Here is a 144,179-nt window from a genome sequence, read left to right as displayed (position 1 = left end):
GTCGCACCGACACAGATAAGTCTTACGTCGACGATGGGATAGGAAAGGCCTAGAAAGGGGAAGGAAGTGGCCGTGGCCTTAATTAAGGTACAGCTCCAGCATTTGACTGGTGTGAAAATGGGAAACCTCGGAAAACCATCTTCAGGGCTGCCGACAGTGGGGTTCGAACCCACTATCTCCCGGATGCAAGCTAACAGCTGCGCGGCCCTAACCGCACGGCCAACTCGCCCGGTGGTACCTAACTTAAGACCACGGTCGCTTCCTTTCCTCTTCCTTGCGTACCCCTTCTAGTCTTCCCATCCTCCCATAAGACAGCACAGTTCAGCACAGCAGGTGAGGCCACCTGGGCGAGATACTGGTCCTTCTTGCCAGTTGTATCCTCCCGACCGAGGTCCCACGCTCCAGGACACTGTCCTTCAGGCGGTAGAGGTTGAATTCATCACCGAATCCGAGGGAAAATCCAACCTTGGACGGTGAACGGATTAAGAAAGGGAGAAACCATATAACTCTTCGCTTATCTTCTTGGGTTCCTTTCTCAATCGCTATATACAAATGTAACAAAATTCAATGCTCAAATTTCTATTTCTACCGATGTTAGAAGAGAGATTTTTCTTTTGCTAGTGGCTTTATGTCGTACCGACACAGATAGGTCTTATGGCGACGATGGGATAGGAGAGGCCTAGGAGTTGGAAGAAAGCGGCCGTGCCCTTAAGTAAGGTACATCCTCAGCATTTGTCTGGTGTGAAAATGGGAAACCACGGAAAACCGTCTTCAGGGCTGCCGACAGTGGGATTAAGGCCACGGCCGCTTCATTTCCACTCCTACCCCTTTCCTGTTCCATCGTCGCCATAAGACCTATCTGTGTCGGTGCGACGTAAAGCAACTAGCTAGCAAAAATTTAGTCAAAAGTTATCATATTCCCCCTTTTATTGCACATTGCACGTTAAAAGCTACTCTACCCCATCAGCATCAATATGTCCGGCTCCATGGCTAAATGGTTAGCGTGCTGGCCTTTGGTCACAGGGGTCCCGGGTTCGATTCCCGGCAGGGTCAGGAATTTTGACCATAATTTATTCATTTCGCTGGCACGCGGGCTGGGTGTATGTGTCGTCTTCATGATCATTTCATTCTCATCACGACGCGCAGGTCGCCTACGGGAGTCAAATGAAAAGACCAGCATCTGGCGAGCCGAACTTCTCCTCGGACACTCCCGGCACTAAAAGCCATACGCCATTTCATTTCATACCATCAATATGATCATCATTACAATCATCATCTTATTAATTTGTAATAATAGACAATCTAATCTGTAACAAAACAGAGATTAAGTGTAAAGTGGGTAACAGGTTAATTATTTGGGTTGAAGGGAGATAGAAATGGAACTAATCACTCTGTCCCATTTACTGTAGTACCGAGATAATGAGTAAGTCAGTAGAAGCCTTTACTTAGCACCCCTCCAGGGCCCTCCATAGTCAGTAAGGAGATGATTTTACATTCAGTTTTATTTTTACAATTACTATCATTATTTATCAGGATTTCTGAAACGCGTTATAAAATCATTCCAGCGTTTTCTTTCGTTCTTTTCTGTTTCTTCCACATCCTGGTGGTTTCTCAGGTGTGATCTGTGTAGCTCATGCAGACTTCGCCCAGTTCTTCGACTGGATGCTGAACTTATTGGCGGAGATGTATTTAACTATTATATATGTCTGTGGTGGTTGGCAATTTAGTATGCTGCGTGTAAATGAAGAAGTGTTTATTAAGACAAACATAAGCATCCAATACCGAAGCCAGAGTAATTAAACAGCACTGATAAAATTCCTCCTCCTGGCCTGGAATCGAACGCAGGACAGTTTGAACTACCCAGCGAAGGAACTGGATAATAAAATCATTCCAGTATTATAATACGTCTTCAACTGAAGTGGACGTGTACTACAGTACTATGTAACTTAAATTATTGTAATTTATCCTGCGATTTCTCTTCGGTCACATTTGGGGGTCTCACCTCAATACCGCCACCAGACAGAGTCTCGACGCTAGATACACTAAATTCTCGCCACACTGGGGGAGGAGGGACTGACTCTTTGTTCTTGTAGGCACGCCCAGTAGATCGAACGGGGATGGAAATCCGGAAGGGGTTTGCCGTTATCTAAAGTGGCATTTGCCTGGACTAGCAGGAAACCGAAGAATCTTTTGAAGATTGCTAAAAATATTAATTTCAACCACCCCTACCCAGTTGTTCTCGCGAGGCTGAGCGCATCTCGAGCCAGATTTTTTTTAATATTTCACACAGCCGGTCAAAAAACCTAGAATCTGCAGGATTACAGTCTCAACACGTGCACCGAGATCACGAAGGCCGCAGACCAGCATATTATAAGGATGTTAACATCCTTAATAAAACTTTTCCTAAGGTATTTAGCATGTTTTTTATTATTATTATTAACAAATACATCATAATTTGGAAATATCCCAGTGGCAATGGGTCACTTACAGTAGTTTGACAATATTAAAACATAATTGTCCAACATACTACTACTACAAGAGTACAACAAACAATTCCATGTGGAAAATATATTATTAGAAATACTACTAGTTTAACATTCTAAATCCAGCATCATCACATAAAAATCCACACACAACTTAAGTATATCCACTACGGCTTACAATACTATAGTGAGCTTTCTACTAGCTTAACATTATAATACCGTCATATACAAATTCACACGTACCTTAAGTATTTCAAAATTTTACTCTATGACAGTATATAGAGCGGTCCAATTACTATTATCTTAGCATTGTAAATAAGCACATTCATACACAAATTCAAACATATCTTTCATAATTCAGATGCCTTAATAGGAACTACAATTTACACAGGTTGGACATTGCATTAAAATATGACACCATCACATAGAAATTTACACACTAGTCTAAAAAGAATACTTCAAGCATGGGTCTCCAAGGCCCGACTTACAGTATGTAGAAACTTATAAACTCAAAGGGAATTAACTCGGGTGTAGGCACTTGTGAACTCAATGAAGATTAACTCGGATGTAGGCACTTATGAACTCAAGGAAGATTAACTCGGATGTAGGCACTTATGAACTCAATGAAGATTAACTCGGATGTAGAAACTTATGAACTTAATGAAGATTAACTCTGATGTAGAAACTTATGAACTCAAGGAAGATTAACTCAGATGTAATGTCGAAGAAAATCGGAGCAAAATAAATTGTGTATTCAGAGTCTCAAGAATGGTAACTGACATAGTACACACTCGTGACCCGGTGTGTCTGAGTTTATTACATTCTCATATATCGTAATTTATTTTGTTTGTACTGTGGATAATTAACGTTTTTTGATGCAGTAAATGAATTAAAATGGTATTGGTAGAATGGATTTGTCGTGCTTACCACACGACACCTCGTAATCTGCAGGCCTTCGGGCTGAGCAGTGGTCGCTTGGTAGGCCAAGGCCCTTCAAGGGCTGTAGTGCCATGGGGTTTGGTTTGGTTTGGTTTGTATTGGTAGAATATGGCATCAAAGTTATAGTGATGACGATATTGCACTTCATATTCTATCATTCGAATGCACTGTGTACATGGGTGAATATATTTTTATTAAGTTTTCATTAATATGTATATTGTTTATGAATGTAAATCTGAATAATATGAGAAAAACATGGATATTAAGAATTTAAAGAGCACCAAATAACATAATCTCAATGATGGTCAGCCCTATGGCTAGTTGGATCCACAGACAGCATCACCAAAGTTTGATAATTTAAAACATAATTACTCAACAACAAGAGCTACTACTATTACTACAAGAGTACAACAATATTGCGTACAACCCTGGTACATGTCTAATGTAAAAATTGTTACAGAAAAAACAAGAAAATCGACGGCGGTACTGTAATGTGGTGTACTAGGCAAGACAAGGAGAGATGTATTGCTTTCTTCACTGAGCCATAAAGTGTTACTGTAGCACTTCTGACCTTGACAGCATCCATACACACTATTTGTGCTCTGAATGTCATTATTCAGCACAACACATACCTTTTTAGCTCCCATATGGTAGCAGTCCAAAATGAGACTGAGAATCCACTAGAAGCTACATTTTGCTCTGGCCTGTGCAAAGAGACAGATGCAAAAATGCTGCATCCATGAAGAAACGGTAACTGGTGGGGTATTTTTATAACCATCCATTAAGAAATGTTTCTTTCTTTCTTTCTTTCTTTCTTTCTTTCTTTCTTTCTTTCTTTCTTTCTTTCTTTCTTTATCCGTTTACCCTCCAGGGTTGGCTTTTCCCTCGGACTTAGCGAGGGATCCCACCTCTACCACCTCAAGGACAGCATCCTGGAGAGCGAGACTTTGGGTCGGGGGAATACAACTTGGGAAGGACCCTACCACGCCCATACGGCCTCACCTGCTGTGTTGAACAGGGCGCTTATGGGTGGGGTGAAGATCGGAAGGAATAGACAAGTAAGAGGGAAGAAAGCGGCCTTGCCCTTAATTTAGGTACCATCCCGGCATTTGCCTGAAGGAAAAGTGGGGAACCACTGAAAACCACTTGCAGGATGGCTGAGATGAGAATCAAACCCCCATCTACTCAGTTGGCCTCCCGAGGCTTAGTACACCCCGTTCCGGCCCTCGTATCACTTCAAATTTCGTGTTAGAGTCGGGAATCGAACCCGGGCCTCTGGAAGTGGCAGCTTATTGCATTAACCACTACACCACAGAGGCGGACAGAAATGTATCTTATGCCTCTTATTTCTTTTAGATAACTGAAGATCTGGAAGATTAAAATAAATTTCGAGACAATTTCGTTTTTTTTTTCTTCTTTCCCTGTATCATTGCAGTAAAACAGATAGCTTGTCAGCAACGTTGTGAGAGGTAAGAATTAGGAGTATGCAGGTAGTGGCCTATATTGCGTACAACCCTGGTACATGTCTGATGTAAAAATTGTTAACCACTGAAAGCCGCATTCAGAGTTAACATTCGTAGGCTTACACGGTCGGTGGAATTTATCTCTGCCGGTGTGAGCCATGTCAATTTGTCATCAGGGTAAGCTCACCGTTACACGAAGCGAACGGCGTAGCAAACTCGCTCGTTTTCAAGGCACCTCATATTGATACTCTTTATCTGTATCAATATAACGAGATGTCCAGAATTTATCGTGCGAGGATCTGGAACTTGAGCTGTATTTATTTTGTCTACTTAGCGAATTAGTACAACATTAGATAAGAAATGATAACAAAATTAATATGGCTATTAATTTAGTTACCCCATCGTCCGTCTGTAACGTATTCAGAGAATGAAGCTTCCAGCACAGCGATTTATGCCTGTTAAGTCATGATTGAATGATTGGAAACTCAAATCACCGCAACCGCAAACGCCGATGGCAGCACCATGATCAGGCGTGCAACGTATGACAACGAGGGACGTAGTTTGTAATTGCTTCCGTCTCTGTGCCAGAAAGTACTGCTGCAGCACGACCAGCCCTTTGAAGAAGCACCTTTTATAACATCCAGATGCAATAGTCGTGCTCTGAATATCATTACTGGATATCGAAATTGTATGCAACTGCATATTTTGTTTTCCGATATGTACACCTACAAAACCGACAAGAAAGTGTGTTTGAAGGTGAAACTGGATGAATTATTAAGTTTAATAGTGCATACATATATGAATATTTGCATTTATTTGATATTAGTAGATACATCTCAAATTTCGGATTATTTCTGCACATTTTAATATGTTTTACAAGCAATCTTCAAGAAAATATGAAGTAATTAATGCCATGAACTCTTTCGGCAATGAAACGGTTGAAAGGGAACTGGTACTTACCAAGACACACCTCCAAATCATATCAGAATCAATCAAGAAGTTAGAAATGCGTGGGTTGCGCCTCGTTGATTGGCTGGACATTGTGAAGAAAGTGAAGCGTAAACTGGAAGGTATCCTAGGAAACCTCGTACATATCCTTATCGAAATTTGGGCTACGACATCATGGTAACTATAAACAAATATTTGACTGGTACTATAATATGGATCTACCAGAATGTTTAACAACTACACTAACTCCCCAATTCATGTAATATCCTGTAACATATGTAGATTTAGAGAGATAATTCTCCACGTTGAAGCTAGTTTCAAACAGACGAATGTTACATACTTATACCAGAAGACTGCTATAGTACTACAATGCAAATTATGGACGAGAAAAATAGGGTGTGCAGTGTAAAGTGAAAGAGGAATGTGTATTTAAGTGTGCTTCTTCAAGTTTATGTGTTTTCACAGTTTTCTCACAACCTTACTAATTGGTTTATCATGTGTATTAATTAACTCACTGAACCTTATCTAGGAGATGTGTGCATCTTGTTTTAACAGTGAACACTGATAGATTGACATGTCTCACAAACTATGTACACATTGTTTGTACTAGTGGAACAGCCTTAACAGTAAGCAGTGTATTTTGTATCCAGTTGTTTATTCGTGGTAATGATTTTATGTTTTGATGTGGGTGAATTGCGTTAGTCTAGTAAAGGAATGTTACAACTCCTGTTGAATCATAACTCCAAGTAAGCAGTAACTCGCCTCTACCATCAAGATCCCCTCCTTGTGTAGGTGCCTGGCCAGGCTTCTAGAAAGATACGTTACAAAATACCTTCTCGTAAATTCTAGAGTGCTTAATACATAGACACAAGTGTTTAATACCATGAAAATATGTACGTACTTAAATGCATATTTCACCACGTTTTGCAGCGTAGTTGCACGCTTATATTTGTGATTTATACACCATATATATCCCATTTCTAATCATTACACATCACCACCCATACAGTGCTTCCGAACTGTCACAAGCATAAATGAGACTTCTGAGGAAGCTACATTTTGCTATGGCCTGTGGTAATAGACAGATACACCAGTACTGCATCCATCAATAAATAGCAGCAGGCTAGGGAAATGTTTCCATTTTAAACACCTTTTGAACAACTTTTAACCCCGTTGTATCATCACGCCATTGCCTGTTGTCCATCTCGCAACATTATCGAGGTCATTTTTCATTTGCTCACAATCTGGGAACTTATTTATTACTCTATACAGAATAACCATCTGCAAAAGCCTTATCTCTGATTCCACTTCTTTACTCATATCATTTATATATACAAGAAAACATATAGGTCCAATAATACTGCCTTGAAGAATTCCCCTCTTACTTATTACAGGGTCAGATAAAGCTTGGCCTACTCTAATTCTCTGAGATCTATTTTCTAGAAATATAACAACCCATTCAGTCACTCTTTTGTCTAGTCCAATTGCACTCATTCTTGCCAGTAGTCTCCCATGATCCACCCTATCAAATGCTTTAGATACGTCAATCGCGATACAGTCCGTTTGAGCACCTGAGTCCACGATACTTGCTATATCTTGCTGGAATCCTACAAGTTAAGCTTCAGTGGAATAACCTTTCCTAAACCCGAACTTATTTCTGTCGAACCAGTTATTGATTTCACAAAACATGTCTAATATATTCAGAAAGAATGCTTTATTATTATTACGGGAATATCGTTGGTCACAGAGGTCTACGAAGCGGCTGGGGTGAATGGGTTATCAAGGAATTAACAAGAAGTAGGACTTAACACAACGAAATTCGAAATTGTCTTTCCTTATTTTTTCTGAGCTTAAAATTTGATAGATAGAAGATCTGAATAAACAATAACAATATTATAATAAGTAGCTCGTCGGCTCCAACAATAATGACTTAAAGTCCAAAAAGCATGTACAATACGAGAGAGAATTATCAACATGATAATAATGTACGAAGGGATGAACATTACAGCTCTGAAACGGGTACACTATTTTATAAGAGCATGTTTGCTCCACTAACTTACATAGCCTAGGAGTCTGAGCTCCAAAGTTAATACAATTCAACCTCTCAGAGGCAAACATTTCTTACACCGCACAAGGTTATACCCGACAATCTTCAAATAAGGTTTTTTTACAGTCACTTAGCCCTGTTTTGGACTTTTCTTCTGCTCATCAGTTTTTCACTTTCTATTCCAGAAACATAAACGGGGTCAGTGAGTGCCCATACTAAATGGCCTTAGTGTAAAAAGAAAAGGTTGAACATGATTGGCCATGAACAAAAGACTAGGAGGTGAAACACTTGCACTCCTTCTAGAATGTTTTAAAACCTTAGTGGGCTTATGGCCCAAAGATACGAGGCTACGCCGGGGTGACTAAAACAGAAACATTAAGTACCAAAAGAGTGTTACGAATTTTAGATGACTAGAAACTTTATAGTCATCCCATACCAAGTTAAATGGGAATCAACAGAGGGTAATCACTCTTTGTTCCCTTACATTACATGTTTCCCAATAGGGAATAGAACAGAGAAACTACCAGGTTTAGAAATTTACATAAAATAAAAGAGGTTTGAAACTTTCCCCTCAAGCTACCTGCCGGAGCTATCACATTTTAAGAAAATTCTGCCATTACCTTGAGTTGCTGGGCTTTCCGAAAGCCGACTGCGGCCCCTGCCTCCGGAGAACACGCCACACGCAGTAAACTGGAGTGATGAACATGAAAATACGGCCTCAAAGCGCTCACCTTTTATAGTATCTCGAGGGGAAGTTTCCAGAACTCTTTGCAGACAGGCTGGATTTCAGTGCACACAACCAATTTAAATGGGCTAGTGAAAATATTTACCAGTTTCTGATTGGTTGATAGCTACTGAAGAAGGAAGTAGCTAAAGTGTTGACAACTTTGATACATGAATAAAACAATCTTCAAAAACTAAGGTTAGGCAATAATAAAAATCAAATTTCCCTTAAGAATTAATTATCGTTGATCCCGTCAGAGGGGGCACTTAGACCGATGGTAGAGACATCTCACAGTTGAAAACCAAACTATTTTGCATAACATCAGTTCAAGGCAGATTCGCTAGACGACCTTTTAGAAGGCGCGCAGTTTAAATGGCCGGATAAAGTGAACCCCCGGTACAATCATTATTATTATTATTATTGACGTTTTTCAATACTACCTGGTTATTAGCCTTTGTAAAAAAATTGGATAACTCCTTCGCTGTTATTGTTTATTTGCCACAAATAAAAAGAAGTGTCTCTGTCTTAAGAGGGCGTAAACTTGCCAAGAAGACTACCACCTTATCAAATGGACACATATTTCGGGATGACTCGTGGTCAGACGTATTGTTTGACATTCGTAACCGATATAGCTGCCTCTCATATCACCTAGTTCCTCATCAGTTTTCACGAAACTGAGTGAACCCCTTCTGAATCTCACATCAAAGTTACGAACTTTGGATGAGGTGAGAATCGAAGCCAGGACTCTCGCGTGAAAGGCAGAGATTGTAGCACTGTATTACATAACCGGCTCGTACCGTAACACATACGTACAATCGATGAATTTGTAGAAATAATAATCAGTATACGAAGGCCTGCACTATACGCATGGGCATTATCAATATAATTTACAACGAATAATGGATATCAAGGTTCTCTTCAACCTAAGCTTGTAATTTTATTTTATAACCAAAACTGACGAGGTAGTAATTTCATCACTTAAAATTAATTTCTTGATGTTGGCATAGCAATTTAATCCTGAGAGCATCTGTCAGCTACGTGTTGTATTTATAGCTTCTATTGCATTGTAACGCACAGGAAGGCATATTCATTCCCTTCGTACAAAAAACTTCAACTATGGATATTCTTAACAGGCGTTTCAAGTGTTATTTTTGATGACTCCATCCAATTTTAGTGAAGCTGTGGAAGTATTGTGATGAAGAGAATACTCCAAGGTGCTCTAGAAAGGAAACACTCGGGGAATGGAGAATGGAGAAGAATACAACAAGAAGAGAAATAGAGGACGTCAAATGGTAGTCACGATATTTGTTTCGAAACTTTCCACCCAAAGGAAAGTGCTCTTCAGCCACCCAGGAGAGCAGCAGTCAATATGGCCAATGTCTAGTATGCTGTCAGCCAGGAAGGTGACATATCGGGGCTATACATGTCTATCTTCATATCTCTTTGTGAAGTTGACCTCCCTTGTTCTGTAGATGAAACTGAAGGCATCTTATTGCATGAATCCAAGCATAAATTCAGCAAGTATTTATATTATTCTCACTAGAGCATTGCGTACAAATAATCGCAGACCGCATAGCTAACAACGTATAATACATTACCTACATATTTTATACCTTTCATTATTGACCGTTATGCGCTCATTATCCAGTTTTCAAACATACTCCCGATTCTCCCCTGCCCCATTTAGATGATCTACAAATTTATGGCCATTTCGAAATTCAAGATATTGTTACCGGTACCACCATTCCACAAATTAATACTAATGTAAATCTAATCAGCTCCTGTGTCATTGAGAACATTTCGGTTAATCCAATTAAGATGCAAGCTGTAATTAATTATTAATTATTCAATTTAAAATAAAAACCTCAACCCCCAATCATGATTACCAATGTAGTAACACCATTGGGAAAGTCAGTGAAAAGCCTTGGGGTCATTATAAATTAAACTTTAGATTGTAATGAACAAAAGAGCCTCCGTGGCTCAGGCGGCAGCGCGCCGGCCTCTCACCGCTGGATTCCGTACAATTATTATTATTATTATTATTATTATTATTATTATTATTATTATTATTATTATTATTATTATTATTATTATTATTATTATTATTGTTGTTGTTGTTACGGAGTTATCCGTGGTAGTTAGAGGTGAAAGAAGGTGCTGGCTGGAATAGGTCTCAACTTACGAAATTAAAGTTAATTTAAAACTTTAACAAAGGTTATATTTTCTTTTCAAAATCAACAAATGACAACAAATAACAAAGATGTAACAGGTACCAAGTAGCAGGTTAACAATTTAAGAATTTACAGAGCCCCAAGATTAATTTCTGAGCTCTCAGCTCACCACCACAATAGTTACAGGGCAGAAAACCCCTAAGTAAAGGGAGCACTTGCTCCTAATTATAATGTTAAGATGAAAGGAGCAGACCCGCTCTCAATTTTACAAGCCTATCACAGGCTACAACAAACTTCTTTCCTAACTGCCCTTAAGGCACACATACAGAGAAACAGGGGTATCTTGTACCCAACCTACCGGGCCTTCACATGAAGAAAACAAACTCTCGGTTAATTAAATGGCCCAAAAAACCAAATTGACTGGAGGCGTAGCTTGCACTCCTACATGAAACTTCTAGGTGGCACTCGGCCAGTTATACAGGGGCTAATCCCATACTAGGTAGGTGACTAGTTGGCAAATAAGTTTAAGACATTAAGAAGGAAGAGAAAAACGGTTACGAAAACATAGTCACCTCAAATTCAAAGTGAAGGGGAGTTCGAGAGGGTTAAGCACTCTCTATCCCAAATTGCAGCTACTTTACATGAATACAGTAAGGTTTACATTAAAAAGGATTCGAACCTTCCCCCGCGGGTTAAAACTGCTGAGCTAGCAAGAAATGAAGATGTTAACAGGCCATTACCTTGTAGATGAACTGCTGGTTGGAGAAAGAGGCGCTTCCCGCCTCCTGCTATATATGTTCACACACTGCGAAAGATGTTACTGAAGTGGCCCCGAGACCAAAAAATCAGCAGTTTTTATACCCTCGTGGAAAATTCGAGACCTTTCAAGAATGAAAAAGACACACCCCTTCAACTTTATTGGTAGACAAGGAATTACACATGGAAACCTGAGGAAGAAAGCTATGATTGGAGGAAAATTAATTACAGAAATTATCGATTGGTTAAATTCAAAACTGGCGGAAAGAGAAGGGTTATACTGCCAACCCAAAAAATGACTGAAAGAAGTTTAACAAAGAACAAACTTATGAATACCAAATTTCTTCAAAAAAAAGTTCCTTCACTTCGCACTAGGGTACACAATTATAGTTCTTAAGTAGTGCCATCTAGAAGAGAATGTTCACACTTCTTACTACAGAGCAAACAAATACAAATCGAAACAGACATAGTTCAGAACACTTCAAAATTTACAGTAGAGACATCTTCCGAGAAACTTTTGATTTAATACAGATTGTTAAAGTTCAGGCTTCCTCCTGTGGAGGGATTTCAACTGGTGCAATATTTGAATTCGCGGCGTGGAGGTGTACCGCCCGGTAAATTATTATTATTATTATTATTATTATTATTATTATTATTATTATTATTATTATTATTATTATTATTATTATTATTATTATTATTATTATTATTATTATTATTACAAAAAGTCTCAAGGAGATGGTTTATCACACACACGCACACACAGAGCTCGCTCTGGTTCACTTCCGTTAACAAATCTCCAAGAACACGTTGCAACGTAGCCTAAGTCAACGGCACGCTCCTACCTTTTGTAGTAGTGACGTGACCTTCAGAAGAAAAAAAGGAACTTGCTGTCCGTGATACCTGGAATCAGCTTTTAGAGAGTATCTAAGATATTCATTGCATTCCTTTACTACTAACAAGCTTTGACCTGAACAAGTATATGATTATCTCTGTTAGGCTGATGCCTATACAGTTTTGAAGACTCAAAAGGCTAGCACATTAAAGTCTATGTTCTTAATTCAGAAGCAGGTTTGCTACATCGTAAACATGTAGCCTCGCATACTTACTTTGGTATTGTACCAGTAAACGATAGCCCGACCTAACTGATGATTCAAAAGAGCACGGATGAAAAGTTCTCAGAGCAATTCCTAGGTAAAATATAGCTACGGCTTGGTACAGGAGGATAGGTCCTATCTACAATGAGTGAAGATTTCTTTTAAAAGTTAATTTATTCAAACTTATTGGCAAGTTGAAATTTATATCACCTTGGTGCAGTAAATCGCCGTCTCCCGAATCACCTTCGTGAATGGTTCTCCAGGAAAACTCGTACTCCCAGGTCCTCTCGTCACCATGGAATTGTACTTGTATACCCATGTCCATACACCAGTATGGAGTCGAACCCGTACCTCGAACCTGGAGGTCTCGAAATTTTTGAAGGTCTGCGGCGATCTTGATGTGGGGTAATCACTCGTGATTTAACTTTATACGAGTGTCCACAGTCGTACAGTCCCCCGCAACATGTTCAGAATCCCTTGACACCAAAGACTGGCTTTAATATTGATATATACCGGGCGAGTTGGCCGTGCGCGTAGAGGCGCGCGGCTGTGAGCTTGCATCCGGGAGATAGTAGGTTCGAATCCCACTATCGGCAGCCCTGAAAATGGTTTTCCGTGGTTTCCCATTTTCACACCAGGCAAATGCTGGGGCTGTACCTTAATTAAGGCCACGGCCGCTTCCTTCCAACTCCTAGGCCTTTCCTATCCCATCGTCGCCATAAGACCTATCTGTGTCGGTGCGACGTAAAGCCCCTAGCATAAAAAAAAAAAAAAAATTGATATAGGCGCACAATACGAAGTTTGAATTATGCCAAAACTTCACTCGACACTTGCAGATAGAAAATGTTGAATGTCACTTTAAAAGTTGAAATGCGGATAGCATTCATTTAAGAAATAAAAGGATAGAACACAGTTCATGGATATTTACCACTGAAATTGATGAAACTAAGTATCGTTCACTTGTAGTGCACTGTCCGTGGTTACTTTCCACAATGAATAATATGTCGAATTTGACACAAAAGGGCTATTTAAGAGTTTATCCGAAGGACACTGCTAATAGAGATAAATAATAATTTGTTAGTCACTCTTAGCACAGTGAGTTTCGAGAAATAATAAAGTCACTGAAGAACAGTTGGAAATAATTATTGTACAAGTATGAGTTCGAATCCAATTACGACTATAATGGATTATCGCTCACTTTAACAGTGTGGTTGGCACAGATTATAGCACACAAAATTAATCATTTATTCAGGAACCTAAGTGTTCAATGGTTCAACACTTGTATTATTATGTTGAAATATTTTAAACACTGACAGATTTGCATAGCAATGAAATAAATTAGACACTTCACTGGGTCTCTGATCGAAGAAATTCTAAATATCACAGTTACTGAAATAATTTTCCAATGTTTCACTTGGAAATAATTAACACCTTTACGACACGTAATGATGTAGATTCTAAGTTCCACTGTCCATCAAAATATTTCATCAAAGACCCGATAATTTTCTATGTTCTCGTTTACACACGAGATTCTGAGTTCGGTTTACTCACAGAATTCTAAGTTCACTCGAAAAGTATTTCTAATAGACTTCCAATACCACTGCGTTCAGACAAACAATATCGCGGCGTTATGTGGCGAGCCTGACAAGTCAGAACTCCCAACGATGAATGCCTGTCCACTGCCCGAGGGACCTAGGGGTGGGCCACCTAGAGAGTGACGCCCTCTCTCTGGCCAGGAGAGGTGACGGGGTTGTGTAGAATTGATTGAAGAATTGAAGAATTGTGCTTTTTATTGAGATATCGTCATACATATACAGTCTTTACACATACAGATTTTGATTTACATTTGTGATTATACAATATGGTGCTACAAAGTATGTATTGTTTAAAATCTGGGGAAGGCGTGAGGAGTAATTTGGAGTGTGAGGATGTGGAATAGTGAGGAGGTTCATGAGTGAGGTGAGTAGTAGATGAAGAAGTTCAGAGTTAGGCGGTGGGGTTAATGGGTAACCAGGGGGGTGGGGGTAAGTAATAACGAGGAGGTGAACTAGTTGGTGGTGGTGGGGCAAGCCGGGGACGCCGTCGGGATGTGGTGGGACGGGTCAGAGTTCGGACAGGGGAACGGGAGTGTTCCACTCGGTGATAGCGACCGTGAAGGTGTAGTCCGTGGTAAACTAGGTGCTGGACTTCTTCGTAGATTGGAAGATGGAGACGAACTAAGAAGGTAGGGCCATCTGCGTTTCGGATCCTGAAGGCTCTTCGTACGAGGATTCCTGTCCTGCGAAGGTCTTCGACGATGTCTTCTGGTTGGATGCTGGGGTCCACTCCGCGTATAACGCAGCTGTGGGTGGTGTTGTTGTCCGATAGTGATGAGGGTGATGGTGGTCTTGCTGGGTCAGTTGTAGCAGTGGTAGTTTCCTCTCCAAGTGGCTGCAGTGGTTCTTGCTGTGGGGTGGGTTGTTGAGTGGTGGGAGGTACGGGGAGATATGACGCGATAAGGGAGGATGGATGGATCATGACCGTGGTGGTGCTGGGAGCGGAAGAGGAGATTTGTATAGCAGAGGTGGTGGTGATGGGGGTAGTGGTGGTGGTAGTAGTTGTGGTTATAGTAGTGGTTACTGGGGAAAAGAGGAGAGAGGACAGAGTCTGTTGTTGCGGTGGTTCCTGCGGCGGCGCTGTCGCATGTTGAGCTGGTGTGGAGTCCAATAATTGAGCCAGGATATTCTGCGTTCAGTCCTATAGCGACGGCCACAGAGATTTACTCAATTTTTAAGGATGTACTGGTAGTTACGCGGCTGGGAGATGTGTAGCAGTACCTCATTAGATGGTTCGGTGCCGGCGAGGAGCCTGGTGGCGCTGTGAACGCCGACATTGCGCAACTCTCTTTCAATTTCGAGGTCAGATATTCCAGGATGAATATCATGGACTATGCAGGTGTATATATTGATGTTCGGGAGGCCGACTTACTTCTTGGTGTCAGGCCAATATGCCTTCTTGAGGCCGGCTAGGTGCGAATTAAGAGATGAGGCGTCACACGGCCAGCGAAAAAATGAGGCGTTGATATGCAGAATTGAGTAGCCCACACTAGAAGTTACCTGTAAGAGAAGCGGTGTGTACGTGTCCACTGCCGAATGGTCTTGTCTTTTATATGCTCGAGTCTTACACGTCATCACTCATGAGATAGCGTGATTATTTAAAAGTGGATTTACACGAAAATTCCTCGGTGGATATTCTTGAAATTTGATAGTGCAGACGTCTTGTAATTCCCTACAGAATGACGTATCTCCGAGGAAAGTACGACCATTATTAAGGAAGTTTTCAAAATCTCTGAATCGAAAGTACGAGAATGTGTGACGTTTCAGAACTCTACAGTACTTGCCATGTGGCGAGTTGATGAGCTGTTTGCAGGCTCGTACTTCTGGATGTAAATATATGTAGTTCTTAGCGCGCGTGACAATTAAATGACATTGCTCTTTAAAAAATACTGCCTGTACAGCGCGTTCCTGGTACAGTATGTCTGTCTAATAACCGGTGTCTGTAAGCTCCTAGCATTTCCCTGGTGTAAAAATGGGAAACCGCAGAATACCATCTTCATGGCTGCGGACAGTGGAGTTCGAACCCATTATACCCCGTATAAGTCTCTGAGAAGACCCTAATTAGAGTATAGTCCAGTGTATTAGTGTATAGAACCCTCACCAGGATTAGGCTTACTTGATACGAGAACTGGAAAAATGATCCAGACAAATGCAACACGATTTGTTCTGGGTGATATCCGACAAATGAGTAATGTTACGAAAGTGTTGAAAACTTCGCAGGTAGGAAGACTTAGGAGAAAGGAGACGGGCTGCTCAACTATGTAGAATTTTGCGAGCTGTCAGTGAAAAAATGACGTGGAATGTTATTAGTAGTAGATGAATCAGATTTTACGGAGCTTTTAAAAGTAAGAAATATAATAATATAAAGTTGGAATTCAAGAGGACAAATCAGAACCATTAAGCCCATTCATTGATAGGAAGAGGAATTAGGGAATAAAATAAGTTCTCTGAAATCACTTAAGAGACTATTATTATTATTATTATTATTATTATTATTATTATTATTATTATTATTATTATTATTATTATTATTATTATTATTATTATTATTTATTTTATTTATTTTATTATTTATTTATAATCTTAGCTTAGTCTCTTAATTCAGCTTACCTTGGAATAATCCTCAGTCACTGCTAAACAGTACATTTTTCTGACTCTCTTCAAGTTGTTCGTGATATCCATTGTTGGTGATCCACATTCAAATTGTACATCTTCAGAATTTAATTCTGATTCATTTTCACAACTGGTATTATATTCTCTATGAACTTGTAAATCGCCAGAATATTTCCGTTTTGTTTCTACAACTATCACATTCACTTTCAACTTTTACATCGCCAGACTGAACCGGCATTTATGTTAATGCACGCCCAGCCTAGTTATGGAGGAAATAAATTGCATTGCGTAAGTAGCTGATACACAATGGCATTGTTCAAGTCACCTATTCACAATTTTCTCGCATTGCCGCACAGCGTCGTTATGAACACGTAGAAACTGAAAGAAGTACCAAAGCACTACTGCTCATTGATGACATACTAGTAACAAGAATGTGTTGTGTAAGCAGTGTTGATAGATCTGAGGATTTGTCCACAGCGCCAGTTTGTTATCCAAACTCTTAGGTCAAAATGCTGTCATTAATGCAGTGTTTCCAAAAGGTACAATGACAGTTTGGGGGTCCATAAGAATGGGAGTTTTCCCTGCAACTGTGGGATCTCTGGGGCCATTATTCACACCACTGAATACTAGGTATATCATGCAGATGATGAACCAATTTCTTTCCATGTACTGTGACTTTTTATAAGCAAATTGTAAATTATGCACTCTGGTCCACTGGGAAAAATTACTCAGAGCAAGCTTGACATTGACCCCATTTGCTTAGTATGAAAATGGGAAACCACACAAAATCATCTCCATGGCTGCTAATGGTGGGGTTTGAACCCACCATCTTCCAACTGCATGTTTACAGCCACATGGCCGGTACCAGCCAACTTGCTTAGCATGTATGTACATATTTGTGAATGAATGAGCAAGACCTCAGCACATTTCACACCTTACAATTTTAACCCTAGAAACGGCAAGCGTCGATGAATCGGCGGTTTCCCCATTTCTGTAGCAGCAGAATCGATTCTTTGATGTATTTTTATGTCTTCATTTAATAGCACTGTTCTGCTAACATGGTATGATATGTCTTGTCTTGTGATCCTAAAAGTTTACAGATGCTTCTTACTCATTTTCATCCTCAGAAACTATCTCCTTTTATAAGTTCCCTTGAAAACAAATGAATGACTCGCTGCTACATGAACCAAAACATATTGTGCAATGGTGCTGTACTTGCTATCGCTACTGCTCTTATTTTGAGGGTGTAATTATATGTATTAGCAAGTTTGAAGAGCACCTTTGTTGTTGTAATTTCCGTCTGCAATATTTTCATTTTAATTAGCCTGTATGTAGCACAGCTGCTGTAATAGAATTTATAACATAAATTTGTGCACCCATGTGCGTTATAACATGGCTTGTGGAAATCTGTCGGTTGGAAAACTGCATGTTTGGCTGGACAAAAGTGATGGTTATGAATTTGAAGACATAGATGATTTTGTGAGTGATGAAGATGGTGAATAAGGAAATATCTTTTGAGATAGATAGTGAAAGTGATGATGACAGTGCTCAACTACCTGCCAACAGAACATGGTCCAGAGTTACACTCCCCGCTGAATCACCTCCCACACCACATGACTTTCTAGTGAGAAATCATGGCCCACAAAACACTCCAGGTAAAAATGCAAAGACAATTGATTATTTCTACTTGTTCTTCACAACACAAGTTTGGTCAGTGTTAGTGAGGGAAACTAAAAAGTATGCCTCAAAACTCCTCTCTGAACACAAAGTTTATTTAGCCATCCACCCTCACAGTAGGCATAAAAAGTGGAAGGATGTTACTATTACAAACGCAAAAAAATGTATTTCAGTGTGTTTGAATATAACAGTTAGAAGGAATTATGAACATTACTGGAACCAAGCACCATCATAAAAAGTAGATTACTTCTCCAGGACCATGCCTTTGAAAGTGTTTGAACTTGCAAGTAGATTTCTTCATCTAAATTATAATGAGCCCATTCTACATGGATAAGCTGGATTTGAGCCTTGGCAAAAATTTAGGCCTTTTATGGATCACATGAACATGAAGTTCAAGCATCATTATGTGCCAGAACAACTTATACTGTATATGTAGATGAATCAATAACAGGGATGAAAAATCATTGTGTTTAATACAGTATATGCCAAGTAAGCATCATTCTAGATTTGGTCTGAAGAAGTTTCAGTTGTGTGAAAGTCATATTGGTTGCATAATGCATATGGAACTTTACAGTGGGAAAACTCTTTTTGAAAGAGGAACCCACAAGGACTTGCTCATCAGGTGGTCATGGAATTAGTAGACAAAAGCAATGTATGTGGGATTACTGACAATTTCTACACAAAAATTCCCTTGGCAGAGGCTCTATATCAAAAGGACATTATTTTAACTGGAACAATTAGAAGTAATTCTAAAGAACTGACCCATGATCAAATAAATTCTAGGTACAAACTACCTGAAACCATGTATTACAGGAAAAATTATATTCTGACAGTAGGTTTCAAACAAAAGAAATGTTGTAAGACAGTTTTCCTACTGTCGACTTGTACACGTGCTGAGGACCTACCAGTTAGGAGTAGAAGTGGGGAAGAAACTGTGAAACCTATCATGATTATGGTCTACAATATGGGAATGGGTGGTGCTGACATCTCTGATAAAAAAAATTATCACATAAGCTGTAACAGACCAACCAGACATTACTGGAAGATACTTTTTTAGACAAGGCTCTTCAGAATGCTTATATAATCTATTGAGAAAATGCTGCTTTCCCAATAATAGAGAAGTACTGTAGAGTTTTGCTGCATCAATAATTGAAGATCTTGTATCTGATGAGCCAGCACCTCAGGCTCCATTTCCAAGTGGTGATAAACTTAAGCACGAGTTTGTTCACCTACCAGGTTGACAAGAAAGATTGTCTGTTGTGTGTGGCCATACAAAGAAGAGAGGAAGATCCAGGTACTGATGTCCTGGTTATAATGTGGAAGTTCATGGACTATGCTGGCCTCATCTAGAACATTACTACAGGAGCAAGGTGTAGACAGTCCAGCATATATAGGATAATATATTTTTATTGCCAATTACCATAAACAAATATTATTGCATAGACTTGAAACTTTCACACATATTATATGCATCATGCCACTGGTTGTGGCATCATACACAACCATTAACCCGGCTCAAGGGAAATAAGGTCACCGTCCCTATCCTTCACTTGAGTAATACTTGTCTGGCGCATCCACGTTGCGGGGGTGGGTATCCTCCACATTAGTAGGCCGGTGTGCAGAAGAGCTAGGTTCAGGCAGGGACTCAGTCTAACGGGGTATAACGTGGAACCCATGCCCAGGGTTATGGGTGAAGAGCTTAACAGCATCTTAGACAGAGAAGGATACCTTCAGAACAGTGAAGATGGTGGAAAATTAGAAGGGGAGAAAATTAGGTGGGGGAAAATTAGAAGAGGAAACCACTGCCTTGTGGAGAAGAGAGATCTTCAAAGGCTAAGAGAGTAAACCCCGAAAGAAAATCCTCAGATGCATTAGGCTTAGCAGGTCAGCAGATGAGTAAATTTGTACTTGCTTTCAACTATAATATAAGCCTCGGATGGAAGTTTAAAAATGGAAATGGAATTGACAAGTCTCTGGCTGCAGTTGAACAGTATGATGATGTTTGTTCAAGTGTTAGATCAGAGAACAAAACCTGATTTGGAACAATAAATATTTTAACAATGAATGGGAAGGAAATTGAATTGATTGACCTAATGGAGAGACAAAAACTCGATATCCTGAGATTAAATAAAGTAAAATTGAAAGGGAAAGCAATGAAGAAACTACTGTATGGCTAACAGTAGAGAGAAAAGAAATGGAGTGGGATTTACAGTGAATCAGAATGTTGAACCAATAGTTAAAGTTGAGTATTAAATGAAAGAATTATAATAATGCACATACATGTAAACAAGGAACTACTGAAGATAGTACAGGTGTACGCTCCACAGACAGGATATGTAGCATGGAAGAAAAAGAAGATTTCCTCAATGAACTGGAAACACATGTTGTTGGAGATGGGATTGTGATAATGGGAGATCTGAATGCCCACATGGGAACTGATAGAATGGGATACGAGAATGTTCTGGGCCCACTTGGGTCTGGCAATAGAAATGAAGATGGAGAGAAACTGTTGGACTTTTGTATCAGAAATAATCTGATAATAAAGAACACGTGGTTTATGAAGAGGAATAACCATAAAATCAACCGATATAGTTGGGATGAACAGTATGGAACACTCATCGATTTTATAAAAACAGGCCGAGAATAGGGAAGATACGTCATGAATACGAAGATATGGAAGCTGATCTAGATTATTAATTGTGGAATTAAAACAAGTAAAAAAACCCTAAAGCTGTACTGAAAAAGAAACCAAAACTCAGGATTTGAGAATTGGAGGAGGAGGATAAAAGAATGGCATTCTGTGATTGTATAAAAAGGAAGTTGCATAACACAGAAATATGAAGTGGGGAAGAAGAGTGGCACAATTTAAGACAGACATTTGTGGAAGCAGCAATTGAGGTATGCGGGAAAACAAAAGCAAAGTTTAAGGGAAAAGAGGCACGGTGGTGGGCAGACAAAATACAAAAAGAAACAAAAGAAAGGAACAAGGTGAAGAAAGAAATGGATAAGGAAAAGCAAAAAACGTTTCAGAGGGATGAGAATAAAATAGAAAGGTTACATGTAGAGTACAAAAGATTGAAACTACAAGTAAAGAGAAGTATCAAGGAAGAAAAGGAGAATAGTTGGGGAGAGTTTACGAACAAAATTGAGCAAGATAGTCAAGTAAATCAGAAGCTATTTTAGAGAGTAATAAAATCGAAAAGAATAAATCAAGAAAAAATCAAGGCATTAGAGAGAGAAGATGGATCCATAGTACATGTCAAAAAGGGTCTTCAGAAGGTGATGGCAAAATATTTTGAAGGATGACTGTTCAGAAGAAGAAGGAGATAAGAAAATGGAAAAAAATAGATGGAGAAAAAGAAGAGAACCCAATAACAGGGTTGGAACTTGAAAGGGCAGTGAAAGCAATGACCAAAGATAAAGCAAGTGGAAAAGAGGAATTCAATGCTGATATGATTAAGGCAGCAGGAAGCAGTGGACTACAGTGGCTATACCGAGCCCTCAATGCCATATGGAAGGATGAAAGGACACCTGAAGATTGGCAACAAGGAAGCATTGTACCATTGCTCAAATCAGGAAATAGGAAGGAATGTGAAAATTATAGAGATATAACACCATTATCACATGGGCTAAAAATAATGGAGAAAGTCATAGACAAAAGACTGAGGGGTATAATAGAAACACAGTTACAGGAAGAACAATATGGCTTTAGACCGAATAGATCAACAATAAGACTTGATATTTACAGTGCGAACGATAATGGAAAAACACCTGGAAAGGAACAAGGAAATCATCTTGGTATTTTTGGATTTGGAAAAAGCTTATGATACAGTTAAGAGAAAACATGTATGGGAATATCTATGGAAATGGAATGTACCAAAATCATTCATTAACAAGATCAAAATGTTGTATCATGAGAGTATAAGCATTGTTCAAGTGGGTAGTGGTGACTCTGAAACATTTCATACAAAAAAGGTCGCAAGAAAGGAAGTGCACTGTCACCATTATTGTTTATTATATTGATGGATGAAATCATAAAATGTGTAAAACAGTATCAGTACCAGTAGTGATAAAGTGAATGCTTTGGTATATGCAGATGTCTATGGTTTGGGGAAAGGGAGAAAAGGAAGTACAAAGAAGACTGGACATTTGGAATGAAAATCTGAAGGAGTTTGGAATGGTAATTAGTAAAAAGAAAACTGTAGTCATGCACTGTGGAAAAGAGAAAAAGAGAAGCCAAGTGAACGTAGATGGAGAACGGTTAGAGAATGTAGAACAGTTTACTTATCTGTGTACCATTTTTAATGGAAGTAATGAAATCAATCCTGAAATTAATAACAGACTAAGTAAAGGTACAACATTTTATCATCAAGTCAGAGAGCTTTTATGGGATGACGAAGTACCTAAGAGAATGATATTAACATTATATAAACAGTATTTCATACCAATTGTAACATACGGACTAGAAATGCTGGTAACTAATAAGAGACAAAATAGTAAGATCCAAGCAGTAGAAATGAAATTTTTAAGAACATCGGTTAAAAAGACAAGAGATAGAATCCAAAATATTAAAATCAGAAAAGAGCTAAGTAAAGGACTGTTAGTACAGAACATACAGAAAGCAAGACTGATATGGTGTCGTGTCCCCCCAGGGACTTGAACCCAGGACTGCTATTCCCTCCGAGGATCGAACCCAGGGAACGTAGGAGGAATAGCTGTACCTGATGTATAGAAATCAGCCTGTAATAGAGGCTAGAAGTCAGGTATAGGCATACCTATAGCCATACCTAGTAAAATAAGGTTTGTAAAATAATTATATTGAATAGTTAAGAGTGGAAATCATATTTCTTACATGTTAGGAAATCTTGAGCAACAGAGAAGTTTGTCATACAGGACGTGAGTCATGTTGACAGGGCCATGGTTCAACTCTATAGACACAGTAAGAAGGTACTAGAAAGGTCTCTTGGATACAGGCCTCTGATTGGCCAGAATTACGGAAAGTTCAGTAGTCACGTACGCCGGTTTCCACAAGCTTTCAGAACATGGGGTGTGGCCCCGGAGGCTATAAAAGAACAGGGAAGTCATGATTCAGGGCTTCTATCATTCATCTCGCGGACGAGTTGCTAGTAGAATCTCTTTTAACGTTCAGAATTTCATGCTTAGGTTCCGTATTGAAACAAGATTTACATCAAAGAAAGGACAATAAGTTCCACCTTTTCAATACTATATATTGTATGAAAGTTTTACGTTACAGCTAAAACATCACAGCTTTTGTACATTCGGTACCGGTTTCGACAGATTCTCTGTCATCAGCCAAGGATAATTGCACAAAGACAAGTATAAATCATGTAATCACACCATAGGAGTCATGATTTATACTTGTCTTTGTGCAATTATCCTTGGCTGATGACAGAGAATCTGTCGACACCGGTACCGAATGTACAAAAGCTGTGATGTTTTAGCTGTAACGTAAAACTTTCACACAATATAGTATTGAAAAGGTGGAACTTATTGTCCTTTCTTTGATGTAAAAGTAGAATTTCTGTCGGTCGACAGAACGATTACGCAACCATTAATAATAATAATAAGTCTTCTCACATCGGACTTAGAATACTAGACTAGTAGACAGCTTCTCGTTCAAGACTTGCCAACATAAGGTCTTCTCATCTTTGTACATAGTGTACATACTGTATTTAACTCTACGTATCAGAATATATTATCCTCGTGGGAATCCACGTCATCGACTTCCTCTTTCTCTGTACCTTAGTTGAAACTTCCCAACCTATACGTTCCTACCGCTCGGGAATGATCCAACCAACCTTCCAACCAATCTGACATTTCCTACGAGCTCACCTATAAGCTCAAATCCTGTCTGTCACAACAATGGTTCGGACATGTAAAAAGAATGGGAAAGAAATGGGTAGCAAGAAGGGAATTAGAAGTTAAGGGAAAGAGACCAGTTGGAAAACTGAGAAGAAGGTGGATGGATCAGATTTGGAAGGACATTAGAGAAGCTGGATTGGATGTGACAGAAGTAATGCAGCAGGAAAAGTGGAAGGACAGAAAGGAGTGGAGGAGGCTTGTTAACCACATCCAGGCGACTGGAATGGGACATTGGTGATGATGATGATGATGATGATGATGATGATGATGATGATGATGATGATGATGATGATGATGATGATGATGATGATGATGATGATGATGATGATGATGTGCATCATTTTGTACATCTCAGATTTCATGTTTCATCTTTCATCTTGTATTTTTGATTATTAGAATTTTGATATTGCATGTGAAATAATAATTCTGCCATTTTCAAGTCTCAATTTCTTGATTATCTCAAGCCTCACAGAAAAGTTAATGTTACCATCTGAAACTGTGGTTTATTAACTATTCAATGATAAGCAACAGTGTAATGGAACATTGCTCAAAATTGGATGAAAATAAGAATCCACTTGGTAGGTAAATATCACACAAAAAAGCTGCCAGTACAGAATTTAACATTGCCAGTCCTAGGGTTAAAACTGTTCAAGAAAGGAGACCAAAGAGCACAACTTCCTTTTCACGTACCTGTGACATACCTTTCATTCTTCAGTCCATTTCATCCTGTTTCAGCAGATCTTTCTTCAGTACTTCCTTTTCCTGTTGAGAAGTTTGTAAAGTTACAGTATGACTGCCTTGATCTGGAAAATTTCATCAGAACTTGTCTCTTGTAGTTGTCTAAAATGACCACAATCTGTATTTGGTGTGACATTGTAAATTAACATGGAAAAATTGCTATGTACCTCCCTTCAGTAGAGAGGTATCCTAGCTAACTATTCGTATCATTAAGAGCAAACATTTTTACAAGGCTCCTAATTTCACTCTTGTCTTCGCTTGTCTTCACTTATCATGTGAGGTAACAATTAAATAGTGTAAACAGGGGTTGAAGGTACTGTTAACCTTTTAAGTGCCGAGTTACCTGTTGACTGTTTGGTACCTCAGTGCTTAGTTTTTTCATTTATATGTAAAAGAAATTGTAGAAACCTCAATTTTTACCTTATCAGGGGGGTGATTAGCTAAAAATGTATGTTCAGTACTAGCTGTAGTACCTGGTGTTGCCAGGACAGTTTTTTAATGTTTACGTTTAAGATTCATATTGCCTGTTAATTATGTGTAAAGTGAATTTTTGTGGAATTCCTTATTGCGATATTCTTTCTTTCTTTCTTTCTTTCTTTTTTAATCCATTTACCCTCCAGGGTTGATTTTTCTCTTGGACTCAGTGAGGGATCCCACCTCTACCGCCTCAAGGCAGTGCCCTGGGGCGTACGACATTGGGTCGGAGAGGAGGAACAGTACCTCACTCATGTGGCCCCATCTGCTAACAGGGGCCTTTTGTGGGATGGTATCTGCCTGGAGGAGAAGTAGGAAACCACAGAAAACCTCTTCGAGGATCCCCCTCTACTCAGTTGACCTCCCGAAGCTGAGTGGACCCCGTTCCAGCCCTTGTACCACTTTTCAAATTTCATGGCAGAGCCAGGAATTGAACCCGAGCCTCCAGGGGTGGCAGCTAATCACACTAATCATTACACCACAGAGGTGGACTGATTGATAGTTCACGATCTATTATGTACTTTTAGAGTTATTTATATGTGTTCGATTTCAAATTTTAGATTTTTCATTTTTGGGTAAAACTTTGTCCTTGTGAAAACCTGAATAGACTGGGAAATATTTGATTCTTTCAAAAAATATTTGTATATATATTTACCTTCCCTGCTATAGATATTGGGTACATGATTCCAACGGTCATTAAAACAGTCGCCAATCAGCCTTATGACTCCAAAAATTGTGCATTCAAGTCAGTCATTGTAGACTATTTACTTTTCACCCCATCTCAGCCCCCGTCCTGATGGTGGCTGAACGTGGGCTTAAACTATATATAGAGCATCACAGTTCATCTCAGCAACGCATAGAGAATGGATTTTACATTCTTCTTCTTCTTCTACCATTTCTCACATCAGTGGGGTTGCGGATGCGAACTGTGTCGCACATGTGGACTTTGCTCTGTTTTACGCCCAGATGCCCTTCCTGATCCTAAACCTATATGGTGGGATGCAACCACTATTGCATGTTTCTGTGGTGGTTGGTAGGGTAGTGTGTTGTTTGAATACGAAGAGGAAACACCCAGTCTCTGGGTCAGAAGAACTAATCAGACACAATTAAAATCCCCGACCCGGACGGGAATCGAATCCGGGACCCTCTGAACCAAAGGCCTCAATGCTGACAATTCAGCCAATGAGTGAGACAATGGAATTAACATTGATATCAGTTATTTTCCAATACTGTTACATGGCATCCCCCTGCCAGTCCTCACCCCTAGTGAGGGAGGAATTTCTCACTTCCATCGTTTTTTGGTTTGTTTTTTTTTTTTTTTTTTTTTTTTTTTTTTTTTTTTTTTTTTTTCAGATAGTAAGTCATATGTCTACTAAGTTTGGTAGAGAGCTATGCTAAAACGCATATCAATAATCTTGATCATTTTGGGTGTTTTCTGTTTCATCATTTCTCACTCCCCATGCTGATGGAATTGTACTTGGAATGAGACAACATCCAGAATGTCACTGTTCATCCCAATGACCCCGAATACTATGGGTTCAAAAACAGCATTGGTCATTTTTTATTATTCTTACATGTCATCCCATTCCAATCTCAACCCTTAGGGTGTGATAGGGAGTCTCACAACTATAGCAACTTTTTTTAGATAGTAAGTCAAATGTGTGCCAAGTTAGATTAAGAGCTATGCTGGAACACACACACACACACACACACACACACACACATACATCCATAATCTCGGCCATTCTGGACATTCTTTTTCTTCTCAACACCCATGCCTATGGGGACTGAACTTTAACATAAACAGCAACTGGAGTGTCACTATTCATTTCAGCAATTCCGATAACTGTGGATTTGACACTAATATAAGTTATTTTCAATTATTTTTTTATGTAACTCCCTCCTCTAGCAGCACTAGGGGTGTCTAACCCCCACAGTATTTGTTTCCAGATAGTAAGTCATGTGTCAACCAAGTTTGTTTAAGAGGTATACCGGAACATACCCACATTCATCCATAACATAGTTTATTTTTACATTAATTTCCCCACCCTTCTCAACCTCCATTCCCACTGCAGCTGAATGTCACAGTTCAACTCAGCAACCTAGAAAACTATGGATTTGACATTAATATCAGATGCTTTAATTATTTTTAAATTTCATCCACCCCTAGGGGTGCTTAGAGTGTTTAATCCCACAGAAATGTTTCAGATAGTGAGTCATATGTGTACCACATTTAGTTGAGAGCTATTCTGGAACATACACACACATCTGTGATCTTTGTAATTTTGGATACTTTCTTTTTCACCCCTTCTCAACCCACATGCCGACGTGGACTGAACTTGTATTTAAACGACAACTCGATTGCCAGTATTCCTCACAGTGACCCCAGAAACTATGTATGCTACATTAGTACCTATTGGTCATTTTCTATTATTTTGATATTTCACCTGCTTCACAGCCCTGCTCATTGGGGTGTCTTACCCTACAGTTTTCTTTCCCAAATAGTAAGTCATATGTGTACTATGTCTGGTTGAGAGCTATGTCAGATCATGCACACATACATCCATAATCTCATTCATTTTCGGCATGTTTTTTCATCCCTTCTAACCCCCATTCCGACTGGGAATGAACTTTGACTTAAACGACATCCAGAGCGACACAGTTCACCTCAGCTACCCCAAAAACTATGCATTATTGGTGTGGCTTTGCAATTTAATTACATACAATTACTCATCATTTAAAAAACTACCCGATGGATTTTGTTGAGTGCTCCGGGCTTTTTGTATAGCCTATTTATACATTTCACCCCATTCCCGTAAGAGTGCTAGGGGTTTATTGCCCCTAGAGTAATTTTTACAGATATTAAGTTATATGTGTATCAAATTTGATTGAGAACTGTGCTGGAACATACACATATGTCCATAAACTCGATCATTTTTGGACATTTTCTTCTTCACCCCTCCTCACCCCCTACGCCAATAGGGGCTGAACTCTGACTTAAACGACATCTGGAGTGTCACAGTTCACCTCACCAACCCTGAAAACTATAGATTTGATTATTTTTATAAGCCATCCCTATCAATCCCATCTTTTGGGGTGCTAGGAGTGGCTCACCCCCATCGTTTTTTTGTCTCCAGACTAAGTAAGCCTAAGTGTACCAAGTTTGGTAGAAATTGCCCCACTGGTTTAGGAGGAGATGTAGAATTTACACTCATATCCTGCATACTTTCATTATTATATTTTTTTTTTAATTTACATTTTATGGCCTTCATTGGACCACTCTAGCCAACTTTATACAAAGAATTTTTCAGTTTCTTGTCAGCCCAGTACTTCTTCATTCTCTCTGATCTTATCCTTTTTTCTTCATCGGAAATCACCCTTCCTATTGTCTGTTTGTTGATTCTGATTTGCAGTCTGGTTTGGTCTGGTTTGTTTGTCTGTGAGTTTCTTGATTTTTTCGGTTTTGTTTCTTAGGTCTTCCACTGTAATTTATAGTTCATCCATATCTTCCTTGTTTTCTGTAATCCACTTAATGTTGCACTTACTATTCCATAATTTTTCTATTATTCTCCTGATGATCCTGTTCTCTGGTGTCCTGATTAGATGTCCAAAAAATGAAATGCGTTTCTTCCTGATTGTGCTCATTACTGGTTCTATTTCTTTGTAGACTGTTTCATTAGAAGCTACTCTCCAGTGTCCATTATATTATATTATATTATATTATATTATATTATATTATATTATATTATATTATTTAGAGTCGCCTTTGCTCATTGGGTGCTCTGCCCTCAAATCCTCAGTTGCTGAACATTAAGAGTGGGTGATAACTTGCGTCATTCCACTGTTGATATTCTACATTTTTCACAGTTTCTTGAATATGTTTTCACATCTAATGCACAACTACATTCTTCAAACTTGGCAGACCTATAAAAGTTGGTCCTATGACATGAATGTACATCTCGATCATGGCATGTTGGATTGCTATTTCCAAATAACAGGCACGGTCATGAACCTCCTACCAGAAAAGTACTTTATAAAACATGGCAATGTATTCCCATCCTCTTATATACATAATTTCTTCCTGGTCTATAATGATACAGCGTAAGTTGCTGTCACCTAACGACAATCTGTCCATCAAGTCAATCCAATCTTGGTGTGGCTTTGCAATTTAATTACATACAATTACTCATCATTAAAAAAACTACCCAATGGATTTCATTCAAACCACTTCTTAAACCATCTCAGAAGTAATAAGAACAAATTGTGAAATTTTCAGCGAAATTGGTCCAGTAGTTTTGGAATATATTCAAGACAAACACACACAGTTTCACTTTCATATACATTACATAGACCATATATAAACCATCTCAGAAGTAATAAGAACAAATTGTGAAATTTTCAGCAAAATCGGTCTAGTAGTTCTGGAGTCCATTCGAGACAAACACACATAGTTTCACTTTCATATACAGTATATAGATTATCTTTAGAAAAAAGCAAAATTACACATTTTGTGCTCCCACATACATCATCTTTATACGAAGTAAAGGATCCAAAATAAAATAATTTTCTAAAATCTGTGGGCGACTAATAGCGTACATGTACAAAAGTTACCGAGCTCGATAGCTGCAGTCGCTTAATTGCAGCCAGTATCCAGTAATCGGGAGATAGTGGGTTCGAATCCCACTGTCGGCAGCCCTGAAGATGGTTTTCCATGGTTTTCCATTTTCACACCAGGCAAATGCTGGGGCTGTACCTTAATTAAGGCCACGGCCGCTTCCTTCTCATTCCTAGGCCTTTCCTATCCCATTGTCACCAAAGACCTATCAGTGTCAGTGCGACGTAAAGTGAATAGGAGAAAAAAAAAGTACAAAAGTTGATATTTTAATGACTGAAGCATTCTTTGATCGAAAATAACATTGCAGCAAAAGCAAATAGCTTGTTGTTCTGCCATGCATGTTTACAGTCACAGATGAACTCCAGCTGTATAGGACAGATGTCCACAAAAAGCTCTGTTAGTTACATCCTGAAGCTGTAAGCGATGATCAATTAGTTCTATACAATGCCCTACAGATGGCAGAACATGCCAGAGATTGATTCGGCCCTCGAGAGTGAGTTGATAAACTGAAGAAAAAAAATACCATCAATTTCTCGTGCACCATCTATAGATGGGCAAAGTACTGGTGGACTGGCTATGTCAGCCTGTCTATAGGCAGCCATATCACTCATTGGGTTAAAAGTAAACCACTTTTCAACTTCGAAAGAAAATTATTTCATTATGGTAACATTGCAAATCAGTTCCATTCTTTTGGATGAACCTCTTCTAGCATCGGTAACAAAACTAAATACACTCTAATAAATAACTGAGCACATGTATACATGCCAAGTTGTAGCTTACCATGCTAATTATTTCAATGAGATACTCATAAAAAATTATTTAAATTTTTTGTAGTAAGAAATCTGTTTTTAAGTAGTTTCTAAAACATATACAGAGAATTAGAAAATATATCACAATATATTTCAATCAGAAAACAGAACAGGTTCTTAAAACTTCCATATACTTGAGAGAAACTATACAATGGATATGTTGAGCAAGCTTCGTTTTTCCTTGCAAAATTTCTCCAAAGAAGTTAATCGAAGTAATGTTTGCACACTACATTCTGGTGATGTAGTCCACGTGATCAGCCTAGAGAGAGATCTTCCTTCTTTTGTGTCCATCATTCTCAATAGCTGTTTCCTGGAAGAAAATAAATTTTAAACAAGGAATCAATTCAAATTAGAAGTGATATAAATGCACCCAAGGGAACAAGGGCTTCCTCCAGTGAATAGGAACAGCAGGTTCTATAAAACAGTTAGGGCCTACAACTGGTGGACAATTCTGTGACTCCCCTTGTAATACATCAGGCAGTACTGGATTGGATTAACCCTGTAATATGTGGATATTTTCTTCTTCAAACCAACAAACTGTATTCACAGGGTATAAATGATGACAAGATATCTGTATTAAATCTGAATTCATTCCATGGTAATGCAAAGTAATGAAGTGGAAACAAAATGAACTGTACCAGTAGGTACATTCTCCTTATGAAGCTAGAAAAGACAAGCAATTTTGTGAGGCAAAGAAGAAATTACTATGACAATAATGGCATTGGTAGCAGTCTGTAGCAAAACGTCATGATTTTCTAAACTTAAACAAAGGAAAGTAGGCTTCAATAAAAGTAGCATCTCCCTAAGTAACCGTGTTGGTACAAAAGTACATAAATACAAACACACACTCACAAATTACTGTGTCAGTCCTTACACCACAGCTTATGTTTCAACCATTACATGTAGACCAAAACAGGTAACTGGAGCCTTCCATCAATAAGCATGGACAGCTTGAGTCAGCAGTGTGTGGAAGCATAAGATGACTGAGGCGAAGAGATTTATATCCATGAAGCACAGATATTTCTAGCATGGAAATTTCTAGCTTATGGCCTGGGACTTGAATTGCAATTATTGGGATATCAGTATAGGAATTTGATTATTATTAGCTAACCGCTCTTAAATACTGAAAGGGTGCAAAGTATAAACTACGGACACTTGAACTACTTACTCAGAACTACAATTGATCGGAATACAGAAATAAGCTGATTTTTATTTATACAGGGTGCGGTAGAAATACCTGACGAATTTCAAATGTAAATAACTCGGCAATGTAACAAGCCATTTAAAGATTTATTGCACAGTTGGAAAGAGTAGTGTTTGCCATTTGCAACACATACACACTAGGTTTTGAAAATAATGTCATCCTAATGCCGAACATCCTGTTCGATGCACCCCTGAAGCCTCTCCCTGAAGTTCCGCATGACTCGCTTGGGCATGCCTTGTGGTATTGCCTTGATTTCTTCACGGATGGCAGCTTTCAGGTCATGTAGTGTTCGCAGCTTATCTCAGAAGACACGATCCTTTAAATATCCCCAGAGAAAGAAATTGCACGGGGCGAGGTCAGGGGAACGGGTTGGCCATGGAACATCACCTTGTAAGGAGATGAGACGTCCTGGAAACATTTTTCTGAGGAGACCCATTGTTGCCCTGGCTGTGTGTGCAGTAGCACCATCTTGTTGGAACCATACAGCAGAATTCCCTAAGTCAAGTTGCATAACAGCTGTACGTCACGACCCGATGTTACTGTTTCAGTTCTGTCCTTCACTTCAAAAAAGTAAGGGCCTACAATTCAGAAATCAGCGAGAGCGCGCGCCAAACAGTAACATGCTCACTGTGGAGAGGACGCTCATGGAGCTGTTGAGGACTGGTTGCGGACCAGTACCAAAAATTTTGTTTATTAACACGTAGTTGTCCAGGCACGCGCTACCCCATTCTTTCCTGTGGACTGGCAACAGAAGCACACATTGCATGAGAATTAGGATGAAATATAAATACCTGTAACACCTGTAAATGCTTCTAGGAATCTGTTTTCATCCTTATTTGTCCATCCATCAACCTCAGTGTCACTAATATCACTGGCATCTTCACTCGTATTATTGTCGCCGTCAATAGACTTGTCTGAACTGAATGTTGCACTTTCACTTCTGCACATATATTTTGATTTTGATGGACACATATCTTCACAATCACTAATACATACACTTTTGCAATCACTAGGGATATCAGATAAACCATCAGCATGCAATTCTCCAAATATTTCATCATCTTTCAAGCTGTCTTTGTTACGGTGTGCCATGCTGACAGCTGACAATACACTCCGTCAAGCGGTACTGAGTGTTATGAAACCACACTTCCTGTGCCGAAAGCATTGTCAAGGAAAGAATATATCTATCTAAATTCTGATCAACAAAGACCTTAGTTTGTAAATAACATGAAATATTTCGATTAATAAATGGCAGAGAGGATAAAATCACACAAGAATAAAGCAATGTGAGAAAATGTTAATTTACGTAACCAGTTGCCCACGCACCAATATGAAACTACATTAATTAACATAGCCCATCATTAATGTATTAACGTAGCCTGACAAATGAAGGTGCGCTACATCACTTGCCAGGACAATGGTGTCAGCTGCTACAGCTTCCAGGATAGTCTCACAACACGCTCTATGGTTGGCCCAATCACGTTCACTGAGTTTCTGAACACCCACCATTTTGTACGGATGGAACTTTATGCTGCATGTAAAATCCTCCTTATGTTGAGATCCAAGAGTCCCATAGCACATGAATACCTATGACTTCCAACTTTCTGTATCTATATTCCTTTGCCATCTCTTCCAATTTAGTGTTGTCTATTCAGACGCTGTTGATTCTTCTGTCAGACTTAGCCACATCAAGAACATTTTTGGCTTTATTCCTTTTCATTATGGCATCTTTCACTTTATCATTCCACCAAGATGTTCTTTTCTCTCCCACTCTTCTGCTTGTTCTTCCACATATTTTATCTGCGCTACCAACCAGACTTGCCTTAAAATCATTCCATTCTTCATTACCTTTCTTTGTGTCTGTTATTGGTATTTTAGCTCTGATTTCCTCCTGAAACTGCTGTTTGACTTCCACATCTTTCAATTTCCAGTCTTTAATTCGTGGTTTTTTTCTTCTTGTTTACTTTAATAATAGCCAACAGCTGTAGCCGTGTTCAAACACCGGATCCCGTGAGATCTCCGAAGTTAAGCAACATTGGGCGTGGTCAGGAGTTGGATGGGTTGCCACACGCTGTTGGTGGGGGGTAAGGGAATGGAGGAGCGGAAAGGAACTGGCCACACTACCGCACATAAACTCCGGCTCAGGAACACCTCTGCGGAGGTTTGGACCTGCCTTCGGGCAGAACAACCCTTACTACTTACTTTAATAATAGGTTTGGTGACTCTTAGGTCTGCAATGAGGAGTCTATGGTCACTATCAAGGCTCTCACTACGTATCACTTTTACATCATGCACCTTTTCTCCACTTGACCTATCTGTGATGATAAGGTGATGAGAATAATGATTGCAATATGGCACGTCCCTTATAGGGGATGGTTGAGTCTTGGTGTATAATCCTCAACCCATATAGTGTGATCATTTAATCATTATAATTACTTAAAAAGTCTAATTTACACAATCTGAACTGCTAAAACAGTTACTACATTAATCTCATTGAGTTGAATATGATTTATTTCTGATATTTAAAATTTATTTTTCAAAACAAATCAACTCATTCTGTAACTTATAATTTTTATTTCACTTCAAGATATGATACAAAGATTAACTCTTTCCAACTTAAGCCTCTTAAAAAGATGCAGAGATAAATCAAAATATTTATAAAGGTTACAAAACTTTGAAGGGTAAAAATACTATACATGATAGGTACAAAAAATTCAAGAAATATTGAACACTGAACAATACTTTTCTTCACTGGCAAATATGGCAATCTTTAGATATTGACACAAACGTTATCACAGTAAGCACAGTCAGAGTAAGTTTATTGTTTACACACCAAATTTCAACTTGAAGCAGTTTCTTAAATCTTGAAGGGAAAGGAACACTTTACAAGTTGTGCACTGGACTCTGGCCTTATTAGACTATAGGCTGGTAGGCAGCATCTGATTTTCGTCACAGGTGTGAGAAATTCGGGCATATACGACCATGGGCGTAATTTGAGAATTTTGGTTGGTGGGCACAGGGATTACTGGGAGGTCCATGGCTTCTCCAATTTTGAGAGCAGTTTACAATCACAAAATTACCAATATTCTCTATATTTCCTTTAATATTCTATGTTAATCACTTTAATATAATAACCAAACCTCGGTAAAGTAAGAATATTCACACAGAATTAAGAAATAGACCTAATTCCAATGTATTTCTTACTTGGCCTGTTGTTATACATAAAAGTAAAAATCAAGCAGACAATATGAACAAAAACAAATCTTTTCTTTATTTTACATTATCTGATCACATCGTATTTTTACACAAAATGAAGTCTTCTCTTTCGATTTGAATTGAAATCATTTATTACTTTTGAAATGGCAACATCAGTACTACGGTACTTTTGAAAGCCTTGATCTCCAGGGTGATCGCACTCTTGCAGTATGTTTTTAAACACAAGCAATCATGAAAATACCTCTCACAGGTTGCTGCATTCATTGGAACTGTTAAAAACATATGGAAAAATTTTAGAAATGAGAGTGAATACACTTTTCAAATACTTCTCTACAAATGGCAGTACTTTCTTGAATATATATGTTTTTGATTCTTCCATTTTGTTAATATTAGAAATGAGAGTGAATACACTTTTCAAATACTCCTCTACAAATGGCAGTTCTTTCTTGGATAGCCTATATTGGTTTTTGATTCTTCCATTTTGTTAATAAGTAAAAAACACTGCAGCTCGTACCGAAGAAGTAGTTTCTTCTCCAAAGTGTAAAAATTACTAACATACTTTACACTGACCATGTCTATCTTTGCTTCTATTTATAACTTGACTTCAGAGGTTGAGAACATCCAAGTAATTTTCTTGAAGCCTGGTCTCTATCTCTTGCTTAAGTATGACAATAACAGGCAACAGCACTGTACATTTGTAATGCTGTTGCAATGTCTCAATTGGAGCTTTACTCCCACCACTAATTTTTTGACAGATCATTTACTTTTCTTGGTAATTCTGCTACCTCCATGCAGTGATTGAAGAACATTGAATGAAAAATTATTCAGTTCTAAAAGTTTGTAAAACTTTAAGTGTCGTATTCTTCACTAGTTTTATAACTTCGTAGGTCACACTGGTAGACTGTAGGGTCCTTAATAACGAGTTGAAATGCATTAGAACTCTTGTGAGTAAAAGCAAATAAAATAAACAAGCAGGGAGGAGGACCAGTATTTTGCCCAGGTGGCCTCAGTGGCCTCAGTGGCCTCATGTGCTATGCTGAACAGGGGCTTTGTCGAGGATGGGAAGATTGGAAGGCATAGGCAAGGAAGAGGGAGGGAAGGAGTCATAACCGTAAGTTAGATACCATCCCAGCATTTGCCTGGAGAAGAAGAGGGAATCCACAGAAAACCACTTGGAGGATGGCTGAGATGGGAATCAAACTCCCTCTTTTCATTTGACCACCCGAGGCTAAGTGGACCACGTTCTAGTCCTCGAAGCAGTTTTCAATTTTTTTGACAGAGCCGAGAATTGAACCCGGGCCTCCGAGGGTGGCAGCTGATCACACTAACCGCCACAGAGGCCATATTAAACCTAAGAAAATAAATACAGTGGAGTATTGTGCCCGTTTACATCTCGTATACAGCTTTCAAAATGGCGCCAAAGGAAGGTCTGGCCCATTCGATCTATGAGATATAAGGAATATATTCTAGTGTGATAGTATAGAAGGCCATGCATGTCTGCGAACGGACAAATATTGAAGGCACTACGGGACAGTAGAGAGTCAAGTGAATTGTTTTACAAAAAAATAGAAGCGAAGGGATTGTTAAAAAACTTCACTTAAAAATCTGCATCGCAAGAGTGAAGACGTAACCAGTAAACGAGCTTGATATATTGAAAGAAGATACAAGAATTTAGAAGAGATTCTTGAAGAAAAGGGATCGTCATTGTAAAACAAATAATATAATTCACCGGCCGATGAACCAGAGTTAATTGACATATAAAAAAAAAAGATACGGTGATATACGCCTAGAAGGATCCCAAGAGCAATCACGTCGCATTCTGTAAGGAGGGACCAATTGAAACCCAAGAGAAATACTTTCATATGGCAAGAAGACTACCTTGGTCTAATTCAAGAAAGAAGAAGAATAAATTTTCGAGATTTTCCCAGAAAGAGCCGATATAGATATATATGTATATACGGAGAACTTAATCCCGGCGAGATCAAAGTTATATCTCAGAGAGCAAGAAAAAGGAACAACAACTGGAGAATTATTATTGTCAGATGGATTATATCATGACAATTTTATGCTCCGAAATGTATAATTTTGTTGCCAGCAGAAATAATATGATGTGTGTCTGCTAAGCATGCATGATGGACCAAACTGGGGAGCGGTACATCCTAACCAGATGACCAACCCATGATGAGGAAGGCAACGGCTAACCAGATGACCAACCCATGATGAGGAAGGCAACGGCTAACCAGATGACCAACCCATGATGAGGAAAGCGACGGCTAACCAGATGACCAACCCATGATGAGGAAGGCAATGGCCAACCAGATGACCAACCCATATCCTGACCGCAGAGTTAACGACATCCGAGTGGAGGAGGAACAAGAAGATGTACAATATTAGAAGGATCCACCTTTCAATACTCCATTGTAAGTTGAACTAAAAAGAAGTCACAACTTGTTTATTGGGACCGGTTTTGACACATTACAAGTGTCATCATCAGCCAAATAGTAAAATAGGGCAAGATATAAAGATCTTAAAACAACTAATACATTGAACACAGGCAAAAAATTAACATTGATTCATATCGTAGCAATTCAGTGAATGTCCAAAACACAATGATCGCAGTCAAGAGAGTAAACAGAACAAAACAATTGTGTGTGTCTTTTATATCAGCTGATAGCAATGATTTAACACATTGTGGAATTTCGATAAATCTCGTATTGGTTATACTAAATGTTTACGTCATGTATGGTCCGCGCGTTTGAGATGAATGAGTAGAATCACGTACTCTTTGCTCCGCGACATAAGAGTATTGAACTCAGTTTGGGGTTATGATATATAACATTATTGAGATGTGTTTACAAGAAAGGCAATTGTGACATATTTGGCATGGTAATATAAGAGTAATCGCGACATGTTGTAGTGGAGGTTATGATAATGAAGTTGTTAGTTGAATGTTGAAATCATGTTACAGTATTGGTAACTCGGCGAAATAAGTCAATGTATAATGAAATGTGGATGTTTATTTATGTGTTACGGAGAGGGCAAGGATTGCCTGCATCTAAGGAAATGCCATGTCACATTTAAAAGAGGTAAGGATTTGTGTGAAATGATACATGTACGTGAAGCTGAGCACACCGCGGGAATGACATAAACTAAGGTATGAGTGATATACATTGCAGTAGAATTGAGATTTTGATGGGATTATATGATAATAGTAGATGCTGTATTTCAAGTACGAGAATATTATGATATATTTTATAATGGTGTTCATGGCCAAATGCAAATATGATATTTATAAATGCGGTAATATATTTCCGAGCATAAATACGTAGTATTTACATTCTGACTGCCCAAATGAATTGAGTAACTTGCGAAGATGAGAAATGTTATGGAATATGATGAAGGAAGAGCACATAGAGCCGGAAATAGATGTGTATGTGAATCAAAAATTATGTGTAAGCTAGATAGATAACGTATTTATTCTGACACAGAGGTTATTTGAATTTACATTCTTTAAGAGAATAATGGATAGGGAAATGGTAGGCTAGGAGCCACATTTCACAGGCATTAGGGAAATATGCCTTAGCCCGTAAGTCGTTATCGAAGCGCATCTAAGAAGAAAGACCACATTAAATGAGTTCAGATTTATGTTCAAATTTATATTCAGATTTATGAGCAGATTTATATTTATATTCATATTCAAACTCAGATCTATTGTTTATTTTACGTTTCATTCTGCGAAACTATACATTTTATTCAGATCTAATTAGCCTGATTTTGATGATAATGAGCAATCTAAACATCATAACGATATTTGCGTCAACTTAATGACTTGCTTTCAATGACGACTGTGGATGTCCAGTGATTTATTGTAAATAGTAATATCCATTTTTGACTTCATTTCGGAATTGGTGTAAATAGCTTAACATTGTATTTATTTTTCTTTTCTACGAGCCACCGGTGACTCTGAATTATTATCTGTACATAGTAACAAAGCAAATACTACCCTAAATCACATTACTATTTCCTACGGCAATCTTTTATTCAAATAAATATTATTATTATGTTTTCTAGAATTTGTGTGTGATGAATTCTTGCCCTTTTACGTAGTTGATAAGCTAGTTGGTAAGCTAAGAAAGTAATTGACTGAGTTGATGCCTGATTTGAATTTATCAAGGACTTACATCGTTGGTACTTTAGTCAGGTGAATTAATTATTTGGTATTACGTCCTCCGTGAACCGGCATTCTCTTCAAACTCACATTAAGCGAGACCTAACGTAAAATCTTCAGATTTTACTTGAGAAATGGATACCCTGAGAAGAAATTGAGCCGCTGGGAATTATCTGCTTACCCTTTTCTAACATGGGGGCACAGTATTTTCTTACCATTTAACAGTTAAAAATACTGAAGAATGAAGCAAAACAGAACAGACATTAAATATAACTACAGGAGAACCTCTGAAATTCTGATCATTGAGACAGTCATGTAGGACCACATCCCCAGTCCATGGCATTCAGCGCACACTCATCAGCATATTTTTCAAACTTATTAGTTACATTTTAATTAGAATGATGGGGGGAGGTACAATTGAACAGTAATAGAAATAATTTCTATCAAAATTGTCGTCGACTGTAACTCGATCCGAGTATATATAACTTCTTCCTGCATACATTAACCAGTTCAACTCAGTTTATGGATGTGTTTACGATGACTAAACAGATCAATCCTGGCATAAAACCTACGTCCACACAAATCACACTGAATCAATTGAGGAGGATGGGGTTGTAATTGACGGAGTTTTCTTGCTTGTGGCTTGGTCTCTTGATGTCTGTGGCATTCTCTTTCAAATTAGTTGACAGTGGTGGATGTAGTGTTCTGCCACAGTGAGCGATCTACAACACATTCTTCCCATGTATGTATATCTATACCAGTTGTCTTCATGATGTGTTTCAGCTGGTCCTTAAAATGCTTAAGACGGGCTCCATGAGGTCTATTGCCAGAGCAAAGTTCATCATAAAGAATTTGGCGGGGAAGCCTGGTATCACCCATGCGGTGAACATGGCCTAACCATCTCAGCTGATGAGCGATGATTGTTGCCTCAATGCTATTTAGTTGAGCTTTTGAGAACTGCCGGGTTGGTCACATAGTCCTCCCACTTAATATTCAAGATGAATCTCATTTCCTTTTGGAGGAAGCGCTCAAGTTTTTTTATATCACGGTGATAGAGTGTCCAAGTTTCACAGCCATAAAGCAGCATGGAAATGATAACAGCTTTGTACACCATGACTTTGGTATGCAGTTTTAGGTTGTTATTCATGAAGACTCTGTGTTTTAACTGTCTGAATGCTGCATGAGCAGCCCCAATTCTTTTATCAATGTCTTGTTCACAGATACACCGTTTAGACAAGATGCTTCCAAGATATGAAAAGTGATCAACCTGTTCCAGTGTTGTGTCTAAGATGGAGATACTGAACTCAGGAAGCGTTAATCCTGGGGCAGGTTGTGCAAGTACCTTCATTTTTTTCGCATTAATGGCAAGACCAAAGCGATCACATGCAGTTTTAAAGCAGCTGACTGACTGTTGTAGTTCTGCAGGTGTTAGAGAACGAGATGCGGTGTCTTCGGCGTACTGCAGTTCTGTCACCCGGGTAACCAGAGTACATCTTTGTGAGCGAAGTCTTGCCAGATTGAAAAGGCCTCCATCAAAACGAAATTTAATCTCCATGCCTAAGTTGTTTGCAGATGATTCATGCAGCATAGCAGCCATGTACAGTGCAAAGAGTGTAGAAGCAAGCACACAACCTTGTTTCAATCCATGAGTGATTGGGAATGAATCTGATACTGAGTTACCATGAAGAACCTGTCCAGACATGCCATCATGAAGATCTTGAACCAATTCCACATAACATTCAGGATATCCAAAATGTCTCAATACTTTCCACATAGCAGATCTTGCTACTGAATCAAAGGCTTTTTCCAGATCATAGAAAACTAGATACAGAGGCTGCTGTTGTTCTCTGCATTTTTCCTGGAGTTGTCTAGCACAGAAGATCATATCTGTTGTGCCTATGGAGGTTCATAAACCACGTTGAGACTCAGGCAAAATCCTCTCTGAGTGTCGAGCGGCGGTAAATAACTCGACCCCCCATAGGGGCCAGCAGCTTTGGGCGGATGAGCCCCTTTGGGTGGGGTGATGGTCCCCTCCATGTAGGAAATGACACTGGAACCCATTATCTGGGTCTTTGGGCCAATGGCAAAACAGACAGAAGAATCTCCTTTTTGTGGTTCTCATTGGTCGTGGAGGCAGATGTGGTCATGCCAGACGGACAGGCTGTGAAGGCACATCTCAATGGTATTTCGAGTCTGCAGCAGTCCATTGCAGTCATGGTACTAGAACCTGCATCTCGCATTTCATTTGTGCTGCAGGGTATAGTTCCGAGATCATAGTGTGTGGGTCACTTCCTTGTAAGCTGCGATCCACTTTTTCCTGCCGTCACTCCCTTCAACTCGAGTCCAATGGCGATGGGATAAGGATGGTGGAGGCAGGTTTCCGGGTGAAACTAGAAGCCTCTAGTTCGGACCTGCACGTTGGCAGCATATGTATGATGGTCGTCTTTCTGAAACCCCGTGACTACTCAGGAATTCGGTCCTGCATCTGTGTTTGGGCAGGCCTATTTAGGATCACTGCTGCCCACGCTGAATGGGGAAGGCCCTAAAAAATGTGGGCTAAACATAGGTAGTCACACTCTCAGCCGGCTGGGAAGCGGCACCCAGCTGGTCACCCCTTATGCGGTCAAAAAACGAAGATTACCAAAACTTTAATTATAGGAACCTGGAATGTTCAAACGCTACTTGATTTGAAAGACAATAACAGACCTGAGAGAAGAACAGCGCTTGTCACCCATGAGCTTGGAAGAATGAACATTGATATTGCTGCCCTAAGTGAAACCATACTGCCCAGCGAAGGTAAACTTACAGAGTTCAGCTCAGCTACACAATCTTCTGGAAGGGAAATGATGAGGGAGAACACCGTATTCATGGTGTGGGATTTGCTGTGAAGATCACATTGGTGAATGATTATCACATTGTATAGGTAGCCCAATTTTGCACCTATCATTTTGTTTCATTGAGCTAAATGAAAAAGGATAATTAAAACTGTACTTTTAAAATATGTCATATTTCTAAGTCTGTAATATTATGAAAATGTTGTTTCCTTCAATACTGAGTGGCAACTACCACCCTTTGCCACCCCCAAATTATGCCCATGTAGATGACATGATTTTTTCTTACATCATCAGGAAGATGAGGAACAGTAGCTTTTGAGCACTTGGGTGCTGGTTCTTCAGGCTCGTCATCTTGTTCACCAGAAGACCCATTAGTGTATCGGAATGAATGAGATGTTCTTCGTCCTTATATTGGAAGTCCATACAGTGAAGAATGTCTCTGTATGACGTTTTAAAGCTTGCCTGATCATGATGAATCTCAATCCAACCAGAAGCAATAGCGAAATCAAAGAGATGCATGATTGCCCTCACTGTCCATTCCTTTGTATGTGCAATCATGCAATACATGCTGATTACTTGATCCAGAAAATCTACAACACCTTTTTTTTTTTTTTTCGAACCCTCTTTGTTTGATATTAAAATGACTGGTTGGTTATCAAACCACTTCACTATTGCAATTTGACTACCACTTCTGATTGTTCCCTCTTTTTTCTGTACACTGTCACACTTCAAGTTACAGGTTGAAGGTATACCAGGTGTATGCATAAGTTGTTGCCGGTTTTTGTCGTAAGGAAAACATGTAATTATAAAGGGAAATTATTTTATTGTTTATTCAAAATATTGGCCATCAGCTTCTATACACTTCACCCATCTTTTAGGCGAGTTACGAATGCCATACCAGAAAAACTGCTTGTCTCTTGCGGCAAACCATTTGTCGAGCCATTTTCCAACTTCCTCAAAATTGCTGAAGTGCTGCTTTGCGAGCTTGTGCCCCATTGATGCGAAGAGGTGATAGTCAGAAAGTGCCAGATCAGGGCAGTATGGCGGGTGTAGAAGGATTTCCCACCCAAGCGATTTCAAGGTGTCTTTCTCTAGTTTTGTTGTGTGAGACGGTGCATTGTCATGTAAGAAAATCACTTTGCCATGTCTCCTGGCCCATTCCAGTCATCTTTCGATCAATTCATGATTTAAATTGATCATTTGTTGGCGATAGTGTTTTGGGTTGGGTCATCATCCAGTAATGCCTGCAATTGCTCGTCTTTGAACTTTTGTGGTCTGCCAGAGTGCATTCTCTTTCACATTGAAATCACCAGCGCATTCTCTTTCACATTGAAATCACCAAGTTTAAATTGTCGAAACCATGTCTTACATGTTCTAATTGATGGAGCATGTTCATCATATGTTTCTACCATCAAACAATGACTTTCCACAGCCTTTTTCTTTTGATTAAATAAGAAAAGCAATGCACGCCACAAATGTTCTTATTCAGGCACAAACGTCAACATGATCACTTGTGTGTGCTAGTAGGTTAATGTCAGACAAACAAACTGACAGACGTGTCAAATTCATATGCTGCGTACTATTTGCTGGCACTATCTCTTAGTGAAACCGAAAAAGACTTATGCATATATCTGGTACAACCTTTCTGGATTGTTTCAGTTTCTTTAGCCTGTGCCATAGAGTGTAATGTATCGAATAGGGGCACAGATGTAAAATAGCTACTCATGTGTGTGGTAACTCCAGGAGGAAGGGTTTCTGAGAGTCAACACATAGCCTCACTACCAACATCAAGATCTTTAGTGCTCTCATCTGATACAATAAGATCTCCTCTAACTTGGTAAAAGCAGAACTCTAATGGCAGTACACCTGAAGCTGTTGCAACAATTTTAATGCCACAAAGATTTGGTCTGCCTTTGATGAACTGTCATGCTGATACATGCCCTCAAAAGGTAATCATTTGTTCATCTATTGCAATATCTTGTGGTCTTGGATTAAGATGGCATCCATTCCTGACTGACTGAATATTAGGCTCAATTTTACTGAAACAATTTGTATTCTTTTCATCAATGCTGATGGAATTGTCATCCCTAATTTTCAAGTTTCGTCTGAAAATGAAATATCTGTTTCTTGAGATATTATCAGTGATGACAGCTATGCATTTCTTTCAAGCCAAATGCATTTAGATTCTTGGGTATTTAAGGTAATGCCTATGAATATATGCATTTCCTTCACTGAGCATTTCAAGGTCTTCTCAGTGTCGCTTAGATATCTTTGGTTTGTATGCATATAGGGGTCTTCAAATATCTCGTTTGGAACATATTTACTTACATATTCATATTGTGGCAAGTTAACAGCATTGGAGGTGTTTCTTTATGTTCAGGGGGGAAATTCAAGGCTTTCTTCCAGAATGGTCTTCTTCTGCCCACACTGTCTTGAATTTTCGTAGTAATTGGATCGGAAGCACTAAGATCAGCCTCACTATCACTATCATTACCTTCTCCTCCTTCATCCTGAATTGTAAATGTAGTATCATCTTCAGCATCGGAGAGGCTAATGTCAGATGTGTTGCCATCTCTTTCACCAAGGACAAAATCAGAGAATGATTTAGAATCTGTAAACAAAGACATGATCAACCTCAAAATTTGGTTATGTTAATATGCTTAAGTACCTATGTGAAATGCACTGACTAAACATGAGATAGTAAACTAGAACTACTGTCTCAATATTACTCTGTTTCAAAAATAATTATTCGAAAACAACACATTCAAGTAGAAATACAAATACATATGCCCTGCAAAAATTGAAACTCTGGAACCCAGTGTCCCCCATAGGCAACATCCAAATTTTATAGCATGAATTGAGAAAACAAAAATTTGTTTTTCATATATCGTGATATATGATCATAGTACATGTATTTAGGATTAATATTACAGAAAAATAAAAACAATATTGTTTACAGCAATACTTACCAAGTTCTGTTCCAGCACATGCATGTTTCCTGATGGCAGCCATTTTCTCACTGCCTACTAGAGAATGTGCATGAACATTTATTGCAAATTAACATTCCAATATGTGCTGCCATCTTCCTGTATCAAAGCAAACCACTTCCAAAGAAAATAGACTCAGCGACCTAGCAGTGGGAAATATTTTAAACACACCATGCGCTATGATGCCTGTAGGGACGCAGGGTCCAAGGAGGATAAAATGTATTTTTGATGTAGTTTCCTTTGCTGTAGGGACTTCGTGTGTGTGCTCTTTTGAAGAAGTTAAGTGTTCTGAAAAGTCATGACATAATTAAGCATTACATTAAAATTGATTGTTTCATTATTGTTTGTTAGACTATGACATAATCAAAAATGACAGAGAAAACTGTGGATCAGTGTTACCACATTAGGTGCCATACAGATGGATAGATATGGTATAATTACAAGTGGTCTGTATGCTGGTTTATACAAACACTTTTTTGGTACAGTTTTCAACTATTTGGTACAATCTGTACTTTGTTTATTTTCAAACATTTCTTTTTCTTAATATGGAAACAAACATTAATACACCCAATTTATAATTCCTTTATAAAAGAGTTGACAACATTGTCAGAGATAGAAATACCCAGGAGCCAACATCAGATTATTAGTCGAAGTTAACATATATAGCAGAGAATGTTAACTGAATAAGAGAGCCTATAAGGAGCAAATGTACCATTACGGCTAGCCTTTGGCAGTACTACAAAATGCACTGCATGTTGACCTAAGGCCAATAACATAGAAGAAAGTGCCAAGTTAATTATTCTCCAAGTTAACCTATCCTCGTCCATCTGTCTCACATGACCCCACTACCAAGGTCAGGGTATGAGAATAGTGTCATCCATCGCATTCATTCCTAACTTAGCTTTATCTCCTCATTCCAAATATCCTGCTACCATTGTTCCCACCTGTTTGTGTCAGCAATTACTCTTGCTACTTTCATATCTATTACTTGTAACTTACAAATGAGATATCCTGAGCCCACTCAGCTTTCACTCCTGTACAGCAAAGTTAGTCCTAAAACACACCGCTGTAAAAATACTTTCATCTGGAAACTAACTTCTTTCTTAAGGAATTCTACTGATCATAACTGTGAGCACCCTGCATTAGTTTTACTGCACCTCAATTCAATTTCACTTACTATACTACCAGTACCAAACTGGGAGAATAAACATTCTAAATAGCATAATTGAAATGATCCGTCTCTTCTAGTTTTGTATTCCCAACCTGACATTCATTCCTGCTCTGTTTATTCCCAACTGACATCACTTTAGTCTCATCAATATCAGATTGCAGGCTTTCAGTGCAGCCTGCCACTAAGACCAAGACCAAGTCACTGGCATAGGCCAAACTGCTTACTGCATTCTTCCACCCAACTAAATCCTTACCTGTCATCTTATATATTTCAGTTCAGTAAATGCATGTATACTATGAACTAAAAGAATGTAAGTGCACAGCCTTGTCTAACCCGTGTAACTTCTTTGAACCACAAACTCATTCTACCATCAATACTCACTGCAGCGTGAATGTCAAAATGGTTACCTTTGATTACCTGTAATAACATAATGCCTCGGTAGGCCTACAGCTAACATATTTTCACTTGGTACTCTATCATAATTATGACTTCTCTTGATCTACAAAACCTCTTGATGTATATGGAAATCTGGTCCTGACAACCCCTCTGAGGTCTGAAACCAAACTGATTTTCACCCAATTTACTCAGGGCCATTTTGCATCCTGCTTTTCAAAATTTCTGTGGACTGAAACCATACTGATTTCTAAAAGGCAATGGAGTATCTAATACAGTGAGTTTCTCTCATCGGTTGGCCTGAAGGCACGCCCAGCTTATCTACCTCCTGTTGACTCATCACTTCCTGTCACACAGCGCAGTGACGGCACGGGTATGCCCGCTCTTCACAGTTCAGGTCCATGCTTAGAATGTGTATTAAGTGTTGATCTGTCACTCCAACTGTTCTCAAGTTGTGAAGTGTTACTTCAGAGTATAATTCTCATAATGTCCCCACCTGTTCACACGATAGAGCATAGGGTATTTATGTATGATAATTATGTGAAAAGAGAGTCTTGCAGGGAAGTCATTAGGCAAATTGTAACACAGTTTCCAGGTGTACGCCCTCCACAGAGAGACTGTGTGGAAACTTGTAAACAAATTGAGAGGAACTGGTCCTCTACTCGATAAGAAGTGAAGTGTTAAAAAAAAAAAACTTAACGAGGAAAAAGTAAATGAAATTGCAGAAAGATTAGAACATACACCTACAAAATGCCTACGACAACTTGGACAAGAAGCTGAGGTTTCTAAGAGCTCAGGATGGCAGGCTACGAAAATGTTAAGATTGAAACCATACAAAGTAACTGTAGTAGACGAACTGCATCCACGTGATCATGATAAGCTGGTATGTTTTTGTAATTGGATGTTGCAAAACATTCATAATGAAATAATTGATCCAAGCTAAATATTTTTCTCTGATGAAACATGGTTCCATTTACATGGGTATGTTTCAATGCAGAATAACATATATTGGAATACAGAAAAAAAATCCATCACATACAAAAAAATTCCTCTACATGACAAATGGATCAGAGTATGGTGTGCAGTGAATGGATACAGAATTATAGGACCTATCTTTTTCCAGGGCACAATTAATGCACAAAGATAGAGGAATAGTATACTCAAACTATTTTTTGATGAAATGACTGACACTGACTGTCAAAATGGATATTTTCAGCAAGATGACACAGCACATACAGCTAATGACACATTCAACTTAATTGAGGAAATTTTTGAAGACCATGTTATTAGTACGGACTTATGGCTATCACGGTCCTGAGTTTTAACTGTTTGTGACTTTTATTTATGGGGGAGCTCAAGAAATAAAGTATAAGCAAGAAACCCTCACACATTGTAGGAACTGAAAGAACATTTCCATAGAAATAACCTCAATAACAAAAGAATCAGAGTGTGTGAATCAGAGTTTCCTAAGACAATGCCAGAAATGAGTGGATGCAGGAGGAGAACATTTTCAACATCTCCTGTCATAAGGTACAAGCTTCTTTTCTTAATTCATAATTACTAATTTTCTTAATACTTAATTTTAATTGTTATCTCATGTCATGCGCAGATAAAGTGCTGTCCTTGTTGCCATGCCATGGAGCGGGGAGTGATTAGTCAATGGGAGGCAGATAAGCTGGGCACACTTGCCAGCCAACCAATGAGAGAAACTCACTGTAGTTGTTGTAGTCCTTCTTGTTCTATTGCTTATAGATAGATGCAATTACTGCTATTGTCCAATCACAGGGTACCTTACATTCTATGCTAATCCTGTTACTCTGCGTACCCATTTGGTTCATGCCTTCCCAATACTGAATATTTCATCATTTGAGGCCTAATTTTGTCTATTCCTGCCATTTTCCTACAATGTATTTTATGTTTCTATAGTATACTGTACATTATTGGGATGATAATGTTCCTTTTCTCAGGTTAGGTGCTACATACTCTGAAAACCAGAAATGAGATACAAAAGTTGAGTATTTCTACACTCCCAGAAAAAATGCTATTGAATTTAGACAGTCATAGCGCGCAACGGAGCGCTGTTCTCACCTCAACTCCAAGATCACGTGCCGCAGTCAGCTCTCCATCTCGCGCTGTGATTACCTAATTTCAACGTGTTCTTTCTGAAATTAAACTATAATTTTATATAGGAAGTTTCAGCAAGAGATCAGAAACATGAATGAAAAATACTTTAGTAAATATATCATTGCATGCTATCAGATGATATTTCTTACATCATAGTGTATTATATAAAATGATAAAATCAGTATAAAAATCTGTGAAATAAAGTTTACAGCAAACATGGGTTCTCTGTATTTAAAACATTAATAATTATTATTTTAGCAACATGAAAGGAATTTCATTTTGTATAGAAGTATATGTTTGTCATATATAAAGATATAACCAAAATGTTATTCTGGTACATTGATATTTTTTAGTTTGTTTAGTTACAAATTTTGTTGGGCTGGAACCTAGCTTGATACCCCAATTTTTTGGTACTTCTTATGAGTCATTGGGAGATGCTTGGTTCATAGGAGAGTGAATATTAACATAAAAACTTAAGGTACTTCATTAAATGTGATCTTTTGTAATAAAAGTTAGAAAATTATTATTGAGCTAATTCACAATTTTATTGCTATTTAAAAGTGTGCTATTTCCCAAGTTAGTACATTCTAAATCCAGTATTATATACTCCAATGTGCTTTCTTTATGTTATTATGCTTCATTTGTTATTATATATGCACTGTGTTTCTTTTTTTTTGCCTTATTGTTATTCCTTGCTGCTTCAGTTTGACAAAAATTGCCCAATTGTCTTTTACAACTAAATGATATCTATTTAATACATTATGTCAAATATTTTAAAACCATTAACAACATTGTTTTATAACTGTTAAGTTTTCAAAATACAGTACGTGTATGAAAACCGCATACCAGTACCTAAAGAACTTCGAGCCATCATGCCAAATAGTGACTTACATTTTTTAACAACTGCTGTAATACCTACCCACACTTTCTCAGGTCACTTAGTACAGTTCTGCTGGTCAGTTCAGGCCTAATGTAAAAAACCCTATTAATTTTGATGTTACCAGATTCTGTACAAAATTCTGAGGAAATCAAGTTCAAATGCAGCATGAGAAGACAAATAATACTACGGACTTAAAGATCATAACAGAAGGCTCATGTTCTATAAAGGGGAGAATTGTACATAGCAGTAGGCCTGCACAGAAACTGGTATCTTTACATATCTTTAGAGACTTTGAGTGACCAATTGATAAGATAAAAACTAAATCATTGCTGAAATGCAACCTGATTACAATTCTAGGTAATTAAGAAAACAAAATACTGTAGTAAGTTTTACGAATTAGATGAAGTATAACATCCTAATTACTCTGGCAATTTAATTCAAGTAACAATAAGATAACCTTACAATTGCAATAATAATTTTGTGTGGCTATTGCTAGCCTGGTGCAGCCCTTGTCAGGCAGACCTTCCAGTGAGGGTGGACAGCATCTGCCGTGAATGGGGAAACTCTGTGTTATTGTGGCAGAATATAGTGTTGTATGTGGTTTGTAAGTAGTAGGGATGTTGGGGACATTAAAAATACCTAGTCTCTTAGCCAGGGGTATTAACCATATTAAGGTTAAAATCTCCAACCTGGGGCCCTCTGAACCAAATGCACCTACACTGACCAGGACTTTAACTGTTGAGGAGCAAGGTTAAATAATTCTCCACTTACTAATCCCCTCACACCTTCCCATACAGGTTCACCGCTGATGGCATGTGAGCAGGCAACAGACAGTTCATTTCAAGACAGCATACAAGCTGCTTGCAATAATACAAGATCAGCACAGACGTAAGTACTCATATGTACTTTCTTTGAACACGAATCAGATTTATTTGACCTCGCTCCTCAGCAATTATTTTTTTCCTTTTCGGACTTCTTCTCTAACATCTTGCACTCTCGCACAGACAAGCCCACACCCAGTCTTCTACACCAAGCTATAGATTCAAATCAGCTCACTGGTCAAGGAACTTGAACTCCTCTCAAGTCTAATCACTCAAGTTTTGAACTATACTTAGTTATAGCAAGTTTACAAACCAACCTTACCAGATTGTTTGTAGGCCATAATGTCTTCAAACAACTTTTATAAATGACTTCTGCCACCAGTTATACATAGTCTTAACACTAATTGCATGCTAGTTGACAAAGGTAATGTTTCTAATCGGCATTGGACAGAATACATCACGAACTACGCAGTGCTGTTTAACGTGTGAATTTTAATGTATCCTTGTTTTATATTGTGAATACTTTGTCCTACTATTATGGCTGAAGATGTCGCAATGGGATGAAACATGTTCCATTTTACTAAAATAATGTTATTCTGCAAAGAATAAGAACAAAGTGTATTGTAAAGGTGGAATTTTACGTGAAAATGTCATAACGCAGCTGAAAGTTAAGTGATTGGAAAGGATGTCAAGCAGAAAGACACGGAGACACAGAACAACACAATTATCAATGAGCTGAAGAGAGGAATTTCAGATCAGGCCTATGAAACATTCACCAAAGTTCCGGTAATAATGATAAATCATTTCAAGAATAAATTAAACTAAAATATCATTACGATCCTTTCAAATTAAACCTGATTCCATATGTCAGGTACATGATTATGCACTTAAATATGGAACACACGGATATTATCATTTAAACTGAATATGGGAGAATGAACGACCCTTTTCTAGACTATATACAATATAAACAAAACTCTGATTGTGGACCTGTGTTCAAAAGGAGATAACTGGTAACACAGTTCAAAATAACAGATTACGCTAACTTAAGGTTGGCACTGTAGTCATGATTTCAAAGTAATGTTACTTCATAAGGATTAATTTCATTTACTTTCCAAACATAAAATAGTTTTGGTGCCAATATGGAAGAATGGAGAAGGAAATGGAATATATTAATCATTAGAACTAAATACATATGCAATTTTACTTTTTATATTTCTTTAATTTCTTTTGTTTAAAGGCTGCAAATTTTCAACTAAGTGTTTACTGAACAAGTGCTCAAAATACTACCTTTTCATTCCTGTAAGCAGTACCATTTGAAGTTAATGTGGATGCCATTTCCCTATATAGTGAAACTTTTTTGACATCAGATCAATTTGTATAGTATTTACGAAAGGTTCCATCTTAAGGTTTTATCTTAAGAAATGTAAGACATCAAACTTTCCTCTTGCATTATAGTGTATCAATTACATACCTTCGATAGGAACGAATATCCTCGGGCATTGGGCAGTCCTGCCATGACACAACAGCCAAGAGCACTGCGACTAAGATTCATGTCTTTCACAATGGTCCATTCATTCGTCTTTGGGTTATAGGATTCTACAAGTGAGATTGGCCTTGAACCTGAAACAAAACATTTGTCCTAGACATCCTGTACTAGTATACAGTGATAAATGGTATCTATCTGGTTTACAATGAATAAATTGATCAATAAGTTTCTGAATTAAAGGGGCTGAATATTTAGCTCATTAGCCTAAGAAATTAATAAACAGACTCTAAAATTAAAGATAATTTGGGGTAAGGTTGTGATGGTTATGTTGGTGGTGGGGGTTATTATTGTTTTAAGACAAAATACATCTAGGTAACCGTTCTCTGTTAACACTAATGAGAGAGAAAAAGGAAGAGGTTTGAGTTCAAAGAATGAAAATATTGGCAAAAGGAAGGGGAGGGCCATGAAAGACATGACAAAAGAAGACTCCCCAGGTCTCACAAACCTAATACTGTTGGGGTCAGAAGAAAACAAGAGTTGACCAAGCGAGATCAGGTAGGAAGGCCCACTTAGGGGAACTATGGTCTCCAACCCATGTTCCTAATTTCAAAGCCCTTAATCCCCCTTCGGTTCCCTTTTACAACAGGCTGGGGATAGCTTGGCTCACACCCGCAGGGGTAGACTCAGCTAGGGGACCCATGGGTGTCAACCCATACTCCCAAGATAAAAGCCCCTGGGTCCCCCTTTTAATCACCCTTTACTACAGGCACGGATACTGTGGGATGTATTCTACTGTCCCCGTTCAGTGCCCCCACAGTAGGGTCTTTAGTCATCTCTGCCACAGGAATTGTGCACAATAAGATGCAACACCTGCACTTCCACAAATGCAGAAGGCTGTCATTTTGAATACCGGTACTTGCTACATGACAAGACCCTTCCTATCATAGCAGTAGACATTAGTAGAACTTGACAACAGTCTGTCTCCTGATTAGTTAACTGCCACGATGAGTGAAATGTCAATAAATAATAACTAGGGGACCCATACTGCTCTGCAGCATTCATTATAAATTTGTCAGTTAACTCATCTTGATATGCCTGACATTGTCATATTGTTTTGCCTGCCCTATTCAATGGTTTTGTGAACATTTAATGAAGAGCACATTATGGTATGCACAGTTCATAGTCAGAATTCATCCATTCTGGTATCATCATGCCATCTGTTTGGTAAAAATCTATCCATATATTCACTTTTTTATCCTATAGATCTTGATGTAATGCTTGGTATTGTGTTATAGAAGACAATGATATTTTTTATCATGGTTCTGTATAGAACAGTTGTCTTGTGAGCTAATAGTTTGGTCTCGAAAGAGCACTTTTTGCCAGGCAGAGAAGTTTTTTAAGATACATGACCTTCACTCTTTCTAGTATATCTATGTTATCCTTCAATAGGTGTTCCCAGATAATGCCTCAGGTGTATGTCATGATGGGGTCTGTTTTTACATAGACTTTTCTCTCTCAGCAGCATGTAAGTTATTAGGAACACTCTGCCACCTGTTGAATATACCGTACTTGGAAGCTGGGAATGGTTAGAGTATCAAGGAGTACCTTGCAGGGAATAGTATTCTTCCATGATCAGAGGATGTGTATACTCTCTAGCTTGACAGGTAGTAATCAAACATGGATGCATAAAATGACATTACTAAGGATGAAAATTACACAGTACTAGCAGGTTCCCACTGGCTCCGCCTGCAGAGCACACAGTATAGTGTTGTTCGTTACTATCCTCATGAATGTATTTGTAAAGTTTCGAGTTAATGAAATAAAGCACATCATCTGCTGTGGTAATAGAATGTAATATTATGTCAACAAAACACTTGAAAATACATCACACAAAGAAATTTAATTAAACGTTCCTTGGAACAACACTACACGCCGAACTGTTAAAAAGTCCTTCAAAGATCTTCATCATGGAGACAAATGTACTCATAACTTTTCTCAGAATCTACCAATTTAAGTAGGTGTTACCTCAAAAAAAAGTGCTTGATCCACTGAGTGTTTTTAGACCAAAACAAACTGTGTACCTCAATTAGAACGAAAGATATGAATGTTTCAATGAGGAAAAAAAGTTGAAGAAATAAGACGTCAAATTGAATGTGCACTCATAACTTTCCGCAAAATCAACCAATTTGAATAGTTAAGAGCTGAAATGAAAGAGCTTGATCCACTGAGTGCTCTTAGGCCAAAATGAACTCCGCACCTCAATTAGAACCAAAGATATGATTGCTTCAAAGAGACAAAAAATTAAAAAAATCAAATAATTTGAGGAAGGCAGAAGTTAAGTAATCTATAGTACCTGATAACGAAACTGTGCATGAATACTTTTCACTTTTAAAAAAATGAAGGAAATCGACCGGATAGAATGATCAGACTGACTGACTTTAATTTTCATAAATTTTTTTAATATATAGATATGAGATTATTAATGAAAGTGTTAGTCGCTTACCAACCTGCTAAGTAGAGAATGTTTTGCAGTTACGGAAAGCCTTTGCCCGCAGTTATTGGAGTGATCATTTAACGGTTTGATTTCATGATTACTCAAAGTTGGCTGAACATAAAGAGACCTATCAGTGTCTCATGATTCACTGGCAGGTAATTCTGGAGAGAATAAAACAAAAATGAAGCAAATCGGTTCAGTAGAATGGACAGACAGATTTGCCAAAGATGTTTTTAGTCAACTCTTTTAATATATATTGTTACCGCGTTTTTGTGGTAGCTAAGCATGAAAGAAGGTGCTGGGTGGTGAATAGGTCTCAAGCTACTAAAGAGAAATTAAATTTTAAAATTTAACAAGGTTATATTTTCTTTTCAAAATTAGGTAACAACAAATAGAACAGGTACTTAGTAGCCGAAATACAACTTGAAATGTACAATTACAGGGATTAAAGAGTTTGGGCTTCGAGCCCTGAAAACACAATTCTTGAGCAACTAGCTCAACTTTACGATATACCAATTTCAACAAAAGGGGCAGAAGACCCCACTCAAACCCTGGAGCCCAAGCTCCAAATTACACAGCAAAGCCTCCTCGAGGCATACAACTCTCAGTTTTAGAAAAGAGCCACTCGCTCTTAAAGTTAAGCCTCTCCCAGACCACACCAAACTCAACTTTCAAGTTGTCCTCAAAGGACATATACACAGGGGTAAAATACCCAACCTACTGAGGTCTATTAGGTGAGAAAAGATTAATACATGACCTCTAAAATACAACTTGAGAGGAGGCGAACTTGCACTCCTAATACACTTTGCTTTTAAAACCTAATCTGGCTCTGGGCCACTAACGCAAGGGCTAATCCCATACTACAGAGGTGACTTAGAGAAGAACACTTTACATTACATAAACGAAGAAAAGTTTGAGAAAATAAGTTCACCTCAAAACGAATGTGAGTGGGAGCTCGAGAGGGTTAGCACTCTCTATCCCAATATGTAACTTTACAAGAAAAGAAGAAAAGAGTAGTTACATTTTAGGAAAAGGTTACATGATGGAAAACGCTTCGAACCCGCCGCGAGAGTTAAACTGCCGACCTAGCAAGAAAAGAAGATATTAATAGGCCATTACCTGGTAGTAGATCGCTGCCGAGGAAAGAGGCGCTTCCCGCCTCCTGCAATGAACTTAATACACTGAAAGATGGAACAGAAGTGGCCCGGAGACCCCAAAATCAGCAGTTTATATCCTCTCGCGGAAGATTCTAGGCGTTAGGGGAAATAAAACACCCTCCCTCACAGTTTTTATTGGTTCGGGAAAAGAAACCCCTACATAGAGGGAAAAGAAACACATTATTGGTGGAAAATTAATTAAAGAAATTCGGGATTGGCTAGATCCAAACTAAGGGGAAAAAGAGGGGTATACAGCCAACTTAAACAATGACAGAAGGAAATTTAACAAAGAACAAACTCTTGAAATAAAAATTTCTCCAACAACATAGTTCTTTAACTCCGCACTAGGTCGCACTATTGTTGATCTTCAGTAGTGTCCTCTAGAAGAGAAAGTTCACACTTCTTACTTCAAGCGAAACAAAAACACATCAAAAGTGACACAGTTCAAAAACTCAAAATTTTCCACGTGGTGACATCTTCTGAGAAAGTAGAGAATCAATAGAATAGATAAAGTTCAACCTTCCTCCAGAAGAGGAGTTTCAACTGGCGCAACTTTTAAATAAACAGAGTAGAGGTGTACCGCCCGGTACAGACCTCCCCCCCCAAAAGTTCCTCCAAGGGGTAACACAGAAGAACATAAACTTTGTTTCCAAAATAAGGTCCAAGTTTTGATGTTGATATTAAGATTAATTGCGGAAGCATTTATAAGATTTTAGTAATTTGGTTGCAATTTCAAAATTTTGTTGTTGCCGGTGCAGTAAAGTTTTTCTGTTGTAGTAGTTGAATTTCTGAAGATAAACCTTTAATGCTTAAAAGTGAAGAAAAGTTTTGCAATGTCCACCAAATATTGTTGTTAAATTCCCAAATGTAATTATTGCTTATGGTGACTGTCCATGTAGTTGATGTAGATTGAGTCGGATGGCCAGACCGGCCGTTGCAGCTTGCGTCCAACGGAGGCCGCTCGGACCCCTCAAGTACCCTGAGATACCGCTCGCCCGCACTATGAGGGGAGCAAAGGTGTTGAAGTACGCCGCGCCCGCGGTGAACAGATACAGGCTGCGGGCATGTAGCAGGTCGTGCGCCGCACATCAGCCTTGGCCGGGAGGTGAGCTCCGGCTCGCCGTGCACATGTCGTCCTCGCTGGAGAGGAGGGGGCCCATCCCCCTCCCCAGTCGCTGCACGGCGCTGCGCGGCTGCGGGGGCGCTGAAACATTAAAGCTAGGCGGCAGAATTGTGTTGGACAATTATTTTCTTTGAGGGTACAGGCTTGTAGAGAGAGTGAGGGGCCAGCGGCGTGCAGATATTCATGGTATTCATTAAGCCACTGTGTAGAGTGGAGCAGGAGACGGGAGCGTGGTAATGGCCGTGGCAAGAACAGGATGGCAGTTTAACGGGTCGGGGCAGGTTTTACATAAGGCTTACATCTAAAACCAAAATATTACAGAAGGGGCAGAATGCCTTAAAAGTGAAACTCAAAAAAAAATATAACCTTCATATCCTTTCAAAATAATATGGAGCAAGTTAACACAGAAATTACACCGGTTTCACCTGGGACAGGTGAACTCTAAATATCCTCTCGGTGGCTGGATTACTTAGCAATAAGGTAACCGGCGTAAGAAAATCGAGAATGATACAAGGCCCATGAAATCTGGGGGCAAGCTTGCCCGCGGGAACAAAATTTTTGACCATAACCTGGTCACCTACCTTCAACGTGGTGGGTCTCCGTCCACGATCATACCTTTCCCTAACCTTTTCATGAGACACTTTAAGATTAGCTTTAGCCTTCTTCCAAAGATCTTTAATGTTGTCCGGATCTATTGTCTCGGGCAGAATGTCATTCAGAGACCAGAGGTTAGAGAGCGGCGTGTTGGGAACGAACTTAAACATCAAAGAAGCTGGAGTAAATTTGTGAGATTCATGAACCGCCGAATTCAAAGCAAAAGCTAACCAATGCAGGGACGTGTCCCACCTAGAATGATCTTCATGATGATAGGCAATAAGTGCGGACCTGAGATTGCGGTTAACCCGTTCAGCCAGAGATGGTTGAGGGTAATAAGCAGATGTAGTTACATGAGAGATGGACAAGTCAAAACAGAATTTACGAAACAGATTTGATGTAAAAGCTTTAGCATTATCAGATACAATGTATTGGCACGGACCAAAAGAAGCAAAAATGGAATTTAGGCAAGTAATGGTGGACTGAGCGGTAGCCAGCTTAGTCGGAAATAACCAGGAAAATCTTGTAAAACCATCTACACACACAAAGATGAACTTGTTGGTATTACCCTTTGACTGGGGGAAGGGTCCCACATAATCGATATACAGGCGTTCCATGGGGCGCGACGCTTGATGAGAAGACAAAAGGCCTACTTTAGTGGACATGGTGGGTTTACTGATCAAACAAGATTTACAAGCTTTTACAAGTTCTCGAATTTCACCGTCCATACCTTTCCATATGAACATTTCACGAATCTTTTCACGAGTTTTAAAGATTCCAAGATGCCCCCCCAATGGGGTCTCATGATAGTATTTGAAGATCATAGGTACAAGAACCGCTGGAACAACAACTTTCATCAACTTATCATGCCTCGAAGGGCAACATAGAACACCATTCCTCAGAACATAAGGGACAACATGTTCCCCAGAAGAAAGGGTTTCCATTATAGGAGCCAGCGTCGGATCTTCACGTTGGTATTTCTCAATATCCCTAAAAAGCATGGGAGCACCTGTTAAGATGGCATTAACACCAGATAGTATGGACTCGGAAGGTGATGAACTATCGACCTGTTCGTGGGTCTCGACGTCGTTATGAAACATACGGCTGAGTCCATCAGCAACAACATTTTCGGTACCTCTGATATGTCGTACATCAAATTGGAAGGCAGAAATACGGATGGCCCAACGGGCTATACGACCAGTACGACGCGGCCTACCTAAGACCCAGCTTAAGGCTTGATTATCTGTCTCCAGGTCGAATTTGACATGTTCCAGATAGAGACGGAACTTTTCTAAGGCGAATAAGACTGCCAACCCTTCGAGCTCATAGATGGAATACTTGGCTTCTTGAACCGATAGAGTCCTAGATGCATAGGCGATGGGACGCCTCCCTAGTTCAGTCTCTTGAAGAAGGACTGCAGCTACAGCTGACGACGACGCGTCCGTTTGGACGATGAATTTCTTCGAGAAATCAGGCATAGCAAGTACAGGGGCATTACAGAGAGCTAATTTAAGATCTTCGAAAGCGGCTTGTTGAGAAGGTCCCCACTCGAATTTGATGCCTTTCCTACGAAGAAGGTTTAAGGGCGCCGCTCTATTAGCGAAGTTAGGAATAAACTTCCTGAAGAAATTCACCATACCAATGAATCTAGCGATACCTTTGATGTCCTTAGGAGGTTTAAAATCACGGATGGCCTGTGTTCTAGAATGATCGACTGCTACACCATCAGGTGACACAATATGCCCTAGGAATGACATAGAGGGCTTAGCAAAGGCAACCTTGAACAACTTAACAGTTAACCCAGCCTTACGAAGGCGATTGAGAACTTCTCGCAAATGATCTAGATGTTCTTCAAAGGTTTCGGAAAATACGACGACATCATCCAAGTAGTGATATAAGTACTCAAATTTGATGTCGGAAAAGACCCTATCTAGTAGCCTAGTGAGCACAGCTGCCCCCGTGGGGAGCCCGAAAGGCACGCGGTTGTATTCATATAAATTCCAGTCCGTGGCAAACGCTGTAAGATGTTTAGACTCTTCGGCAAGGGGAATTTGATTATAGGCCTGATTCAAGTCCAAGATGGTGAAGAACTTGGCCTTACGAAACCATGAAAAGCAAGAATGAAGGTCGGGAAGGGGCACAGATTGCAACACCACCTTCCGATTGAGAGCCCTGTAATCAATGACAGGCCTGAAGCCTCCTTGGGGTTTCGGGACTAGAAAAATAGGCGAAGAATACGCTGACTTAGAGGGCCTAATAATACCATCCTTCAACATCTGATCGATGATTTCTTTCAGAGCCTTCATTTTAGGTGGAGATAGCCTATACGGTGGAAAACGGACAGGAATCGAATCCGTAACCTCAATTTTGTATTCAATAAGGTCAGTAACACCAAGAGTATCAGAGAACACCTCGGGAAACGACTGACACAGTTTCCGAATACTATCAGCCTGCTCCTCAGGTAGATGTCTAAGGTCTAACAACATCTCATCCTGGGTAGGCGAAATAGATGAACATGATACAGAATTACACTTTAACAAGGGAATTCTACAATTGGACGCAAATTTGAATATGCACGACCTACTCTGGAGATCGAGCACAAGACCAGTGTGAGAAATGAAGTCCGCTCCCAATATGATGGGGCAAGACAAACGCTTGGCCACAAACAATTTGATCTTCCATGTAAACTTAAAAACCCGAATTTTGACATGTATGGAACCTAGAATTTCTAATGGAGATGAATTAGCCGAAACATATTGAACAGGAGAAGAGACATAGTCAGGGAGCTTACAAACAGATTTCAATTTAGAATACCAATCAGCCGAAATAATGGAACAAACACTGCCTGAATCTAAGAGAGCTGTTATAGGCTCGTTATTTAACTCAATCTTAAGAAAAGGAACAGGTGCGGGGGTATCCGCCGCAATCCTAAGACACTCTTTAGGGCATTCAAAAGATGAATTTGAAGGCTGGTCGTTCTCTGCATTTACAACCTGTTTACTAGGGGCTAAGTCTCGGGAAGATGGATTAGTCGGCTCAGCCGACGCCACTAGTCACTTTTTATTATTGGAATAGCTGGAATTTGCACCAGAAGTTGAGCAGGAGGGGGTGCTATTTGAGTTTGGGCAATTCTTGGCGATATGTGAGAAGGCCCCACACTTAAAACAGCCTTGTGATGACCCTACTTCATTCCTTGTCCCACTTGACTTGATCAGAGGACACTTATTCCGCAGATGGTCAGGCGACCCACAAGCATAACATTTACGGGGATTGACTGGTCGGCGAGGTGGAGGCCGAGTGTTACTAAAGGAAGGCGGGGGTTCTTTCGCCACACGCAAGGAATCGGCATACCTAACTCCTTCCGCAGAGACGGCTAATGCTTCCAGTTCAGAGAAGGTTTGCGGGCACGCCGCGAAACACAAATATGACCTGTAGGGTGGTGAAATCCCTTCAACAATAGCTTGCACGATCTGATCCTCAGGGAAGTGGAGAGCAAACACCCTAGTATAAAACTTAATATCTTGGATGAAGTCTGCCAGGTTTTCATCCAAGCGCTGTACCCGATAATAGTATTTCTGAATAAGGGAGGACCTGGCCCTAGCCGGGATGAAGTTAGCTAGCAAATGGGCGTGGAAATCCTCAATAGAAGATTGCTCGGCAATGGCTCTAACTATTTTGTCAGATAGAACACCAATAGCATAAGGATAGATAATTTGCAAAATTTGACATGGGGAAAGAGAAAACACAAGGGCATGATCCTGAAATTCCACTAGAAATCTTAAAAATGAAATTACGTCACTGGTGGTGTTGACGGAAAACTTAGAGATACCTCTAAGCAACATTGCCAATGGATGAGGCAAGCTGCTGAACCCAGGTGACATAGTCGTTAAAGGTTTCAAGGGCAAAGAAGTTAATTCAGAGCGGATTTTACTCAATGACGCACGGCGTTCAGATTCGTTGTTCGATGGGGCAGAGATAGTTTGAGCAGCAACGGTTATCCTATTGACTTCTCCCTGAGGAGGCTCTTCCTCGTTACCTACATTCACCGTGGCGGGTTGATCAGTTTTGGGAGGAGCTTCGCCGGTTAGCAATTGAGTGACCTTACTAGACAATTCAGAAATAGTTTCAAGGAGCGTATTAGCTTGCTTCCTCTGAACGTCATTCACCTTTAGAGACAATAGATCATTAACTCTATTTGCAAAGTGATACAGCCTGCCTTGCACACGCTTAATTTGATTAGGAGATGGATCGTTTTCATCAAAAAAGCTGACTACCGATGCTAGCCCAGTAATATTCTCGACAATCGTGGAAAGAGAGTCGTCAATTTCTTTCTCTCCCAAATTGGGGATGGAAATGGGCAAATCAAGGGACTCTCTAAGCTTGTTAGTGTCTATTGCAACCGTGCCTCCAGATTGAACGTTTCTGATAGTTAACTCATATATCAACTCCTCTTTGCGCAAGTAGTTAAGGAGGAGAACATCGCGAGGGCCGGGCATGATGACAGAACAATTTTGAAAAACTCAAAAAATTCCAGCAACTGAGAAAATTGTTAGAATTCGAATCAAAGCAATGTTTAGCCGTCAAAAGGGGCTAAATTGAGACCCATTCAACCACGCTCTGCTACCACTTGTTACCGCGTTTTTGTGGTAGCTAAGCATGAAAGAAGGTACTGGGTGGTGAATAGGTCTCAAGCTACTAAAGAGAAATTAAATTTTAAAATTTAACAAGGTTATATTTTCTTTTCAAAATTAGGTAACAACAAATAGAACAGGTACTTAGTAGCCGAAATACAACTTGAAATGTACAATTACAGGGATTAAAGAGTTTGGGCTTCGAGCCCTGAAAACACAATTCTTGAGCAACTAGCTCAACTTTACGATATACCAATTTCAACAAAAGGGGCAGAAGACCCCACTCAAACCCTGGAGCCCAAGCTCCAAATTACACAGCAAAGCCTCCTCGAGGCATACAACTCTCAGTTTTAGAAAAGAGCCACTCGCTCTTAAAGTTAAGCCTCTCCCAGACCACACCAAACTCAACTTTCAAGTTGTCCTCAAAGGACATATACACAGGGGTAAAATACCCAACCTACTGAGGTCTATTAGGTGAGAAAAGATTAATACATGACCTCTAAAATACAACTTGAGAGGAGGCGAACTTGCACTCCTAATACACTTTGCTTTTAAAACCTAATCTGGCTCTGGGCCACTAACGCAAGGGCTAATCCCATACTACAGAGGTGACTTAGAGAAGAACACTTTACATTACATAAACGAAGAAAAGTTTGAGAAAATAAGTTCACCTCAAAACGAATGTGAGTGGGAGCTCGAGAGGGTTAGCACTCTCTATCCCAATATGTAACTTTACAAGAAAAGAAGAAAAGAGTAGTTACATTTTAGGAAAAGGTTACATGATGGAAAACGCTTCGAACCCGCCGCGAGAGTTAAACTGCCGACCTAGCAAGAAAAGAAGATATTAATAGGCCATTACCTGGTAGTAGATCGCTGCCGAGGAAAGAGGCGCTTCCCGCCTCCTGCAATGAACTTAATACACTGAAAGATGGAACAGAAGTGGCCCGGAGACCCCAAAATCAGCAGTTTATATCCTCTCGCGGAAGATTCTAGGCGTTAGGGGAAATAAAACACCCTCCCTCAAAGTTTTTATTGGTTCGGGAAAAGAAACCCCTACATAGAGGAAAAAGAAACACATTATTGGTGGAAAATTAATTAAAGAAATTCGGGATTGGCTAGATCCAAACTAAGGGGAAAAAGAGGGGTATACAGCCAACTTAAACAATGACAGAAGGAAATTTAACAAAGAACAAACTCTTGAAATAAAAATTTCTCCAACAACATAGTTCTTTAACTCCGCACTAGGTCGCACTATTGTTGATCTTCAGTAGTGTCCTCTAGAAGAGAAAGTTCACACTTCTTACTTCAAGCGAAACAAAAACACATCAAAAGTGACACAGTTCAAAAACTCAAAATTTTCCACGTGGTGACATCTTCTGAGAAAGTAGAGAATCAATAGAATAGATAAAGTTCAACCTTCCTCCAGAAGAGGAGTTTCAACTGGCGCAACTTTTAAATAAACAGAGTAGAGGTGTACCGCCCGGTACATATATAATAATAGAAGACCCATGCTGCTCTGCAGCATTCATTATAAATAGGTCAGATAACGTGTCTTGATATAAAATTACTCCATGTGCTGCCTGGGTACTTTTTTGGACTTTTACTTTTGGGATTTGTATTATGTGTTCATTATGTTTGAAGTGAATTTTTGTAGATACATTTATTGTGACAATGAATGATATTTTATGAACTTTTTTTTTTGTTTTTTGTTTTATATTGCACCAACACAGATAGGTCTTATGGTGACAATGAGATAGTAAACGGCTAAGAGAGGGAAGGAAGTAACCGTGGTCTTAATTAAGGTACAGTCCCAGTATTTGCCTGGTGTGAAAGTGGGAAACCATGGAAAACCATCTCCAAGGCTGCTAACAGTGGGGTTTGAACCCACTTTCTCCCAAATGCAACCTGAGAGCTATGTGACCCAAGCCGCAAAGCCACTTACTCGGTTTTAAAAACCTTTGTCTGTGATGTAGCCACTATAATATGTCACATTTTCATCATAAACAGTGCCACAAATAGAATTTTGTTGGAAAAACTCCAAATGTGTCACCAGAGATCTCTTACATGCTAACACCTTATGACATGAAGTATAGAATGGAGTTTTATTCCACCTTTCAAATATCTAACTACCTCTGCCAGGTGTGAGCCAATCATTTTGGGATCCAGAGTCCAACACTCAACCAGTTATTCAAAGAGGAAGCTATTGTAAAATGTGTATTACAGTATGCAGTGTTAATGGCATATAAATAAAATAGAGGGAATTTATTGTATTGTAGTATCCTGCAAAATAATCTTACTATTTATATGGAAAAATGAATGTTGCCAGTTACTTAAAGTTTTCTGTGTTGTAATCTTACCATCAAAGCCTCCAACTACAAATATCATATCATCTAGCACAGCGGCTCCAAAGTTGCTACGTGGGGTGACCATGTCAGATATTTCATGCCATCCATCCAGACGAATGGGATCTAACTTCTCACCTAAAACATACAGAAAATTCTCAAACTAATGGTATGACAATAGTGATTACGACAGTTTCAATTTTCAAATATTTCCTAATGTTTTCTAACTCACTGAACCCATTGGTCCTTGTGGAAATAGCACACACTTTTAGTATTGTAAACTTGATATAGTAGATGCGCGTATGGCCTTAAGGCGCACATTCTCAAATAAAGTAGAAGATGGATCATTTAATGTTAAATTGTTTGATATTTAACACATAGGATTGTACATTATTATTTATTTTATGCAGTTAATATTATGTAATAGGTCATTCTAATAAACTACAAAATGAGTTGGGAACAAACTCGCTTTGTTCCACAACTGGGTACTGCGTACCGCACTGAGTTCTTGGAGTTCGTGTGTGTTGTCTGGAACCCGCACTCAACCTCAATGTTGTTTGTAATGGGAGTGGTGTGGAGAGAAACAGTGATTGAGCAGTGGGGATGCCAAGAAAAACCGCTGTCTTGGGTGTGGCTTTAGTCCCGCACAGCTCTCTGTGGCATTAATACAACGCACAATCTTTCCCTGCTTTGTTTAACTGGTAAGGAACAGCATCAGTGCAACTGCAGTGATTTTAATTTATTGTTGGTGTGTTTATATGCATTTTGCTGACAATTCATAAGTGTATAATCATACCGACACTGATTATCTGATAGTGGAAAAGCTTTATGTTTAGGACATTTACGATAGCATACCTATGCATTCCTTGACTGCATGTGAAAACTTTTTGGGAAAATAGAGAATTCACAGAACTAATGTAAATAAATACAATGAGGAAGTATAGAAGAACAGGGAGGAGCTCAGGAAATTAGCTGATACTGTTTGCTTCTTGGCTAAACAAGTACTTCCTTTGAGGGGTCATGGTGAAACAGACAAGATTAAGAACAAGGGAAATTACTTGGAATTTCAGGGGGTACTCAAAGCATATGATCCTGTTCTGGATGCTCAAGACATGGTTCAGTTCCAACATTTTATTTTCTTCAGCTTTTGCATCATCACAAGTTTAATAACTACAAAGTAACATTTCCAGATGAACTTCTAGACTCCTTAAAACTTGTGTATGGGTCCTTATTTGACTTCATAAGACTAGTAAACTGACAGCTATATACCGTAATATTCAAGTATAGAATTCTGAGGTTTGCCTGTATACAAGTTTCTGATTTCACTGAGAACAATGACTTAATTTTGGGATTTCAAGAATTAGTGAACAAGTTAGCAGAGCTGATTCTAACCATACTGAATACCTACAACTAGTTCTGCTGGATGCTTGTTTTCAACTCTGAGACGCATACACACATATCAAAGGTGCACGCGAGGTCAGGATAGACTTAGTCATGTTAGTATTACAGCAATTGAAAAAGATGTGTTTCAAGAACTAAGACTAAAAGATACATTCTATCACAAAGGCATAGAAAAGTTTTCGTTCAAAGAGAGAAGACTTGAACTAATGTATGTAACCTAACCTAATAATTCATTTATATTTTAAGTCCCATAAATGTATTATGTAAAAATAACTACTGTAATGTATGGCACCAATTTTAATAATATTATCTTTCAGTTTTCCTCTTTTAACATTGAATACTCCTATAAGGAATGTATCCATGTACATTGTGTTAAATTATGTGAATTATTTAATAATCAAATTATAGTAAAATTACTGAGAACCTAAATTTTCTAAAGGCCACTAGCAGCAGACCTCATTATTAAGGTTAGGATATGCCGCTGATTTAGTATCATAATGCATGGCAAAGAACAAGCAAGTGGCAAATTAAGTCATATATAGAAAGGTGGAAACATGAATAAGAATGCATAATAGGGTAAATAGGAGGGCTCTCTTCTCATCAGCTGCAGTTTTCTTACATCTATTTCTACCAAGATTAAAAAAGCAGCACGACCGGATGGAATTTTTCCGGAACATCTGAAAGAATCTGCAGATATTCTGATAGACCTATGGGTGTCCCTATTAAACAAATGTTTTCAAACAGGGGAAATACCAGAAAAATGGAGGACAGCAACCATGAAAATTTTTTACAAAGGAAAAGGATCATTTGACAACCCAGATTCCTACCGAGGAATTGTGCTGGAGGATGTCCTTTTTAAGGTATTCACATGTATCATCAACGAAAGGCTTAATATACTAATTGATCCTTATCTACCAGACTCCCAGTTTGGTTTTAGGAAACAGAGGAGCACAATACAGGCCGTGAAACTTCTAATGCAGGATATAGAAGAAGCGTTGCGACATCCCAAGGGAAAGTACTATGCAGTATTCATAGATTACAGAAAAGCCTTTGACCTAGTGAACAGAAGAACGCTAATGGAAAAGTTGAGAGACATCATAGGGGAAAGCCACCCACTCACCTTGATAATACAAAACATCATGAGAGATAATTACATTGAAATTAGTAACAATGATATAAGATCAAGGAAAATAAGGCAAACCAACGGTGTCAAGCAGGGTGGTCCTATCAGTCCTACTCTGTTTAATATACTAAAGGCAGATGTCAAATCAATTATAAACAATAATTTGAAGGCTACTTTGATCATGGATGCAGATGACATGATGATTGGATCATCAAACAAAGAAGAAGTGAAAACAGCAATCGCTGAACTAGAGAAATGGTCTGAGGTGAATCATCTTAATATAAATAAGGAGAAAACTCTCCAAATGGTATTCAGAAAAGGAGGGAAACAAGCAGCAAAAGACAATATAATGTTAGAAGGTGTACCGCTTCAAGTTGTTAAGAAATACAAGTACTTAGGAATCACCATGCAACCGACAGGAAGTTCTTTCAGGATACATAGTCAGGAAAAATCCGCAGCGACCATCAGAGCCACTTATAAAATAAGAAATATAACTCAGCTGTCAACTGATACGGAGATGAAACTCTTTCATAGTGCAATAGAGCCAATAGTCACCTATGGTATTGAAATAATATGGGAAAAGCTGTCATTTAGTGATTTAACAGAAATTGAGAGGGTGAAGGCATATTTCATGAAGAGAGTTATGGGTGTGAGCAAGGCATCCCCTTCTAGGCTAGTTTACGTTTGTGGCGGCATCAGGAAGAATGAACTCGCCCCACATACAGAACACACCCTTGTGCACGATGCAACATTGCATCAGGGTATAGCTTGCTAAACTAGCGTCATTCGGCTGCGTGGAGTGAGCATGAGCATCACGCCTGTTTGTGTCTTGTTGGTGTAATCAGTGTAACCTATCTCACATGCAAAGGTGTACTAAAACTGTGTGTGGTGTAAATAAATCTTATTATCCATGAGGGCTGGTTTATTTATGAACGATGTGGAGCTGCCTACAACCAAGACTCCATAAATGGTGACCCCGAGTATGGAGAACACACTCATACCATAACCTATCTTGGACCACGTGCTTCACCACAGATCACGGTATGTTACCACACTTTATTTCAAAGAGGCATTAGACTGTTTACTTCATTGGAACTACCACCTCTTCCGAGTATGAAACCAATTCGACAAATGACAAAAACAGTCGCCAGAATCCTAACGGCCGTCGGTGATACGCATCGCTTCAGTCCGCACGCGACAACTTTACGCCGCTTCTCTTTGTTACGCCGCATCTGCTAATCTTCAAGAACGCAACACATCATCTAAAAAAACTTGTATGTATATAACCTACGTTTTACTTGTTCCGGAATATTGCAAATTATTCACAACATAAATTCGTTGTGAAGTTGTACGGACATCACAAAGAAATGTATAGGCCTACAGTGGACAGTACCTAGTTTTCTAACCATAGTTACATTCTTGGTGTTAAATTGATGTACGTAATCCAGCAATCTTCTGTGCAATTTTCTTTCTCTTTTTGATAATTAAGGCCTAAGATACAGACTACTCCACAACATAGGCCTACCCTATTTGCTGTTCAAACAAGTAAAATTACTTTAAAATAACCTACTTCTCATGCATTACAACTGCTTGAATTGTTGTACTATATATATATATAAATCGTAATCGTGCCTTTTAGTGGTTTCTAAGTTGTTACATTACAGGTATAACATACAGTTGCATTATATGGACATTCCTCAAGACTTAAAATGGACATTGGAACCCACGGTTTATGCTTAATATTTTCATTTATAACCAAAATCAGTGTGTAACATCTGCAAGATTATTTTGTTAACTTATAGTTTATATGTTTGTGAATCTCTTATCATATGCTAGGCCTACCTGCATAATATTTCTTTTCCAGCTAACCTATAAGATTGTTTCAAACCATTTGTAAATTTGTGCTTGTGTTGCTCATCCTCACATCTTCATTCACTTACACTCACAACTACACATCGTACCTCTGACTACTTCTTTGTCACCTTGTCCGGTATTTTCAGAATTCTTTTTCTCCTTGCCCTTGTGTTGTGTACCCATCTTGATTATGGCGGAGGATCGATTAAAAGCTTTGGAGGAACAAAATAACAACTTGCAGAACCAACTCCAACAACTTATTGCTTTGACGAAGCCTTTGCAAGAGCAGAACGAAGCATTACTAGCCCGGCTCCAGGAGCATGAGTCTACTGGTACCGATGCTACATCTAGCAATGTTGGCCAAGTTGCCAAAATCTCTGCAAAGCTACCACCGTTTTGGTATGACAGACCAACTGTTTGGTTCGCACAGGTTGAGACTCAATTCAGGCTCACAGGCATCACGGCCGACCAGACTAAATTTGATAATGTAATTTCACAGCTTGACACCAAGGTCATAGCCGAGGTAAAAGACATTGTCATTAACCCTCCTACCACAGGACGTTACGAAAAACTAAAATCTGAACTAGTCCGTCGTCTTTCCGTATCCAAAGAGCAACGAGTTCGCCAACTTCTTGGTGACGAAGAACTCGGTGATAGGAAACCATCACAATTTTTACGTCACTTAAAGTCATTAGCCGGTAGCTCACTTCATGACGAAAGTATATTAAAACAACTTTTCATGCGTCGACTACCCCAGCACTTGCAGGCTATATTAGCGGCCCAGTTAATGCCTCTAGCTGATATAGCAGAGCTTGCAGACAAGATCTTGGAACTTTTACCTACTGTCACACCACCATGTAGCCACTTGGCCGTACATGCTACAGCTGCGCCGAACACTTTAGCTGCCCAGATGGAGGAATTGACACGTAAAGTCGATGCCCTGGCCCATAACCAGCCCCGAGGCAGGAGTCACAGTAAAAGGAGATCTAAAAGCCGTGACCGTTCCCTTACTCCACAGAGCCGGCTTTGTTGGTACCACAAAAAGTTCCAAGATAAAGCTGTAAAATGTACTAGTCCCTGTTCCTGGCAGGCGGAAAACGGAACGAACAGCCAGTGAAGACGGCAACTGTCTGTTCTACAACGGGCCGCCGTCTATTTTTGATCAGAATACCAAAGCAAAATTTCTGATTGACACCGGATCTGACCTTTGCTGTTTCCCGCGTAAGCTTCTGGGAAGCACTTGCAAAGCTTCTGGGTATGAGCTGAGCGCTGCAAACGGTAGTACAATCAGGACATACGGTAGCCTTTCCATGAACCTCAACCTTGGTTTACGTCGTGACTTTCGTTGGCAATTTGTCATTGCTGATGTTAGCACAGCCATCATTGGTTCTGATTTTCTGGCTTACTATAACTTACTCCCTGACTGCCGTAACAGATGCCTCCTCGACGGCACCACCGGCCTACACGTTAAGGCATCTGTAGCCTCTATCGAACAGGCCAGCGTAAAGACTGCTGCAGTATCCACCGACTCACCTTTCAGCATGTTGCTCGCTGAGTTTCAGTCCATTACTCGCCCACCTGGGATCCAACGTGATATTAAACACAATACTGTACATCACATTAGGACAACCGAAGGCCCACCAGTCTCTTGTCGACCTCGTCGTCTAGGACCCCAAAAATTGCAGATAGCGAAGAAAGAATTCGAGGACATAGTAAGGTGTGGTACAGCGAGACCTTCTAATAGCCCCTGGTCCTCACCCTTGCACCTTGCACCTAAGCGGGACAACTCATGGCATCCATGTGGCGATTACCGGGCATTGAATGCAAGAACAATACCCGACCGCTACCCGGTACGACACATAGGAGATTTTTGTGCTGGGTCAACCATTTTCAGTACATTTGACCTTATCAAGGCCTACCAACAGATTCCAATTCACCCCGGTGACATTTGCAAAACAGCCATAACAACCCCTTTTGGGCTGTTTGAATTTCCCTATATGTCGTTTGGGTTACGAAATGCTGGACAAACTTTCCAACGTTTTATGGATGAGGTCACTAGAGATTTAAACTTCTGTTTCCCGTATATCGACAATATTCTGGTGTTCTCACGGGATGCTGAAGAGCATATGCACCATCTCCGCATACTTTTCCAGAGATTAGCTGATTACGGTGTAGTCATAAATCCATCCAAGTGCGTATTAGGTGCAAGTGAGGTGACCTTCTTGGGCTATCGGCTCTCAAAGGACGGTACAAAACCTCCACCAGAGAGAATCCAGTCTCTCTTGGAATACCCTCTACCGAAGACTGTCCAGGGCCTCCGCCGGTTCCTGGGCATGGTCAACTTCTACAGACGTTTCCTACCACATGCGGCTGAATTGCAGGCGCCGTTGGTGAACGTCCTAGCCAATTCTAAGCTTAAGGGTTCTAAACCTGTCCCCTGGACTCCAGAATTGCAACGTGCTTTCCACGAATGCAAAGAAAGCCTAGCGCAAACCACTCAACTTGCTCATCCATTGCCAGATGCGCCTCAAGGTCTCTTTACCGATGCATCAAATACTCAAGTTGGAGCATCTTTGCAACAGAAAGTTGGACACCATTGGCAGCCCCTAGCATTTTTCAGTAAGAAGCTTTCAGCGCGTCAAACAACGTGGCCGGCCTATTACAGGGAACTGTTAGCTGTGTACGAGGCTGTCCAGCATTTCCGCTATATACTGGAAGCACAACACTGCACCATATATACGGACCACAAGCCTCTGCTTTATGCATTTTCTCAACGCAGAGAAAAACTACCCCCAGCCCAACTAAATCAGCTGTCCTTCATATCCCAGTTCACAACTGATATTCAGCATATAAAGGGAGCAGATAACGTTGTCGCTGATACAATGTCTCGTGTTGAAGCCATCTCACTAGAAGATGACTACGCTGCGCTGGCTCGATCCCAAGCGGACGATGACGAACTCAAAGCCTTATTGCATGGTGGTACGTCGCTGACATTAGAAAAAGTAACCCTTCCAGGCACCACGACTACCATTGTATGCGATACATCAACAGGAAAACCTCGTCCGTTCCTGACACTTCCTTTTCGACGCAAGTTCTTTGACAAGCTCCATAACTTAAGCCACCCAGGTATTCGAGCCACCTCTCGTCTAGTCTCAGATAGATTTGTTTGGCCATCTATTCAGAAAGACACTCGTGCCTGGACTCGTGCTTGTTTGTCGTGTCAACGCAATAAAGTGACGAGGCATAATATATCTCCTTTGGGGAATTTTGGAGCACCCACAGGCCGTTTCAGCCACATTCACTTGGATATTGTTGGTCCACTGCCTGTCTGCGAAGGCTATAATTATATCCTCACTGCTGTTGACAGATTTACTCGCTGGCCAGAGGCATGGCCGATGCGCAGCATCACTGCTGAAGAAACAGCCGATACGCTAATAAGTGGTTGGATCTCCCGATTTGGTCTCCCAACTCGTATAACTACTGACCAAGGAAGACAATTCGAGTCTACACTCTTTCGCAGACTTATGACACAATTTGGTACAACAAAAATCCGTACAACCAGCTACCACCCATCCGCTAACGGTATGGTGGAGCGTCTTCATAGACAGCTAAAAGCTTCTCTGATGTGTCATAGTGCAACGTGGATAAAAGCCTTACCCCTAGTGTTACTTGGCATGCGTGCGGTTCTAAAGGACGATCTGAAAGCTTCCCCCGCCGAACTAGTTTTTGGGGAGCCTCTGCGCCTCCCTGGAGAAATGGTTACTTCTTCGCCCAGTTCTCCTACTCCACTTGACCCTGCGGATTTTGTAAATCACCTAAGGAAGGTAATGGCCGAACTAAGACCTGTTCCTGCCTCCCGCCATAGTCAAGAGAAAATATTCGTCTTCAAAGACTTGGCAACTGCCTCCCATGTTTTCCTGAGAGTTGATCATGTGAAGCCTCCCTTGCAACCCCCATACTCTGGTCCTTACCCTGTAGTCAGCCGTAATGAGAAGACTTTGACGCTAATGATCGGAAACAAAGAAGTAGTAGTGAGTACAGACCGTGTTAAACCTGCATACATAGAAACAAACCTTGCTGTTCCTACCCGCACCAACACATCTGCTACCCCCATTTCATCCGGTCAACCTAGCACTTCTTTTACACCTGACTTACCTGATGCGTCATCACCACCCAGAAAGTACACAACACGATCAGGACGCAGAGTTCGCTTTGCCCGTCCATTCGATTTGTGAACTTTCCTTCTCCGTGGGGGGGTGATGTGGCGGCATCAGGAAGAATGAACTCGCCCCACATACAGAACACACCCTTGTGCACGATGCAACATTGCATCAGGGTATAGCTTGCTAAACTAGCGTCATTCGGCTGCGTGGAGTGAGCATGAGCATCACGCCTGTTTGTGTCTTGTTGGTGTAATCAGTGTAACCTATCTCACATGCAAAGGTGTACTAAAACTGTGTGTGGTGTAAATAAATCTTATTATCCATGAGGGCTGGTTTATTTATGAACGATGTGGAGCTGCCTACAACCAAGACTCCATACGTTCTTATGAGGGAAACCTTCTTCATAGAAGACATACGATTAAAACACTCTTTGCCAGCTACTAGATCAAGCCAGAAGCTTCAACGACAGAGAGAGGTAAAGAGAGAAAGGATAGAAGAGGAGTTCTACAGCACAAGCGTTATATGTGACAGAAACTGGACTAAAGAAGGTCAGGAGCAAAGGCATGTTGTTACCAGGCTGGCCATACATGGCTTTTATCACTGTATTTGCAGGAATACCACCTTTCATAAACCAAACAATGAGTGCGTTTGCACCCTATCTGATCAGAAGTGCAGTTTATATCATATAACGGAATGTCTGAAAAGGGCAATTAGCTAATATAGTAGGGAGAACTCTGAAGTTTTGAACTGAGAATATAAAAATTGCTAATGTGTACATTTTTTTCTAGGTTAAGTAATTATTTATTTCTACTCAGCCCCTCAACAATCTTGTTTTTCTTTCCAGATTCTCCATCTTCATCTCTTTGTCTCTTGCCTTTTTCTGTGTTTGCATTATCTTGTTAGGATTCCTCCTTTGGTGTTTGACCTGTGTTCCCAATCTTTTATGAATTATATTTTCCTCATGTTTCTTCCCTTTTCCTGTATTTATCCAGCTTTCTTCTTATCTTGCACTTCCCACATCAAGACTGAAGATCTGTTGAGATTTTCCCACAATGAGAGATGAAGCCCACTGTGCTGATCAAACTGGGAAGCAGAAATGATCTCGTCAGGGGATGACAAAGACGCATGTAGAAGAACTGGGATTGGTGATGTCAATCTATTTGAAGATGGCAGAGTATGAAGATATGGAGATTATCCTTGTCCTTCTGTGTTTTCTTTCTTTCCCTTTCTTCCTCTTTATACACTGACCTGCCATTGGGTCTTTCCTAGTAAGGGCTCCTTTCCATTTCCCCATCTTTCTATACATGAATTAATTTGCACTTGTTCATTCCTTTCTATTACATATACGGTAGACCTGCTGGGTTCCCTTTCTTCTTTTGTTTATATCCCAAGTTCTTAGGCCTTTGCCACCTTCTTCTTCTTCTTCTTCTCTTTTTGTCTCTCACATTTTCCTGTGCTTATGTGGCTTTTATATTCTTATCCAGAAATTCCTCCATCAAAACTGAAGTTCAGTCAGGGTGGCCCCTCAATGAGTGTTGATGCCCATCCTCCTGATGAAGCTGAGACACAGAAACATGCTCATCAGGGGCTGAGAAGAGGTGGATGTAGAAGAACTGGTACTGAAGAGGAGAGAGCTTATTTGAAGATATGGAGACTCTCCTTGTGCTTCTGTTTTGTTTTGTTTTCATCTTTAAGCTTATCTCCTTTTTCTTTATTGCTCCTTCTTCCCACACTGACCTGTTATTATGTAATCCTTTTATTGTTCCTATCTCTCTGTATATGACTTGATTTAGTATCAGTGCAGGGAGATGCCTAGCCCGCCTGGTGGCCATGATCGTTAAGGCGCTGAAGTCTAAAAACGGTCTAACACCGAGGTTAGCCGGTTCGAGTCCCGTTGGTCGAAAAAATTTTCACCATCAGAATGTTGGCCGGCAGGGTAGGGGAGGTGGTGGTATACAATTTCTAATCACTAGATTGCGTGCCAAAAGCCTGGATTAAATTCCAAACCTCTCCGCAGTGCTCATATGGAGTGAGGGCATATGACGCTGTTGATGGTGATTCGTCCGTCGGATGGGGACGTTAAGCCTTGAGCAGACCCCTTGGTGCTATTCGACAGGAGTAGGCTATGTGCCGGCACCGGGTTTCACCCTCTCCCTACTATCATATATCACGTCATTCATTTCATCTCTCATTAACTCCTCTGATGAGGTTGACGTCAGGAAGGGCATCCGGTCGTAAAAAACCGCCACGACAAATTCATCTCACCTCATACCCGACCCCGTAGGGAAACGGGACAAGGGTTGGACAAACAAACAAACAAAGCAGGGAGATGCCTAAGTGTATCAGAGAAGTAAAGTGTTGCCCTCATACTCTCATAGTTTTTTAATTCAGACAGTAGTGGTGATTAGGGATTATTAGGAGTTATAGGGATTATTAAAAAAGCAATTTGTACAAGCCCTGTTGTCTTATCAGCTACTTCTTTCCTTTATTTTCTTTAATTATAAGAAAATTATTAGTGTAAATAGGCAAAAAATGTTGTTTGTCATTGCTAAGAGATTTGTATAATGCCACAGCATGCAGTAGAGACTTTGCGTGTGCTGTGAGGAAGGGTGGCAGGGGTATATTATTTTGCCAAGGTCGTGGACACTGAGATATGATTTTCCCACTTGTCGTGTGCATTCATCTGTCTGGCAGTCTTTTTAGTTTCTGTTAGTTTGTTAGTGTGTGTCAAATACTAAATGATTTTTAATTGTATAATCACACCATACTTCTATTTAATTGCATAATATGTTTGTAATATTGTTCCTTTGGTGAAAGTTTTGTTATATAGTATTGAATCAACATCCAAAAAAGCTGTCATTACCGCATTGAAGTAGGTAAACTGTCTCTGAAGAAATTTGCTCAGAGAGCATAAAAAAATGTACCACTTTATAGCTCTTTCTTTCAGTTTTGATGTATATACCCCCACCCCACTTCAACCATTTCCCACAAACCTGGGTATATGTTTTTGTTTGTACATTTTTGCCCCCCCCCTCCCCCCACTTGTAATTCCCAATTGCAACTACTGCTGATAGTGTTAGTTTTAGCTTTTAGCAATAAGGAAATCCTAGATAACTGAGAATGACTGTCCTGGATTAGTGACTATCAGATGAACTTCCTTAGCTCACTTTCATGGTGATGATGATAATAATAATAATAATAATAATAATAATAATAATAATAATAATAATAATAATAATAATAATAATAATAATAATAATAATAATAATAATTTGGCCACAGCTACCATGTGCAGACATCTCTCTAATATAGTTGACATCTTTAGTAATTTTGTCGGATAAATACCAAATGTGTCACCAGAAATCTCTTACATGCCAACATCGTACAATATGCAGTGCTGAATGGATTTCTTTCTGCCCTTCAAAATTCATACTATCTCTGCCAGGTTTGAACCCACAAACTTGGGATACAGAGGTTGACACACTACCACTGGTCTACAGAGGGAGCGATGGTGTTTGTGATTATTGTTTTAAGAGAAAGTACATCCTCTATTAACACTAATCAGAGGGGAAAAAGGAAGAGCTCCAGTCCTCCAAAAACATGATATTAGTGAAAGGAAGGGAAGGGCCATAAAGGGCATGAAAATGAAAGGCTCCCTACGTCTCGTAAATCTAATACTGTTGGAGTCGTAAGAGAACAAAATTTGACCAAGGGAGGTCAGATAGGAAAGATTAAAGTGAGGAGGCTGGAACAAGTAAGTGGAGTAATAATAATAATAATAGAAATAATATGGTGTATGGCCACTGAAGAGACCTGGTGCCAGTCTTTTGATGAGATGTCTTATAGGCTACCTGCCCTTGCATGAGAATGAGGTGCTACCTAAGATAAATTCATGTTGAAGTTGGTAACTGTAGGCATTAACCAATTAAGTTTTTTTACAAATGGCTTTACATCGCACCAACACAGATAGAACTTATGGTGATGATGGGATAGGAAAGGGCTAGGAGTGGGAAGGAAGCTGCTGTGGCCTTAATTGAGGTACAGTCACAGTATTTGCCTGGTGTAAAAATGGGAAACCATGCAAAACCATCTTCAGGACTGCCAACAGTGGGGTTTGAACCCACTATCTCCCAACTACTGAAAGTTAGCCACACATAAGTGACTGCAGCTATCGAGCTCAGTGACCAATTAAGGTTTAAAATTCCTGACCCAACCATGAATGGAACCTAGAACCCATTGGAGCAAAGGCCAGTATGCTAAACATTTAGCCTTGGATCTGTACAGTATGTGGAAGCAATGCCAAGACTCAGTTAATGATCCCATGGACACAAACTCATGCCCCTGGGGCCCAAATAAGCCATCACTTATGAGGCAGAATATACTGTGGATGTTATTCTACAGCCCCCATCCAAAGGGGGGCTCTGTAGACGGAGCTAATATAATCATCACCTAATGAAGTCTATCAAGAAACCACTAATCAAGTTTGAAATGTGTCTGATTTCTACAGCAGAGCAACTCACCAGCAATGGACCCATTATACATTCTCTTAAATGAGCTTCCCTGCCTTTGTCCATCAGCTCAGGTGGAAATAATACAACTTTCTGTAGAGGTAAAGGCCATTTTCTCTGCTAATGAAGAACAGCTATTTGATGAGCATAAAAATGTTAAAATCTAAAATCTATACTAGTGAGGCCAAAATTTCAGATTGGAATAATATAAGCTTCCCTACACCTCAGATGCCTAAATATCTCTAACTAGGAAGCAATCAGATTTTTACCTAGGAGGACTGATAGGAAATATGACAGAAGAAAGGAAAATTTTAAGACAGCCTCTTCTGGAGCCCTCTCATCAACAATAACATTTACTGACTAACTACCAGTCCTGTAAATTGGGGTGTGGTCTGTCTATCCTGGTGTCAATCATCTCTGCTAGATGGCATTACTGCTGGAATTGTATAAAAGCTAACCCAACAACATTGGGTATAAGAGCTACTAGCCTGTAGAGTATTATAACATAAAAATGAAGTATTGGACAATACTACTAGTATCCAAAAATTATTCATAAAAGATCTATTTCAAAGGAACCTTAATTTGCTTACATGAATAAAAATATGGACAATATTTGCTATTCACACACCTGAACCAAGCCGTGCATAGCCATTGAACCCTCCGAGTGCATAGAGACAGTCTTCATATGACAAAAGAGTAACACCAGATCGGGGGTTGATCATGGGCATGATGAGAGTCCATTGGTCCGTTACAGGGTCGTACATTTCAGCTGAACTGAGCACATCCCGCCCATCATAGCCACCAGCTATATAGATCTGAAATGTGTGAAATTTACATGATTTTATTGAATTCATCTCAAGGCATAATGTAATCGTCATCATAGGATGTTGCACGTTTCTTACTATATTGTCTTATTTCCTAACAGCCTTCTTCATATTCAGAGTTTGGCCCAGTTTATTGAACCTCAGTTAACATTTAAGTGCCTGTTAAAAGAATTTAAGAGCGAACATAACCAAATTAGCATTTAATCAACATTGGTTAAGATTAACAATCCATTAAACTCACAGTTAACTGCCCACATTCAAGCAGTTAAATTCTCTGTTAGCTCAAAATATGGCAGGTGCATTATATGGAGAACTTCTGTATCTTGAATATTTGGAATATGATAGGACTTTTCCAGAAAGAATTACAAACGGAAGAGATGATTTTCATACAGTTCTTTCAGTTGCTTGATCATACGTTGACTAACGTCAGTATATAGATTGAATTCACTACATATTTTCTGCCAAGCGTCACTTTTAGCTTTGAGCACAGCTCCGTTAGTTTGCTTACTTTCTATAACAGGTAATTCAGAGTATTCCCCAGAAATTTTCGCCAACCGGGTGGCATGAATGAGCCACCGGGTGGGAAATACTACGTAAAAAAATTAATATGATCAAATTTCAGTTTATTCCCCTCAGAGCATTAACAATAATATCAGACAGGTAAACATTAACTGCAAAAGTGAACTATCTTAATGTTATCACAAACAAGACCTAAGAGAACAGTATTTTGAACTTCTCGTATTCTGCTGTATTTACTAGCTAAAGTGTCGTGGTCAGGTCAGCCATAGTGGTGGGGATGGAGCGGTGCGGAGCGGAGCAGTTGAACCGAGTGAACTACTGAGTGAATGTAATGTGGTGGCAGGTTTAAATACATTATTGGTACGACAACGTAAATTCAATGCCCTTTTCTCACAACATTACTGTTTTGCTGAATGCAGCAATGTTGTCTTCTGCTGGAGAAGCCGATCTGCTCATTTCGTCCTTGTCATGCCTCTTGATATGATCCCACAAATTTGATACGCCACCACCCGTCGCGTAAATGAGGCTGCAAAATTTGCATTTTGTTGATTTTTATCATCAGTAATTTCAAAGAACTGCAATGCATTAAGTGGTTTTCGTGGCATTTGTGGTACAAATTTCTGTACAAATTTATTTAATTCCTTAAATATTCTAAAACATCAATAACATGTAAAAATGGGATTAAATATCAAACTAATACCACAATTATTATCTAATATACTTTGCATTATCTGCAAAACACAACAAGCGGAGGAAATATAGACGCAAATTAAGAAGCACAGGCTGAATACAAGTACAATACTCTTACAAGGGGAGGTCACGACGTTCGGATCATGGAGAATCTTCAATCTTCGTACACATTTAGTAGTCTATTAGGACAAGATAATGTGCAAGTAGTAAGGTGTACCACTAAGGCGTTCTTGAGAAAATCACAGAGAAGTTTTCGCGTTAAGTATGTACCGGCAGCATTGCAATCGTGAGCACGAAACGGCAGTGGACGAGTGGTTAGCATTCAAGCTCTGTAATCGCTGGTTCCCTGGATCGAGTCCCGCTTGTCGTCTTGTTTTTCAACACTGGTCATATTCTTTCATATATATTACAATTCAACGGTAAGATAACGAAAAAAAGGCGTATTTGCATGAACTTTTATTGGATTTATCATTACAAAAATATCTTTCTTTCTTCTGTCTTAATCTGTTTACCCTCCAGGGTCCATTTTTCCCCCAGACTCAGTGAGGGATCCCACCTCTACCGCCTCAAGGGCAGTGTCCTGGAGCGCGAGACTTTGGGGTGGGGATACAACTGGGAAGGATGACCAGTACCTTGCCCAGGCGGCCTCACCTGCTATGCTGAACAGGGGCCTTGTGGAGGAATGGGAAGACAAGAAAGAATAGACAAGGAAGAGGGAGGGAAGCAGCCATGGCATTAAGTTAGGTACCATCCCGGCATTTGCCTGGAGGAGAAGTGGGAAACCACAGGAAACCACCTCCAGAATGGCTGAGATGAGAACTGAATCCACCTCTACTCAGTTGACCTCTCGAGGCTGAGTGAACCCCATTCCAGCCCTTGTACCACTTTTCAAATTTCGTGCCAGAGCTGGGAATCGAACCTGGGGCCTCTGGGGGGTGTCAGCTAATCACACTAACCATTACACCTCAGAGGCGGTCATGGCCAGTGTTGAAAAACAAAAAAGTGATGAGCGGCACTCAATCCAGTGATCCAGCGATTACGGAGCTTGAATGCTAATCACTCGATCGTCGCCATCTCGTGCTCGTGCTCGTGGCCTCAACGCACCGGTACATATTTGACGCGAAAATTCTCTTGCAATTTTCTCAAAAACGCCTAGTAGTATGCCTTACTATTTGAACATTATCTTGTCCTAATCGACTACTAAAAGTGCACAAAGTTTGAAGATATTCCGTGATCCGAACGTCGTGGTCTCCGTTTGTTACACATGTGTTGTGCGCTACACTGTGCTCTGGTCCTCCGCGAGTATTTGCGGTTGTAAGAGGAGGGTATCGGTGGTGTGCTCTACTGCTAAAACCGGATTACTCATCAGTATTACTCGCTCCGCTCCCAGCTCTAGTCAGCCATCTAGGTAGTTCAGGTAAATGGAGAAAAGCACACGAATGTTGGCTGGAGGAGAGGGAGGTTTTTATTGTTTTAAGAGGAAGTCTCTTATTCGATGGTAATACAAGATATTTAGCCATACATGTTGTTGTTGTTTGAGTCATCAGTCCATAGACTGGTTTGATGCAGCTCTCCTCCATGCCACCCTATCCTGTGCTAACCTTTTCATTTCTACGTAACTATTGCATCCTACATCTGCTCTAATCTGCTTGTCATATTCATATCTTGGTCTACCCCTACCGTTCTTACCCCCTACACTTCCTTCAAAAACCAACTGAACAGGTCCCGGGTGTCTTAAGATGTGTCCTATCATTCTATCTCTTCTTCTCGTCAAATTTAGCCAAATCGATCTCCTCTCACCAATTCGATTCAGTATCTCTTCATTCGTGATTCGATCTATCCATCTCACCTTCAGCATTCTTCTGTAACACCACATTTCAAAAGCTTCTATTCTCTTTCTTTCTGAGCCAGTTATCGTCCATGCTTCACTTCCATACAATGCCACGCTCCACACGAAAGTCTTCAAAAACATCTTTCTAATTCCGATATCAATGTTTGAAGTGAGCAAATTTCTTTTCTTAAGAAAGCTCTTCCTTGCTTGTGCTAGTCTGCATTTTATGCCCTCCTTACTTCTGCCATCGTTAGTTATTTTACTACCCAAGTAACAATATTCATCTACTTCCTTTAAGACTTCATTTCCTAATCTAATATTTCCTGCATCACCTGCCTTCGTTTGACTGCACTCCATTACTTTTGTTTTGGACTTATTTATTTTCATCTTGTACTCCTTACCCAAGACTTCATCCATACCATTCAGCAACTTCTCGAGATCTTCTGCAGTCTCAGATAAAATAACAATATCATTGGCAAATCTCAAGGTTTTGATTTCCTCTCCTTGGACTGTGATTCCCTTTCCAAATTTCTCTTTGATTTCCTTTACTGCCTGTTCTATGTAAACATTGAAAAGGAGAGGGGACAAACTGCAGCCTTGCCTCACTCCTTTCTAGATTGCTGCTTCTTTTTCAAAGCCCTCGATTCTTATCACTGCAGACTGATTTTTATACAGATTGTAGATAATTCTTCGTTCTCGGTATCTGATCCCTATCATCTTCAGAATCATAAATAGCTTGGTCCAATCAACATTATCGAATGCCTTTTCTAGATCTACGAATGCCATGTGGGCTTGTCCTTCTCGATTCGATCCTCTAAGATCAGACGTAAAGTCAGGATAGCTTCACGTGTTCCTACATTTCTTCTGAAGCCAAATTGATCTTCTCCCAACTCAGCTTCAACTTGTTTTTCCATTCTTCTGTAAATAATACGTGTTAAAATTTTGCAGGCATGAGATACTAAACTAATGGTGCGGTAGTTTTCACACCTATCAGCACCGGCTTTCTTGGGAATAGGTATAACAACATTCTGCTGAAAATCGGATGGGACTTCTCCTGTCTCATACATCTTGCACACTACATGAAATAGCCATACATATGATATCTTTAGTGAAGCTTGCACAAGATAAGGTGCAGGGGTCAAATTGCTCTTATTAGGGTTCAAGATAATGGGAAAATTCTTTTGACTATGGTTTTGCCAATTAGAAAGGGTGGTGTAGGTAAAACATACCACTAATTGTTACTGTTTGCTCCACTGTTACCTAACCTAATTAATATAAATTGTAAAGACTCTACATAAAATTTTTGGTTCAATGCACACAATAGAAGCATGAAAATTAGCCACTTGTAATGATTAAAACTATTGTGCAGCTCCCTTCTTTGGTAAAACTTTACTAACTATCAAAAATGGCTTTCACGGCCACAGATCTTACAATCACAGGAACAGAACCAGCTTTTGGGTGGTTAGGTCATGTGCATTTTGCAGAGTTTCACCCAGACGTGCCATTTGGGCTCATCAGCTGGATTGGCATGCCCCTCCAGGACTCTGCTTAGCAGTGGCAGACCAAGCGCATGGTCCCGCCGTGTTAGCAGTTCATTAAAAAAAAAAAAGTTTAAGAATCCAACGTAGCGTCACAGCACACTATACAAGGCTGCCATCTTAGGTCAGGCTAGTAACAAGATCATTGGCTGGTGAAAGACATGACAGAATATGAGATACATCCAGATAGTGACAAGACCATTGATTTAGATTGCTTGAAGTTTGGCTAGTGACAAGACCACTGGTCTGGACTGGTTAGGTCTGGCTAGTGAAAATATCATTGGGCTAGATTGGTTATGTCTAGCTAGTGACAAGACCATTGGGCTAGGGGCAAGCAAAGAGTTAAGGCCTGGGCACACAGAATGCAGCCTACAGGTACTAGCAGAACGTCGTCAAACCCAAGGCGGACTACAATCTGGAGATGTCACACATAATACAACACGGTAGGGCATGTGAGCAGCTAGAAAGTTCAGTTGCTTTTTGTCAACATAAGAGTAACATTTAATATGTGGTGTTCTTCCAATGAAGAGGACATGTTAGCCTTATTTAGTCTTGTAAGAAAGGCCAAAAAGTAGAAGTGGGTTCATGAAATAAATTTGCATCGATAACAATTAGGTGAATACCGCAGATTATGTTGAGAATTAAAAAGTTTTGAAGATAGATTTTTTTGTTTACTTTCAAATGTCTTATTAATGTTTTGAAATGTTAAAAAATCTGTTGAAAAATGAAATGGCATGTGGCATTTAGTGCCGGGAATGTCCGAGGACAAGTTCGGATTGCCAGATGCAGGTCTTTTGATTTGACACCCGTAGATGGCCTGTGCATTGTGATGAGGATGTAATGATGAAGATGACACATACACCCAGTCCCCATGCCAGCGAAATTAACCAATTATGGTTAAAATTCTCGACCCTGCCAGGAATCGAACCCAGGACCCCTGTGACCAAAGGCCAGCACGCTCACTATTTAGCCATGGAGCCAGACGTAAAATCTACTGGAACCAACTATAAAGAAATTTGCAACAAACTGGAGGAGGCCTATTCCAGCAAGAGAAAATGTGGCAATTAGTTTAAGGTAATTTATTGAAAATAATAAATTAGAATATACTTTATGAACCAAATTTATTGTAAATTAAAAAAGATAAACTTACAATCTAATCTTCTTGTCAGCAATTTTGCAATCATGTCCTCGGTCATATAAAAATGGGTACTTTTCACTTCTTGGATGTCCTTCCATGTCTACTTCAAGAAAAAACACAATAAAATATGCGGGCAACAGACTTGAAACTCGCTGCAGACTCAGGAACTACATCCAGAACACACCACGACACACCACTTTCAGGCTCCATGGTTTCATTGTTTTCACACAATGTGGTAGCAGTGGACCACAAATAATGTGAGCTCTATTGGGGGACAATAGGAACTGCCCTGCAGCAAATAGGAACATAGGAAATGATCGCGTTTCAGACATTGATATAGCACTGGTTTTAATTTTTCTCTATAAATAAGAATATTTCTAGGGGTGATACCAAGCAGAGTAGGCTTCAGCGGAATGGTGGTCCCGGCTTTAGCTTGACTCTTCAGTTCTGCATTCGGGAGACGGTAGGCCGGTCTAACCATCAGGTGTCCTGAGAATGGTTTTCCGTGGTTTTCTCCTTACTAAGGCGAATGCCAGGACAGTTCCTTTCATAGGCAGCAGCGTCTTCTGCCTCACCCTTCCCCATGTCACAATCACCATAACAAATGTGCTGGCCTGAGAGAGGGAGTCACCCTCTAAACAGTCTGCCATAGCTCTAAAGGGTACAGTATGAAAACTATGACCACGGTGGTAGTAGTAGTAATAGTAGTAGTAGTAGTAGTAGTAGTAGTAGTAGTAGTAGTAGTAGTAGTAGTAGTAGTAGTCAGGTGAGTTGGCCATGTGGTTAGAGTTGCGCAGCTGTGGGCTTGCATCTGGGAGATAGTGGGTTCAATTCCCACTGTAGGCAGCCCTGAAGATGGTTTTCCATGGTTTCCCATTTTCACACCAGGCAAATGCTGGGGCTGTACCTTAATTAAGGCCATGGCCACTTCCTTCCCTATCCCATTGTCACCATAAGACCTATCTGTGTTGGTGCAAATGTAAAGCAAATAGCAAAAAAAGTAGTAGTAGGTGGTTTTTTTTTTTCTGTGGCAGGGGAAAATATTTCAAAGACACCACTCTGTGTGGGAGTTGGATTTCCACCAACTAAAAACCTCTGCCCTCTTCGCTCGGCCCATTCTGGAACTGCTTGAAAGCATGACATCAGAATGTAGTGATTTATATCATTATAATCTTCCTTTCTCTTCTTTCTTCTTCGTCCCCATAATGCATGTCGCCATTGCCTTTACTGTGTTCCTGGCAAGCAGGCTCTCCAACATGATCTGAACCAGATTCCCTGGCGTGAGTCGTCGGCCAAGTTGTTGGCAGGCTTTCCTTCATTCTTCTTCCTATTGAACGCAGTAGAAAGAAGTATGTTCAACTGTATCCCTTTCAGAACAGTACCAACAAACATCTCACTGCATCTTTCCCATCTTCATGGCGTATATGACAAATCTTCCATATCCTGTCAGGACCTGCAACAGAAAGTAATCTACCTGCCAACATCTACATTTAAGCCAGCCTCCTATGTTGGGTATTAGATTTTTTGTCCATTGGCCAACATTGGTTCTGCCAACCCATCGGCGATGCCAGTCTAGTAAGAGCTGGTTCCTCAAAGCTTTCTTTTCTTCAGCAGATAGAGCTGCACCCCTTTCATGCCAAACTTTTCTCTGCACCACGAGCAGGTCAATGGGAATACTGGCAGCTACAACTTGTAAAGCTGCTGTCGAAACAGTTCAATAAGCACAGATAACTCTGAGCAGCATTTTCCTCTGTACTCTTTCCATAGCTCTTGGTGAATCTTCTTCCTGAGTGCATTGTGCCAGATAGATGCAGTATAGAGTAAAATGGAATATACTGCAGAGCACATGGTCTCTTAACTGTTCTTGGTCCCCCGATATTAGGCATAATTCTAGCTAATGCCAATGTCCTCTTATCTGCCTTTTGAATTACTGCCCTCCCATGTGCACCAAATGTGCAATCCTGTCAATAAGAACCCCAAGGTATTGTACAAACTTTCCTTGGTCAATCTCTATATCATTTAATAAGAAGTGGACATTCTTCCAATTTCTGGAACCTTTCAAAATTACAGCCTCAGTCTTATGTGGTGCCAGTCTCAGTTTATTGTATACCATCCAAAGGTTAACTCGTCTCAATGATTCGTTTACTCGGAAGGTCAGTTCCTCTACATTCTCTGCTATTATCACTATTGCATCTGCATAACCGATATTGTCCCTTTTGTCATCTGCTGATGTAGGACACCATCATATAGAATGTTCCACAAGGTGGGTCCTAGGACAGATCCCTATGGAATGCCAGCACTCATTTCAAGGTCTTCTAAATCATCAAGTCGTATTCTTTGTCCTTTGAAGTACTTAGCAATTATTTGTTGTAGATACAGAGAAACGTTCTTCCTAGGAAGTTTTCTCAAAATAATGCTCCAAGAAGCAATGTTGAAAGCATTTTTGACATCTAGCGTTATCAAAACAGCCCATTTCTCACTGCTTTCTGCCTGTATTTGAATCACCCTCTCAATAGCTTGGGTTGTGGTTCTGCCCTTTCTAAATCCAAACTGGTTCAAAGAAAGTCCTCCCTGTTGTTCAAATTCTTTCTCCAGTCTCGTTTTAATCAATCCTTCGTAAAGCTTGCTCAAGGTGTTTAATAAGCAAAGTGGCCTGTACACTGATTGATCTAATGATAGTTTCCCTGCCTTCAATAACAGCACTAGCTTGGCTACTTTCCACTCATCGGAGAATTCACGCTTTCTCAGTAAATCATTGAAGACTGATAAGATCCAGCTAAGTGCCACCTCAACTGCATACTTGATGGCTTCTGGTGGGATGCCATCTACATCAGGTGCCTTACCAGTCTTCATATTGCGTGCTACCTCTTGTAGCTCAACCACAGTAAACGGTTCTGCAACACTAAAATCTTATTCCATTTCAAGTCTGTCATTAGTACAAGGAATCAACTCCATCGCTATGGCTTTCCTTCTATCAGTTGGGAGTTGAACTGGTACCCTTTAATTAAATGGCCAATGATGAACATACTTCAGGCAAATCTCATGAGAAAATCTGACAGTCATGACATTATGTATGCAACAGCCTTGGGAAAGAAAGTGGACTTACTGCTTGTTAGTGAGCCAAACAGAAAGTGAGTAGCTGAAGGTGGTTGGTTCACAGACAAAAGATGTGATGTAGCTGCATTGTTTTAAAATGATAAGTTGGAGGTCCTAAGCATAAAGGCAGAAGAAGGATATTTGTGTATTCAACTTCAGCAATGTCAGATTTATTGTTGTTATATCTCTCCTAACATTCCTTTTGATATATTCAAAGCTGAGGTAGATGTAAGAGTTCAGGACTGTATGGCGTCAGGTATTGAATCTATTATTTTGGAAGACATAAACATCAAGTCGCCTCTGTGGGGGGCACCAACTGCAGATCGTAGGGGAGAATATTGTGCGGAATATAGCGACCCTAGACTTGATGGTTCATAATACTGGAATTTTTGCTTGTAGGACCAGCCAATTGAGGGGACCAACGTGTCCCTTACTGTTAGAACAATGAAATAGATACTTTACAATAAAAAGTATTTATAAAATCCTCCTTGCCCTTTGTATTGATAAGGAGGATTTTATAAATACTTTTTATTGTGAAGTGATAACCGTCAATATGGAATGAGATTTATAATTTGTAATGAAATAGATATGTAAAGGAAAGATTGCAATTACAAGAGATGACTCCTTACAAGATCTAGGAAAAAATCAGCCAAGTCAACTTAATACAATTAGAAGATGACTATTAGGCATCAAAGAGGGAACTAATGAACCTAATAAAGGATTCTAAAAGAAATCTCCGGCAAAAGCTATGTGAAGATCTGGACAGTGATATCTGGGGGGGGGGATATAAGATAGTAGTAGTAGTAGTAGTAGTAGTAGTAGTAGTAGTAGTAGTAGTAGTAGTAGTAGTAATGATTTAGTTAGTGGGTCCCTGGTAATCATGAAGGAATGATCTCTTATCTTCCTTAGGTATCGTTACAGATCATTTGTGCATGATTTTCACCTTCCTAAAAGTGCAAACGAGCTAGTAAAGTTTAACCCCCTTCTTTGAGCAGAGCATGACCAACAGGCGGGCTAGTCAAATACCTGTACTCTATGCGATTAAATCATACATAATTTGCTTTGCGTTGAACTGACACAGATAGGTCTTATGGTAACAATGGGTCAGGAAATGGCTAGGAGTGGGAAGAAATTGCACATGGTACAGCCCTAGCATTTGTCTAGTGTGAAAATGAGAAAACATGGGAAACCATCTTCAGGGCTGCCGAGAGTGGGGTTTGAACCCACTACCTCCCGACTGCAAGCTGACAGCCACGTGACCCAAACTGCACAGCCACTCGCTTGGTAAAATTATATAGATTTTAAAGTAGGCTATTACAGTGTTACTAATAAAAGGTATTTTAGAATGACAACCACTTTCAATAGACTACCCCTCTTAGAGACTATCCTTTTCGTGGAACCATTGCTGGTCACTTAAAATAGGTTTCACTAATGTTATGGAGTGACTTGGTATACAGTGATACCTTTCATCTTAATATTTATAGGACGTTACTATACCACTTTAATTTCTATATATCATACAGTAAAGTATGATGGAAACTCATTGAGCTTAACTACAAGCCATAGATACTACAATTTAAAACTTTTAGAATAGTCCAACTATTTACCTTGTCACGGACTACAGCGGCACTGGCGTCTGACCGATGAATATTCATAGGGGCTATCATTTCCCATTGGTTCAAATCTGGTGAGTACTGTTCAGCAGTGTTCAGACGCGTGTGTCCATTGTAGCCTCCCATTGCATAGATATGGCCATCTGAAACGAACTTCATATTTTCATTGTTTGCACACAGTCTTTCAGGGGTAGGAACATCACTGGGCATTAATGGAATTTAATATAAAATTATAAATTTTTCATCCATTTTGTTATTTCAAACTTACATAAAGGTGAAATAAAATATTCCTGGGAATTTTGATATAGGTAGCCCTATGTGCTGTATAACACTGATTTATATTTATAATCTATATGTCCTCTCCTCTTCTTCCTGATATATTTCTGCTTATACAGGTCATTCACAGAGCCTCCTCCAATATTCTCTTTTTTCCCACATTCTATCGTTCATCACTGTCTGCCACTGTAGTCCTCTCCGATTTATGTCATCCTCCACCTGATCCCTCCATCTTGTTCATGGTCTTCCAATTGGTCTTCTTCCAGATTCTGTCCATTCCAGAGCTCTTCTTGGTAATCTTTCTTGTTCCATTCTTTTGACATGGCCGAACCATTTCACCCTATTTCTCTTCGTAGTTTCTTTTAGAGGGTTGATCTGTAGTGTGTTTTGTATGGTTTCATTTTTTATCTTGTCCTTCCTCGTTTTACCCAAAATCCCTCGCAGAAAGTGCATCTCTGTTGCTTATAATCTACTCAGATTTTTTTCTTTTGTCCAAGTCCAACATTCTGCTCCATAGGTTGTAGATCTTCTTTTCCTATTTCATGTGGCAAATAATAGAATTTATATACCATGATTTTTGCTTTGGTAGGTACTTTCCAATTTCTAGTTATGTCTGATACACAGTAATAAAATTTCTTCCTTGATGTTTCCTTTCCCAGTCAGCTTACTTACTTCCTAGGTATTTAAAAGCATCCACTTCTTTAAGAATTTTTCCATTACACCTAACATCCTTCAATGTTTTGTTTTCTTTACTGATTTTCATTACTTCACTTTTCATTAAAATTTTCATGCCTGCTTCTTCAATTGCCCTCTGCCAAATATTTAGTTGTTCTTCAAATTTTTGTTCATTTTCTTCCCATATCATTTCATCATCTGCATATGCTATGACTTTCATATCATTTGCTGTGGACCCTTGGCAAACTTTCCTCATAATGTTGTCCATCACTATATTAAAGAACACTGGTAAACGTACACTTCCGTGTTGAACTCCTCTGTCTGTTCTAAACCATCCTGATTTTTACCATCTATTATAACACATTTCACATAAATTCTGAATTGTATTTCTCTTGACAATTCCGTTCTATTCAGGCCTTGCTATATCTCTTCTTTTCTAACTATGTCATAAGCCTTTTGTATACCTACGAATGCAACTGCGATGTCTTTCCCAAATTTCCATTTCTTTTCTACTACTGGTCTAGCTCTAAATATGGCATGAATAGTTGAACTCCCAGATCTAAACCCTTGTTGTTCTTCTCTTAATTGTGAATCTATCTTGTTCTTGAGTTTTTGTAAGATTATTTTTTCATAAATCTTTGTGCAATGACACAGTAATGCTATCCCTCTGTAGTTCTCACAAAGTGCCTTATTACCTTTTTAAAAATAGGTACAATAATTGCCCTTGTCCAATCATCAGGAATCTCTCTGTCAGTCCATACTCTCTTGATTTCTCTATACAGCCACTGCATTCCAATAGGTCCTGCAGCTTTAATCGTTTCCACTGCAATGTCATCTATTCCAGGAGCTTTGCCATTTTTCATTTCTAATAGAGCTTTCTCTATAGCCAGCATTGATCTTCTCTTCCTATTTCATCTGATCGTTTATTCATCCTTTCCACTGTAATGGTGATATTTATTTTATCATCTATTTTCTTGGGTTCATTTGTTTCATTTTGTCCTTCATTTGGAAGTATTATGTCCATACTTTCAAAACTTCTTTTCTTCCCACACAAGTTTTCCATCTTTGTTGATGACTTTAAATGTATTTTCTTTTTGCTTCCTTCTGTTACCTAATATGCAGTATAATATTTTCTTGTCATTCTTATAATTCTCTTCTACATTTGTAAATTTTTCCCAGGACATCTTTTTGGCCAATGCTATCATGTTCCTTGCTACTCTGCTTAGTCATTTCCATTTGTCTCTATTATGTTCCGTTCTGTATTTGAACCATTCCTCCACACATTATTCTTCTTCTTGACTGCATTTGCAATTCTCTTGTTCCACCATGGAGTTTCTTTGTGTCTGACTTTTGTTGTTGTCCTTCCACAGGTTTCTTCTGCTGCTTTGACTAAAGCCTGTTTGAACCTTTTCCATTCTTCCTCAACATTCTTCCTCTCATCTTTAGGAAGTTGAATTTTAATCTTACCGAGCTCGATAGCTGCAGTCGCTTAAGTGCGTCCAGTATCCAGTATTCGGGAGATCGTGGGTTCGAGCCCCACTGTCGGCAGCCCTGAAGATGGTTTTCCGTGGTTTCCCATTTTCACACCAGGCAAATGCTGGGGCTGTACCTTAATTAAGGCCACGGCCGCTTCCTTACCACTCCTAGCCCCTTCCTGCCTCATCGTCGCCATAAGACCTATCTGTGTCGGCGCGACGTAAAACAAATAACAAAAAAAAAAATTTTAATCTTTTCCCTATATATCTCTTGGATTTCTCTATCTTTTAGTTTCCAGCATTTGATTTTTGCCTGTCTTTTCCCCCCATATTTACACCTTCTGGTTAACTTGTGACTCTCTCTTTTCTTATACCATCCATTATCATTGATCCATTTATTTCTCAGACACATTTCTCCCTTCATCATTTCTGTGATCTTCTCCATGGTTTCCTATAACTGTTTCATATCCTCCTCTATCATTCCAAACTCTAGCTTTGAAGTCTCCTACAAGTACAGTCTTGTTAGATGTTACAGCATCTTCCAATTTAGTGATAAACTCTTCATTTTCATCTGTTTCATAACCTATTTGAGGAGCATAAACCTGGATTATATCCAGGATATTTCCTTCCATCATTAATTGAACTTTAATTATTTTATCACAAACATAATCCACATTGAGTACTTTGTTGACCAGTTCTTTAACTACTATTATTGCAACACTGTTTCTTCATTTGTCTCTTCCTGACCACCACATTTTATATCCCCTCTCCAGCACCTTACTACCACTCCCTTTTCTTCTTATTTCACTAGTACCATTACCGGTATGTTTCTCTCTGTCATTATCCATGTGATTTCCTGAATTCTTGCATCCTTTTCTAAGGATACTACATTAATAGACCCAATTGTTATATTTTTCTATTTGTCTATCATCAGAGCCATTTTAGCCATCATACCTGACAGATCTGCACAAAGGCTTTGTCGCTTTTGGTATTGGTTTTACATTTGATCCAAGGCTTGTTTGATTGTTAAAAGTGATGTTAATACAGTAGGTGGCCGGTGCCTGACATGCATTTCCTAATGTCAGTAAGGTTTATGGTCTAACCTGCCAATACTCGCAAGCTTAGTTGCAGTGGTTACCCAGTGGGCGATGGGGTTGCCACATCCCTATGCCGATTATAATTAATATGTACTGTATATAAATGGAAGTCAGTTTGGAGCAATCTACTTATATACCTTTGTATATATTAAGGTAAAAGTCTAAAAAGCAAAGTCTTCTCCGTACAGGCCATGATGGCCCTGGGAGGGGTGGAAGGTAAAGGCTTCCACTGTCCGTAATCTCGGCACTTGATGGGGTAGAGTGGTTAGCTCTACGCCCGGCCGCCTTTGCCCCAGGAATTAACCTGGTACTCATTTTTGGTGTAGGCTGAGTGAACTTCAAGGCCATATGCACCTCCGGAATTGGAAATCTCATTTCTTAAATTTTACGACTTCTGACGGTTTTCGAACCCACGTCCTTCTGGGCGAACCGATCATGCCTTTACCACCTCGGCCAGGCAGCCCCTACATATAAAGGTATGAAAATGAAAGAAGACATGAATTAATGAAACATTTCCAGGTATCCTACAAACACAAAACTTGGTACCAGAGAAGCTGATACCCTCAGGATCCCTAGAAAATCAAAAATTTCCCAGCGAGGGCCAGGCTGGGTGGGGTTTCAAAACTGGGCTTAGCATAAGAATGCAAGTGTCAGCATATCACCCAGCCAGATATATTTTTCAAAAGCGATGACCTACAATTTTCATGGCTTATAAGTTTTCTGAGAGTCCAAATTACTTTTAAACATTAACCCTGATAAAATACTCCACTCCCCTTAGGGGCTGTTATTAAAATTTATATGTACATGGTTCTCTAAGAACATTAAGATACATAAACATCCTTATACACATCAACTTGTATTTATCTTCCACAATATCACTAAAATGTCCCTTAACACTTTCTTGGGGTATGATGTTAAAAATTACTTCGGACTTTCAGAAAACTTATAACCCCATGAAAAATAAAGTGCATAGCTTTGAAGGAAAATATCCAGCTGGGTGAGAAAGTGCTTATACTTGCACACTTCTGCTGAGCCTCAAATTTGACACAGCCTGGCCACCTCGGGAAATATTGGGAATTTTTGACTTTTCTAGGCAACTCGAGGGCATCAGCTTCTCTGGTAAGTTTAAAGTTTGTTGCATGCCTGGAAGTGCTTCATTAATTCATGACTATTTTCACTTTTAAACTTTTACATGTAGATTGCTTCACATCAAGTTCCATTTATCAATATCCTTAAACTGTGACTGGCTATAGATGGGGCCTGCCATTTTAATAAAAAATCCCCAACTCAACTGTCATTGACATTAAAATGGAAACTCCTCGAGTTGATTGTGACTGTAATTAGGCAAGTGGGCCTGCCTTGATAATGAAAACACTAACTTGATTGAGACTGGCAGTAAACAAGGAGGCCTGACATTATAACGAAAACTTCCCAACTCGACTGTGACTGGTAGTAAGAAAAGGGGCCTGTCATTGTAATGAAAAATCCCTACCTCAATTTAACTGGCAGTTGGCAAGGGGCCTGCCATTGTAGTGATAACTTCCCTACTCAATTGTGATAGGCAGTAGGCAATGGTGCCTGCCATTACAATCAAAACACCCCAAATAGTTTGTGACTTGTAGTAGGCAAGGAGGCCTGTCTTTATAATGTAAATATCACAAGTTGGTTTTGACTGGCAGTAGGGAAGGCAATAATAATAATAATAATAATAATAATAATAATAATAATAATAATAATAATAATAATAATAATAATAATAATAATAATAATAATAATAATAATAATATACTGGACATGTTATTATTATATTCCAACATTCCAATACAATTTAAAGATCAATGATATTCTAAGAAAAATGTTTATTTTATAAAAGCATCATAGGATCTATACAATGGAGAAGGCCTTCGGATAACAGTAAGATTCAAAAATACTCTAACACTATATGTGAACATAATATGGTAGTTATTTATGTTATGTGGGCTGAAAGTGAGGTTTTTGCAATGAATTTGTGAAACATTTTTATTCATGTAATGTACACCATATTATTTCATACTATGTTGCATTTATTTTTATTGAAAAAGTATTAAAATGACTACATTATGCTCAGTTCAGAGTCTATCACTCAAACAGTCGAAGCCATAGATGAAAAAGTGATACCATTCAAGAACCAGCTGATAGATGTAGGCTAATGACCACATAACAGCACATCATCATCAAATACCAGGGTATTTGGTTCATTGTCCATTTTCTTGATAGACTTTATGATCTTGACCATTACTGTTTTGAAAAGGAGTGGTGATAGGGCACTTCTGTGCTGGACACCTCTATTTGTCTCAAACTATTCTGATAGGATTAGTCCACTGCCTATCTTAACAAGGCTGTAAAAATTCTGGTATAGCACCTATACTTTGTCAATCAGGCACTTTGACACCTTGAAGTCTTCAAGACATTCCCAGATCTTGTTCTGAAGTGGTGGCGCTGGTGATTATTGTTTTAAAAGGAAGTACAACTGGGCAACCATCCTCAAATATGCTATGGAAATTACACAAATGATCCTAAACTTTCAAATAAGATTTTATCAAAAGCACGTTTTTGTTTCGAGGGACACTACAGGGTGTGCACAAATGATTTGAGTGGTTTTGTCAATTATTTCCAGCCATATTATTAGAGGTACGGTGATGGTGCTTGATGTTGTAAGGCAAGTATCCCTCAAAGTTTCGTTTTGTTTTGTTTGAATAGTGGTATGAATACACTGACTGACAGAGCAAATGCAACACCAAGGAGGAGTGGTTCGAAAGGGATGAAAGTTGGGGAAAAAACAGAGTCGGCACGGAAGAATAATTGATGTTTATTTCAAACCGATATGCAGGTTACACAATGCGCACGGCATCGACTCAGTAGGATGTAGGACCACAGCGAGCGGCGATGCACGCAAAAACACGTCGAGGTACAGAGTCAATAAGAGTGCGGATGGTGTCCTGAGGGATGGTTCTCCATTCTCTGTCAACCATTTGCCACAGTTGGTCGTCCGTACGAGGCTAGGGCAGAGTTTGCAAACGGCGTCCAATGAGATCCCACACGTGTTCGATTGGTGAGAGATCCGGAGAGTACGCTGGCCACGGAAGCATCTGTACACCTTGTAGAGCCTGTTGGGAGATGCGAGCAGTGTGTGGGCGGGCATTATCCTGATGAAACAGAGCATTGGGCAGCCCCTGAAGGTACGGGAGTGCCACCGGCCGCAGCACATGCTGCACGTAGCGGTGGGCATTTAACGTGCCTTGAATATGCACTAGAGGTGACGTGGAATCATACGCAATAGTGCCCCAAACCATGATGCCGCGTTGTCTAGCGGTAGGGCGCTCCACAGTTACTGCCGGATTTGACCTTTCTCCACGCCGACGCCACACTCGTCTGCGGTGACTATCACTGACAGAACAGAAGCGTGACTCATCGGAGAACACGACGTTCCGCCATTCCCTCATCCAAGTCGCTCTAGCCCGGCACCATGCCAGGCGTGCACGTCTATGCTGTGGAGTCAATGGTAGTCTTCTGAGCGGACGCCGGGAGTGCAGGCCTCCTTCAACCAATCGACGGGAAATTGTTCTGGTCGATATTGGAACAGCCAGGGTGTCTTGCACATGCTGAAGAATGGCGGTTGACGTGGCGTGCAGGGCTGCCACCGCTTGGCGGCGGATGCACCGATCCTCGCGTGCTGACGTTACTCGGGCTGCGCCTGGACCCCTCGCACGTGCCACATCTCCCTGCGCCAACCATCTTCGCCACAGGCGCTGCACCGTGGACACATCCCTATGGGTATCGGCTGCGTTTTGACGAAGCGACCAACCTGCCCTTCTCAGCCCGATCACCATACCCCTCGTAAAGTCGTCTGTCTGCTGGAAATGCCTCCGTTGACAGCGGCCTGGCATTCTTAGCTATACACGTGTCCTGTGGCACACGACAACACGTTCTACAATGACTGTCGGCTGAGAAATCACGGTACGAAGTGGGCCATTCGCCAACGCCGTGTCCCATTTATCGTTCGCTACGTGCGCAGCACAGCAGCGCATTTCACATCATGAGCATACCTCAGTGGCGTCAGTCTACCCTGCAATTGGCATAAAGTTCTGACCACTCCTTCTTGGTGTTGCATTTGCTCTGTCAGTCAGTGTACATTGTGCTTCCCCCAACGCCCGTCAGACAGACACGATGCGTCCTCTACTCCAACAGTTGCAAAGATGGCAAGTAACAGTGAAAAAGCATATGCTGTTCTGGAATTTCATTCCAGCCAATCTGTGACAACCATGCGACAAAACTTTAGAACAAAGTATCAGAATGATCCACCCAGTGCCAACTCCATTCTCCGATGGTATGAACAGTTCAAAACTATGGGATGCCTGTGCAAGGGAAAATCATTAAGCCGGCCTAGGGTGCCTGAAGAAATGGTTGAGCATGTGCGACGCAGTTTTGAATTTAGCCTGCGAAAGTCAACTCTTCGAGCGAGCAGGGAAATGAACATGCCTCGTTCGACCATTTGGAAAGTCGTAAGGAAAAGTTTGCAGATGCGGCTTTACCATTTGCATCTGCTCCAAGCATTGTCGCCGGCTGACAAAGTGAACCGTTTTAAGTTTTGTGCAAGTTTTCAGGAGCGTATGGAAGATGAATTTTGTGACAACCTTGTCTTCAATGATGAAGCAGCATTTTTTCTGAGTGGTAAAATTAACAGCACAATGTACGAATTTGGGGGACTGTATATCCCCATTTGTGACTCTCCCAAGCTTAATGCTTTCTGTGCCATCTTGAAATTTAAAGTTTACGGTCCGTTCTTCTTCACTGAAAAATCCATTACAGGGCATATCTACCTGGATATGCTGGAGAATTGGCTCATGCCACAGTTGGAGACCAATAGCATGAACTTCATCTACCAACAGGATGGTACTCCACTTCATTTCCATGTTGATGTTTGTGACTTTCTGAACAGCAGACTTCCAGAAAGATGGATTGGTTACATCGGGAATGAAGATCCCTCATGTCATGGTCTCCACGTTCTCCTGACCTCACCCCTTGTGACTTCTTCGTATGGGGTTATGTGAAAGATGCAGTTTTTATGCCACCATTACCGGCTGATCTAACAGAACTGCGAGCCTGCTCATCAACACCTTTGGTCAAATTGGCAGCGACATGCTACGTTGGGTGGCGGACGAACTTGACTATAGAGCTGATGTGTGTAGAGTCACGCATAGAGCACATATTGAGCACTTGTAGGCTCATAAAAAACTTTGTGAGTTTTTCTGTCTGTCTATATAATTTTGTAATGTTACAACAAATAATAAACAAACAGGCATTTTTTGAAACTGCTCCAATCATTTGTGCGCACCCTGTATTGTAGGCTTTTTAAATGTCCAAACATTTTATCTAAAACAAGCCTCATACTGATACTGAAAATGAAGATCCACAGCCTGTTTCCAGTCATTTGACTGGGTCAGGAATGGAATGAATGAAGCCCCCATCTAGTGGCGAGGGTAGGAATTGTGCCGGCTGCCAAAGCCTGTTGCACTCCTCTGGGGTAGTGATTAATGACTGACAGATGAAATGATATTGGAGAGTGTTGCTGGAATGAAAGATGACAGGGAAAACTGGAGTACCTGGAGAAAATCCTGTCCTGCCTGTGCTTTGTCCAGCACAAATCTCACAGGTAATGACCAGGATTTGAACCACGGAACCCAGCATTGAGTGGGCGGTGCGCTGCCGCCTGAGCCATGGAGGCTTCCCTTCATAGTGATATTGAACATTAGAAACAAAAATAATTATACTGAATTGATTTCAGTTCTTTAGAGGTAAATAAATGACACCGACAAAGCACTTAGACCATTTGGCAACAGTTGTCCTCAGCAAACAATTAAAAACCAATAATAGTTATGGAATTAGTATAATTGTTTGTAATAATATTGTGCTTAAGAAAATGTTGAGCTTATCAATTGTGAGGAAATTATTTTCTCTGGCAATTATCTGGTAAGATGGTTGTGTTGACATCAGGGGAGAGAAAGATACATTATCTATATTTATCTATATTATCTATATTTATAATTCCATTGATTATAATTCTTACAGCTCTCTGAATAGGTATGCTAGCTTGTTTACTTAGATTCCTTGCTACCCTGCTTCCTTGCTACTGGTATTCTAAGTGTCGGAAGTTCAGCATTAGTGGCACATGAATAAATAAATAATTTCTTAGAACATGAATGAAATTCTGTGTTGCATGTACAAAAGGTGTTAAGTCACAAAAATGTGATTTCAAGAAAATCGCATTTGAAAGATTAGGATCATATGTATAATTCCCATAGCAGACGTAACCATTTTATTTACATTTGAAGAACATTTCGTACTATCCTACTTTACAGTAAGTGACTCGACTATTTTATGTTATCCTCTCCTGCAGGTTAAGTGACTTAACAAATTTTCCTCACCTAACACAGAATTACCCAAGAAGTCGGGGTCAGGGCTAGGAAGATTGCAAGATGAGTGTCTTTAAAAGACCTAAAGTATACAGAACAATTTAAATTTTCCCCTGTCTATTTCTTCCAGCAAAAACAATTCAAGCATGTACTATGGACTATCTTACCATGGACACAGACACTGACGTAACAACGTGGCTCATTCATGCAGGCACGTTCACTCCAGAAGTGCGTCAGCGGGTCAAAACTCCGCATGGAATTGAAGTTCTCATCGCCGTCAAAACCACCAATGATGTATATAAGGTTGTTAAGTACACATATCCCATGGTATGCACGAGGTGTGGAATCATTGTCAGCTGACAGGAACCAGCGGTCTGCCCTGTCACAGAAATACTATTAGGATACATTTATTAAACAGAACACACTGTTCAGGGATTTAGAAATAGACAAGTAGAAACCAGTAATGATGCTGACATTGCTCCATAACAAGTACTTGTAGATGGGTACAAACTCAGTAGAGCTGTAGTGATTATAGTGTTTGTTGTCGTAAAGGGACACACAAGATAGGTATCGGTTGCCTCATTGAGGTGGTAAAGGCATGCTTGATTTTCTCGGGAGGATGTGAGTTTGATTTCCAGTCAGAAGGAATACCCACTTTTGGAGTGGCACTTGACCCTAGGGTTCATTTAACCTATACAAGAAATAAGTAACTGGTCAAATATAGGAACTAAGGCAGTCAGCTCTAGAGCTGTGATACTGGAAATCTTTACCTTTTGCTGTTTTTGAGGCCTTCATAGCCTTTACAGAAATAGTCATCCTCTCCTTTTTATGTATAAACATTTTCTAAAATTTAATCACGTGAGAAAGGAGGTGATATCAATCTTCAAAGAATGAAGGTCTCGTCTAAAGAAAGTGAAGAGTCAAGATGAAAGAGAATGAAGGAATGAAAATGAAAGACTTCTTAGGCCCCAATAACGTAATATCATTGGAGTTGGAAGAGAAAGAGAGATGACAACTGACCACTTAGATGCAGATTAAAACATGGAAGGGGCTAATAATGATTTCATATTGCTATTGTTAGCTGAGTGCAGCCCATTTAAGGCAAATCCTCTGACAAGGCACTGTATTGTTTTAAGAGGAAGAATAATTTGGTAACCATCCTATACTAACATTTATAAGAGGTAAAAAGGAAGAGGTCCGGCAAAAGAAAGAGAAGGCCCATGAAGGGCATCCATAAGCATCAAAAACCTAATAATGTCTGAGTCAGAAGAAAACAAGACTTGGCCAAAGGAGGTGAGGAGCCTGGCACAAGAAGGGAAGAAATATTAGGTTCATTTAGGAGAATCTTGATTGCCAACTGGACAAGATATGGGAAGCTTGTTTTGATGATGAACTTCAATCAATCAGTCAATCAATCATTAATGATCTGCATTTAGGTCTGTCACCCATATGGCATATTTCCTATCAATTGTTTACCGAGCTTTTCCTTAAAAATTTTCAAAGAAGTTGATATTTATCGAACATTACCCTTGATACTTTATTCCAGTTCCTTACTCCTCATCCTATAATTGAATATTTGCCCCAATTTGTCCCCTTCAATTCCAACTTTATCTTCATACTATGATATTTCCTCATTTTAAAAGCTCCAATCAAGCTTATTCATCTACATACGTTAAGCCATGCCAACTCTCCACTGACAGCTCGAAACAAACTACATAGTTGAGCACCTCTTCTCCTTACTCCCAATTCTTCTCAGCCCAAAGTTTGCAGCCTCCTCTATCAGGACATTATCTTTATATCCAACTACCTTTACATGTTGCTGACTGAATACTTCCGCCTTGTGGAAATCCTCACATATACACTCCCCTTGTTCATTAATGATCCCTGGAATGTCCTTCCTGGAACCTGTTTCTGCCTTAAAGTATCTATACATATCCTTCCATTGCTCCCTAAAATTCATATGGATGTCAATTATGTTTGCCATCATGTTATCCTTAGCTTATTTTTTTCATGAATTCAATTTCCTATTGAGCCCCTTCACTCTCCTCTTACTCCCAAAACCATTCCTAATTCTATTTGTTTCTAATCTGCACTTCCCTCTTAATCTCTTTACTTCCCTTTTATAATATAATGGGTCCTTACTATTCCTTTCCACTTTTAAAGGTACATATCAGTTTTCACACTCCTCAACAATTGCTTTAAAACCATCCTAGAGGCTGTTTACATTTTCTTTTTTTACCATTTTCCATTGGTCATAATTGCTTTTTAAAAATTTCACCATTCTCCTGTTATCAACCATATGGTATTGCCCAATAGCCCTACTTTTACGACATTCCATTCTAACATATTTCTTTTTACCTCTGATAAAGACAGCTTCATGATCACTTATACCATATATTACTTCAGTTTCCTAATAGAGCTCATCTGGTTTTATCAGCACCACATCTAGAATTACCTTTAGCTATATCAATTCAGACCTCTCAAATTGCAGACCATCCTACAAGTACAATATCAAACAGTATTGGTGGCATTGTCAGCAGTATACAGTTACATAAACGTCAATTCCACAGTTTTCTGGTGACTTCAAGGATTGGATTAAGGATATCTTTGAAAGTTAGTTATAAATAATCCATCTCTTGCTGAGGTTCAAAGATTAAGAGGTGATGCAAGATAATTGGTCCAGAATATTCCTGTCTCAAATGACAATGGTTGCTGGATATTTGCGGTCACTGGAAATTTGGAGTCACTGGGGTAAACTTGTGTCCACTAACAAAATTTCCCAGCAGTCACAGGAGATTTGTGGTCACTGCTGCAGGGGTTGGACCTCATTAGCTTAATCTCAGGGTATCCCCACTAACCTCCCTGGGTTCTTGCACGGTCATTCTAGATTAATAATGGATAAAGTGTGATGGGAATCAGGATTTAAAACATATAATTTATCGCCGAACAAATTATTATACGTACTGGAGGTTGTTCTTCAATTAAGCAGTAGACCTACAGAAAATCAAATGACACCATCATTCTCCTTGTTTCATTTTATGTTAGGTTTTGAATGTGTAATTACTTGAATATTTTTATTGCAGGTGGAAAGCAAAAAGTGCCTGTTTTTAAGCGTGCTTCAACCGTGTGTAAGACATTGTTAATCAAAAAACCGTCACCTGATCTAATCCAACTTTCAACATAATATATGTTTATAAATTTCAGAATTGTGTATTTCCAAAAACATGCTATTACTTGTTCTTCTCCTTCAGACACACCCAGGTGATGATTCCATATTGACTTTCGCTATACTTTCTGTACATATAACCATTGTAATGTGCACAACTATATGCTGTAGAATGGTATCTGTGGCTGAAGGGATCAGTCTCTAGATGAATGTGCGCAAGAGGAGGATGTTGATCTAGAACCACCGAGCAGAAGCCCAGGCAGGTTAGTGGGGGATACCCTGAGATTAAGCTAATGAGGCCCACCTCCTGCTGCATTGACTGCAAATCTATGACTGCTGGCGAATTTCTGTGAGTGGGCACAAGTATATCTCAGTGACCGCAAATGTCGATGATTTTGTGGTGACCGCAAATGTCCATGACCACAAATGTCTCAACACCATGACAATTTTGTTGTTGCATGGGATTTAATAACTTGCAGATCATGACAATCCTAGACTAAGAGCTGTAGACTTATTCATGAACTACTGTCAGCTCCAAGTGTTAGTGAAGACTCATCATTCAAGCTCGCGTGCTTATTATACCTCATAACAAGTAATAAGAATGCATTAGAATCCCTCGAGTTGAATGTTTCTTTGGTTGAATTAATGCTTACTCAATTAATGAATGCTAAATAAATTGTTGATAGTAGGACTAAGAAGAAATTTGAGATATTTTCTGCTTCAAGAAAGAGTTGTGACAGGAAGGATCTGCCTGGCTCCATGGCTAAATGGTTAGCATGCTGGCCTTTGGTCACAGGGGTCCCAGGTTTGATTCCCGGCAGGGTCGGAAATTTTAACCATCATTGGTTAATTTCTCCAGCACGGGGGGGGGGCTGGGTGTATGTGTCATCTTTGTCATCATTTCATCCTCATCATGACGCCCAGGTCGCCTACAGGCATCAAATCAAAAGACCTGCACCTGGTGAGCCGAACATGTCCTCGGACATTCCCGGCACTAAAAGCGATATGCCATTTCACTGGAAGGATCTAATTGAATTCTTAGAAACCAGGTATCAGGTCCTGGAAGTATTCAATATAAACTCACAGTTAAATAATAAGTCCAAGGTGAAGCCAATTAATAAGTTAAACCCTAACCGAACCCACAAACTTTCCCAGGCTTATTGTTAACATGGACAAACAATGTAATAAGTACTGTAATCATGTGAATGTTTTATTTTACTGTGACAAATTTAAGGCCTTACCTGTATCACAGTGTTTAAAATTTGTTAAGTCTAAAAGTCTGTGCTTCAATTGTCTCCTTGTAGATGATCGTAAGTCCCCCCAGTGTAGAAGTAGCTCTTGTTTTATGTGTAATAGGAAACACAATACAATGCTATATACTGTTAACAGTAAAGTTAAGGATGATTCACAACCACATTGCGGTTCTGCAATGAAATTGCTATGTCATCAGAAATGAGAGCTGGAAGTTACTGCTCATTTAAGAACCAAGGAAAATGTGTATTGTTGGCAACAACAGTTGTTCATGTTATTGATTCAAGAACAGAAATGCATAAGGCACAATATCTTCTTGATTCATGGACACAATTCAATTACAATATATTACTGAACGATTAGTTCAGAGGTTGAATTTAAGAAGATAAAGAAGGAATGAGTAGAATTAGCTAGCATTCAAAGTACTGTATGTCATCAATTAAGTTGAGGATTTTTGAGTTTGATGCTGATATTCATTGTTTGGTATTAAGTAAAATAACTAATTGTTTGACTGCAAGGGGAATAGAAACATCAGAATGGAATCTTCCTGAGGACATTCAGCTGGCTGATCCTGATTTTAATATCCCAGGAAATGTTGACATCTTGTTAGGGACAGAAGTCGTTCTACGAAATCATGAAAATTGATCAGAGGTCCAGGCCAGGTGACTGGCCATTTCTACAGGAAACATATTTGGGAGATATCCTGGCTGGTAGATATTGGTTATTCCCTTCACATGTGCATGAATCATCTCAAAAATTCTTTCTATGCAATAAGCTAAACTTGATCCGTGCCGTTTCGCGTGTAATAATCATAATCAATTGGATCGCCAACCTTCGGAGGGAGACAGCATCGTAAGAAGATCTTCAGTTAACAAGATTCTGAGAGCTGGAGGATATCCCCAATAATTTTAAGGAATTTGAGTATGATATTTGTGAGAGGCATTTCCAGGAAACTATATCACATGATGCAGATGGATGATTTGTTGTCAGTCTTCCCTTTAAGCAGGATCTGAGTAACCTTGGAGAGCCCTTCCAGGTTGCACTCAAATCGCTTTTATCTTCTTGAGAAGTGCTTTGCAAGTCAATCAGTTCTTGCTGAAGCACATACAGAATTTATGACAGGAAATATGGTTTAAACTGGAGATTTATGAACTATTTATCACCGTGCTGTATTGAAGGAGTTAAGCACAACAACTAAGAGTGTCTTTGATTGCTCAAGAAAAACTATTGGTTATTCACTGAATAATTTGTTACTAACAGGACCTACACTTCAAAAAGGTTTGTACTCCATAGTCCTAAGATTTATAACTCATTCAGTTGTCTTCATGACTGATATAGAGAAGATGTACAGGAATATATTAATATACCCGGATAATAGATACTTCCAACACATCCAGTGGCAGACAAATCCCATGGAGCCTATTCGCATATACCAGCTGAGAACAGTAAAAAACCCTCCTGTATCACAAATATTGAAGGAAGATTTTCACATGAACGATGTACTGACAGAAGCAAAATCCTTACAAGCCACTACGATTACAGTAAGATTTGGATCAGGTTCTTTTGAATGCTGGATTTCCCTTAAGAAAATTCTCTTCAAATCAACCTGCTCTCATAGAAACTGTGCCAACAAGCTGCAGGGAAACTCAATCACCAATTTTACTATGACGTAATATATCACTCGTTTAATACAACGTCATACCTCAAAACCTGCCTGTTTTGAGTTATGTGTACCGATTAAAAATTCATGCAAGAACCAATAAAATGGTATACATCACCAAGAATAGGCTCTTTTTGAGTTATGATGTTCTTGTATTAATCAGCAATATTATAGTAGGAGGAGCTAGCACATAGCCTACTCCTGTCAAATAACACCAAGGGGTCTGCTCAAGGCTTTTTGTTTCCATCCGTTGGATGAATCACCATCAACAGCGTCATATGCCTTCACTCTATATGAGCACTGTGGAGAGGTTAAGAATTTAATCCAGGCTTTTGGCAAGCAATCTGGTGATTAGAAGTTGTATAACACCACCTCTTCTAACCAGCTGGCCAACATTCAGATGATGAAATTTTTTTCGACAAACAGGACTCGAACTGGCTGATCACGGTGTCGGACTATATAAACTTAATGCTTTAATGATCATGGCCTCTAGATGGACAATAATAATAATAATAATAATAATAATAATAATAATAATAATAATAATAATAATAATAATAATAATAATACATCTCACAAACTAATTTTACAGTTTTCAGAGACATCGAGGTGCTGGAATTTTGTTTTGTATGTATTATGGTTGATATATCTACTTTTTTTTTTTGTTAGGGGCTTTACGTCGCACCGACACAGATAGGTCTTATGGCGATGATGGGATAGGAAATTCCTAGGAGTTGGAAGGAAGCGACCGTGGCCTTAATTAAGGTACAGCCCCAGCATTTGCCTGGTGTGAAAATGGGAAACCACGGAAAACCATTTTCAGGGCTGGCGATAGTGGGATTCGAACCTACTATCTCCCGAATGCAAGCTCACAGCCGCGCGCCTTTACACGCACGGCCAGCTCGCCCGGTGATATATCTACTGACACTGGGCATATGTATTTGAGCAACTTCAAATACCACTGAACTGAACCAGGATCAAACTCACCAGCTTGGGCTCAGAAAACTAGCGCTCTACCATCTGAGTCACTTAGCACAGCAACAATAGTTTTGGCAAGTCTTTTAAGGTAGACTCTTTGATGACAATAAGCAGCATTTATTGGGTTGTAGTAAGTGCGTTTAAGTGTGGTGAAGGGCAATTTAATGTGTTGCTGTGGAGAGCTAGAACTGTTCCGAACTGGGCTTGCAAACTCAGCTGTTAAGTAACACAGTGCAAAAGCAGAGATTCTCACTGTACACGGATGTGCACCCCATGTTAATCCTGTCAGCTTTCGAACAATATTCTTCCTGCCTGCCATTTTCTGTTTGGCGTTGAGCAGTGTTTCTTGTAGGTGAGAGCATGATCCAGAGCGGGCAGATGAAAGGAACAAACTGTCAATATAGAAGCAGTAAAAAAAGTAATTTAAAATGTTTTTCATGTAAGGAAATTCACACCTGTTTGTTGAAATCCCCAAAGCTAATGAAGTACTTCACAGAAGTACAAACTATAAGATTTTATCTTTAACAACTGCTAGCTTTACTGTATTTGCCTATTGTTCTTATTGTTTCCAGTTAATAAAGAGGAATTTAACATGTTGTCAGGATTTTTTTGGAATGTCCTGCTTTTAAAAGTCTTGTCGCTCTAGAAAAACGTCCATTTAAGTGGGAGGGATATACTCTTATGAGGAGGGAAATCTCCTATCTCTTCTGTTACAGTACTTTGCACCCTGCTTAGCATTAACTAGTAATTTCTTATGTTTAAATCTCCCTACCCTAGATAGCAGTGGAGGATTAGGGAGTGCGTAAGGCTACTATAAATGCTACTGTATACAATATTAAATGAGATATTAACCTGGCACACTTACCCAATGGAAAAGTCACTCTCCGACTGTCATTTGGGATACGTTGCCAAGAATCTTCCTTGATCCTTGTCTCCAACACGTGGACCTAAACCAAGGAGAAAATCCTTTAGATATGAATGAACTAGATTCCAAAATTGAATTAGTTAAATACATTATTGGATTTGTAAGATAATTATCAGAATCTTAGTAAGTTTAAATTAATGTGTTAGGGGATAAATTTGTACGACAGTCGGAATAGTAATTTTTCAGTAGGTAAGTAAGCAAAAACAACACAATGAGAAAGGGTTACCTACCATAAGAAAGAATAATATCTCTGGATCAATGCTGGAATTAATATTCTTAGAGATTATATGACTATAGACCTAAGTTTCGAAATGATTCTGTGCTGGTTTGATGAGTGTGCTCTGATCATGTTCTTTTGTTATGAATTATTCATCTTAAGCCCACCTACCTTCATAGCCAGTAAGTCAAAATACACATTGGGGATGAAAATCTGTACCGTTCAGAAAATTAAGTTTTGAAATGCGGTGCTAATAATGGCCATGTTGATTTACAGAGAAAGTTATGATAATATCTTACTTCAAGTCCCTTAGCACATAAATCTAGATAATTCTGGTCAAAGATATTAACATAAACAAGTGGTGGTGATGGTGTTTTAAGGGGAAATTTACAACTAGAAGAAAACTTAAGAATAATCACAGGAGAAGGAGGTAGAAAAAGTTTGATCCTTCAAAGAAAGAAAAGGGAATGTGTGATAATGGAACCCCTTGGCCTCTCTAGCATTATACCATAGAGGTCAAAAGAGAACAAAAGTTGATCATGGTAGATGAGACAGTCTAGTAATATGAAAGGTAGGAGACTGGCAAAAACAATGAGAGACTCAGCTAGTGACACTGTGACTGCTAATCCATGCTCACAACCAGACAAACTGTGGTGAATTACTACACATTTATGACATAGATTATATGATTTTGAATATAATAATAATAATAATAATAATAATAATAATAATAATAATAATAATAATAATAATAATAATAATAATAATAATAATAATAATAATAATAATAATAATAATAATAATAATAATCCCTGTAGTACTTCTTATGAATCATCAACAACAGTCATCAAGTCTTGATTCTGCATGGACACTTTCAAAAGACTACACATATAATTCTCATCCTTCCCCCAAAGACACAATTTAGTTTATAAATCCTGTAAGCAAAGCAAAGCAAAGCAAAGCAAAGCAAAGCAAAGCAAAGCAAAATGAAGTCATATCCATACAGGCTATGAAGACCCTTATAGGGGTGGAAGGTAATGGCACCCACTATCCACAACCGCAGTACTTTGGTGGGGTAGAATGGTTAGCTGTACGCCTGCCCACTTTTGTCCCCAAGAATTAACCTGGTACTCACTTTTAGTGCAGGCTGAGTGAACCTCAGGGCCATGGCCATCTCCTGAAGTGGAAATCTTGTTTCTTAAATTTTTTTACTTAACCAAGCACATTTTTAGCACCTCAGCCAGGTAACCTCTACATATATCCAGTATCCTGAGCTATTCTTTGTAAGACTGGAAGGTGTAGTGGATGGCTAGGTACTGACTTTGATCAAAAGTCCCGGCAATTGTAATGTTACCCATTGTCTACAACTAGCTAGACCTTTTCCTTTTGTTTAATTGAAGCTTCATGTTTATGAGGCTTAACATCTGGGTAAACAGTCTCATGTCATCCTTTTTTCATTCCAGTCTGTCTGGACCACTTTGAACTCAGTCATCCTTGAAAATTTCGGGACATGGAAGGTGTTACACACATAAAGAATAGTTCATTTAATTATCAGGGCATGAGATACCAACAGTCATACAAAAGCAAAAGCTGGAAGTAGGTATGAGGTTAGGAGATGGAGAGTAGTTGTGCATTGTTGAAGAGAGGTGAAGAGGAGGCGGAGGAGGTCAGATGTGGGTGAGGGTGGGGTGATGTATCCTATGTTGGGAGGGGAGAGATAGGCTGGTGGGTATGGTGGGATAGGACAGGGGGGTGGTCGGGTGCGGCGGTGTGCGGTGTCTGGGGTATGGCAGGTCATGGGATGGTTCCACTCTATGATGTTGGCCGAATATTTGGGCTCCTGAACAGATGAGTTGCTGGACATGTATTTTGGATGGAAGCTGGAGTCAATCCATGTAGGTGGGACCTTGGTTGTTACGTACCCGTATGGCCTGTTGGGCTGAGATGCCAGCACAAAGTTCATGTAGCATTTCTGGTTCAGCAGTGTTTAGAGAGATCCCACATAGTACACAGCTCCACCTGGCCTGGGGCGATGGTGGCTGCTGGCTCAATGTTGGTAGGTTCGAAGTGTTGTCTGACGATGATGGCTGAGCTGCTTCCTGCAGAGTGATAGGGGTTCACTGGAGTGAGCGTGACAGGGGGTTTGGGAGGGATGATGACATGACTGGGGAGGGGTGGCAGGTTATGCTACTAGTAATTAAAGTTGAGGAAGGAGTGCAGGGAGAAGTTGTGATTGTTGTGATCGTGGTAGTGGTAGGGAAGGTGGGTGTTATTGTCAGGGGTGTTGTCCAGGATGGGGGCTCATAGAGGATGGGTATGTATTCTGGATCTTCTCATAGCTGGTCTAGAACAGGTGAGGGAGGTGGTACCACAGCGTAGGTCTTGCTTCGAAATGTTGCTCCCGAGGTGAACAGGCGGCGCTGAGCTTCTTCTTCTTTGGTTTGTACCATGACGTGTGATGATGGTTTCTTGGTGCGGCCATCTATTGGTCTGAATACATTAACCACCTGGGCATCTACTGCGTAGAGCTCTTGGTATATATCTCTTTCTGAGATTGAGAGGTCTACTCCTGGGATGAGTACATAGGACATGGTGGATGGGGAGTCGACAGTTAACGAGGAGTCTGCCTATTTATGCTTTGTTGCGGTCAGCTGGGCTGCAGTTATAGGTGAAGGCCGCCCGGCCGAAAAAAGTTCTGGGAGTAGATATATGTGATGAGACTTGTGACTTGTGTGTGCCGTGGAGGCTACTACTACTACTAAACGTTTTCATTCCTCCCCTGAAGGGGGAGGCAGGCCTCATAGACGGTGATGCCGTCTCTCAGGCCAGGAGATTTATTACGGTGAAGGAGATGTGCGGAGAAGGTGAGGGGGAGGGCAGCCGTGGCCTATACTACGAACTGTCCCGGCATTTGCCTTAGTGCAGGAGAATGGAAAACCATGGAAAACCATTCTCAGGACAGCCGACAGGTAGGGCCAAGTGTGAAGTCCGGTACTGTGCCCCAGACCCATCTCCCAAATGCAGAGGCGTAGAGCCACGGTAGAGCCGTGGCCAACTTTCTTCTGTTCGGTTGGCTGGTCAGAGTACAAAGCATATGGGACAACAACCCCCTCTACATCTACCAACACTGTGGAGGCCACTTCATAGGCTACTTGGAGCCACCGGCAGTGCCAATGCACTATGAGAGACTTTGTCTCATTACCAAAAAAAATTGATGCTTGCCTGACCATCAGATGATAAAGATGCTGATTCCCATAGGGAACATGAAATATTTTCCCCAAATGAGTAAATTTATAATACCAATATAAAGGGTCTGTTATTGGATATTATACATTTTCCAGCTAACTCATTCCTAGTTGCCAGCGTTTTTCCCCAGTGTGCTAATTTGGGCTCATCAGTTGGTAAACAGCACACCCACCAAGACGCATGGCTAGTGATACCGTCGAGGCCACTGCGTAGGCTACTTGGAGCCACCGGCAGTGCCAATACACTATGAGAGACTTTGACTCATTACCAAAAATTGATGTCTGCCTGGCCATCAGATGATGTTGATTACTCATTCAGGACAAATATTTCAGAAGAATTGCAGTTCTCATACAGGTTTTAAATACATTTACAGGGCAAGATAGCCATGCAGTTAGGGGCGCGCAGCTGTGAGCTTGCATCCGGGAGATAGTGGGTTCAAACCTCACTATCGGCAGCCCTGAAGATGATTTTCCATGGTTCTCCATTTTTACACCTTAATTTTGGTCACGGCTGCTTCCTTCCCACTCCTAGCCCTTTCCTATCTCATCGTCATCATCAGGCCCATCTGTGTCGGTGCGACGTGAAAATAAATACGATTTTCAGATCCATTTCACATCTCTTGTTGAGTGTTGTATTCATGACTAAAAAGTTCACTGAAATAATTGCCACCGAGCTTGATAGCTGCAGTCACTTAAGTGCAGCCATTATTCAGTATTCTGGAGATAGTGGGTTTGAACCCTACTGTCGGCAGCCCTGAAGATAGTTTTCCATGGTTTCCCACTTTCACACCAAGCAAATGCTGGAGCTGTACCTTAAATAAGGCCTTGACCACTTTCTTCCCACTCCTAGCCCTGTGTCGGTGCAACGTAGAGCAACTTGTAAAGAAATAATTGAAAATTTGCAATGTATAAACATTGCATCAAAAAGGGCACTAGGAAAGTTTGGTAATATGCAAAAACGGTTGACTGGACACCCCTGTTATGATGAGGGATGAAAAGAGGGGTGAAAACCGGTCTAGAAGATACACCTTCACACCAGTTGTTACCAAACGGTGGGACTGAAAGCAAGTTAAGATATCAGTGTGGTCTAAAGGTGAATATCGCGCAATTATCCACTACAATTTTGCTCGTGGATTAACTGTTGACCAGTGCCTGGAGGAAATGACTTCTGTGCTGGGGAAAGACTGTCCACATCGAACAACAATTTTCTGCTGGTACAAAGAGTTCCAGAGCGGAGATTTTGGGGTTGAAGACAATCCTCGTTCTGGGCGACCATCTGAATCAGTGACTGAGGAAAACATTGAAGCTGTGCGGAAAATGTTGCAGCAAGAGAGGCAGTTGACATATCGACAGGTAGAAGAGACCCTCTGCATCCCTGCAACAGCTCTTCATTCAATTTTACACAACCATCTCCATGTTAGAAAGGTTTGTTCCCTTTGGGTGACCCATTCACTTTCAGAGGAACAAAGGGCACATCGAGTGAAATGGTGCCAAAAAATGCTAAAACAGTTTGAAAATGGGACTTCGTGTAACGTCAATAGCATCGTTAAAGGTGACAAAACTTGGCTTTATTATTACGATGTCCCAACAAATTCCCAGAACAAGATGAGGGTACTTCTGTGACTGTGCGAAAGTCAATGTCAGTGAAGAAAAGGATGATTGCAGTATTCTTCACTAAACGGGGCATCCTGACTTGGGTTGTGCTAGAGACACAAAGGACAGTTACTGCGAAGTGGTACAGTGAGACTTGTTTGCCTCAGGTCATCCAGGCTCTCAAGCAGCTCCGTCCAAGGTCACGGCTCAACACTTGGCTCTTGCATCACGACAATGCTCCAGCACATCGTGCTAATGTAACAATGGATTTTCTTACCAGATCAGGGTTGACTGTGCTTGATCACCCTCCATATAGTCCTTATCTTGCCCCAGAAGTGAAGAATAAGCTGACGAGGTGCTTCTGGCAGCATGGGATCAAGAGTGTGAAAATGTAACCGAAGAAATGTGGCAGAGTTGGTTCAGCAACTGGTTTTGACGTATGGAGAAGTGTATTGAGTGTGATGGAAATTATTTTGAAAAAGTCTAAAGCATTCACTCACATTGCAAACTTTCCTAGCGCCCTTTGTATTTTTGAATTCATGTGAGGTGGTGGTGGTGGTAATTATTGTTTTAAGAGGAAGTACAACTTGGCAACCATCCCCTATATAACACTGTTAAGAGAGAAAAAATGGAAGGGGTCCAACACTTTGAAAAATGGAGGTATCGACTAAAGGAAGACGAGGGCCACGAAGGGCGTGAAAATGAAAGACTCCCTAGTCCTCGCAAACCTAATAGCATCGGGGTCGGAAAAGAACAAGAGTTGAACAAGAGAGGTCGGATAGGATAGATGAAAGTGAGGAGCCTGGCACAAGTAAGTGGAAGCAATGCCAGGACTCAGCTTAGGGCCTCATGGTCGCCAACCCACGCTCCAAAGTTCAGAACCCCTGAGGCCCCTTTTAGTCACCTCTTACGACAGGCAGGGGATACCGTGGGTGTTATTCTACCGACTCCACCCACAGGGAGATTCATGTGCGGAGCAAGCAGCTGCTAAGTACCTGAGTAAAGCAGGAAAGAGCCTACAAACTAGATAAGAAACAAGTAAAGACTCACTGTCAACATTGGAGCAAATAGAAGAACTATTCACTCTTATATATCCAAAATACGGTACTGTCATCTGTAGAGCAAATACTGATGTGGGTCAGGGGATATATAAGTGGTACATTACTCTCTAAAATATTTTTACTGCTTTTAACTGTGATTTTTTCATATTTTTTTTTTTCATACTCTTGACATTGTATAAACTGTGCCGGTCCGGGATAAAAGGCATCGGGGTTCGGGTGCGAACCGGAGTTCTCCATTTGAAGATTCCTGCTATAGAGATAATTTGGTATCTGGATGTGGGGTCCCTGAGGACTACTCCCCTAGTAATCAGATTCAACTCTTTATGATTCGGAAGCTTTATGAACGGGGGGAAGTACAAACATTTAACACACCCACTGGTATATTCACACACATACGGTACCACCTAATATCTGGAATTAGAGGAATGAAAATTGGTGGTGTTATTGTTAGAAATTAAGAAAAGAATACAAAATAGTCTCAATTTAACAAATCAAAATTTAAAAATAGTATACTTTCCCATCACCATATAACATTTAGTGCATTTGATTCTATCGGTTACATTTTCTTAACCTGGGCCACTCTTACTAAATATATCTGTAAATGGATCTCCAAATGAAATCATTTATGATTGTCTATAGATCATTTCATGTTAAGAAAACAGTATAGCTCTTATGACAACAAGGTTGCCATATTGAACGGTTCTGCTAAACAGCATCAGGGAAAAACTGTGGCACGTACATTTGTGAAACTCAGTATGTATGTTCAACATAAAAGGGGGGAAGAAAATAAGTTCCATATTAAGCACAGTTTACTTTTCTTTCTTCATCAGCCTCATCCATAGAATAAAAAAAGTCAGTGTATTAATGTTAAAGATAGAAATCGCACATGTAGGCTGATTAATAACATTACACTAACTCAACACAGCCAATGGCTGTAGCCGTGTTGAACACCTCCCGTGAGATCTCTAAAGTTAAGCAACATTGGGCATGGTCAAGATTTGGATGGGTTGCCACACTCTGTTGGTGGGGGGTGAGGGAATGGAGGAGCGGAAAGCAACTGGCCACCCTACTGTACGTACTCCGGCTCTGCGGATGTTGAGACCTGCCTTCGGATAGAATACAACCTTACCTTTACTCAACACAAGACAAGTACGCTCTGATATAAACACTAAAAAAATACAAAAAAACAAGAAAAATGACTAATCTACAACAGTAATAAGCTGCCAGGATTCAGGAGTACATATAACATGTACCAGAGCAACATAGAAGGGAAATGAAGGAAGGCAACAAAGCAATGGCTGTTACTGCCATTATGCTTCCTCTCTGCAAATGTATTTATGAAATAAAAACAGTAGTTAGGCTATTTTAATAAAGCACAGGCAAAAATTGCATCATCCTTTTTCCTTTCTTCCATAATACAATACAAAGTACATTATAATATTCCTTAATCCCAAGATATTATAGGAGTCTAAGAGGGGGTGTGTTCGCTCCTTGTAGGTTCATAAGAGCAATACTGTTTTCTTAATATGGAATGATCTATAGTGGCTTTCTCTTCTGATGAGAGGTAATAGGGTTGATAATCTCCTGCAGCCCACTAAATGGTGGTGATTACTGTTTTAAGAGGAAGTACAACTGAGCACCCATCCTCTATTAATACTAATCAGAGGGAAAAGGGAAGAAGTCTGACACTTCGAAAAATGAAGGCATAAACAAAATAAAAGGGGGCGGGGGGGCTGGGGGGCGGGGTCGGGGGGCGGGGGGGCGTGAACCTCAATCAAATCAAATCAGTCACTACTGATCTGCATTTAGGGCAGTCGCCCAGGTGGCAGATCCCCTATCTGTTGTTTTCCTAGCCTTTTCTTAAATGACTGCAAAGAAATTGGAAATTTATTGAACATCTCAATTGGTTATTCCAATCCCTAACTCCCCTTCCTACAAACAAATATTTACCCTAATGTGTCCTCTTGAATTCTAACATTATCTTCATATTGTGATCTTTCCTACTTTTAAAGACACCACTCAAACTTATTCATCTACTGATGTCATTCCATGCCATCTCTCCACTGACAGCTCGGAACATAACACGATAAAGATGTTGATTCCCATAGGGAACCTGAAATATTTGTTCTGAATGAGTAAATTTATAATACCAATATAGTTGTCCATTATTGGACATTATAAATTTTAAAAATTTATAAATTTAAAAAATGTAAAAACTTATAAATTTTAAAGAAATCTAAAAATTTGAAAGTTAAAAAATATTATAATGTCCAATAACTGACCAACTATATTGGTATTATAAATTTACTCATTCAGAACAAATATTTCAGGGTTCCTGTGGGAATCAACATCTTTATCATCTGATGGCCAGGCAGGCATCAATTTTTGAAAATGAGACAAAGTCTCTCATAGTGCATTGGCACTAACAGTCGCTCCAAGTAGCCTACTCAGTGACCTTCATGGTATGCACTAGCCATGCGTCTTGGTAGGTGTGCTATTTACCAACACAAGAGCCCAACTTAGCACACTAGAGTGAGTTAGGCCTAGCTCGAAGATTTATAATGTCCAAAAATGGACCAACTACATTGGTATTACATACCACTTAATCGAGCAGCTCGTCTCCTATCTCCCATGTCTTTCCAGCCCAAACTTTGTAACATTTTTGTAATGCTACTCTTTTGTCAGAAATCACCCAGAACAAATTGAGCTGCTTTTCTTTGGATTTCTTCCAGTTCTTGAATCAAGTAATCCTGGTGAGGGTCCCATACACTGGAACCAAACTCTAGTTGGGGTCTTACCAGAGACATATATGCCCTCTCCTTTACATCCCTACTACAACCCCTAAATACCCTCATAACCATATGCAGAGATCTGTACCCTTTATTTACAATCATACTTTTATGATTACCCCAATGAAGATCTTTCCTTATATTAATACCGAGGTACTAACAAGGATCCCTTAAAGCAACTTTCACCGCATCAACGCAGTAATTAAAACTAAGAGGACTTCTCCTATTTGTGAAACTCATAACCTGACTTTCAACCCCATTTATCATCATACCAATGACTGCTGTCCATCTGACAACATTATCAAGGTCATTTTGCAGTTCCCCACAGTCTTGTAACTTATTTATTATTATGTAGGTTACAGAATAACATCATCTGCAAAAAAAGCCTTATCTCTGATTCCACTTATTTAAACATATCATTTGTCCTCGGACATTCCCGACACTAAAAGCCATACGCCATTTCATTTCAACATATCATCTATAATTATAAAAGGAAGTGTTCGTCTGTGTGTCTGTGTGTCTGTGTGTGATGCCCAGCAAAATCTACAGCACACAGAGATCTGAAATTTTGAACATAGGTAGATGGAAAAGCGTCCAAATGCACCTCGAAGCCAGAATTTTCATTTTCGCTTTCGTTGGTGAGTTATGAACGAAAAACCATCGGAAAACGTGCATTGGGATATGACAACCAACGTGCTGCACCAAGATTAAATGCATAGAGTAGCTGTCACTAGGCAACATACATAAGATAGGTAGAGAACACAATATTCAAGGAGCCATTTTACATCCAGGACGTAGGATGCCGTTTTTGGTCTTGTATGGTGTGAGGGCATATGACTCTGTTGATGGTGATTCGTCCGTCGGATTGGGACGTAAAGTCTTGAGCTATTCGAGAGGAGTGCGCTATGTGCCAGCGCCAGGTTTCATCCCCTTCATTCTTACTATCATATATAATGTCATTCATTTCATCGCATTAACTCATCTGATTAGGTTGACGTCATGAAAGTCATCTGGTCGTAAAAATTAGCAACCTGCACCTCCTTCTTAGCGTCTTTACTTCTCTGTTATAATATAGTAGATCTTTACCATTCCTTGCCGTCTTGCCACCTTGCCACCTTTAAAGGTACAAACCTATTTTCACATTCCTCAACAATTGCTTTATACCCATCCCAGAGTCTGTTTACATTTCTATTTACCATTTTCCACCAACCATAGTTACTTTTTAAAAACTCCCTCATGCGTGTTTCATCAGCCATATGGTACTGCCTAATAGTCCTAATTTTAATATCTTCCTTTCTTTCACATTCATTTTTAACTACCACAAAAACAGCTTCATGATCACTAATAGCATCTATTACTTCAGTTTCTCTATAGAGCTCATCCGGTTTTACCAGCACCACATGTAGAATATTCTTCCCTGTAGTTGGTTCCATCACTTTTTGAATCAGATGCTCTTCCCATATTAACTTATTTGCCATTTGTTCACCATGCTTCTTATTGCTTGCATTGCCTTTCCAATTGACACTTGGTAAATTGAGATCACCCACTACAATCACGTTCCTTTCCTTATAGTTTCCCATATAACTGATTATCTTATAAAATAATTCTGCATCAATGTCTGTGCTACCGTTTCCGGTCTGTACACTCCAAACACATCAAGTTGCCTATTATCTTTAGACATGAGCCTTATCCCTAGAATTTCATGTTTGTCATCTTTAACATTTTTGTAGCTTAGAAATTCTTCTTTCACCAGAATGAATACTCCCCCTCCTACCATTCCTATCCTATGATACACATTCCAGTTCCATGTGAAAATATCTGCATCAATTATATCATTTCTCAGCCATGATTCAACTCCTGTTACAATATCTGGTAAGTATATATCTATTACATTACTTAATTCTATTCCTTTCTTTCCAATACTTCAACAGTTCAGTCATCCCTACTTGACTTCCAGTTCCCTGTTCCCTTATCATCACTCCCTAGGCCAACCCGTTTCCTTGAATGTACCTCCCTATAATCCTTCTGAACAAATTTCCTAACTTATATATATATACCACTGCGGTTTAAGTTAAGGCCATTTGAACGCAGATCCCTATCTCCTACTCACCCATTAGAATCTAGAAATCTCTCTCCTAGTTTCCCACATACCCACTCATTTAAATCCCCAATCACCTTCCAGTCAGTATCCCTCCTACACAGTATTCCGCTGATAACAATCTCTGCTTCCTTAAACACTACCTGTACTGCATTTACCAGATACCATACATCCTCAACTATGTTGGTACTTATACCTGCTTGTCCTACATTGTTAGTACCAATGTGAATCACTACCACCTTCTCCTTTCCCTCCTCCTTCTCTTCTACTTTCCTCAACATCTGCCGTTACCTAATTCCTGGATAACACACTACCCTGCTTCCCTTTCCTCCACACACTTTCCCCACATGTCTAACAATGGAATCCCCCATGACCAGAGCCTCAACCCTACCCACCTCATTTGATCCCCTCCTCTCCTGGTCAGTCCTGTCTTTCCTAACAACTGCAGGAGCTACTTCTTCCTCCCCTTTTTCCATCCCATGACCCTGTTAAACCTGTCTTTCCTATCCGCTTTCCTATCTTTCTCTTCTGTACCTTTTTCCTTCCTCCTATCTCCACACTTCTCAGCAACAGCTCCCTGTTCCTTATCTTCCCTTGGTTGTTCTACCTGCAGTGACTCATACCGATTTCTCACAGACACCTATCCTGAATTTTGATCCTGAATGGAGCCCTTAGCCTAGTGTGTAGGAGCTGTTCTTTGTACTGCATATACAGCTTGCTGTTAAATTACCACTAGGAGTAGCATAGCTGTCTCTGACCCAAAGGCTCTGGGTTCGATTTCTGGCTAGGTCAAGGATTTCAGGGAATTTTACCTGGACCAGGAGGTTGTTTTAAGATAAAGTACAACTGGGTAACCATCCTCTATTAACACTAATAAGACAGAAAGAATTGAAGGGGTCCTACACTTCGAAAAATCAATATATAGGCAAAAGAAAAGCAATGGCCAAGAAGGGCATGAAAATTAAACACTCTCTAGGCCTCGACACATAATATCGTCAGGGTCGGAAAAGAACTAGTGTTGACCAGGGGAGGTCAGATAGGATAGATGAAAGTGAGGAGCCTGGCACAAGTGGGAGAAATGCCGGGACTCAGTTAAGGGCCCCGTTGTCGCCAACCCATGTTCCGAAGATAAAAGTACCCAGGGCCCTTTTAGTCGCCTCTTGTAACAGGCAGGGGATACTGTGGATACTATTCTACCACTCCCACCCACAAGTGTTCCAGAGAGCGGGTTTAAGGTCCATTCAGCCTCCGTGATTACAACTGAGGACCTAACTGGCGGTGAGTTGGGGATCCTGGTGTAGAAAACCAAGAACAGCCAAGAGGATCTGTCGCATTGACCATGCATCACCTCGTAATCTACAGGCCTTCGGCCTCAGTAGCGGTCGCTTGGTAAGCCAAAGTCCACCAGGGCTGTAGCACCATGGGTTCTTTTTTTGTTTGGTGTTAATAAGAAAAGGCATATTCTTCAGTTCAATAATAATCAGAAACCTCATTTTTATGTTCTTTGCTGAAAGCGTACCACATACCTGACATCGTAGGTCTCCATGAAGTTGGTCGGACTGCCTCCGCTCCATCCACCAACAGCGAATAGAATCTCATACGGTACCCTCGGCCGACACAGCAGATCTGTTGAATCTAGATGACCAATGTGGCGAACTTTCTCAGATTCCATATTAGCCAGCATCAGAGCAACCGAACTCAACCAGGTTGTCAATGTCTAGAAAACCACATTGTTAGAAAAATCTAATTAACTTAGGATATGATTAATGATTCTATGACTTTTTATTATATACAATATCATACATATAACCAAGTCAGTAAAGGGGTGCTCGGTTCACCTAGAAAACTGCTAGTAGTGGTAGAGGTGGGGCTTTTGTTTTCAGAGAAAGTACCACCAGGCAGTCATCCTCTCTTAATGCTAATCAGAAGGTAAATGGAAGAATGAAGGTATTGGCAAAAAGGGAAGGGGCACAAAGGTGGTAAAATAAAAGATACTCTAGGTCTCGAAAACCTAATACCATCAGGGTCGGAAAATAACAGTTGTTGTCCAAGAGAGGTGATGATGATTAGTGTTATGAGGGGAAGCACAACTGGCAACCATCCTGTATTAATACTAATCCAAGAGGAAAAGGGAAGGGGTCCAGTACTTCGAAAAAGGAAAAAAAAATCGGCAAGAGAGAGAGAGAGAGAGAGAGAGATAAAGAGAGAGAGAGAGAGAAGAGCCGCGAAGGGCGGAAATATGGAAGACATCTAGACTTCGTAAACCTAATACTGTCGGGGTCGGAAGAGAATAAGAGTTGACCAATAGAGGTCGCCAATTGCCGTAGCCGTGTTGGAACACCGGATTCCGTGAGATCTCCGAAGTTAAGCAACATTGGGCGTGGTCAAGATTTGGGTGGGTTGTCACGCGCTGTTGGTGGGGGTAAAGGAATGGAGGAGCGGAAAGGAACTGGCCACCCTACCGTACGTAAACTCCGGCTCAGACACACCTCTGCGGATGTTCGGACCTGCCATCGGGCAGAATACTCCCTCCCCCCACCATAGAGGTCGGATAGGAAAGAATAAAGTGAAGAGTATGGTAGTCCTACAAGTGGAAGCAACGCCAGACTCAGCTAGGGGAACTGTGGTCGCCGACCCACGCTTCCAAGTTGACAACCCCTGAGATCCCTTTTGGTCGCCGCTTAAGAAGGCAGGGGATACTGTGGGTGTATTCTATCACTACCACTCACAGGGGATATTGACCAACAAAGGTCGGATAGGAAAAGAAAAAAAGCATGGAGCCTGGCGCAAGTAACTGGAAGCAATGCGAAGGAAAAGTGACTGTGGTCGCTAACCACATTCCTAAGTTAAGATCCCCTGGTCCCCTTTGTAGTCTACTTCTACGGCAAGCAGGGGATACTGTAAATGTATTCTACCGCCCTCACTCACAGGAATGTCACATGTACGTAAGAAAGGGTTCGATTCCCGGATATAAAATCGAGAAATTGACAAAGGACACTTGTATTTCTTGAGAGACACGAAGGATTCACTCAACATACTCAAGATATGAGTATGAGGCAAGTCTTTGCAGGTAAGGTGACCAGACATAAGGCTAATCACTAAGACTACCAAGTGTCGAAGTTAGGAACAGTAAGAACCTTTACCTTCCGTCCTCCAGGAGCTTTCATAGTCTGAGCAGCGATGGCTTCAATAATAATAATAATAATAATAATAATAATAATAATAATAATAATAATAATAATAATAATAATAATAATAATAATAATAATAATAATAATAATAATAATATTTGTTTTACGTCCCACTAACTACTTTTACGGTCTTAGGTGACGCCGAGGTGCCGGAATTTAGTCCCGCAGGAGTTCTTTTACGTGCCAGTAAATCTACCGACATGAGGCTGTCGTATTTGAGCACCTTCAAATACCACCGGACTGAACCAGGATCGAACCTGCCAAGTTGGGGTTAGAAGGCCAGCGAGCCACTCAACCCGGCAGCGATGGCTTCGCTTGGAAATATCTTCTAATTCAAAAGTAATGCTGATTGGAAAGATTCTCTACAGGTAAATCCTTATATCAGTAGAAGAAGAGTTCTAAAATTATTAAAAATAACTAATTTACTTCAACTTAGTTATTTCTACCCGTCATAATATATAGGTACAGTCTACTACACGGTACAATGAAATAATTGTACACTAGCTCGGAACTATTTGAACAAAGTAATTAGGCCTAAAATGCTAACATTATTACAAATAAATTGCTGTTACAAAAATTGCACTGTTTTGCGATCTCTTCTTGAAACAAAATGACGCCTCCACTGAGGCCAGCCGCAGGTCTTTAGAGTTGATAACACCCATGGGTGACCTGTGCGTCTGTAAGGATAGGACACTACCTAGCATGAGATCAACTTGAAAACGGCGTACAAACCCAGTTCCAGAGCCAGAAGAAATGACCCATAAAGGTTAAAATCCCCGACCCGGCCAGGAGTCAAACCCGAAATCCTTCGACAAGGCCAGCATGCTAACAGTTAGTCACGTAGCAGAACTTTTTGAAGAAACCTACTGAAATTTGTCGTAAAAGCTCTCAGATTTTAGTACGTACAGTCCAGTTTTCAATCCCTCAAATTATGAAATATTATTTAGCATAGGCTTCTGCGACTTTCCTTTTACGCATATAATCAAGTCTACTTACTAGCAGCATTTTTCAAACATGATTGATTATCGTCGGGCTCTTTCCCATCCACCCTCCAGCGATTCCCAAGTTGGTCTCTCTTTCATTCATATTGAACTATTATTAGAAGTTAATAACAAGCAAGCACGACTTTAAAATCATAAGCCCTGTTTGATGTGGCTGCTTAACATGCTCAACATTACGGTATGGTGGAGGTGTTGATAATGGTGGTTGTTGAGATTATTGTTTTAAGAGGAAGTGAAACTCGGCAGCCATCCTCTATTAGCACTAATAAGGAAGAAGTACCCTATGAAAAATGAGTACATTGGCAAAAGAAAGGGAAGGCTCATGAAGGGCGAGAAAATAAAAGACTTCTCAGGTGGTGGTGATGATTATTGTTTTAAGATGTAGTACAACTAGGCAGGCATCCTCTATATAACACTAAACAGGGAGAAAGAAAGAGAGCGATCCGACACTTCGAAAAATGAAGGTATCGGCAAAAGAAAGGCAAGGGCCACGAAGGACGGACATGAAAGACTCCCCAGACCTCGAGTACTCTAATACCGTCGGTGTCGGAAAAGAACGAGATTGACCAAGGGAGGTCGGATAGGATAGATGAAAGTGAGGAGCCAGTCACAAGGAATGCCAGGACTAGTGGTTGCCAACCCATGCTCCCAAGTTAATAGCCCCTGGGGCCCCTTTTAGTCGCCTCTTGCGACAAGCAAGGGCTACCGTGGGTGGTATTCTACCACACTCACCAACAGGGGCGACACTCCTTAAACCTCGCAAACATAATAAGGTTGGGGTTGGAAGAGAACAAGAGTTGACCAAGGGAGGTCGGTTAGAAGTGTGTAGGCTATATATTTCTTACAATCGGCTTTACGTCGCACCAACACACATAGGTCTTATGGCGACGATGGGATACGAAAGGGCTAGGAGTGGAAAGAAAGAGGCCATGGCCTTAAATTAAGGTACAACCCCAGCATTTGCCTGGTGTGAAAATGGGAAGCCATGAAAAAACCATCTTCAGGGCTGCCGACAGTGTGATTCGAGTCCACTATCTCCGGAATACAAGCTCACAGCTGCGCGCCCCCAACCGCACGGCCAACTCACCCAACTCACCCAACTCACCCAACTCACTCGGTTAGGAAATATTAAGGTGAGGGGTTTTTTTTTTTTTTTTTGCTTTACGTCGCACCGACACAGATATGTCTTACGGCGACGATGGGATAGGAAAGGCCTAGGAATGGGAAGGAAGCGGCCGTGGCCTTAATTAAGGTACAGCCCCAGCATTTGCCTGGTGTGAAAATGAGAAGCCACGGAAAATCATCTTCAGGGCTGCCGACAGTGGGGTTCGAATCCACTATCTCCCGATTACTGGATACTGGCCGCACTTAAAGGTGAGAAGTAAGTGGAAACAGTACCAGACTCAGCTAGGGCCCGATGGTTGCTACCTTGAGAAGGTGGTGGTGGTGGTGATCATTTTAGTACAACTAGACAACCATCCTCTATAAAACACTAATCAGAGAGGAAAACTGGAAGGGGTCCACCACTTCGGAAAATGAAGATATCGGCCAAAGGAAGACAAGGCCCACGAAGGGCGTGAAAATGAAAAACTCCATAAAAAACAGAAACAAGGAAAACCTGCCTTCTATCTCATCTAAAAACCAACATATCCCATGTAGGCTAAATAAAATCCTATCTAATGTCCTTACAGGTACCTTCAAACAGAGAGCCCCAGTGTAAAAAGGAAAGAGTGACAAACATAAGGAAAGGAACAAGAGTTGACCAAGGGAGGTCGGATATGATAGATGAAAGTGAGGAGACTGGCACATGTACGTGGAATCAATACCAGGACTCAGCTGAGGGCCCCGTGGTCGCCAACCCACGTTCCAAAGTTAAGAGCCACTGGGGCCCCTTTACAGACAGAGGATACCGCGGGTATTATTCTACCGCCCCAACCCACAGTGGGTAGGAGAAGAAAAGTCGACCCTGGAGGTCGGATGGGAAAAAACAAATGAGGAGGTGATGACAAATGGCAGTGAATATTGTTTTAAGAGGAAGTACAACTGAGTATTCATCCTCTCTTAACGTTAATCACATCGCTGGTGGTGTCGATTATTGTTCTAAGAGGAGATACAAGTGGGCAACTATCCTCTATTAACACTTGTCAGAAAGGAAAATGGAAGAGGTCCAATCCTTAGACAATTGAAGGTATCGGTAAAATAAAGGGGATGGCCTCGAAAGACGTGAAAATGAAGACTTCCTACCGAATGGCGTCAAGGTACATGAGTTGACGAAGGGAGGTTGGATAGGAAAGATTAAAAGTGAGGAGCCTGATATAAGTGGAAGCAATTCCAGAACTCAGCTAAGGGCCCCGTGATCGCCAACCCACGCTGTCCAAGTTAAAAGACTCTGATGCTCTTTAGTCGCCATTTACGACAGACAGGGAATACCATGGGTGTATTTTATCACCGCCACCCACACGGAGACATCAGTCAGGAGAGTTCCAAACCTTCGAAGGGTGAAGGTGTCAGCAAAAGGAAGAAGAGAGCCACGAAAGGCGGAAAAATGGAAGACTCCGTACGCTTCACAAATCTAATACCGTCGGGGTCAGAAAAGAACCAAAGTAAGTTAGATATGAAGTATGAAAGCGAGGAGCTTGTAGCAAGAAAGTAAAAACAATTCCACACTCAGCCAGGAATGAAGTGGTCATCAACCGACAGAAAACCTTTAAGCTTGCATTGCTTGAGGAACCGGTCGCAAATGGAGCAGCGTAAAACCTTATTAGGAACTTCCTAGGTCTCCACTTCACCTATTCACATTTTGAGGATGTCAGATGAGAATCTCATTTTCTGACCATTCTTCAGCCAATATCCTCATTTTTCTACCTCATCTGCATTCGTCTTCGATTAGTGGTAACTGAGAACATTAATCTTGTACATGTCCCCTTAAAACAACAATCAGTACCATTGAACATGACAACTCTAATTTGACTCTGATGTGAGACATTTCGTGAAAGTTGTGGCCAAAATGTTTATTTCAGATTTTAAGAACATAAATTGTGTTCTGTCTTGAAACTATGTCAGTCTCCAGAAAATTGCATTAAAATAGGATTACAAATTTCCTTTGAGAAAACTGAGATCATGCCAATGAAACCCCTTGACATAAACGAAGTCATCATCAATGATCAAACAATTAATATAGTCCTACAGTTTAAGTACCCTGGAGAAATCATTATGCACAACTTATGTGAGAAAGCAACATGGATAAATAGAACCAACAAAATGAAAAAAAAGCACAATTTCTATCCTGGTCAACTTATAACAAAAAATGCTTGTTAATAGACACTAAGATCCAACACTACAAAACTGTAACTTTGCCCGAAGCCACTTATGTTTGCGAAACCTTGTTCCAAATTAAAAATGAAAGAAGAAGAACTGATCAGCTCCTCAAAACTGAAAGCAGAATTATTATAACTTGCATAAATAAAAAGTACCATGTTGAAGGAGTCTGGAGAATCCTTACCAATGAAACTGTCTATCGAGAGATTGACCGAGTTACCAGCATGATGAAGAAGAAAAGAATCTCTTATTTCTTTCACATCTTACGGTTACCAGAAAACAGGATTTTACGACAACTAGTAATGAGAAATCTGGGAAAGAAGACAGGAGGGCATTGGATGAAAGAAATTCAAGAGCATCTCCAAACAGTTGGACTCGAAATTACATATGCAGAGAACAAGAATAAAATTACCACCCTTCTTAAGAATCACAAATTTTCAACCGAAATGATGCACAGAAGGCCTGTAGAGATTTCAGGCGAATTAAGAACACTGCGATTAGGACGAATGAAGAAGTACTGGACAGATAAGAAGAATTAAACAGAACAACCTTCAAAGAAAAAGTGTACATGGAAGACTCAAGTGGTCCAATGTGGCCAATAAAGTTAATAATAATAAAACTATGTACAGTAGGCCTATCATTTAACATGTTATCCTTGTAATTACGAACTGAAATGTAATAATTCAAGCAGATGGAAAACATTCATCCAATACCAAAGTGAAATTTAGGCTTACCTTATTTTCTAGAATATACCGATTTTTCATGACGACTTCAGAAAAATAATGGAAATTCATTAGAGCATATCTCGGACAGTGTAGCAGCTCTCTTAAATTGTGTTTTCTAGCCTCGGGATTCACATCCACCCACTTCATGATAGCATCAAATACCATCTCTTCCTCTTTCACATTTAGTTCATCGTCACTTAAAATGCCCTCCAATTCCTGAGCGGTAAGTTCCTCAAAGCCATGTCGATATTGTAGAATAGACCGTATATAGTAACAAACGTATCGCTTAGCTTTCATTTCTAAATTGCTACAGAAGTAGGGCCGAGCAAACCTGATAACCGATAAACAGTTTTCTGGACGTAATTCCTTCATCAGGAAGGAAGAGCATTGCTGAATAACACCATTGACGTCATATTTTTCTGCAGCTGGGAGTAGTTCTCTTACATTTTCCCAAGTTACGTCGCATTTGCCAGTGTAAGCAAAATCTAAAATGGTTTCAAGAATTCTGCGTGGTATAGTTACATTGACCTCGGTTTTACCATTACTTTCTTGATTTAAACAACTGGTGAACGCAGTCTTGAAATACGGGCTCACTGCACACATTAGAACGCGGTGAACTAGCACTTTTTCACCGTCTGAACAGTTAATAATCCCATCACACAGAAGATGTTCTTTACGAAGGACCCTCCATGACTTGGGAACTCTGTAGTAGGATCGATTCTCAGGTGCACAAATGCACCTTTTACAAGAGCAGAGAGATTTTTTTGATTTATTTGGATTTCCCTTGTTGATATTAGATGTTCCGTTGGAAGGTCTGTTCCTCGATGGTCTGTGGCAGTACGTAGGATAATCCATCACTCCGACAACTTAAGTAAACCTTCATTGATACAGAGAATAAATAAATCGTTGCTTGGTTGCCACGTATATTGTTGTAATTCACTAATTATAGATTCTTTGTTGAAAAGTACATCGTCCAACGATGCTGGTATCTGCAAAGAATTTAGTAGGTCAAGACCAACTACAATATCTCAGACCTTCATGCTACCATCGATTGGTGAAATCTATGTGGTCTGACACCGTGGTTATATGGTTCGAGTCCCGCTGGTCGAAAAAAAATCACTATCAGAATGTTGTAACTTACACAATTTCTAATCATTAGATAGTGTGCCAAGTCAGCACCGAGTTCCACCCTCTCCCTTTCTACTATCTTAAATATCACGTCATTCATCGTCATTCATTCCATCTCATTTACTTCTCTGACGAGCTTGACACCAGGAATAGCAAACGGTCGTATAAACTCGCTGCGAAGATTCATCCCATTTCATACCGACACCGTAGAGGGACGGGACAAGGGTTGAACATACGTCATAACATGAGGGATGTGTGGTTCACTCAGGGCTATATTTACATTGTGAATAGAGGATGAGGAGTGTAATTTAATCTGCGTTATTTATGGAATGAACGCTGTCTTTAACGAGTTATTAATACGGGGTAGTGTTAGAGGTGCATATGAGAGTACATATACTGTAGGCCTATATGATATTCTGCACAATAGAGTATATATTTTCGTAAGGTACCATTTAACAAAATGGGTAGGTCGTACTGCGTAACGGGTTTTATATCAAATAATACTGTCTCATACGCTTCAACTTTGAATTACCTAAAGACAAAACTTTAAGTGGGAGGCGGTTAATGAACATACGCCCCAAAAATCTCGAAGATCTCTTTCCAACATAAAGCGGTGAGCCTATTTGTGTCCACCGAAAAGTTCAAATTCCTAAACTAACAACTGATGCAATTTCTGTAATTTTTCGAAATCAAACTTCCTACCACACAATTAAACTCCACAAAGACAGGAGAAACCCTGAAGAAGGGTTACGCCAAGTATTGAAGATATGTGAAATGGTATGTACAAGGTTATGTATATTCCATTGATGACTCCAGGAGGATGATTGGAAGCAAACAAGTGGTTCCATTTACTGTTGTAATGAAGTATGATAGAATTATTTTTATCAGATTATAGTAGTAGATTTAGTGATGTGCCTTCAAGAAATGTGTTTTTAAAGTGTCGAGTTCCTTGGGTGTTAGAGTGTTTTATAACAATCTGTGTGTACCTACCGAGAAGTTTTGATTGTTATAGCAGTGCGAAGAAAACGGGGTTCTTAAATGTAACAAGTGGAGCAAGCTGGAGAATTCGGTGAGTCATCTATCAAGTTTCAATGAAGAACCTCTGATAGGATTTTTATCCTTGTGAGTTTTTAGAGGATGCCTGCATTCATGATACTGACCTAGGTTTAGTGAGAGGTGGGAAAATAAAATTTGCTTTAGAACAATTGGAATTGTCAGTTTCAAATCATGTACAGTATTCTCCAGAGCTTCTGATATGGGCTGTCACTATCAGTCAATACGGAAAACTAATACCATGACTCAACCTCACAATATATATCTTCGACAGCTATTACGTAAAATAAGTCCAAAAGGCTGTGCTGGAAAAGCCTACATTTTTGAATGATGATACTAAGGTCGTTGCTATCATGATGGATGTAATTCATGTTAATGCTAAATTGACTTATAAAGCAGGAAAGTTGATAGGGATTGCTGAAATTTTATCTGAGACTGAAGCAGCTGCCACTACGTTGGTTATCTGATCTTCATCCTTAACTTTTCTCAGTGAAAAGCATGGATGCTGAGGCACTACTGAAACTAACCGTAGATGTTCTAAAAGCAATGAAAATGAACTTAACTTTGATGTAGTGAGTTAATCTCAGATAATCATCGAACTAATTGGAAGATGTTTGAACTGTTAAGACGGTGAAATCCTATATCCATAATCCAACTGATTCTTCCAAGTTTCTCTTTCTTCTGTTTGACAATGTTCATTCTTGAAATATATTACAAATAATTGGTTGAACAGATTTAATATTTATTTGGCCCTACCACACTTGCTAAACAGACTTTTATCACCATTGAGAGTATGTTGAACATTCCTGAAGGTAAGACTGCATGCCAATTCACTACTCTTCAGGCTAAGTTCTCAGATTTAAGAGACTTCTTTCATTCTGGAAAGAGAATGTTATTAAAGCTAGCTCCAAATTCGAAAAGGAAAGCTTCATATCCTACAGCTATTGAGAGGCAGAACTTTGCTCTAGGTATGAGTATTTTTGGTCAAAGCACTGCCTTCGTAATGTTCAGGCCCTACTGTAGAAAGCGTGCCAAGCCCAACAGCTGATCAATTGAGTCGAGCTAAGCGAAGGTTACAAGTTGTGCTGGTGAATGTATTCATAAAGATTGGGAGCATTCTGCGGATAATTGTAACTGTTGAAAGACAGACTTCATATTTACGTATACTGCATGCCTGTTCTCTAAATTTAACACATCAGAAATCACATACGATAATGATACCGGTACTTCATAGTTTATGTTCGGTATGGTATCTTCACGTGATGAGTAATATAAATTCAAGGGCGTAATTCTTCTCGTGAAATGTATTCATTTAATTGTTACCGTATAACACGTTTTATGGAAATATAATCTGTTGCAAATTTAAACACAGTGTGTGAAAGTTCGAAAAGTTGCCACAAAGGTAAGAACGTGTGCGTACCACGGCTAAAAGACAACTATACAAATAAATATACACTAATATTTTCATTTTCTTCATATGAGTTCAATATACCTTTATGAAAAACGAAAATTCCAACCGAAAATGTAGCCTACCTATTACGAAGAATAAAGGAGTAGCCTATGTTTCACTCATTCTCCCGAGCTGATGATGAGTTCTGCTTTTGACTCCCTTGCTGCACAGATTTACAACAGGCGTTTTATCGTTTGATACAGAACAAGCATAAAAGTGGACAGTAACAAATCGAACCTACATATGGTTACTTCTTGGGCTAGTAATATTGAGTACGCGCAGCCTTTTCTTCCCAAAATTAATGCCAGTATAAATAAAATCCAGTCCAAAAATGTAGAACTAAGTACAATTTATAAAACCTAACCTTCTGTTAAATGATTTTCGCATTTTGATGCATACAATTTAAAATTTTAAAATTAAACTATTGCTAGTAGATAATATGTAGATATTAGAAGCAATGTATCGTAGTCGAATTATTAAGTAATTAATACTTAAGTAATAATTAAGAATTATTCCTCGGCAGTTTCCCTGAATGTGGGAAGTAACTAACAGATCTTGTTGGTCAGTGCATTAATATTCGGGAAAACATGGGATATTCGTAAACAAAAAAGATACAAATGTTTGTGTGGAAGAAAGTTTCTGAAGGATAGTGAGAGAAGTGTCAAGAAGAAAAACAAGAAAGCTACTGTATTTATGGCTATCTAGAGGTATGGAGGCAAAGTCTATTATTATTATTATTATTATTATTATTATTATTATTATTATTATTATTATTATTATTATTATTATTATTATAAACTCCCCTATTGATCAAAAGTGGAAACTGATACGACATGAACTTAGAACAGAAGGTGTCACTACTGAAAAATTAAGGAATAGTGTTTTTGTGAAGTTTCCTAACCTGATTGAACTTCTCCTTGTTGGAGTTTGACTTTGCAATGCCTACACTGATTTCAATACACTTAATAAGTGGACGTAGATACCCGATCCGGTAATCTTCTGCAATTTCTTTAGCAAGATAATTCTGTCAATAGTGTCAAAAGCTTTAGGAAAACGATGAAGATTGCATGTAGTTCCCTTTTGGCTCTAAAAGGGCCGCCTAGGGGAGTTAGGGATTGGAATAACTTACCAAGGGAGATGTTCAATAAATTTCTTTGAAATCATTTAGGAAAAGGCTAGGAAGACAACAGATAGGGAATCTGCCACCTGGGCGAATGCCCTAAATGCAGATCAGTATTGATTGATTGATTGAAAATAGAAAGATACATGTTTACCTCTCTTTCTAAAGTCACAGGAAGAAGCTTTTTCCTTCATTTAATATATACACTCCTCGTAATACATTCAACATGGTGTATCATGTATATCATATCATACTGAAGGCACTGGGCTGCTTGAGGCGTCAACCTGCCACACCTGAAAACAAACTGAGAGTCTGGCAGCTTGTCCTCAATCGATTTCGTAAGACGCTTGCACACTAACGCAGTCAGTGTCAATAAAATTGCACTCCAGTACAGTTCCTCTGTAAGAATTTGGATCTGCTGTGTTGCTTTCTCCTTACATACATACATCTTTATTATACACCGTTATGCTTTTAAGCGTTCAGTCTGCAAGCCTCCGTGAATTTACTAAATGTCGCCACAATCCTCTGTTTGTAAATAGCGCTCTGGTCTCATTTAGTTCTATATGTTTTATCTTTAAATCTTTAGAAACTGAGTCTAACCATCGTCGTCGTCTTGGTACTTCTCTTACCCTCCATAATAGAGTCCATTATTCTCCTAGGTAACCTATCCTCCTCCATTCGCCTCACATGACCCCACCACCGAAGCCGGTTTATGCGTGCAGCTTCATCCAACAAGTTCATTTCGATTTCGAGTAAATCCACTTTAAGGTAATCACGTATCCTATGACGCGCAGGCCTTAACCATACAAAAGACGGGGCTACACAGCGATGGATTTTCTTAAAATTTGACAACAGAGACGTTCTTGTGGTTAGCTACAGAATGGCGTATCTTCCAAGACGATACGACCATTATTAATTTTTTTATAAATTTTTGAATCGAAAGTTCTCGAATGCATGACTCATGGTTCCAGATGTATCCAGTGCTCGCCACGAGGTAGGTTGACGATTTGAGCCGGCTAGTCTGCCTTCATTTACGTCACGCACAGCTGTTCGCTCACATGCTGGCTCGTCCTGGCAGATGTAAACACATCGAGCTTGGAGTTCTCGGCGCGTGATAGTGATACTGCATTGCTCTTAATAAATACTGCATGTACCGTGCGTTCCTGGTAAAGTATTGATTGTAATGACCTGGCCATAGTCAAATGTCCACATTTCTGGCCTGAAAACGTTCTAGTTGGGCGATTTTCTTTTTGTCTCGTTAGAAGAGTCGATGAGTCTCATTTCAACCGCAATTGAGCTACAAGAAAACTTACCCTTCAGGAATTTAATCTGCCATATTGGGACATCGAAGGTCTTTTAGGAATTGCTCACTCCATTCGAACTATGTTGGAAGCATTTGATGCCGCAATATTTGCAGAAACTTTCTTGACATCGGAGTGGAATGTTAAGTCATTATTCAATACATCTCCTGGCAAATCAAGGGTCAATTGGCAGACCAAAATGGGGTATCGCATGTTTTTTCAAAGATACATTTTTCACCTTTTGTTGTTCTACGCAAGTCTAATCATGCTCTTCTAGTACGAACTAGACTCTGTGTACTTGTTTGTATATATTTCCAACCAGACACCACATCATCCTTTGCTGAACGTGGCGAATGAAGATTTTGTCATTATTCTTGCAGGAGATCTTAATTGCCGTGTTGACATTGTACATCAGAATACAGAATCTGTAGTGAATTATCTGGAAGAAGAGCGTCTTCACCTAGTAAACAATAAGGAACAGATGGATTACGTATGTTACAATGGCATGAGTACATAGATCTTGTTTTTAAAAACTCCAAATTAATTAGAACCAGCCAAAAGGGCTCTGCATGGTCAGACCCTATGCTATTCTGTCCGTCGGAAAGTAGAGTCGAGTGACGACGCGGTGATTGTCAAACGCATTTTGTAAATTATCACGCAGAGAATTTAACTCAGCATAACTCTCGAACTGCGGAACTTAATATTTCTTCGAACCAAGTGAAGTGTTTAATTTATTTCGTTGCTATGCAAGTGTTAGAACATTATTTAATACTGCACTAACTGTGACTTTATACTTGGAGGTTTAGGGGGCAGTTTCCTCTTAATCATCCTCCATTTTTCTTTCCCTAAGTTATAAGAGACATTGTATGACCTAGGAAGTTTACTCTTCTGGGAGTACAGCCTTCTTAATAACCTCTTCTAGTTTTGATGTAGCATCGGATAGAGTACCATTCTACAGCGTTTCGAGAATCTTCTGGTTGTCTGTTTCTTCTATCAGCGACAAGTCTATTAACCTGATTACTTTAAGTAGTTGTATTTCTTTACTTGATACGTTTCAATCTTGTTTCCACGGGTACGTGTTTCTCATCATTTTCTAATATAAACATTCTTTTAGGTAAATCAATCTCAGTTCACACTTTTTGACATAAGTAAGTCTTATGACTGGAGGTCATCTGAATATTTGCATTAGGGAATTTAGTTTGACGGATATGTAACACTTGCAATTGTGCAGGCTATGATGTAAGGTAAGGATGGATGGCTAGACTGTGTTACATTTTCAATCCATCAACAAAATTTGTTCGTAATTTCGGATAAACACATACAGGTAACAATCATTCCACTTGGTGCAATTTCTCATGTTCAACCTTCGGATGAGTACTTTTCCTTCAATGGAAGAAGTTCGCCAAAATTTTTATGAGCGAGTTTTATTCGACAACAGAGTAGTAACGCTATCATCAAACTTCATGAGCTTATTCATAAACAATTCAGTGTCATATTCAATGGCATGATGAAGCATGCCTGGAAGAAAACTATATTTCCCGTTGAATATTATGCCTTTGATGCTCTTGATGTTATCTGAGACACTGAAGATTCAAGTAGCTCAATTCGCAACTGCACAAGACCATTGTGGTTATTGTCCTTTACATTTTTCGTCAACATATTTCTATATCAAGACCCACGAACATGTTTAAGTACATAGAAAGGATAGCTCAAATTAGAATAATTACTGTTTGTAGCTGGTTATTTGCTTATTTATAATTATACCAATATAGAGCCTCCGTAGCTCAGGCGGCAGCGTGCCGGCCTCTCACCGCTGGGTTCTGTGGTTCAAATCCCGGTCGCTCCATGTGACATTTGTGCTGGACAAAGCGGAGGTGGGACAGGTTTTTCTCCGGGTACTCCGGTTTTCCCTGTCATATTTCATTCCAGCCACACTCTCCAATATCATTTCATTTCATCTGTCATTCATTAATCATTACCCCAGAGGAGTGCGACAGGCTTCGGCAGCCAGCAAAATTCCTACCCTCGCCGCTAGATGGGGGCTTCATTCATTCTATTCCTGACCCGGTCGAATGACTGGAAACAGGCTGTGGATTTTCATTTTCATCCATCTAGACTCGTAAACGTGTACATTTACTGCTATAAGTATTACGTATTGATTACACTTGAACATTCCATCGTATTTAATTTTATACCATTATCATGCTTCCGAACATTCCTTGGAAGAACACACATCGTAAGCATGGTATCTCTCACATTGTTGTCCACAGCGTGTACATAGATACTCGAGATCCGTCTCGTGGAATCCCACAGTTCTATTTAGACTACGTTGTGATGAAATCAATGTGTGACGAATCTAGTGACCGTGTGCCTTAAATCACATCCTTTACATGCCCGCTCCCTATTTATCATTACGTCAGTTCCGTAGAACTCACTCTATATTATTTACTTCCTTCCTCACAGTTCATATAACAGCCAGTTATAACTACTGTAGCTGTGGCTGGTAACCCAGTAGAAACGTTTCCCGGGCAAGTATGGAGGCTAGTCGGGATGGCGTGTGTTTTATAACACACTGAGAACTTGTTTGTGAATTCTTGACTTTAAGTTTTCCAGTTCCTGTAGTTTTCGTTCCGTTAGGTGTTCTCATATTAACTCTAGAGCATTTATGACGGTTGGTGTCACTTTCACATCAGATAATCTCATAACCATCTCTAGCGGCAGATGAGGCAGATTATTTTTTGTCATTAGTCGACCGTACACGTATATTGATAAGGTTGTTCTAGCTATCTACAAAGTGGTTCCTAAGTATTTGTAGCCATTGTTCGTTTTCAGCTTTTGTACTTTGCATAGGATGAAATCACTACTTACCATTTTGCCTCCCCTCTTACAGAAACCAATTCAGTTTATTCAGATTTCATTTAATATTCCTCTGCCCATTTGGCAATTTGGTCCATTGCGACTTGTAATTCCTCGTTACTGTCTGATGCTAGGACCATATAAACCGCATATATACTGTAACCTTCTTGAGGACATTCTAAGTCGGTAATACAGAATACTTATCTCTCCCCACCCCTCACCCCCCATTTGCTCCTCCTGCTAGCTTGGGGTACGATTCTGTGATTAAAATACCTCCCATGAGGTGATTGGTTCTTCTTTCACGTCGAAAGTGAAGGTTAGAGACAGAAAAATTTAAGAAAAGGGTAAATGAAAGATGTGGGTTTCTTTAACTAGGCCCTGTATGACTTTAACTAGCAAATGTACCCGTACTTTGCTATGGTATTCTACATTGTATACGGATATCGAAGTAAATTACTGTACACACAGTGAATAAGATTTTTAAATTGCATGTCTCTTAGCGTTATCCGAGAGACAGAAAGGGGAGGTCCCCATACGTTGTCTCCAAAGTAAAGTGCGAGTTGCAGAGTTGTGATGATAACGGCAGGCTTACTAGCCTACTGCTATTCACAATCGAGTTGGGAAGTTTTCATTTTAATGGCAGGCCCTCTTGCCTCCTCAAATTGGGGAGTTTACGTTACAATGGCAAGCCTCCTCCCTTACTTCCAGATTCATTCGAGTTGATAAGTTTTTATTATAATGGCAGGCACCTTCCCTACTGCGAGTCAAAATTGAGTTGTGCTGTTATCATTATAACGACAGGCTCCTTTTACTAATTCCAGTCAGATTACTGCCAGTCACACTCGAGTTCGTGAGTTTTGATTATAATAGCAGGCCACTTTGCCTAATACCAGTCACATTTTAGATAGGTAAATTGTATATAATGCCGGGCATCCTTGCCTAATGCCAGACATAATCGGGTAGGGGAGTTTTGAACAAACTGTCATGGTCTCTTGCCTTCTGACTGTCAAATCGAGAAGGGAGTTATTCATACAATGGTAGGCCCTCCTTATTATTGCCAGTTACACAGGAGTTGGAGAAGGCCCCCATTCCTATTGCCAGTCAAAGTCCATGTGGGGAGAATGGATTGCAATTGCAGACGCCGCTCCTACAGACAGTCACTATCCATTTGTAAATGATTAATATGGCAGACACTCCCTTTTTAGATCGCCACAAAACGAATTCAATTAATTTATAGATCGATATACGAAAGTATATGTACGTTTACAATATTACAGACCACCATTTACAGTTTAACTGCTTCTAAATGTTACACGTACATCGACAAACGGACTGCATAATAAGACGCCTCTTTTAGCGATATATATGATTGTTCCTATGACATTTCCTCTATCTTCTGTATTTATGCTTTAAATTGAGTTAGAAACTTTGAACGCGGTGAAATTTTTCTACTGTTTTCGCATATTTCTTTATTTTTCGCATACTTATGTAGCAGCTGTAATCATACAATTTATCTGGCATATGTCTACCGGTTATACCAATGTGTGTGCTGAATTCGATGATTCCATAGTTTCTATAAGTGTGTCAAACGATGAAATAAACGTGTAAAAATAACCAGATATAGGTAAAATCGAGAAATGCACCTCTATTTAACATATGAGGGATCGTGATACGACAAAGAAGTCATACAACCAATGTTGTAGACCTGGTCATGCTGGGTTCGATTATGCCATCCGTTTTGTAATACGACTTACCGTTTAGCCACAAATACCTCGAAACGAAGGTCTGCATCGTCATTAAAACTTCTTGCATATTTCGATATTTTCTGGGGGTAAAAGTGAAAAATTTTAACATCTTGGAATTCTTCCGTCCGTTACAGGCTAAAAGCCATAATTTTGCCAAATTTCAATTTTCTAGCTCGCCTGGCAGATTGTGCCGCCATCTTGATTTGAGGGAGGGGTAAAATTTAGGACTTTCCGGAAATTTTTAAGCCCATGAAACCTATAGATTATCGTTTTGGGTAAATATATTCGACTGCGTTCTTATACTGAGCCCCAAATTTGAAATCTCCCAGCGTGGCCCCCTCAGGAAATTTTGAGAATTTTCGATTATTTCTAAGGATTCTGAGGTCATCAGCTTCTTTGGTACCATGTTTTAAGTTTCTAGGATGCCTGGAAGTGCCTCATTAATTCACGTCTGTTTTCATTTTTATACCTTTGTATATATGTAGATCACTCCAAACCGACTTGCATTTATTAATATATATTAAAAAATTCTTTTTACAAAATTATCTAACTCATTTATCAAACTCAATAATTAATAAAGTATTTATTTAAAACCTGGTGCAATGAACTCGTAGATTAGGTTTAATTTGTTCTTTAATTTGTTCTTTCTTTAATTTGTTCTCTCTATCTGATGAAGCCAGAAACTCGCATAATGGGAGATTGAGGCCCAGAGAGTTTCATGTTCTGTCTACAGGTTATGAATATCCGTGTATTTGATGTGTTTGATATTTGTTTTATCTCCCTGTGGGTGAGGAAGGCAGAATAACACCCATGATATCCCCTGCCTGTCGTAGGAGGCGACTAAAAGGAGCCCAAGGGGCTCTCAACTTAGTAGCATGGGTTGGCAACCACGGGGCACTTAGCTGAGTCCTGACATTGCTTCCTCTTACTTGTGCCAGGCTCCTCTCTTTCATCTATCCTATGTGACCTCCCTTGGTCAACTCTTGTTCTTTTTCGACCCCGACGGTATTAGGTTCCCGAGGCCTAGGGAATCCTTCATTTTCACGCACTTCGTAGTCCTTGTCTTCTTTAGCCGATATCTTCATTTTTCGAAGTGTCGGATCCTTTCTATATTTTCCTCCCATTACTGTTATATGGAGGATGGTTACCTAGTTGTACTTCCTCTTAAAATAATAATCACCACCACCACCACCACCTCCATGCAATTTTATTATCATTGCTTATTTAATTTTGTAGTTATTCACTAAATAGTAAAAAATGAGTAAAACTCGAGCTTCGATTCTCTCTGGGTAAATTCTGCAAGTCTCCTTATATTGCTACAGATACTATATTTTATCGTTGAAGTTCTTCTTGTACCTTTTTGCGATTTGTACATAAAGCGAAACTCGCAGGCACCGCTGGCTAATTGCTGAAATGACAAATTGACAGAAACAGGGAGTAAACATACAGGACAGATATTTCTTGCAAGATGAATTGGCTACGGTCTTGTTTTAATGGACGTTGAGCTTTCAAGCGTCCAATAAAGGTGGACGTACGTCAAATGTGAATAAATTGTCAGTGAAACAAGTCATAAATCAAACCATGTAGTACGAAATAATGAAGGAATTAGTTACGATTTGAAACTTTAAGACCATAGCGTAAATACAGCCTAAAATGGCTTATAATTATGAACTATCACAATATCTCTTGAACATGTAATCATTAATAATAACTTGAAAAATTATCTTTATGACGGACTAATATTGTCTTAAAGTAAATATTTTTAAAGTAAAAGTTTCTCCTTGATGATTATTTTTAAGGACGATTAGTGAGATTGTATATTGAAACTCATACAAGTTTGAATTAATCTCATGTGAAGTAATTTACTCAGCTTTCATTCACAACAGTGTAGGCTTATTACAACAGTAAATACAGCTTAATTTACTCATTGATATAAATTACACTACTTCAACTATATTACTCTGAAAAAATGAAATGTCGTATGGCTTTTAGTGCCGGGATATCCCAGGACGGGTTCGGCTCGCCAGGTGCAGGTCTTTCTATTTGATGATGAGGACAACATATACGCCCAGCCCCCGTGCCATTGGAATTAACCAATTAAGGTTAAAATCCCCGACCCGGCCGGGAATCGAACCCGGGACCCTCTGAACCGAAGGGCAGTACGCTGACCGTTCAGCCAACGAGTCGGACATATTACTCTGATATTTAAGAACATGAAAAGTTCAGTATTCCGCTTAGTTAGAATAATGAGGACTATAAGACGATATTAACTCACTGGTGAAATTCAGCAGGTAAATAGGACAGTACTGAGATCTAGCTGTAGGCCTAGTTGTTGCTGCCGGGTTCGTGGAACATGATGTCTGAGTGACGTCACGGAATTCTCAGCAAGATAAGTAAAGAAAAGGAAAGAAAAGAAAAAGAAAAACTCATGTTCTCCTCCCGAGGTCGTGCAGCTCTTTTCAGGCACACCTCCAATGCACGTGAGCTGCTTGTACCATTGCAACTACATACCAGTCCTGCAATTCATAAATCTCTGACCGAAAAGGGAATCACTGAGCGAGTTGGTCTTGCGGTTTTAGCCCCCTGTCACACAGAAGGGGCGCGCAGCTGTGAGCTTGCATTCTAGAGATAGTGTACTCGAACCCCATTGAAGGCAGCCCTGAAGATGGTTTTACATGGCTTACCATTTTCACACCAGTCAAATGCTGGGACTGTACCTTAATTAAGACTGCGGCTGCTCCCTCCTCACTCCTAGGCCTTTCCTATCCCATCCTCGCCATAAGACATATCTATGTCGGAGTGACGTAAGGCAGATTGTAAAAAGAAAAGTACCGGGAATCGAACCCGGGCCACTCAGGACGCAGCAAGTTACACTAATAATAATAATAATAATAATAATAATAATAATAATAATGTCCGCCTCTGTGGTGTAGTGGTTAGCGTGATTAGCTGCCACCCCCGGAGGCCCGGGTTCGATTCCCGGCTCTGCCACGAAATTTAAAAAGTGGTACGAGGGCTGGAACGGGGTCCACTCAGCCTCGGGAGGTCAACTGAGTAGAGGTGGGTTCGATTCCCACCTCAGCCATCCTGGAAGTGGTTTTCCGTGGTTTTCCACTTCTCCTCCAGGCGAATGCCGGGATGGTACCTAACTTAAGGCCACGGCCGCTTCCTTGCCTCTTCCTTGCCTATCCCTTCCAATCTACCCATCCCTCCACAAGGCCCCTGTTCAGCATAGCAGGTGAGGCCGCCTGGGCGAGGTACTGGTCATTCTCCCCAGTTGTATCCCCGACCAAGAGTCTGACGCTCCAGGACACTGCCCTTGAGGCGGTAGAGGTGGGATCCCTCGCTGTGTCCGAGGGAAAAGCCGACCCTGGAGGGTAAACAGATAATAATAATAATAATAATAATAATAATAATAATAATAATAATAATAATCGTATAGTGTCAGCTACTGCGTGCAGACATTTCAATTTGACGCCATCTGGCTTTCCGCTCGTCAATTTCGACGTTCCGTTTTACTCTAGGCCCGCTAGATGGCAGACCGAGTAAACTGAAACTCTCTTGGGCGTCTATGGCTGAGATTTAATTTTTGTCGGGTAAACACCAAATGTGTCACCAGAGATCTTTTACATGCCGACATCGTATGACATGGAGAGTCGAATGGACTTCTTTCCGTCCTTCAAAAATCCGACTACCTCTGCCGAGTTTGACCCGCTATCTTCAGGGCCGGTAGCTGACACTCTACCACTGATCCACAGAAGCAACCACCGTTACGCTATGCGGTTAGATCTCACCAATGTGATCACGGTTTGAATTATGCATGCATACTAATTTTTGAAATTGAAAATTGGGCTCCAGTGATTCATATTCTGCAGCGAGGAGCCCGGCACAAGTAAGTGGAAGCAATGCTAGGACATAGCTAAAGGTCCCGCGGCCGTCAACTCACGCTCCCAAGATGAGAGCCCTCGGGGCCCCTTTCAGTCGCCTCCTACGACGGGTAGGCGATATCGCGAGTGCTTTCTACCGCCCCGACCTACAGGAAGATGTGCACAAGGCTAGGGTCTATATACTCACACCTCACGAGGTACGACCCAACAGAAAGTATGGGACGAACATACATTCTGTGAAGAGTAACATGTCCGCCTCTGTGGTGTAGTGGTTAGTGTGATTAGCTGCCATCCCCGGACGCTTGGGTTCGATTCCCGGCTCTGCCACGACATTTGAAAAGTGGTACGAGGGCTGGAACGGGGTCCACTCATCCTCGGGAGGTCAAATTAGTAGAGGTAGGTTCGATTCCCACCTCAGCCATTCCGGAAGTGGTTTTCCGTCGTTGCCCACTTCTCCTCCAGGCAAATGCCGGGATGGTACCTAACTTAAGGCCACGGCCGCTTCCTTCCCTCTTCCTTGTCTACCCCTTTCAATCTTTCCATCCCCCCCGAAAGGCCCCTGTTCCGCATAGCAGGTGAGGCTGCCTGGGCGAGGTACTGGCCATCCTCCCCAGTTGTATCCCCAACCCAGAGTCTGAAGCTCCAGGACACTGCCCTTGAGGCGGTAGAGGTGGTATCCCTCGCTGAGTCCGAGGGAAAAACCGACCCTGGATGGTAAACAGATATACCGAGCTCGATAGCGGCAGTCGCTTAAGTGCGGCCAGTATCCAGTATTCGGGAGATAGTAGGTTCGAATTCCACTGTCGGCAGCCCTGAAAGTGGTTTTCCGTGCTTTCCCATTTTCACACCAGGCTGTACCTTAATTAAGGCCACGGCCGATTCCTTCCCACTCCTAGCCCTTTCCTGTCCCATCGTCGCCATAAGACCTATCTGTGTAGGTGCGACGTAAAGCAACTAGCAAAAAAAAAAAAAAAAAGAAAGAAATAACAAGGTAAGCAGATAAAGAAGAAGTAGAAGAAGAAGAAGAGTAACATGAGGTAACCGAGCAAAGTGAGCTTCGACTCAACAGCGACTAATTTAACTATCCTTGCTGCCAGTGGCGGCAATTAGGGAGAGTAGGGGTATGGGCAGTCGCGAACCCCCCACTTGTGGAGAAAACATTACATTTTCATTCCATTTTAGCCACCCTGAAACTAGGAAGTGATTTTTATAATAAATTCTAAATATTTCATTGCATTCTACAAACGTTTTGAATAGAGATGAACATTGTGTAGAATATTAGTGGTGTGACTCGGATAACAATAAGAAAACAGCTTGCACCAGCGAACTATACCAGTGCCCGCTCTCAGCTACTAGAGATGCAAGTTGAATGTCTACGGGCATTTCCAAAGACAATAATAGTTCGAACTTTTCTACTAGCGTCAGAAATTGTTATAGTTCTATTTAAAGAAAAGAATGTAGTGGCGATATCACCGTTATTAGAAGTCCCATGAAAAACAGTAGGACAATATTTTTCGAGCCCGTTTATACCATTTAAGAACACGAAGACATAATATCAATATCTTAAGTGGATTAGTAGTTACGTCAGTGTAACATCTTAGGTATATGAATTTCAAAAGTCAGGATAGGCTACATTTGTAAACAATCTTACTATTTTGGGGTAAAAGAAAACATTAATTTCACGAACCCAACGTTAACGTTTGTGACGTTTGTGCAGATTCCGTATTTAGTTTGGTGTCCGTGAAGCACTTGGGATTTGTATTCATAGTTTTATGAATAATGATGTCTTGTACAACCACCGCAAACCGTTAACTGTATTGAATCGCTCACAATGGTCGAATTACAGAATTCAATCTTCAATCTTGCTTCTCGTCATTAACAGCCTATAAGTTCACCATCATCCTTTTATGGGGTTTCTCTCGGGAGATGATGGGTTCTAACTCCACTGCCCTGAAGATGGTTTCCGTAGTTTCCCATTTATACACCAGAAACATGCTGGGGCTCTACTTTAATTAAGGCTAGGGCCGCTTTCCTCCCACTTCTAGCCCTTTTCTATCCTATCGTCGCCGTAAGACCTATCTGTGTCACTCCGACGTAAACCAAACTGTAAAAATTTTGGGATTGCTGTATGTAAACATGTTCTTTTCAGAAATACACTGCCAATATTCCAGTACATACTTCTTAACTACAGGGAAGAACAATTATATAGCGTCGCTTAGACAAAGAATCGATTGTAATTTATTGACATTCCGGTGTGTATTACTAAAATTCACTTGCAATTTCTGCAGGTAACTTCGTGCGATTCTAAGTATTTTTGTATTATTAATGTATTTTACTTTGAGGTTTGTAATTTCGAGTTTTCAGTCAAATTTGAAAAATTTCCGAAATGTTTCGAAATTTCATTCTTTGCGAAAAGTAGATGTGGCACTAAACTTTCAAATACAAACATCCTAAGGTAACTGAGGTATTATTTCTCTGCAGGCGTTAGTTTAATTTCTATATTTTTGTATCATTGATATATCACTCAACCCAGGGAAAACCATATAACCCATTATTTTCGTTTTTTAATTTTCGTAGAGACCTAATATGGTTCTCTATCCTTTGACACTAACAAGATATGTCATTTTATCATAATATTGAAGAGATAGCCGAATTTTACTTCCCGATTATTCAACAAGATAAGTAATTTTATCATAATATTGAAGAAATAGACGAATTTTACTTCCCGGTTATTCAACAAGATAGTCATTTTACCATAATATTGAAGAAATAGCCGAATTTTGTCCGCAATTATTCAAGAATACAAGACAGTCTCCGGTAAGAAGCAGATATGTTGAGTTGTCTTGTTAATATTCTGAATATTGTTGTTAAAAGTGGCTTCAACCCGATAAGTCAGTTTGTCTCATGTGTAATATCTGTGGTTATCGTGGACGTGGACAATATTATCTTGTAAATTAATTATTGGCAGTGAATTTACACAGTTGCCTTTGTTAAAGAGAACTATTAAATATTACTAGCTAATAATACGCAAATATAAATTACACGCTTCGGTTTTTACTGGTCCACATTAGAAAATAATGCCTGAACAATATAAGACAAGTCAGTTTCATTCACGAACCAAAGCAGGTACTTCATCTTCCCTTGGGAACTTTAATTTTTTGACTTATCTTGTTATTCCCTGGGATGAGTGATATAGCACCACTTAATCTTGTACTTAAGCGCTCGAGAGAGGAAACCCTTAAAATATTCCTTGTGAAATTATAGGTTTTACGTTGTAAAATATATTTGAAGTCGTATTCTTCCCATGACTCAAAATAGATTTGTTATTGAAATGAACAGCTTTTACTGTCACTTCGTGAGAAATGTTCTTTTGCACTAAAAGGAGGCGTATGACTGAAATATTGTCATCAATATTTGGACTACAAAGCAATGTACTCTCTACGAATGATAACGTGTTTAAGAAATCCGTTGCATATGCTGCTTGACAA

At 39.9% G+C, this 144,179-nt stretch overlaps 1 protein-coding gene across 1 annotated transcript; it reads right to left on the bottom strand.

Moving 5' to 3' along the window:
• Window positions 1-41,680: 41,680 nt before the first annotated feature.
• Window positions 41,681-127,006, bottom strand: LOC136874450 (kelch-like protein 10). The gene is made up of 11 exons (XM_068227808.1): window positions 126,161-127,006; window positions 123,935-123,939; window positions 119,443-119,613; window positions 99,101-99,312; window positions 88,953-89,101; window positions 78,338-78,524; window positions 64,676-64,798; window positions 52,305-52,453; window positions 46,633-46,636; window positions 44,783-45,065; window positions 41,681-41,870 (listed from the first exon to the last, which is right to left on the bottom strand). The coding sequence occupies exons 1-11, from the start codon at window positions 127,004-127,006 to the stop codon at window positions 41,681-41,683; spliced, it is 2,319 nt and encodes a 772-aa protein (XP_068083909.1).
• Window positions 127,007-144,179: the final 17,173 nt, after the last annotated feature.

Source organism: Anabrus simplex, chromosome 5 (assembly GCF_040414725.1).
Source record: "Anabrus simplex isolate iqAnaSimp1 chromosome 5, ASM4041472v1, whole genome shotgun sequence".
Lineage (NCBI taxonomy): Eukaryota > Metazoa > Arthropoda > Insecta > Orthoptera > Tettigoniidae > Anabrus > Anabrus simplex.
The sequence above is the reverse complement of the archived record's forward strand: the minus strand, read 5'-3'. Positions and strand labels throughout refer to the sequence as shown.

Bases quoted from the DNA above. Each gene is read 5' to 3' on its own strand.
- LOC136874450 (XM_068227808.1), bottom strand. From the start codon at position 127,006: ATGGATTATCCTACGTACTGCCACAGACCATCGAGGAACAGACCTTCC. The intron at 99,313-119,442 runs GTATGTGGTACG...TTTCTGTGACAG, and splicing joins ATGGAGACCTACGATGTCAG to GGCAGACCGCTGGTTCCTGT. The intron at 78,525-88,952 runs GTAAATAGTTGG...CACACATTTCAG, and splicing joins CCGCTGTAGTCCGTGACAAG to ATCTATATAGCTGGTGGCTA.